Raw genomic sequence first — 142,424 nt, 5'->3', positions numbered from 1 at the left:
CAATGGTACCGACATTCATAAAAGAAACTTTACTAAAATTCAAAGAATATATTGCATCACACACAATAATAGTGGGAGACTGAAACACCCCAGTCTCATCAATGGACAAATCATGGATGTAGAAACTGAACTGCAACACAGTGAAACTACCAGAAGTTATGAACAAAGTGGATCTAACAGACATTTATAGAACATTTCATTTTTTTAAAAAAAATATACTTTCTTCTCAGCACCTTACAATACCTTCACAAAACAGACATCAACAGATACAAGAAGATTGAAATAATCCCATGCATCCTATCAAATCACCATCAACTAAGGCCTGTTTTCAATAGCAACAAAAACAACAAAAAGCCTATATATACATAGAAGCTAAACAATATTTTACTCAATTATAACTTAGGGTTGAAATAAAAAAAAATTAAAGACTTTTTAGAATTTAATGAATATGAAGGCACAACATACCCAAACGTATGAGATACAAGAAAAGCAGTACTAAGAGAAAAACCAGCTCTGAATGTCTCCAAAAGAAACTGGAAGGAGCATATGCTACCATCTTGACAGGACACTTAAAAGCTCTAGAACAAAAAGAAGCAATTACACCCAAGAGGAATAGATTGCCAGAAATAATGAAACTCGGAGCTGAAATCAAGAATTAAAAACAAAACAAAACTATAGAAAGAATCAACAAAACCAGGAGCTTGTTCTTTGAGAAAAATCAAAAAGATTGATCAACTCTTAATCAGACTAACTAGAGGGTACAGAAAGAGGTTCTAAATGAACAAAATCAGAAATAAACAGGAAGAAATGAAAACAGAAACTGAGAAAATTCAAGAAATCATCAGATCCTGTGACAAAAGACTATACTCAAGGAAAATAAAAAATCCAGAATAAATGAACAATTATCTAGAGAGATACCAGGTACCAAAGTTAAAACAGCCCCAAATAAACCATCTAAACAGTCCTACAACCCCTAAAGAAATATAATCAGTCATCAACAGTTTTCGAAACAAAGAAAACAGAAGTCCAGATGGGTTTAGTGCAGATTTCTATCAGACCTCTTCAGAAGACCTAATAGAAACACTCTCCAAACTATTCTACAAAATAGAAACAGAAGGAACACTACCCAATTTGTTCTTCGAAGCCACAATTATGCTCATACCTTAACTACACAAAAACCCTACCAAAAATGCAGAAATTTTTCAAATTTTTCTTGTGAAATTTGATACAAAAATACTAAAGTTCTTGCAAAATGAATCCAAGAACACATCAAAATAATCATTCAACATGATCAAGTAGTCTTCATTCAAGGGATAAAGAAATAGTTCAATATACATTAATCCATCAACTTAATCCAATATATAAACAAACTCAATGAAAATAAAACATATGATCATCTCATTAAATGCAGAGAAAGCATTTGACAAAATTCAACACTCATTCATGTTAAAAGCCTTCGAAAGATCAGAAATTCAAGACCGATAAATAAACATAGAAAAAGCAATATACAGCAAACCAAATGGTGAAAAACTTGAAACAATCCCACTAAAATCGGGGACTACACAAAGCTGTCCACTCTCCCCATACCTATTCAATATAGTACTGAAAGTTCTAGACAGGCAATTATACAACAAAAGAAAGTCAAAGGATACAAATTGGAAAGGAAGAAGTCAAAATATCACTATTTGCAGATGATATGATAGTATACTTAAGTGACCTCAAAAATTCCACCAGGGAACTCCTACAACTGACAAACAGCTTGAGCAAAGTGGCCGGATATAAAATGAACTCAAACAAATCAGTTGCCTTCCTCTATTCAAAGGATAAACAGGCTGAAAAGAAATTAAGGAATTGACACTCTTCACAATGTTCACTAATAATATAAAATACCTTGGTGTGGCCCTAACCAAGCAAGTGAAAGATCTGTATGAAAAGAACTTCAATTTCTCAGAAGATGAAAAGATCTCACATGCTCATTTATTGGCAGGATTAATATAGTAAAAATGGCCTTCTTGCCAATAGCAATCTACGGATTCAATGCAATCCCTATCAAGCTTCCAACTCATTCCTTCATAGACTTAGAAAGAGCAATTTGCAAATTTGTTTTTAATAACAATGAACACAGGATAGTGAAAACTATTCTCAAAAATATAATAACTACTGGGGGAATCCCTATATCTGATATCAAGTTGTATTACAGATAAATCATGAGAAAAACTGTATGGTATAAGTACAGATACAGGCAGGTAGATCAAAGTATTAGAACTGAAGACCAAAAAATTAACCCACATACCTACAGTCACTTGGTCTTTGACAAAGGGGCTAAAAACATTTCATGGGTAAAGGACAGCATCTTCAAAAATGGTGCTCCTTCAACTGGAAGCATCCTTCAACAGCATGTAGAATAATGCAAATTGATCCTTTCTTATCTCCTTGAACAAAGCTCAAGTGGGAGTGGATCATAGAGCTCCAAAAATACACACACACACACACACACACACACACACAAACACACACACACACACACACACACACACACACACATATATATATAAACAGGTACACTAAAACTAATAGAAGAGAAAGTGAGGAAGAGCTAGAACACATAGGACGTGGAAGTTGGGAAATGTTCCTGAACATAATATCAGTGGCTTATGCTCTAAGATCAAGAATCAACAAATGAGACCTAATAAAATCTCAAAGCTTCTGTAAAAAAAAAAAAAAAAAAAAAACTGTCAATAGGACAAAATGGCAAACAACAGATTGAAAAAACATATTTACCAATCCTACACCTAATAGAGGGTTAGTAAGAAATATATACAAAGAACTCAAGAAGGTAGACTCCAGAGAATCAAATAGTTCTATTAAAATTGGGGTATAGAGCTAAAAGAATTCTCAACTGAGGAATATTGAATGACTGAGAAGCACCTAAAAAAAAATGCTCAACATCCCTAGTCATCAGGGAAATGCAAATCAAAACAACCCTGAGATTCTACCTCAAACCAGTCTCAATGGCTAAGATCAAAAACTCAGGTGACATAAGTTGCTGGCAAGGATGTGGAGAAAGAGGAACACTCCTCTACTGTTGGTGGGGTTGTAAGCTGGTACAACCACTCTGAAATCAGTCTGGCAGTTCCTCAGAAAATTGAACATAGTACTACCTGAAAACCCAGCCATCCCACTCCTGGGTATATACTCCAAAGATACTCCAACCTATAACAAGGATTGATGCTCCACCATGTTTATAGCAACCTTATTTATAGTAGCCAGAACCTGGAAAAAAGCCCAGATGTCCATCAACAGAGGAATGAATATACAAAATGTGGTACATTTACACAGTGGAGTACTTCTCAGCTATAAAAAACAATGGCTGAGTGAAATACTTGGCCAAATGAGTAGAACTAGAAGCTATCATCCTAGGGAGGTAACCTAGTAACAACAGAACACACATGGTATGCATTCATTGATAAGTGGCTACTAGCCTTAAAAGCTCTAAATACCCAAGAAACAATTCATATACCTTCTGAAGCTCAAAAAGAAGGAGGGCCAGAATATGGATGCCTCAGTAATTCTTAGAAGAAAGAACAAATCACTCAAGGGAGAAAATACAGGGTCAAACAGAGAATCAAGGATTGAAGAAAGGATCATCCAGAGACTGTGCCACCTGGGGATCCATCCCATATATAGCCACCTAACCCATGTACTATTTCTGATGCCAAGTAGTGCTTACTGGCAGGAACCTTGATATGGATGCCTATTCAGGAGCTCTGCCAGAATCATAGTGGTACAGATAAGGATGCTTGCAACTAACCATAGGGCTAAATGTGGGAACCCCAATAAAGGAGCAAGAGAAAAGACTGAAGGAGCTTAAAGGGTTTGCGTTTCCATGGGAAGAAAAACATAATTAAGCTACCAAACCCTCCAGAGCTCCCAGGGACTAAAACACCAACCAATGAGTACATATGAAGACACCCATGGTTCCAGTTGTGCATGTATGTGGCAGAGAATAACATTGTCTGGTATCAGTGGGAAGAGTTGCAAACTAGTTTTTCCAGTGCAGGGGAACGCCAAGGTGCTGAGGTGGACAGGGTGGTTGAGAAATGGAGAATCTTCATGAAAGCATGAGCAGACAGGGAAGAAAGTGGCATGAAAGGGGATAAATTCTGAAATCCAATTCAAAAATATTCAATAAAATGAACAAATAAGAAGACACTCATTTACTAAGTGATGGAACAAGTCTCATGAAACAATACATAAATACATATTGATATCAATTCAAGATTTCTTTCTAAAATATCAAGTAATAGAAGTAAAATGAAGTTAATTTTATTATTCTTGGTAATTAGTTGCAGTAAATATTTGAGCTAATAGCCTTTAATATTCTCTGATATGGCAAACCTGGTTGATCAGTGTCCAGAGTGTAAGAGCATACATATATCATGTTTCTCTAATTTTTGAAAAATTGAGAATTAAAATTACATGCAGACAATGGATAGGAAAATGTACATAAATAGTGTTTCTTGAATACAAATATCTGCATGTTCTTTTTAAATACTATAATTATTTGGTGAATATATGGAATCTGTATATATTTGCAAATAATTATTGCAAGTTTCAAATATTTTTTTTCTTGAGCATATGCCAATAAAAATGAAAATGTTTAAACATATAGAGACTTTTTCAAATAACTCAAATGTATTGCTTATGATAAAGAACCCAATCAACTTGACTGATCATTTCATACTAAATTTTATGATTTCTGTTTAAGAAATTTTCCTGAATCATTTTAACATACTTAGGTGAAGGCACACCCTCATGAAGTCAGGGAGGAATGAGAAGGGGATATGGGGGTTTTTGGAGGGTAAACTGGAAAGGGGATAACATTTGAAATATGAATGAATAAAGTAACCAACAAAAAATTCCAAAAAAAAACAGATACAATGAAAAAAGAAATCAAATCCTTCTCTAAAATATACTTAAATTATTTTTTTTATTTCATTGAAAATGTTTTAAGCATTCTGGACTTAGAATAAAAAGTGAAAAAGAAAAAAAAAGAAACCAAGTGTATATTTTAATTGGCTTATAACCATGTTTTATGATAGAATTTTATCTATATTGACCTATGTTGAAAACCAAAGCAACACACACACACAGACACACACACACACACACACACACACACATACACTCACTCACTCACACACCCATACACACACACTTAATAAAAGTGATAAAGATAATATAACATAAAATCTATAATATAATTTTCTGTATACTTTTGTGTCTTCACTCATACCCTGTAGCCTTTTAATGTTTACATATAAGAAATTAATGCTTTCAAATTCTCCTTTTGTAGAGTATAAATATTCTTGTTCAATTGCTTCCTTTTTCTTACATCTCAAGTGAAAAATAAGCCAGGGGAAGTATGAGCTTTTATTTTGACTTTTCGTTCCTTCTCCTGTAGAAAATACAAACATTACTACAGACTAAAACTTTTTCTTACTTTTAAACAATGTATTGTCTCCCTGTACCTTCATTTATATATATATATATATATATATATATATATATATATATTATACTTGCTCATGTTTGATGTACTTATATAATATATTTACTTTTTCTTTATAAAACATGTATGTTTCTTATTAGGATAGTACCCATATTGATACAACATATATACAAAAATTATATAATCAAGAAGTAAAGATGCATTTTGGTAGTAGGGGGTTCCTCTAACAAGCAGAAAGAACAGTTAACTAATTATAATACCATACACACAACTATTTTTTTTTACACAAAACTATTGGTTGATTGGTTTTGTCAGCCATAAGGACAGTACTTATTATTGCTTATCTCAATGTGCATTTATCTGTAATTGATTGACTGAAGACAGAACAATTAGGTGTTATGTAATTTGCTGGCATATATAGCATTTATACTTGTTATTTTACTAGTTAATATATTTTTAAATCAGTAAAATCACTTTATTTAGATTTATTAAAAACTTTTTGTATTGACCAGTTATCTGATGTAACAGTTCAATCAAATAAACATCATTGTGGATGTTCCCATAATGATGTTCACAACAAACTTAACTACTAAACTAAGATTGCTAAATAACTTTAAACATTTTTATATAGTTCTCAATGTGGTATCATCATGTCTTACTGTGTCATTAAAATCCTTTTTAATTGGCTCTCCTTCCCTTACTACTCCATGACTCTACCTTTTTGTCAAATGCTGAAAGTAGCTTCTGAACTTCGCAGAGGTATCAAAGACAACACTAAGAACTACGTCTGCTTCTCATCTGTTTCCTGGATGTTTGTCTGTAGTTAATGCAAACCAGTTCTCCAGGTTTCCGATTTGCTTCCTATTAGAGTGAAGAGCAGTGAGCAGCAGGATGTTTCTTTAATCTTTTCATTAGAGAGTCATCGAAGGCACATGGCCTTTCTCTTTTCCATAATGGAATTACTGGACAAATGATGTCTCTTATTTTATCGATGTTCTTAGATCTCACTGAGACACAGATTTCAATCCTACTTATGACCTGCTGTGCTTTGAATCACACTTTTGATGTGGCATATCCTTTAATTTGGGTAGTTCATCTACCAGGTGTTTGTCTTTCACAGGAATCCTTGGGGGAAGAAACGCAAGAGGGTTTCAGAAATCCCCAAGACCTGAATAGGCACTTTGTACTTACCTTGGTGGACACAGCTGAAGCTCTCTTGAGTACAGCTGAGATGTCAGTTTTCTTCTGTAAATATGATGAATCATTTGCAGACTAACTATATGGCAATGTATCTGTCTTCAAATATGTACTTTTACCATGAAGAAATACACTGTCTCTCTGTAGTGACCTCAGAACCATTTACTTTGTCATATTATGTCCTAAGCGTCTGTTTTAAGATAAACTCACACATCTTCAAGGTAGTTTCTCTAGTTATGTTGGGTGCAGTTTGAAACCTTAGGAATATAAGCCACAAGATAAAAATAATTTTATTAATCTTTTTTCTTAAAGCAAGAGAGGAGTAACATAACTGCTAAATTTTTAAAAATACAATACATGAATATCAAGTAGATATATAATTAAATTATAAAAATATTTTACCGAGACTTTACACATGTGAGCCTGTGACATACAATTTTATGATTAGCGTTTCACAGAATGTATGCAGTAGTGGCTTTGCAGGTAAAGCTTTGGTTTATAGCACTTGCCAATGGCCACTATGTAAGTGCTCACATAGCTACTTATGTCAAGTTACTGACACATGTTCTTGTCCGGGCAGTAAAAAACAATGAAAATAATATCAAACGTCATTAGTTGCTTGCTGTGTTCAGTTTGATCTGTATGTGAAAGATCATTTGTAAAAATATTTGGAAAATTTTCATATGTAAAATATTGTATTTTTAATTTGGAAGTTAAAATATCATATTCTTAGATGCTAATATTCTTTGTTCATTTGGTTGGTTGAATGTTTTGTTATTTATCTATTTTGTTTGTTATTTCATTTTTTTTTTTACTGGTTTATTTCCCCTGTATTCATGAGATTGTAAAGATACCATGTCCTAAAACTCAAAGTCTCCTCTCTTTGAGTCCCATGATTTGAAGCAGGCCCCAAAGGGGAGTATCAAGTCTGTACTCTAGCAGGAAGGTTCCCTCTTCGCTAAGCCACTGACTCTGTCCTGGAACCAGCATCCAGTAATTGTGCCTATGTTATTGTGGCCAAGAAGTGAGTCTCACAGAAGAGTAGACACAGTGGCAGCTTTCTGGTGATTTTTTTTATTTCACTAAGGGGAACTACACTGTTCCTTTAGCAGCCTCTCCATTATTCTAATTCCCTTCTGGTCTCCTTGTTTTAAGAAAGTACAAGCAAAAGTTTCCAAAATACAGTTGATAAATCTAGCCCCTGTGATTGAAATTCTACCTGTTTGAATGAACTCTGTCCAACTTGGATTTTCCACATGTTCTCGGAAGACAGACTCTTCCCTCATGGAAGCATGTTGTAGCCATGTGAGGCAGTGACTCCGGATAGCCATGTTTGTTTTCTGAAGACTGAGCCATGACTCTTCTTCTAGATGGATATCAGGTACCTTGAAAATACTCACCTTTCGGAGGAAGCAAGTGACCACCGGCTCAAAGGGGTACTGGACCACTGGTGCACATCCACGGTGACTTCCATGTCATGCACCTGCCTTCAGGCTCATCGCTGAGCTCCAGACATTGTTCATTAGTTTTTAAAGCTTAGACTTACAATTACTACATCCCATGAATTGTACATAAGAATCTTGTGTCCTCAACATAAAAGATAAGTATTTCTCAAACTGTCATAATAAAAACAGTGCAATGATACCATGAGAACTGTAATGTATGTCCTAATAAAAAGACTTGGGATGCATGCATAGTGTTGTATAGTTAAGATGCCAAATAAAGACACGTTAAAAGAATGCTACATTAGGCATCCCATGACTCAATCAAAGTCCTTCCATCCCTGAAGATGTATTAAAATTCAAGTTTTGCTTCTGTTGGCTTTATTTCTAAGGAAACTAAAATAAAACATTTCTAAGATCTCCATTCACTCTTAACCTCTATCCTGCCTCTGGTCAGTTGTGGAAGTGTCTACTGAAAAAGCCCTGCTGTTTGTCTATGTAGACTTTCCTCCAGTTGTTCTTGTTTGACACCCAATGCATAAGCGTAAAACCATCATTTTTAGTCTTAGTCTGTGGAGTAATTAAATTGGCTTGACGCTATTTAGTTTTCAGCATTGTTGTAAATCCTTCATCATGAACTTGGAGAGATGTCTTACCAGATAAAGCACTTGTTAAATAAATATGAAGGTACAAGTTGGGATATCATGAACCCACATAATTTTTCAGGTGGACATTTCCAGGAAAAGCTGAATAATGGAGTAACTGTATTTTGTATAATTTTTTTCATTCATTTATTTTTATTTTATGCATAGGTGTTTTGCCAGATTATATGTCTGTGCACAGCATTCCTACAGAAGTAAGAAGAATGTGTCAGATGCTTTAGAACTGTAGTTACAGATGGTTATGAGTCACCATATATATTTTTGGATTCAAATTCAAGTTCTCTGCAAGAATGACAATATTTCTTAATCTCTGAGTCATCTCTCCAGGCACACACTAACTATAAACGGTATCAGCAAGGGTTAGGTTCAGTTGAGACACCTTGCCTCAATGAGGTAGAGAGTGGTCCAGAAAAAAAACCCTCAAGATAAACTTCTTGGTTTTTGATACACACATGAAAACATTTTCATAAAAATCTCACATATGAGTTCACATTCATAAACATGTATATAGAACACTCAAATACAGAGGGAGATTTCACTATCTGTGGAAAATCACAATCACACACATTTCTGAGTATCCAATTTATATATTTAACTGACTGTGTTAAAAATTAATCACCATTTTCTGTATATGATTTCACAAATACATGTTAGAAAAATAACATATCTACTTAGCCAATTTATATGGATTGAGAAGGATATTAAGAAAATTAAGACCAGAAAAGGGAATATTAATGCTACATGTTACAAATTTATATGTATAAGCACAGATATAATGATAAACCAAATAGTAACTGACAGTTACACAATTTGTTTCCACAAAAAAAGTCCTCATTGCTCCCTGTCCCACTGGAATTAGAACTTTTGAACAACGTGAATGTTTTTTGTCTTTTTTTACATCTATTTTTGAACATTATCCTATCAAGTATGAGTACTCCCAAAATTCTCTGAGCACTCACAGTTTACTTTGACATGAAGAAGGCCTATTTATGACTTCACATTTTCTGTCCTAACTAATGCACCCCTTCCAGCTTACATGTATGGTTATTTTAGATGACTGTGTACTACTCAAGAAATATAATACAATACTACACAAAATTTGCGTTAGTTAATATATTTTACTTTGAAAAATTATTGGAATCATTGGACAAGGTTATCTCTGTTCAGGATTTCTTTCTTTCTTTTTTTCTTTTTCTCGACTGCCTGTGCTCTAAGCAAGGAAGATGACATTCAAGCAAATAAAGAGCCAATTCACAATTTCACTAGCATTTCCTCTTGGGTTCTTTGCTCAGTTATTCTTTTAAATGGTTCTCCAGGTTCTTTTTTAACTAATACAACCATCTCTCCCAACTTACATTTGAGAACATTTTGGATGACTACACACGATTGAGCAAACATTATAAACAATACTACAGAAAAATGTTTGTCTGTCTCTACAAAGTCTCCGACAAGTTGCTCTAATATTTCTGAGTGTGTTTGTGGGTATACATGAGAAAAGATTCCCCTTAATAATTTTACATGGAACATAAATCAAGAGCCTCTTAAGATAATGATTGGAGACATCTTTTCTTTCCATAAAGTTTTCTCTTTAATGTATGGGCAACATTGAGAGTAACTTCTCATGAGTTAAATTAATATGGAGTGTGAAATCCAGAACGAGAGCATCCCAAATCATTGCTAAAAGACTTTATAGTTTTATTACTGCATAAATCTGGGATTTCCCGAATGATCAGTAACCCCATGTCATTGATCCATTGGTTGTATAAAAAAGAAAGCTGTTACAGATCAAAACTTTACTGTTCCTTACATATAACCTTGGAAGAAGGTAGCCTGGTATTGCTGCCAGTTTTCAGCCAGAATTTCCTTAAACTAGGTCTTAGAAAATTATATAAGAAATTGAGTGCTTCATGAAATGACAGCAGCACTGTACCAAGGAGCAATTCCATTCTACATAAGGATGAGAAGACAGAGGCATGTGCGCAGATGATTTTGCTGAGCATTTCTGATAATCACATAACTCAGCTTTTGATTAATCATGCCCTACGTGATGCTCTCAGAAGCCAGTTCTTTCAGATGACCCTGAATGGACACCAGAAATCCCAACAGAATTAGTGCTCTATCCCGTGAATTCATGTGTGACTGGTACAGTGTGTGACTTTGTATTCCTTCATTTTGACAGAGATTTTCATCTTTCTACACCCCTAAGTCTCTTGTCACATTGATTATAAACATAACTCCCAGTCAAAATATTTTGTATCGCGTTGGTATTCATATTTCTTATGGAGTTTTCAGTTAGTTTTTAAGATTGTTTCCTCTGTATATATGTGAAGAGGCATGCTTGTGTGAGTATTGTACACTTAGAAGTCAAAGGAGACCTCTGGATTTGCTGGTACTAGAATTGCAGGTGGTTGTGAGCTGTCTGACACGGGTGGTCTGAAAGAGGCCTGATGTCATGCCACAGTTGCGGGCCAGTTCCATGTGGGAGTTCAGAAAGGTTGACAAATGCACCATTGGACATACCTCCAAGGAGGAGGAAGGAAGTGCAGTACAGTGAGAAGCTCCAAGTGAGGAGGTGTGCTTAAATATTTGTAGTGCATATGTTTTGAATGTGTTCATGTTTCAATCCCAGGTTATTAATAGCAAGAAAAATCAAATGCTGTAGGACAATACACTTAACTTTGGTTGGTGTCACAGATAAAATGAAAGTAATTAATAAAGGAACCATCTGAAAGTCTTCTTTGGTGTTCTTAGCGTGTAAAATCTGTAGAACATTAGCATCAGTTCAAGACGCACTTGCAAAGACATCTGAGCAAAAGGGAGATGAAATGTGATAATGTGTGTAAATTGAAAGAAGTGAAATGGCCTTTATTTAATTGTAGTATAGTACTGTTAAAAAAACTTCCCCCTTTCTCCTGGGTCTACTCTCTCTCGTGACTTTACACTGGTTCATTCACAGGTACTACGACGGTCAGCACTAGCCTTGCACAATACTGCACAACTTAACAATCAGGCACATTTGGGGGAGTAACACCTGAGGCCCTACTGAAATTTTGGCTACTTATAGATAATGGGGGGGGGTCATTGTTTGTAGATATGTACCATCAGTGGGCCATTAGGATCCATTGTGTAGTTCCAAACCCATTGTCATAGGGAAGTCTCTTGTTAAACTCACTGGGTCAGAAAGCAAAACAGAAACCAAGAACATAGAAATGGATTTTGCAGGAAGGATTCAGGCTGAGAAGGAAAGGGAGGGCTGGGGCTGAGTCATCGGAATGTATTGTATTTATGTATGAATATTCAAAGAACAAATTTAAGAAAAATGCTTTCTCATATTGCTGCTTACATCATAGTTTTTAGCCTGAATTATACAATGTGATTTTTACAAAAATATTTCCACTGTCTGAATATGCAATTTAGGAGTTTATTTACCATTCTTTGAGTGATGTAAACAACACAGAAATGTCTTTCTGATCTCTTGACTACTTTGAAAGGTTGATAAATATTTGAGACATCATGGTAGAAGGTGTTAAAGGAACATATTCAAAATGCCAAATGTGCTCCACCATGTGCCAAAAAATTGTAATATTCCTTGAGCCAGTACAACTCCAGCAGACCATAATAACCTGTTGGGGCTAGAAAAGTCGATGCCAGAAGCTGATGATTTCCCTAGAGCCAATCAAAATGATGGAAACATTGGTGCAAAATCACAGCTGAGCAGGTTCAGTCCTCTCCTCACAAGCTACAGATGGCAAGTAATTTAGGAATGCCCATTTGGTGGAATTTACCAGTTCCTCTAGAGATCACACATATGGGTTTGCATTTAAAAAGCAATTGCACCACGAATAGCTTTTTAAACAACAGATGTAAGTATTGACAGTAAAAGGATGTCCAAAAGCAAAGTACGGCCGTATAAGAGAAAAGAGTGCTTATGTTATATTTTACATGGCCTTTTAACTTAAAAAATAACAGAAAGTGATTATGAAATCGATCCATACGTTGCTTGCCAAGCTTTCTAAATTAGAAATGAGACTCTATTTTCCTACTACATTACTTTCTGGTAAACTACCCTTTTGGCCACCCTCACACAGTAGAAGGGCGCTAAAATGCCCAATGTGTACCAACTTGCCATGAAAAGAATTTGAAGTTTGTATGTCAGTCTGTGCTGCCTGATTTTTTAAAGTGTGAAACTGTAATTCTCTCTTTGTGTGTGTGTGTCTGTCTCTCTGTCTGTCTGTCTGTCCATCTCTCTCCCTCCGTCTCTCTCTCTTTCTCTCTCTCTGTGTGTCTGTTTGTCTGTCTGTCTGTCTGTCTGCCTGTCCGTCTATCTGTCTCTCTCTCTGTCTCTCTCTCTCTGTCTCTCTCTCTGTCTCTCTCTCTGTCTCTCTGTGGGTGTGTGTGTGTCTGTCTGTCTGTCTGTCTGTCAGTGTCTCTGTGTGTGTGTATGTGTGTGTGTGTGTGTGTGTGTGTGTGTGTGTGTGTGTGTGTGTGTGTGTTTATTCACTCCTGTCCCACAGGAAGGTTGTAAGACTTCTTTTAGAAGCCCATTGCCACTTGAAAGGTAAATGTACCTGTGTGTTTAAATGTATACAAAAGGAAGATACTTATATTTGCAGATGTGTGCACTAGTTAGTGAAATTTCTGAGTTTCCAATTGCCTGTCCTTTATTGCTTCCTTTAAAGAAGGAAATTAATTGTGTGAAATTGCTTTGCTGGTAGAATGAAGCCAGATTGCAGTAGAAGCATTGACCTAATCTAGCAGTAAACAGGCAATCACAGTCTCAGTGAACACTCATAGAAATATTTGATTTCAGGAGTGTGCACGACCAAAGTTTCCCTGGACAAAAAAAGTCCATAATTTTTATTCCCGTATTCAGGGGTAGTTCTTTTGTAGACTTTGTTGTGATCTATTGAATCTATTGAAGAATAAACCTCTCTGTCTAAACGTGCATCCCAGATGGAGAGAAACTATAATTAAAAGGTTAGTTTGGGGCTTTTAGCCTTTGGTACTGATTGTTTCTTAATGGGAAAAAATACGAAACTACTTCTTCCATTCTTGAATGTACTGGTGTGCTGGGATACTAACAGTTATGCAAATGACAACATTAACAGGAAGTCCATTTTTCTCGCTGCTTATTACTAGCATCAGGTGAAAAATTGTGGAAGATGGTATTGCTATCTTTTGAAGTTTGCTGATGGGTAATTTATCTATCCCAGAAACCCAAGGAAAAATGAAATTGCTTGTACAAAGGGATGAAGAGATTCAGATTAGTTCTGAAATATTTATGACACCATTACATGGGTCTAGTGAGATTGCAGAATGTGGAATGCCCATAAAGTCTGTGTTCAAGAGAGTACATAAGAGAAATGTCATTGTCATGTGCTTTCATACTGAGCCTAGCCTTCGTACTGGATTTACACAGAAACCACAGTATTGCTCAAGTTGTATTAAAATTGCAGGCTAAATTAATTCAAGTGTTTTCTCTTTTCACAGCATGAGTTATATAAAAATATAATGCTTATATATATTACACATAGAATCATAAATACAATTGATTATTGTGTCCCTGAAGTATATTAATGGCTACTGAATACAATGGAAAGTTCTTATTTCAGAAGTTTACAATGTAAGAAAATAAAAATTAAATGTTTTTTTATGTTAGATGTTTCATGTTAGATTCTATATCTAACAAAACAATATCCATTGTTTTGTTAGATATAGAATGTTTGTGGATAATCATTCTATATGAAGAAATGTGCACTACAGTGAGCTTGCAAAAACAGAGAATGTCCTCAGGAAAAGAACAAACTGATAATTCCAGGCACGCAGAATACTTTACCAGATGAAGCACATAAAAAATATTAGGTGAATAGTTATTCCAAAGCATCTCACTTTCTACAAGGGAACTTAGTGAAACATTAAAATATATTAGTTCTCCTGTATTACGACTGATCAGTAGACTTCTTTCTCTTCTGTCCGTAAAGCCAGAGCCAGAAGGTGTATTTATAAATTTTTGGGCTGTAGTTTTTACAGAAGCATTTTATATATAAGAGAAACATGGAAACAATCAGACAGAATAGTCTATAAACCTTCATTTGCTTGCCTCTTCTCGTTCTCTGTGTAGTTGTTTGAATAGAAATTACCTACTCACCTCCACCCCCACCTCCCAATGTAGCCTCATGTGCATTAATATTTGGCCATAGTGAGTGACCTTGTTGGAGGAAGGATGCCACTCTGAGCAAGCTTTGAGGTTATATATATGCTCAAGATATGACCAGTGTGGAATATGGTTTCCTTCTGTTGCCTGTAGATCAAGATGTATAAATCTCAGCTCTTCCTGAGCATGGCCATGCTTCCTACCATGATGATAATAGACTAAATCTCTAAAACCATTCACAAACTCCAAAATCAATGGTTTCTTTCATATGAAACCATTTAGTGCTATGGTATCCCTTTAGTACAATGAAACCCTAACTAAGACACGCTGGATACATGCATCACACCTACACATTTCATTTCTCATGTTGAAAAAAATAGAAGAGCAAAGTAAACTTTATTTAGATGGTGAACAGTGCCCCTGGAAAAATATTCGATTTTTTTTATTATGGAAGATGTTCATTTATGACAGGAAAGTATGGGGTCAGAGTAGACAGCCCCTGGTATCTTCTGCTTGGCAGAGTTAAAATGTCAGTCCTCTTTCCTTCTTGGTGTGAATTTGGTCTGAATAAAATGTGCTTTGAGCTAAGATAAGAACACCATTAGGCAATCCCAAAACTAATAACATACCACATAAATTACAGAATCTAGATAACAAAGACAACATTGATCAAATTTATCCTGAAAGCACTGAGGAGACCAACACTGAGGAGTTTATCTAGAGAAGAAATTACTTTAGTTATAGAAAAATATATTAAAGTTATGTCTTGGGAAATTCATAGAGAAATCATGATTTCTTCATAAATTAGTCAGTAAGTAAGCACTTCTGAAAATAGTCATGCTTACAATTACAAGTTAAGCATGGTTGTGACAGTGGCAAGTGAGAGACAATTAATGGGAGCTCTCTCTTGTTGTGCAGACATAAATAACAAAGGTCATAACAGAGCGAACAACTGTGCTGAATAAAAGATGGAAGAAAGTAGAAGAGCTTTCCAATGAGTTGTGGGAAATTTAGGAAAGATGAAGGTGGCTTATAGAGTAAGAATATTTCAATGGGAAGAAAAATAGAAGAAAGATACTAGAGAAATTAGGTCTCACACACACACACACACACACACACCTGCTGCCTGCCTTCAACTACACATATTAAACTCAGTGATCATTCTAATAATTGTCAAGGTTAAATGTACACTGTCATATTGATTGACATCAAATGTGATCGAGAGGAATTCTTCACACTCTGGTGTGCTGCTGTTTTGGACTATATTGGCATGTGTTGTGTATATTAGAGAACTTTCAGAATATGTGGCCACTTCTGCTTTATGTCCAAAGCAGCTCCTCTCCCTGGAGTCATGACAACACAAATGGTGCTACTAAATGTCTTCAGGAGCAGGGGTAAAATAGACCCTATTGATGAACCCTAGATCAGTACAACTAGACTAAAGAAATAAGACATAACCCATAGTAACTATGAATACCTTTTGTAGATAAAAGGTTTTATGGCGAACTTAACAACCAATTAACCCTGTTTCTTCAATATGACACTATGCGCTAGATCCTAATCTGATTCTGGCATTGTGGTAAATAATTGTGTTATAGTCATTTTTTAAAAATTATATAATAGTTATCGCCGTTATTTTCCAGAGAAGTAATTATCAAGAAGTTTTATTAAATGTATGAAATAAAATTTGTACCTAAACCTTCTTTACATTAGTGATAATTCAATATTATACTTTGATAGTTTTCCAAGAACCCTAGTGGTATAAAAAGATTAACATACAATCTCACATATTTACATATATACAATATAACTCCATGTCTTTTTTATAGCATACAATGATGACCTTGAAGAAAGATTACTTGAAATGTCACATGTATGTCACTTAGTAGCTGAGCCATATAAATATTACTTTATTGAATTTGATTAGACTGTTGACTAATAGTTCAATTAGTTTCAGTTTGCTTAATTTCACAGTCCATAAAAGTTAATGTAACTGTGTCTATACAGACAAACTGGAAATAAAGTGGTAATTGCATAAGGATAAATAAATATCACATACATATTCTATAGTTAAATAAAGGTGCCCTGATAAACTACAACTACTCAAACTGTTTTCTGACTTCTATTGTCCCAAATAATATATCTGCATTATACTTGAGGACACAATATGTATTAAGTGATTAAAAAATGGTTAACTAATCATTACAGAATGTTATTAGATGTTATGTTAATCTCTTTAGAAGAGCAAAAAAGTGAAGAATAATTCTAGAGAGACTACTGAGTTGCCAATTTACTCAAACATTGCCTTCTAGCTACCTGGCTTTTGATGACAATTAATCTGGAGTGATCACAGGGCATCTTATTTTAGTTTTTATTCTTGAGACTATTATTAAAAACGATAGTAGTGAAGAACATATTTTAAGCCCTATGATGAGCTTATTTATCTCAATGATACAAAATTTCATAATAACTACTCCTTGTATATTACTTTGCATTCAGCAATCCTATTCCCCTGGTTATAGTTATGGGCTTCCCATGACAGAATAAAATGAAAGGTCGAGACTATCATAGTCCTACCAAAGTAATGTTACTATAGTGTCATCTTTTTTTATAATCAATAGGACTGATTAATGCTAATAAATACTCCAAATGATCTCTTATACTACAGACATTTTATTTGTCCACTGGTGTGGAACTATAGCCTATTTCCTATAAGTAAGCCACGACAATCACCTAGTTTAACACAGAAATTCCTTTCTTGCTGGCTGATTAAAAAAGCAGGAAGAATAAAATGATCTTAGATACTGTCTTATCATCCCCAGTAGAATTAATCTTTTCTCTCTGTGAAGCATACTTCCTTATATAAAGCTTCTAGGTAACATAATATTTCATAAACAGGAAAGAATACGAATTTGTGTAGTTTGTTAAAGGCAATATTGAGCTACCCATCTCTGATTTTTTGTTTTTCTTAAATCTTTGAAGTCTGGTTAGAGGAGAAATAGTACCATATGCAGGATGTTATACTCAGAGCATGCATAATCTTCTATAGATCCCGAGCTGTCTTTTTAAATATATTGCAACCTAGATGATACTATTAATCAGCATTTCAAAGAACATTTTATCACTCTCTCAATTCTTTTTGAGTGGTGAACTCCAAAACACAAAACAACAACAGCAAGAAAACAGCCTGCTTTCTTATAAAACCCAGGACCCAGCAGAGGAAGTACACCACCCACCACAGGCCATCTCTCATTGGTACCTAATGAAGAAAACTTACAGCTATCATTGTCTCAACTGAAAACCCATTCTCTCTGACAACTCTAGCTTGTGACAATTACACACACACACACACACACACACACACACAGACAGACACACACACACAATGATTTACTGCCTGAGAGAGAAAATTGGTCTCACAGCAACTGCAAGGCACATTGTGCCCCAGAAAGAATGAATTCTAACCTGAAAAATCTATAAGGCATGCCTCTGAAAGCAGCTAGGCCAGGGCAACTCTGGCCTTCCCTGAATACCATATCTGCCTCCAGGATGCAATTTTTCTTGCACTGATTATAATGGACTAACCTTCTCAACTGTCAGCCAGCTATGTTGAAATGTTTTCCTTGATAAAAATTTGTGGGACCTGGTGTCTCCTCACAGCAATAAAACCTTAACTAAGACAGAAGGTGGTAACAGCCTAGTGGAGTATTGCTGTGACGTATCTGGCCATATTTGGGAGAGGATCATGGAAAGGACTTTAGAACTTTGGGTAGGAAAATCCTTTGAGTATTGAGACTGCAACAGGATGTTCTGTAGGAGCTCAGAAGAGAAGGAGCTTGAGAACAGTACAGATGGAGAGGCCTGGCGTGTGAAACTTCGGAGGAAGATTAAAGACTTTATCGGGGCTGTTATTGGGACAAGTGATGCTGATTAGCTGGGCCTAAAAAATTAGCAGTGATTAAGAAAAGACCAGCATAAATGAGGTGAAGTCTTCTGGGAAATGTTTCTGAGAGCACAGAGAAGCTGCTGAGTTCCAGGGACAGTCACATCTGTACCTGTTGTTGGAAGGGTCACCCAGGAAGTACTGGTTTTGAAAATAGAGGGGTCTTGGAGATCATAGAAAGCTAGGTACTGTTGAGAAACAAGGAAAGGCCACTAGTGAAGGTACAGCCTCGGTGGCAGTTGAACACCAGAACTGAAGGTCCTACAAGGTCATGCAAGGAAGCTGATACTTGATTTAAGGAAAAGAGCCTATGAGAGGTTTGTGAAAGTGTTGCCCAGTTACAGTAGTAGATCCCAGCATTTTGGGGATGCAGGAACCATGGGATGGCTGCCAAGAACAGTAATAGCAATTAAGGGCAGGTAACCAGAGCCTACAAGACAACCTATCTGCAACTATAAGAGTACAGAGCTGGAGAAGTAACCTATGCCTTTAAAGGAGTCTGAATGATCATGAGGGAATCTCAGATATTGTCAGTTGGAGTTTGATTCTTTTTTGGTTTGACCTTGACTATGCCTTGATTTTTCCCTCTGAATTAACCCTTCTATTCCCAACTTGCTTCCCAACTTGCCTATTGGTCATGGTGTTTTTGTTTCAGTATTAGAAACCCTAAGCAGGAAAGTATTTTACTGGAGTTCATAGTTAAAAGACTGAATTTAAAAAAAAAAAAAAACTTGGATTTTAAAAGAGATTGGATATTTTATTTTTTTATTTTTATTTTTATTAATCATTTTTTAAATTTTTATTGAATATTTTATGTATTTATATTTCAGTTGTTATCCCCTTTCCCTCCCACTTTATTAATCATTTTAATCATTAGCATTTCACATAATATCCTCTTCATAGTTACCCCTCAAAAGTCCCCATGCCCTCTCTTTCCCCCTCCTCTTTGTCTCTATGTGGGTGCCCCTCCACTTACCCCCTCCTCCCTATTACCCCCTACACTGGGGCATCAAGTTTCCAAAGGACCAAGGGCCTTCTTTCCTACTGAAGTCACATAAGGTACATTCTTTGGTTGGTGGTTTAGTCTCTGGGAGCTCTGGTAATCCAGTTATTTGATATTATTCTTCCTATGGAGTTGCAATCCCATTCAACTACTTCAGTTCCTTCCCTAGCTTTTCAACTGGGGTCTCCAGGCTCAAGCCAATGGTTTTCTGTGAGTATTTATATTAGTCAGGTGTTAGCAGAACTTCTCATGCGACAGAAATACCAGACTCCTGTCAGCAAGTACTTCTGGGCATGAGCAATAGTGTGGGGGTTTGGAGTGTGCAAAAGAATGGATCTGCAGGTAAGGAGGTCGATGGATGAACTTTCCTTCAGTCTCTTTCTTCAGTAATAACAACAGCAGAAAGCTCACATACTCTTGGAAGGTAAACAATGCTCTACTCAATGATAGTTTGGTCAAGTAAGAAAGAAAGAAATCAGAGACTTTTTAGAATTTAACAAAAATGAAGGCACAACACACCCAAACTTGTGGGGATACAATGAAAGCAGTGCTAAGAGGAAAACTCAGAACAAATGCCTCCAGAAAGAAACTGGAGAGAGCATATATCAACTTGACAGCACAACTGGAAGCTCTAGAACAAAAAGAAGCAGTTGCACCCAAGAGGAGTAGACGGCAGGAAATAATCAAACTCAGAGCTGAAATCAACCAAATAGAGACAAAAGAACTATACAAGGGATCAACAAAACCAAGGGATGATTCTTTGAGAAAATAAACATGATTGGCAAACCTTTAGCCAGACTAACCAAAGGGCACAGAGAGAGTATCCAAATTGACAAAATTAGAAATAAAAGGAGAGACATAACAAAAGAAATTGTGGTAATTCAGAAAGTCATCAGATCCTACTACAAAAGGCTATACTCAACAAAACTAGAAAATCTAGGGGAAATGGACAATTTTCTAGACAGATACTAGGTACCAAAGTTAAATCAGGATTAGATACACCATCGAAACAGCCCCATAACCCCTAAAGAAATAGAAGCAGTCATCCAAAAACCTTTAGCCAAAGAAATCCCAGGACTTTATGAGTTTAGTGCAGAATTCTATCAGACTATCATAGAAGACCTAATACCAATACAATAGAGATGGAAGAGGAAGGAGAAGGAAAAGCAGAAGAGGCAGAGGCAGAAGAAGTAAGAGAAGAAGAAGGAGAGGGGGGAAAGGAAAGAGAAGGAGGAGAAGGAGAAGAAGAGGAAGAAAAAGAAAAGCAAAAGAAAAGCTCAAAATAGTATAAGACAAACATTTTTCCCAAAACACCAATGAGATGGTTTTATGTTGGCCATCTACTGCTGGACATGAATCCTGGCCTTCAGTGTGGTTCAGATACCAAATAATACTTTTTTGATGCAAACTAAGTTTTTATTTGTGAGCAGCTATCAACCTGGGATAACTTCTTGATTAGAAATGGAAGCTTGCACCTATTTCCCCTCGCAGCATTGAGAACTCTGATTGAGACCTGTGCAGCCCTGGTACAGGCCCTGGGAATGATGCCACAATCTGACATCACAGATGTGTCATTCATGTTGTGTCTAAAAAAACAGTTAGGCCCTTAATGTCTTCTATCCTATGATTTGTACAATCTTTCTATCTTCTCTTCTGCTGAGTTCCCAGAGTACTGAGAGGAGAGATTCGATGAAGGCATCTATTAACTTCTGAGTATTTCAAGGTCTCTCATTTTTTGCACCTTGTGCAGTTGTATGTTGCTGGTTGCATTTCCATCCTATTGTTCTGAAGTAACAACATGAGGAAGACAACTGTTATAAATGACAGAAGTTCTTCAGGGGGTTGCTGATAGTATCAGAGGTTTAGTCCATTCATCATAATAATAGGTACCATAATGATATGCCAGTGATGAAGCAGTAGAAGAGAGCTACATTCTGATTCATAGACAAAGAAATAGAGACCGAGGGCTTGGCACTGGCTTTTGAAACCTTAAAGTGCCCCACCCCCACCCTACCCCACCCCAGCTGTGATAAGGCCTTCCTTCAAAACTTCATTTTTCAAATGCTTTAAAATAACAAGCACCACTTCTTGATGACTAGGTATTCAAGCCTGTGGGGTCCATTCTGTTTCAAATCACCAAAATGAGTGTAGAAGAACACTGTTAGGAGTCACAGCAGAATTGGTTTTATCTGTGAGGTACACGGCTTATCTAGTCTGAGGCTCTTGGGCACTTGAACAGTGCCAGGAATGATTTTCATCTCATTGAGTGGGCTTTAATTCCAATCATATGCTGGTGGTTACTCCCACATCCTTTATGCCGGTGAGTTCACCAGCATTTCTTGCAAGTAGGTCACCACTGAAGATCACAGGTTTTCTAGCTGGGTTGCTTTTTACCTTTCTTTTCTGATAGCATGCAGAGTACCTTCTAGTGCCAAGAGTTCCCATCTGTAGGGTAAAAGCTCTAAGTAGAAACCAGCTCCACTTCTCATGGAGGCTCTCTGTGAAAGGTTCAAGAAAAATTAATTATTAAAATCTTGAAAGAAGAAAGCTGACATTCAATGATATCATTTTGTTTTGTTTCTGTTTAATTTGAAAGTTGAAAGATCAATTTTTACAATGCTGAGAGTAAGGTCTAATTAAGTTTATTAATTAGACATAAAAAGGGAGTCCATGAAGCAGGCAGTTTGATATATGGAATTAGAATTTAGAGACAGAAATATGGGCTCAAGATACCAAAGTAAGAATCATTTCTGAACAGATTGAAGCCATGACACTAAAATCCAACAAAACAATATGGAGCTGGGATCTGAGAGCTCAGGTTTTTATAGGTATGTTGCAAGCATTCTTACACCACTGAGCCATTTCTCTGACTCAGACTACCTTATTATAATTGGAAAAAAATGTAAACCTCTTCACTTTCCTTAGTACTTTTTTCTTTCTTTTTGTTCATCAAATATTAATAATATTTACATATGACCTAATATCTATCAGTGAATACTTTATGTTTCAAAGTTTACTTAAACATAAAGGCATTTAAAAATTAGCAATACCAATGGGAAGAACATTTCTAGGTGTTACTTGCAAATTACGTGAAAACAAGCATTTCTTTTATCTAGACCAAGCTATTGAAGCAAGCATAGTTATAGGGTTTTAAAGCATGAGGCTGGTAATTTAAATTATTGTACCTGTTCTTCCATTTTACAATAAACTAAGGTATATTTGTCTATATATACCTCTAATTTCAAAGTCTGTGTTCTTAATATACAATTTCCAGGTGTAATTCATATTTATGATAAAATAAAGAAATAGACAGGTATTTTCAGGCTTGTTACATAATGAGTCCCAAGTGAATTCTTTCGGCTCCCTTGTCTGTATGAATATGTGGAGCCTGATAAAATGAATTCACATGAATAGCCCTGTAGTGCAACATATGTAGATAATAATACCTCAGGATTTGTAAATGCAGGATATGAGGGAAAGAATTTAATGTCTGTAGCACAAAAGGACAGTAAGGCCACATGTAAAATTCATTCCCAGGAACAAGGCCTAAAGGCACTAAGTCAAAGATTATAAGTTAGACAGCATGCAAATGTATAGTGGAAACTTGCTCTTAATATAACACAATGCTCTAGTTTGGTATAAATATTTTTTTTCTAAAGTGTTCCCTTAGGGACAACCAGATCTGTTGTTCAAACACTGCCACCCACATCCATATGTGTCATCTTTCCTGCCAATGTTTTTTAGTTTGCTCTTTGTTTTTTTGTTTTGCTTTTGGCCACCATGTAGACCTTAATCAGCCAATAGATATTCACACACATATATTGTAAGATATTATGAAACATAGTAAAAACTTTCAGTTAAGTTGTAAGTGGAAGCTGCTTGACATATTCCATGCACTGACTTCTATTCATTTGGTAACATGAGACAAGGCCATTCTTCTAGACTGCAGATAATATGTGAATGACTCTCAAATAACATGTTTTGAAAATACGCCAAGTTATCACTTCGTTTTGAAGACAATAATTTATTTATGTAGGAACAAACCAGTTTTCTTGGATAACTCTTTCACTCTGTCATTTTATTCAAGTGGGAGTTATTCATATTGGCCTAAATATCTTTTTTGCTCTAACACTAGATTTCTATTAACACTAGAACAGATCACTAAATTCATTCATTATCATTTAACTATGAAGCTGCTCTACACTCAAAAATAATCAAAGGTTTTTCAATGTGGCTTATTAGAAAGCAATAGAGAAATACTTGTCAAACTCATAGAGTGAGCAGATAAGGTAATTCTACTGCTCACTACTTTGAGGAGCTGACAAGAACTGATGGACTGAACAGGTCCTTTATGCCAGTGGTCTTTTCATATTTGGAGGGCGATCACTCTAATTATGGATTATCAATGAATGACACTGATTGGTTGCCATCAACTAAATGGCAGACAGGGTACAGTCAATTACATTTATAAAATCGAGAGTAATTGCTATGACTATATCACACTTTGTTGTGTTTTAGTTGCTCATCCTCCCAAACCTTGTATTTTCCCTCATGTTTTATAGGAAAATTTTTGAGGAAAAATGATACTTAAACCAAAAATATTCGGACCTAACCATATTGGCTTAATTAAATCATCACAAAGCAAACTTTTTTAAAATATGTTCCCTCAGCTGGGTCCCACAGGTTCCCTAGGCTGAGCAGCTTTTAACACTGAATACTGGGGCACAAGTTTTTTGTCCAACTGTACAATATTTATTTTAAAACAATGAAACATTTAGTTGCTTATTTCAAACCTAAAAAAGACAATTTTAGTGTAATAGCCCAAAGAGGAAAAACCTTATGTAAGTCATGCATTCAACCAAAAGACAGTGGTGAGTGTATTCTAAAGAATGGATGCTTCTCAACAGGCCAAATAGATAAACGGTAGATTTACATCATTGCAAAGTGCATGCCAGTTCATCCAAGCTGGAAACCACCTGAGGTGAGTCCTAAAGAGAGTAATAGGCCAACCTTATCCCTAGTCACATTCCCAGTGGCAAACAGTTTCAAGCTAAACTCATGAAGGAGACTGTTCTTATTGAGTAAAATCATTTTAGAAGTATTTTTATTGCCTAAATCAAAGTTGAAAGAAAAGAAAATGTTAGGAAAAAGATGATGTCCCAGGTTTTGTTAGGGAAAAGATAAAGAGAGTGGGGGAATATGGTCCAGGGAGGTGTGGCAAGGCCTGGGGCAGTGAGGAATGAGGACAAGGGGAATGCCTCTGGGGAACCCATGTTGGGAATTTCTTCCCTCTTAGGGACCAGTCAGACAATGGTTTAGTATAAAATAGAGTTCATTCAGGGCATGGGGAGCAGAGTTAAGAGGGTGGTAGAGACAGAGAGAGAGGAGGGGGAGAGGCCAGTCATGAGCAGGAGCATGTGGAGAGAACGGGGGGGGGGGGGGGGGGGGGCGGGGGGGAGGGGAATGGGAGAGGAGGGGCGGGAAGAGGGAGAGCAAGAGCAGGAGAGCAAAGAGCAAGAACACAAGACAGCAAAAGAGAGACAGAGAGAGAGAGAGAGAGAGAGAGAGAGAGAGAGAGAGAGAGAGAGAGAGAAGGCAAGCATCCCCCTTTAACAGTGTCAGGTAACTGGGGTGGAGCATGCCTGACTCCAGAATTCCAACAGAAGTTGTATTAAATGTTTGCTTATTTATTGCCTTGAATATGATATACTTAGAAAAACAACAGTCACAGTATATATTTATTCAGGTAATGACACATGATCAGCTTAAACAGACACAGCATGGTGTGTCCATGTTTCATTTTTTTAAATTAGATACTCTGTATTTATATTTGAGATGTTATTCCCCTTTTTCCCCTTCCCCCCACCACCTCGGTACCATCCCACTCCCCCTCCATTTGACTTCATAAACGTGCACTCCCTCCATATCACCCTTTCCACCCCACTGCCTTAGCATTTCTCTACATTGAGAAAACGTGCCCTCCCTGGACCAAAGGCCTCTTCTCACATTGATGCTAGACACTGTTATCTTCAGCTACATATGCAACTAGATCAGTAGGTCTCTCAATGTGTGCTCAGCAGTTGGTGTTCTCACTCATGGGAGTTGTGGAGGGTTTGTTTGGTTGATAATGTTGTTCTTCCCATGAGGTTACAACCCCTTTCAACTCCTTCAGTCTTTTCTTTAACATCTTCATTGAGATCCCTGTGTTCAGTCCCATGGTTAGCTACAAGCATGCTCAACTGTATCTATATGACTCTGACCAAGTCCCTGAGGAGGCATCTCTAAATGGTTCCTACCACTAAGTTCCTCTTAGCATCAGCAATAGTGCTTGGATTTGGTGACTGCATATGTGGTGGATCCCCAGGGAGGCAGCCTCTGGATGATTGTTTCTTCAATCCCTGTTCCACTATTTGACCTCGAATTTCCTCCCATGAGTGCTTTGTTCTCCCTTCTAAGAAGGACTTAGGCATTACCATTTTGGCTTTTCTTCTTTTTGACCTTCATAATGTCTGTGAGTTGTTTCTTGAGTATTGGGTATTCCGAGAATTTTGGGCAAGTATCCACTTATCAATGAGTGCATACCATGTGTATTCTTTTGTGACTGGGTTACCTCACTCAGGGTCATAGTTGATTTGCCTAGGATATTTCCTTACATTTGCCTAGGATGTTTCTAAATACCATGGAGGATGGAACATACTTTAAAACTTTTATTTTTTAAAAAGGGCGATTAATAGAAATTAACAAGCTGTAGTGGATTGCATCAGATTGACCCCACAGGCTCATGTATTTGAATGTATGGTCACTAGAGAGTGACAGTATTTGAAAAGATTAGGTATGACCTTGTTGCAGGAAGTGTGTCACTGGAACATGGGCTTTGAGGTTTCAAAATGCTCTTCCAATTCCAAGCCCAGGGTGTCACTCTCTCCTCTCTCTCCATCTCCCTCCTCTCCTTCTTCCTCTCCTTCTCCCTCTCCTCCCTTTCCTTCTCCCTTTGTCTTCCCATTCACCTCGCTGTTCTCTCTCTCTTCCTCTCTCTCTCTCCCTCTCTCTCTCCAGATCCAGGTGAGGATCTCTTACCTACTTCTAAAGCACCACAATTGCCTGTGCTATCATGCTCCTTGCCAAGCATACGGTAAACTGAAACTGTAAGCAAGCCTCATTTTGTGATGAGTTGCTGTGTTCATGATGTAATAGAGCACGTCACATTAACATAACACCGAATAAGACACAAGGACATGGCTATATTTCCTTTTGTGCATTTGGGCTACCAAAGTTTTCATTTCACCTCACGTTTTTAAAAAAGTAAATTACAAATTGGCTACAATGTGAAGTATTGATAATATTTCCTGTTACATCCAAAATTTCTTATCTGACAGAAAATTAAGTAAATTTGTCCTAGGAATTTTGTTCTCTCAAAAAAATATACCAACAACCTTTTGATTTCACTTGAAAACACAGGTAAGGAGTTGTTGATTTTAGGGTTCAAGGGAAATCAGAAAACCTTTTCCCGAATAAGTGCTGATATTTTCGGTAGTGCTGACTCTGCCTGTAGAAATGTGATTTAATCCAATGTTCCTACTTTATATAGGCATTTAAAAGTGTCCTAAAGGAAGAATTCAAAAAAAAGAACACTGAGCACTTACAATTCTCTCTCCACTCAGAGATCCACCTACATCTACCTCCTGAGTGCTAGGATTAATGGTGTACACCACACACATCCTAAACTTCTCTTTTGACAAGAAGGTGTTTTTCTCGGGTGGTGTGGATTTCTAGTGATTTGATATTAATGTTATTATGTATGCTTCCTACGTGACTTTGCCTATTCCTGGAAATGGAATTCTATCCCACTTGTCCTCTGGATTCCTGTTCTCTAATTCTACCTTTATTGTTCCAAATGACAGAATTTAAATTTTTATTGTATGTATTAAGTGTCAGGGGACATATATTCATTCCACAGTATGAATGTGGAGGTCATAGGCCAATTTGTCCCTTGTTTTTACATCATTTTGTACTACCTGAGAGGAAATGGCATTTTTTTCAAGTTTTTAAAGAAACAGTTGAATCAAAGGACTACCTTTGGTGTCTGATCATCTGCTCTCTCCTATGCCTTTTTTCTTTCCCTTCTTCTCAAATAGAAACAGGCAGGTTACTCTGACATTTTATCACTAGCTCTGTTGGGATCTTCTTTACTTCAGACATACTGTGGGGTCATTGATTCTGTATCTACCCACAGTGCCAAGTGCTTAGCACACTTTCTCTCAATGCACCACGGTTCTGAATGATCATGAGTGAAATCCGAGGAAAGGTCCATTCATGATTCTAAATAAGAAATATGTGGTGGGTGAATACATATACATATACATGTGCATGTATGCAGTATTTGTGTGTGTGTGTGTGTGTGTGTGTGTGTGTGTCTGTGTGTGTGTGTGTGTGTGACTTCATTGATGTGATACACTTTTCAGCCATTTTTGGATTGACATTTTGAACAACTGCATTATATAGCAAGATTCAATTACACTAGACAGCATTTATTGTTAGATTTAATAATGTAAAAAAAAGATTAAAGACAATGACAAAAACGCTAGCAAAAATCTCTTAGGCAAAACTGGCTAATGATATGTCATAAGGAGTACCCAATGAAACATGATAGACACTGGTTATAAGTGTTTAAGAAGATTGTTTGCTATTAGGAAGCAGTTACAATTTACAGAGTGCACATAGCAAGAAATGAACTGATTGGATAGGCTCTACAGCTTTGTAAGCAGCGCACATGACACTTAATTAATTGGAAATATTTAATGTCTATATACATCTTCCTTGCACTATCTTACTCTCTGGAAAGTTCTGCATTTCACACTTGATTTTTTTTATGTTCACTTGCAAGTTTCTCAGGATCCACAACTCAAAGAGATTCTGTTGAAGGGAAAATGAGTCTGTGATTCAGAATTCAGTGAGTCCCTGCAGAAACTTGGCAGAGGATAGAATCAGTTCTGCGGATGCCAAATTCAGTGGCCCCAGGCCAGAGGCTAATTTTGAATGCATGGCACATATCACTTTGTGTCTCGATTAAGCCATGTTTGGGAGTCCCACGCAAGCACAGTACTGGGTCTCATGAGACATGTATTAATGTTCAATGTATCCTTGATTTAAATTTATTTTAATATGTAACTGAAATTTCTTCTTGTATGTCATGGCTTCTGCATTTCTGAAAATAAACAACCAGGGTTTAATTGACCTTCTATTATTATTTATTTTCCTTGATATTCATGTTAATTTTGGTGAATTATTATCATAAGGTTTCAGGAAGAACTAGTCTTAAGTTTATACATGAGGCAAGAACAATATAAGGTTACATTTCCTATCTGCTATTTTAGTATATATTAGAAATACGTAGTTCTTTAATATGTCAGAAGTTTTCAAAAAGACTGATAAAAATTAGGGAGCAAAAAAATTAAATGTCTACCTATTAATGTTTTATGCGATCTTAATCATAGCTCTGTTTTCTGACCTTGATATTTGACCAGAATGGTCTTCTCTTTTTGTCTTGGGTTGCAATTGCATCAGCGTCCACCCCAGCCCTACTCCTTCTGTAGCTCTCTCATTCGGATATCTACTGTAAAGCCACACACGTGTTTGAAATTAAAGCAAAGTGTGATGACTAGTACAGAATTTTTTAATCGGAGTCTGAGCTACTGAATAAGAGCAAAGTGATGGACTGCTCTAATGTTCTTACCTGCCCCCGTGTCAACATGCTCAACGCAGCCCAGACTGAAAAGAAAAGAATGATTGAATTAATCAGAGGCCCCATCCCTGGAAGCTGAAGCAAAGCAAAGGATTCTTGTAAATCTGTTCTCTGGGTGTTATGTGAAAGAACTCTCTAGACATGCCAACAATTACACGGGGGTGGTATGGGAACTTCCTTATTAGAAACCTTAGTAAAGCATTCAATTTTTATGTAACTTTTCCCTCTATGTAGCACTCTTCTTTCTGTTCAACTCTTGTGTGTTTTATGTAATTGAGACACTATTGGAAACGTAAAGAACGGAGAAGAGTAAATATCCAGGACTGAATTAGAAACCAATTGAATAGGTGGCTTTTATTCTAAATAATCATCTTACCAAACATGCCATTGCTTTTTATTTTATTTTATTTTTATTGGTTTGGAATTACAGGATAAAATAATTAAGCCCAAATTATACTGTTCTTTTATAATTTCCTTGAAATGACTTATGGGACAGATACAGGAAAAGAAGAAAGTCTTGGAGGCCCGAGAAAAGCATGTGCTCTCCTTTATCCCTATATACCCATTTGACTAGGAGTGAGTCCTATCTAGATTGTGAGTACTGTGTGGTCATACACAACGGAGAAGAGATTGAGGAAGTCTGACATCTCTTAATTTATCTATTGCACCAGTGTAGTGCTAGCCACCTCCTGGTTTTATTATACCAATTTAATGGCAGCCATTTCCTGTTTTCATTAGACCATTGTGATGCTTGCCTCCCACTGTTCTCATTAGTGCAGGACTGTGTAATAGCAGCCACCTCGTGTTCTCATTATAACAAAGCTATATGGTGCCAGCTGCCACTTGTTTAACTTTACTGAGAAGCATTTGACCATGGAGTACCCACTTCCACAAGCTAGTGGCAAACAAGGGAAAGGCCTACAGGATTCTGGGGAAATGGCAGGAAGGCAACACTTAACTGACTTCCTGGCTATTATTTTTTTTAACAGATACAGTAGCTCAAATCAGCTAAGAAAGAACTGTAAACGGAGCATAGACTTAAAGTGTGGTGTCTTTTTTGTTTGTGTCTTGTTTTAGAAGACAGGTTCTCAACCTGTAAACTGAGGCCCCTTTGAAAGACAGAGGTCTCCTAAGACCACCAGAAAACACGGATATGTACATTATCGTTCGTAACTGTAGCAAAAGTGCAGTTATGAAGTAGCAACAGAAATAATTGTATGGTTTCAGGTTTCTGCCACTTGAGGAACTGTATTAAAGGGTCACAGCATTAAGGAAGGTTAAGGTCCACTATTTTAGAATTATCATTCTTAAAAAGATTTTCAATAGTAGTTTGAAGTCATGTCCTGTGGTCATGGTCTGATAGATTTATGTTATTGACATGGATCTACTTGTGAGAATCAATAACATTCACTGAGAGCTGGCAATTTGTCTACCTGGGTTTAAGCTCTCTTTCAGCTATCCCATTTGTCCCATACATTTACTATAAGAAATTATCTTATTCCTGATTTATAATTAAGGAGACTCTAGTGGCTAGCAGGTGGTTCAGGAGTGCTCAGCTAATCTCTTCTTTTTTTTTTTTTTTTTTCAACTTTTCTCATTTTTAGGAAAGAAGCCCAAAAATGAGATGTAGGTAAATAGGTATAAGTCTTCTCCAGTTATCTGCAAAATGAGGAACTAGGCCTATATTTGGTCCAAGGGCTGCATTAGGCCCACATAATAAAAAAGCCCATGACAGGAGAGTAGAAAGCTACTCAGTATTCCTGTTCTGCAAGCCAGGTACAGTGCTTCTGGAAGCATCGAGTAACCTCTTCTTTTCCTCCCTAAAGTTAACCTGAAATACTCTCAGTTCTGGTCCTCTGAGAAACCATGCAATGAAGTGACAGCATTTTAAAGAGAGAGTGAATATGGTTAATTACTAGCTTTAAACTTTTGCTTACATTTTATATTCTCCAACTTGTATCCCTAGGAATACATGTTAGTGTCGAGTATATTCTTGGAAAAAAATAAACTTTTAGATATTTTTTAAATGAATTAAAAATAAATCATTGTTCCATGCAAAACACTTTGTGGACTTTTTTTCCCATTCGTTACTGTTGAACACTCTCAGATAGCCATATTATTAATTTTACTGAATCATGAAGCTGACGGATGTGTGTAAGATGAAAAGCTTGTTACTATCTGTAACATGTAAGTGTTCTCTGGGAAGCAAAGTTCCATTTGTGTGTTAGGGGACTCTGGATGACTATAATGACTCATCTTAAAATGACAGCTGTCACCTCTAGGATTTAAACCTTGAAATAAGAAAAAAAAATAGGCTGATATATAGGCAGGGCTACAAGAAGGGGAACACATATCCATATGTTTTATGCTCTTGGTAACAGAAGGAGGTCTTTTACATATTAGGCTGTCACCTACAGTCTGGATAGGTGTCTGCTCTGGTCAAAGAAAAACAAAGGTCGAATAGGATCAGTCGTATTAAAGGTTGTTAGGTTATTGCAATTTTTATATGTCTCAACTGTCTGTAACATTTCCCAAAATAAATTTACCCTCTCAATGAACTTGGTATGGCTTAGACAAATTACCTTCATTGAACTGAAAGAATAAATGAGAGACAAAGGGCTTGCAGTGATTGAAACAAAAATCCTGAACCTGTATGTGAGGGTAAGAATTAGCAGTTTGTGTTCTGTTTGTTTGAAGCTCTATCCTATGTGCTAGGTCCAGTGCTGCCGAGTGAGATTGGGTAGGCACAATGCTTGTTACTCATTCTCAGTTCCAACTGCTTCTACCTTCTTAGTTTTTGTGTTCTATCTAAGATGGAGCAGGTGGCATTATTTGCTGTGAGATAGAATGCAAATTCTACTATGCAAATAGACCATTAGAAAGTAAATTAGCTTGAACAGTAGTAGTGTATCACAATAGTGTTGCTTTGTAATACAGTGATGTTTAACCAGGGGAAAGGCACTCAAGACATTTGAATGGCAGCAGGTCCACTGGAAAGATCAACTTCAGAGATCGGGGTCTGCTTCTTTCTTCAGCCTCTTCGTCAAAAGCCTCTGACTGTGAGAGTAGTGCTAGTTGGCAAAAAATGCCAGGATTCATAGAGGGAATAATACACATTTAATTTTTAACGTACTTAGTTCATATTTATCCAAGGTAAGTGGAATCTCAAATATGCATTGGCTATGGTAATTACTATTTATATTAATTGGCCCATCAATGCATAGACTTTCAACTTTGCCATGAGTTCTTGTCACCCTTTTAACACATTACCATTATTATTTTAAAACTAGAGTCATTTCAAGTTCAAATTCATAAAATGTGCATTGGAACCGCCTACCCTGCATTACAGATGGGTAAAACAGAGTATGTGTCAAGAGAAATAAGACTTTTATGAAACTGTTTGCACTCACCTTCCCCTAACCTCATTTAAAATGTCAATCTGACATTTTTTTTTCCATTTTTGATATTACTTTGAATGAACTAAAATCAGTACTTGTGGCTAGAAGATGCCTAAAAGATCAATAAATCCATCCATTCCATGGCAGCAGACTTACACATGCTCACTAACACCTACTTGAACAATGTCTTTGCCTGATCTCCATTTCATATCATCGTCTGATGGTGCCACAGGCAAATTCAACATGTGTGCCCATGCACGCACACAAAGAGAGGTGGAGGGAGAGGGAGACAGAGAGACAGACAGAGAGACAGAGAGAGAGGGGGGAGGAGGGAGAGGGAGAGGGAGAGGGAGAGGGAGAGGGAGAGAGGAAAGAAGAGAGAGAGGTGACTTTAGTTTTTAGGATAAATGTAGGCCACAGCAACTGACCTATAAGATTAGACCTTTGAGACAGTCCCCAATGTGGATTCCTTTCTTCACCTTTGGGATTTGAGGAATTCTCTTCTACCTTAAGTTTTGTGTCCCAATCTCTTTCAGTAGGATTAGAAACAGGAAAAGCAACATTTTCACTCCGTGGACCATTGGCCCTGATTAAAGCCAGAGATAAGACTGTCATTTGGAGAAAGATAATGGCCCTGCCAATTGCCAATGAACAATGCAAAAAAGTCCTTCATGCTAAGAAAATTAGAATGTCCCAGACTCCTGTCTGAACTCAAGATTAAGTCACACCTACCCAAATAACATTCAAGATCAAATAATATACCCTAGAATTGCTTGCTCTTAATTTTAAAACTACATTTTATGTCATATACCAAATTTCTCAAATTGGGTATCATGGACAATTTGGATATGTGTGTGTGTGTGTGTGTGTGTGTGTGTGTGTGTGTGTGTGTGTGTGTAGATAGCCACCATACACATTGCAGAATGTTTGACAACTCACTAGTGTTATGTCTCATAGATGTCAGAACCCAAAAAGCTACATACCACTGTGACTTAATAACAAAACTTTGTTAGTGTTAAATATCCTTCAGGGGGGAAATTGCTTCATTTTAAAATTACCACTGTAAATTCCTTGATGTTCTGGTGAAATATGCATGTTAGTATATTCACGGAACATTATAGAAGCACACAGGCTCTTAGGTCGGCCTGAAAAGGCTGGGACAGCAACAGGAACAATTATTGGGATTATTCTACCAACAGAATTCATGCAGAACATTCCAGGAGGTACTTGGAGAATCCAGGAATATTAAAGTCACCATCCCAGGGATGGAAAACACCCTTGATTTTCACCTTCATCTCACTTTCCAAAGTATCAAATGTGGTTGCCGATTTTAAAGGAAGAATTATTTCTGGGAAGCTGGAAACATACACAGATACTCTACTCATGGGTTGGAGCTGAGAAATTCTAGATTCAGAAGGGCTGGCACTGTCACTCTAGCTGGACCCAACCCAAGTACAAGGTGCTATTAGGCAGCATCTTATAAAGAATAGATTACCAGGCAGCAGCAAGCTGTCCTAGTGTTATTTTCCCGAATTCACATTCAGCTTGGCAGGACTTCGGCAGAACTCCTCTAGCCAGTAATGCTAATTCAGGTCCCCTTACATCTTTTCACCTTTACAATAAACGTTGCTGTAGCACTGGACCATTTGGATCATCCTAACTTTAGCGTACCTCTCCAGCCCTTTCTACCTGCCATATTAGAAAATACCCTGACTTTATTTCTAAGTCTTTGCACACAAACGCGTTTTCTATACATCTTTGCGGCCAAATTCCAATCCCTCCTTCAATGCTCAATTCAAATGCTGCTATTACCGGGAAACTGCGCATGCTCCTTCCCTCGTATAGTTCTTTCGTTGAAAGTATTTCACTTACATTTCTCACATAGCATCAAGTACACTTTAATTTTTTAATGTCTTAATTTCTTTGTCTATTGTAGTTATCTAGAGGCAGAAATGACGTTTAGTTAACGTGTGTCTGTCCAATTCTGCCCAAGTACACAGGCACGCTCCATAGGTAAGTTTTGAACCACATTGGGGATAGCACATTCTCCAAAACCAGAAGCCATTTTAAACCCACTCATTCATTTCCTCTTCGCCTCTGGCTTATGAGCAGAGAGTGAGTTTTTGCACTTTCATGAAAATGAAGGCTATGTAGTAGATACAATGTTTGAATTATGGAGATGTTTAAGAGAAATGTGTAGGATGAGCAATGACGATCTTCTCCGAGGTTATTTACTTACCTTCAACCAATGTCAGCTTTTTAACATGATGAGATCTTAATAAAAGGACATCTTAAGACATTGGAATGGGATACAGTATGATATAATATGATCCTTCATTTTCCAATTGCTTATTCAGTCTCGATGAAGTACTAAAAACTTCTACATAGTTTTTTTTTCTAAAAATCCCTATGCCTGACCTATTTTGACTTTATGTACTTCTTGTTAGAAATCATTATGAATTTGTCAATCTTAACACTCTGTGTGGTAATTTAAAAATGGTTGCTTGTTTTCATATAGGCCCAGAAAAGTCGATCGGAATTATTTCCACTTATTGGCGTGAGATAAGTCCTTAGTAATTCCACATCAATTCCAATTCAATCATATGGACCTACAAAAGGTATTTTAATAAATAGATAATAAAAATAAAATTGCATTCAGTTAATATTTAGAGAAAAATATGGAATGAAGATTAAAAGAATATAATCACTTAAAGAGAGCTCAAAAATGTTACAAAGTGTTTATTTACTTTATCACAAAATGTGATTGGTATGAATTGTATTTTTAAAGGGAAAAAATCTGCAAAGTTTCTTCACATAATTTTTTAGATTTAATATACTTTAAAACATTAAGATAAAACAATAAGCATTCAAATATAATTTTAGAATTTTTAGATAATTAGTACTGAGCTATTTGAATGACGAGCGAAGCTAGTGACTATTACATCCGATTCATTTTTATATGGATTTCAAAATATAAGGTAATAATTCAATACTAAATGGACATTAATGTAATTCGTCTTCTTGAGATTAAGACATAGTTTGTATGAGTTTTGTGAAGAGATAGTAGTAAATTTAATTTATTTAAGTTTACTAATTAAAATCAAATCAACTTCATTTTCAATGAACTACAATGAAATCAACTATGATAGCATTGCTGTCTTCCCATTTGAATGCTGAAAAGATTCAAAGTGTACCACACAGCTAGATTTGAAGAGGCCAGGCAAGTCTAAATTTGTTAGGTGCCTATTAGCTATGTCAGAATTACTTTACTTGTACTCCTTAATTTTATCTTAGTATCTTTTGAAGTGATCAAGTCCTCATTGACTTACATATATATAGTTTTAGTATTATTAGAGGGTATAGGATCATTCCTAAGAAATTGATTAATGACGCTATTAGTTAAGCATATACAAATTTCATAATTGAACAGAATTAAAGGAACATCTGCATGATTGTTTCCAAGTGAATGCATACTAAATTCACCAGAAAACCGATTTTCTATCATTTGGGGCTGGGGAGAGATAATAACACCAAAGTTTTATAACACCTTTAAAGATGATAATTAACCAATTACCAGTAATATTTGCTCTGAAGTTTTCTAAACTTATTTTCTAAATTTTTAGAAGAATATGCCCCTTTTATCCTGTAAATTACATTGCATAACTATAATGGGAGGAGATTGAAAGTAAAAACATCCATAATATAATTCTCTACCATCAAACACCACACTCACACACACACACACACACACACACACACACACACACACACACACTTCAGAACTTGCAGGAAGTCATCATGAGCCTACTTCCTCAGCTTCTTAAGACACATACCAACACAATCAGATAAGCACAATGCCCATGGTTCTCAAGATATTGGTTTTCTTTTTAATTTTCTTGGACAGAAATAACTTTTCTGCTTTCCAATTCACTCGTTAAAATATGGGAGCTATCAACATAGTAGAGAGAATATATTAACTGCATAATTTTAAAAAAATGCTTTTTCATTGATAAATGGAACTTTGTAGAGAAGATATAAAATACAGCAAGGTTATAGCATCTGGACTCGGCTATCAAATTAGAGATCTGCTTTAAGGAGGAGTTAGGTGTCCTAGATAACTGTCCTTGGATGTACACTGTTGCTTTCGAGCTCCTTCCGAAGGCCTAGTTCTATAAACCTTTACACCATAAAGAGTGTTTTAGAGCACAATTTACCCATATCAAATGAGATCTGTGCTTGTTGGCATGACTGTTACAGGGAACCATGAAAGAAGTAAGATTCATTTTCAGGTAAACTCCCCCAAATGCCAATTACTTACACAATATGACAAGCTACAAAATGAGAACAAAGCTCAAAATTTGTATTTAACTTCTTTTAAGAGACGTTTTAAAAAATTAAGCAAGTTATATGACTATAAAAAGCTATGAACTTGAAATACATCATAACAAAAATTAAGTTGTTAGGCTCCCAAATAATTGGATACATATATGAAAAAGGAGTAGATGAAATAAGAACTGGTTCCTCTACAAGTGAAATGTCCTGTTCAGAAGACAATAAACAAAGAATAGGGGCATATTTTTTAAGTTAACAGGAGCTGTTAACCACAGTATAGAATCCACCATAATGGCGAATTTGAAGACAATGTTCTCGGTGGGTATCATACTTGGATGTGCCATGAGGACACTAGAAGCAGGTCGTTGTCTTCTTAAAATTTCCCTAAGAACTGTCAAGTGATTGTACCTTTGGTCACATCTGTATGAAAATAGTATAATTTCTAGGACTTCGATATTTCAATAACATACACCAAGGCTTTCCTAAGCTGAGTCCGTGTCTTCTTAATTTTGTCATAGTCACATAGGGCTCTTCATGTAAATATTTCCATTGTCGTGAATGTTTCCAGTCACATGATGCACATGACTGAGTTAACACTGTTTGCATCTACCTTTGCATTGCAACGCAACAGACAGCAGCACATAGAGCATTTGCTACACTTATGAAAGAGGAGGACCATTGCGTTCACAGGTATTGACAAGTTACAAACCGTAAAGATTCTGCATACAAAGCGTGATTGTCTTGGTGCTCCTTTGTACCTTAGAATTCTTCGATGTCCTGGACTCTAGCTAATGTTCAATGAAACCAAAGGCCCAACCCAGAGATGAACCAAAGACAGGCAAAATTCTTCAATCAGTGCTACCACGTCTAATATAGCACACAGTGTTGATAATGTAATAAAAGTAAAAACAAAACTGTAAAATATGATGTGATTGGGAATTCAAAAGCATGTCACTTGTTGTGAACAAGAACAACACAGCCTGTTTGGGGTAGAAAAGCCAAGAGTAATCATGTATACTTTCAGAAAAGCTGGGTGGATTAGGAAGTTGTTTTAATTTTTATTTTTTTACCACCTCACTGTAACTCAGGCACTGCATTCTGCATTCACGGCATATTTTGGTGCAATTAGGTAGTTAGGCAAACACATGTTATGGATTCTACAAATGATTACTGAAATGGTAGGAGAGGCTTTTTTATACCAAATGTAAATAATGCAAGGTAGAAGAATTCATAGATCATAATTTCCATGTTCACTTATCCGAGACTAATTCCTTTACCCAAGATATTTGAAAGAGTGTTCCCTTCTATTAGAAACTACTGAATTATTACTAGGTAATTTCTGAAAATCTCACGTTATAGCAAAGCAGAGGATTAGCAACAACAACTGTGATACCATATTTGTTTCTCCAAAACAGTTGCAGTTGGGGTCTTCTTTGTGGTGTGCACTGAAATGCACCACTTCTGAATGAATGAATCAAGGGGAGGCAACACCACTATTAGTAACAGCTTTTATTCGAAGTCCTCATTTTTCAGACAGGTCACATGAATCACAGCCATTAAACAAGAGCGTTGAGATAAATCCATACAACGTACGCTGCTTTCATTGTTGTTGCTGTCTTTGTTCACCAATCACTCGGTGCAGCGAAGAACCTTATGAAATGATAGGACTGATAAATGCACATAGCTAACCTGCAAAAACACTGGGGCCAGGAGAGTCAGACTTTAATCAGGTCTCATTCAATTATGTTTCAAATCAACACATCTTGATAGCCAAAACTCGGATGGAATTAATGCTCTGGTAAATGCTGCCTCTTGTCAAAAGAATATAATTAGACAATAATGAGTAGGCATATAGTATGCCAGTCCTGGGTCTATTTGATGACCCCAGCAGCTTCCACGCCATTAGACAACAAACAGCTTTTAACCTGGTTTTCATAAAGCATGCTGTTCATTACTACATGACTATATTTTATAGTGCCTTTTTTTTTTTTTGAACAGTGCCTACATTCTTATAAGGAAAGTCATGTTTTACAAGAACCCAGGTAATTTGGGGAAAGGAACAATCAGGTTCTCTCCCCGTAATTCATTGTGTCAATGGAACAAGGTCTAGATTTTTGTTTTGTTTGCCATAAAGATTGTCAGGTAAAGAAACAATGTGACAACCTTCTTTGAGATTATGTATGTCTCTTCAGTGTTTACTTTAATATAGCATAACAGTGATTATTACTATGTTAAATCTTAATGAAAACATTTTCACCATTAACAGATGGAGAAAATTTTTATTATTGATGTTTTGATTTTAGTTCACCATTATGGTTTTTTATACATTTTTTCTTTTACTAAAATTTCTCAAAAGGGACATTTTTTTCCTCTGCTTAAATACCTCTAAAGAAATAAAGGACAGTTTTTCATCTCATGTGTGTGTGTGTGTGTGTGTGTGTGTGAGTGTTTGTGTGTGAGAGTGTGTGTGTGTGTGTGTGTGTGTGTGTGTGTGTAAAGATTTCAAATTCCAGAAACTCCCTCAACTCTCCCCAGTTATGAACTCTCCATTACAGCCATAGTTTCCCCAAAGGTAGGATTTTGGCATTGCGAATACTCCCTTGGAAGACAAGCACCAGAGTTCTGTGTTAGAGGCAGATCCCAGGAAGATGAATAAAAACAAGATTCCCTCAACTATCAAAGATCAGAGTCCTGGCATGAACTACCACCAACTTGTAAATAAATAATCACTACTAAGTACAGATAATGTATTAAACAGCTAACACTAGCAAACCACTTGTGAAAGCTTAGCATCAATGCCTCACACATTGACACAACCAATTCTGAGACTCATGTGGTGTTTCAATGTTTCAGACGCTTAACAATACACTGAACAGCTAGTTACTTAGAACTAAGAAATTTCAAAGGATAAACCTATTGTTTGTGTTGAATTTATTTGCACACTGGCTTAGATGTCACTAAAGTGGTTATCTGAATGGGGAGAGAGAGAGGCAAAGCTCAGAATGACTAAATGAAAACAGTTTTTCATCAACTTTCAACTATCTATCAAGGTAAACCAATCAAGTAGTCTCCTGGTAAAAGTAACATCACAGAACAGAAACACACACTGTAGATACATAAACGGTCCAAAATAGTGTCAGTTGGGTTTCACATGTACAAGATCCCCTCTTTCCTAATTTAAACATGGATGGATAACCAAAAGCAAGAGTAGAGATTTGGAAAGGTTGTTACCAATAACCCAGTGCAGTTCTCAAGAGAATAAGGCTGAGGGGAGTTATCTGTTCTCAACCGCAAAGCAATTTTGTGAGTGAGGTAAAATCTAAAACGTTCCTGAAAGGATGGAAATATTTCCAGAAGATTTTTTTTATTAATTATAAAACTTAATTTAGTTCAAAGTTTGTTTTACTTTTTCGTTTGTTTTTAGTATAAGGTTATTATTATTTTTTTGACATTTATACTGTTTCTACATTGGCTTGGTGGCCAAAAAAGAAGGCACAGAAATCCCTCCCAGTTTGCAAATAGTATTTTTTTTTTCTTACTCCAGTGCATGAACAGCCTTTATTTAACTCAGCACCGCATTTCCTAAGGTATGGACTCAAACTGTTTGCCATGAAGCTGTTAAATGTCAAAAAAAAAAAAAAAAAAAAAAAAAAAAAAAGAAGAAAAAAAAAGGAAAGAAAAAAATTGAAAGCTGAAGGAAAATGTCAATCAAGGCATTTCCCCATCTGCTACTACTTCTGTGAGTGCTAATTTTATTTTTCCCAATTCCTGAAATTAGCCTCATAAGGAAATAAATTGGAAAGTTGCTAAATGACAGGAGAAAAGGTGCAACGCAATGATGGAATAATAGGTATTGTTTGGAAAGAACAAGAATTAAAAGCAGGCAAAAGATCAGAGATAAAGGAAAGCACATTGTGTTTAAGACCCAGACCTCTTGAAACACACAGTACACAATGCCTGTAACCAGCACTGGTACTACACATGCATTAGAACATTTCCTATGTTGACAAATACGATGTGTACACACACCTGAACCACTGAAGATACTCTGAGAACCAACCAATGTTATGATATCTACATAGGCAGAAGCTTCATGTTCAAACGGGGCACGGGGGGGGGGGGCTTCCAGGTATTGGTACAAATGTAATTCTCGTGATTTAGCATGACTTTAATCAAAGCTTCTACAAGGACTTGCACAAAACTATGACTGACAGATGTATTTTGCTGACCTTTCAGTTAGCTCCATCAGCTCACTCAAACACATTTTGAACAGAATCGTGTACTGTATACTTGGTAGACTATACATTAAACAAGAGACTTTGCTCTGAGGCCCTGCTCCCCACGCGCCATGGGGAAAAGGAAGCAGGAAAAAACAAAACTCATAGAGTTCGACAGCTACCGAGGCAACACTTGCCATTTACAATATAAGCCCAAATATTTTTGCAACACAACTATATATTAATTTAATAAAATACACAATATAGCTCTTATACACTCAACAATTTGGCTCATATGCACGGAATCTGCAATAAATCAATAAAAATATGTCATTTGATGTAAACACATTGAATCTTCTTACATCTGCACATTTAAATGGTCATGTGATTTGTTATGTCTAAAACATTTTTTTTCACTTTCCTGAGCTATTTTAGTGTCCAAAAATGAGTAAAACATTTTAGTTACATTAATTTTTCTCTCAATATTACTACTCATTGATAACCCATAATTCAGAACTGTTCAAATGCAAAACAAATTCACTGTTGTTTATATATTTGTTGGACACTAAAATGCTAAATAGACATTTTTTTTAAATTATCAAAATTGTCTCCTTTAATGAAGTGAATAGGTCTACATGTGTTCAGGACAACACAGACTATATCTTTTTACACTGAACTTTTATATGACATGAGGTGTCTTACAAATGACCAAGGGTTTTTGTTGTTTATCTTTTTTTTCTGTTTTGTTATTATTACATATTTTTTTTCTTTTGCTTTCTGACTAATGGTATGGAATGGTCTTTGTGTTTCTATGCTTGGCAGGTACTTTATACAGAAATGTTTACCACAAATATGTGTTAATGTTTGGTGTAGCTTGGACTACTGCAAGGTCTCTTTAGGACTCTCAGTAGAAGCCTGTGGTATTAGCTAGTAGTCCACCACAGATAACAAATATGACCCTGCTTTGTATGGGTTTATAGGTAAACAGTTAAGTCAGCATCGATCTCGTGGGAGGACAGTCTTAGAGTGATCAGAAAAACGTTAAGTCTCATACTGCAAACCTTCCTAACAGATTGTCAAAAGGTAACTTGTCTCATCATCCTTTTTCTTCTCTCCAATTCTTCTCTCTCTGTCTTTTCTCCTTTCTCCTTAAGCATCATTAATTCTGTCCTAATATAAGTTTGGTCAAAAACCATTGTTATTTCTGTAAAAGAAACAGCAGTGAAAGGAACATACTTGTGGGCACTTCAGATGTTCACTAAAAGCCTTAAAGCAGCACTGGTCCTTTTCCATCCCTGTGAAGTGGGTTTTCACCGGGAGTGATCATTTTCAAATCAACGGAAGAGACAAGGAAACACCAAAGCCTTTCCCCCTCACTTTCTCACAGCCACAGGGTCATTTCCCCGGCAGTCCTGCAAGAGTTTATCAATCTCTCTCACAACTTCTTCCGCATCCACGGACTCTCTGCCCAGATCTCGGTTGGGGTGATCAAGCTGTTCCAGCACAGCTCCCATCTCGTTGGAATCCCTACCGGCTCTGGAATGCACATCCGCAAAGACCCTTGCCATCTGATCGGAAGCCATGAAGGAAGGGTCTCTTGGTTGCTTACTGGGTGACGGATACTGACTGTCAGTGGGCAGGTAGGAGCTGCTTGCTTCTGCTAAGGCCCCCGGTTTGGCTTCACAGCCATCCAGTGAGCCTTTGGTTGAAGCACAAGGCTCAATGCATGCCTTGGTTGGGCTGCTAGATGCTGAGGGGACCTCCTGGAGGAGAGGGCTCAGGGCACGTTTGGCTTTTAAATAAGGTTTCACATTGGCAATGAGAATAGTGTGCTCTCGCTTGTCTTTTCCAAATGTACAAAAAGTCTTTTTCCCAGTGGGATTCACAGTTTCATAAGTCTCAGTCTCGACGTTAGCTTCTACTGTGGGTACAAAGAGATTTGTGCGGTAATCTGCATTTTCAGCCTGATTGGCTGCAGGGAACTGTGGCATCCAACACCTATCAGAATGACCAAGCACTCGGCATTCATCTGTGCAATTAATGCACTCTTCTGGTTCTGCAAAACAAAAGAGAAAACAACAATCCGATCATTAGAGTTTCCTTGACATTTCTACTTGAGGCTGTGATCAGCTCTCAGTGGGCTTGCTTGACCTCTGCTCTCTTAATTAAAAAGGAAAAGAAAACAATAATTAAAACATTTCAGGATGGTTGCATAAACCTTCTGGTTGAGACAATGGTTTTCTTTAAGTCTGTTCTCTAGATATTAGGGAATTCCCATAGCCTGGAAAGAAGTAAAAACGTGCTCACTGGAGAGTGATTCTCAGTAGAATACAGCATCACTGTAACCAGATCCCCTGGGGAATTTAGTCTTTGTTCTATGTAACCCATCCTGGAGACAGAGACCTTCAAAGAGGATGGTCAGGATTCATGTTGTTAAACCAAATAGGGTAAAGAGTGGATCACAGATTTTCATAATAAGTTCTGAGATATTTTAAAAAATATTTGATCCTTATTTTATTTGCAATTGTTATTTTGGTGACAGTCGTGAAATAAAAGAGTTTCTTTCAAAGTTGAATTTTTCCCTTCCGAGAGTGGCAAATGGAATTTCCTATCACAGTGTATTATGAATGAGCTTGTCAAAAGGACACCTTCCAGTTTTATTATATGTGCAGGAGGATCTTGTAATCAATTCCGTTCACTTTCAGTTTTGGTTTTTGGTGTAAGTGGGTAACACAGCTTACTCACCGGGCAGAGTTCAGAATAATGATACTTCCTGATTCTGTGTTATAAGCAATAATGTTTTCTGTGAGAACCTGTACTTCCTTCTTTGCCGATAGACATACAGAGAATCTATATTAAGCATTATTTAATGATTCCTATTCTAAAGATGGTGATGAGAAAACAGGAAGTAAGGTGCCTTCGCTGTGGTGGTAGCTATGAACTCCCTATTGGCCTCAACTGTTTCAATCATGTCTTTGAATTGCATCTACTGAGCTGTCCCTTTCCTCTATGAAAGGTTGCTTCCCTTTTGTTTACTTATGCATCTTAGATCAGGGACTACTACTAGAGGAAGATATTTACAATTTACCTCCATGTGATGGGAACAGAATTCCCAATACATTTAGGAGCCCTAGGGCTTGCGTTTTAATTGATGCTAGATGATCCCTACAATATATGGTACACTCTACAAAAAAGGAGATGGCTACAAACAATACATTTGACCTAGGAAAGAACAAATTTAAAATTACTTGTATGGTACCTTTTCAAAGTAATGAGAAACATTTAATTTTACATTTGAAGCCCATAAAAAATATCTTATCAATCATCAGCAAAGCATACCCACAAACTGCTTTACCAGAAGAAAGCTGAGCCATGAAATAAATATTATTTGATGACATGCAAGAATGGTACCTAGACAAGACAAAATATTGTGAAATGTCATAGCATTTACACATGTGAAATTTTAGAAGTATTTAGGCTGCTTTTGTACATATTTTAACTTACCATTTTTATGAAATATTTTCCTTGGAAATATGCAGTATTTTCTCTTAAATTTATTATGTAAAGCAGGAAAAAATCTTGAGAGGTAGTCTGAATTACGAATCAATAGAGTAAAACAAACTTTGTCTGGAAACCTGTTAAGTGAGACATGAACTACTAGAGAAGAACCTAGAACTCAAATTAAAATTTACTTTTAATGTCTTAAAGGTTTGTTATGGGGTATTTTAGGCTGAGTGGTCTGAACAGCAACATATGGTTCTTGGTTAATGCTTTGTATCCATTGGGGCCAAACATTATACTGTAAAATGATATACAACCAATACACTCTTTTGAAACATGCCGACATAGTTTCATACTTCAGTATTGACTGGACTTCCATTTCAGCTATTTACAAAACCAGCCCTGAATGAACTCAACATGGATTTTGGGTCAGAGAAAGACATAGACTAATGCAGATATTTCAAAATGCGAATCGACCCTGAATTTGAAACCGCCAACATCAAACAAGTGTTTGTGCTCCACGCTGCACTTCCTGGATTTTTACTCGACTCTTTTATGTCACGTCCAGGGGAGCAAATTTTACGTATTGATTATGATACATTACAAGCTCTTCAGCTTGTGATTACACTGTAATTTTGACGCCAGCAGTTCACAGACAGTGAGGAAAATCGAATGGCATTTTTGTATAAACAGCAGAAACTATGAGCATAAAGTTAACTAGAACTGCAAAAGTTCAAGTAAGAATTAATGACTAGAACTTTTCTGAAAGAACTTAAATGAACAGATAAGGAGGTAGATATAAAGAGAGACGCAGTTCTATTTGGGAAGTAATGAGCTAGGAAGAAAGTGTTAGACATAATGAAACAATTGAAAGAAAGGAGAGAATAGTAAAGGGATAGAAAGGAGAAGAAATGGAAGATGTGGAGAAGAGGAAAGAAAGGAGCGTGAGGCAAAGGAAGAGGAATATAATAAGAGGGTGGTGATGAAGGGTGGTTATGGTGAACATTTAAAACATGGTTATATCTAATAAGTGGATAGGAGCCACATGTACTCATCTGTGGTATATATTTTAAATCTCCTCAAATAAGCTGTGTATGATAAAGAGGCTAGAACAAAATATTTAGTCACTCATTACAGCTATAAAAGAATATAATCAAGTTGTTCTATTTGCCTTCAAAGGAATAAAAGAGGAGGATATAGAATAGGAAAATTGCAAAAACAGAGTATGTGGACACAGATTTGATGCTTTTCTAGACAAGTTGCAAGGCCCTAGACATTAAAGCTCATGGCATAGTTGATCTTATTCAATGTACCTTCTAATTTGAGATTACCTAGTAATAATCTTTATTTGTTGTCATATTTGCTTCAATACAACATGGTCATCTTTTCAAAGAATGCAATCCTTCCTCAAAAAACAGCACAACCCTAAAAGTATACATGTTACAGAAACTGTGGAATTTAAAAAAAGATCTGAACATCAACAAATTGAGGTTACAGAGTCTGAACTCTTAAGTTTTGAATTCAGTGAAACACCTCTTGAAAACCAAGAAGCTTCAATCATTTCCTTGTGATTAGAATTTATTTTTGGCTGAATGTGGCAGTATATGCCTGGAACCTTATGACCTAAAAGAGTGGGGCGAAGAATTTCAGATTATGTACTATACATATTCACAAAATAATATATGTGCATGTATGTATGTATGTATATATGTATGTATGTATATATATATACATATATATATATATACACACACACACACACACATATATATATATATATATATATATATATATATTATAACCAGCACTCACAAAGCTGAAAATGCAGGTCAGCCCATTCAGCCTGGGGAACATACTAAAATTTTGTCTCAAGAAAATAAGAAAAAGAGAAAAACATAGAAATGTAATGGAAACTCAACACATGACATTTTTATTATCATCTTCATTGTATGGTGCTGAGGGTGAAACCAATGATTAGGTCAACAACTTAACTATATTTAACTTTAAATTTTTATAATTAAATACTTAAATAATTGCACTTTTATTAGTCTTAGTAAAAGGTTATGCATTTATATTGGTTTAGCCTTTATATTGATAGTTTAATTCTAGAACATCACTCCATCATTAAACATGCACAGCCATTCTGATGCTCAGTGAATAGTGTCCTCAACTGTGAACATTAAAATTAAAAGTGAAGACACTGAAGCTAAGAAGGGTTAGCAAAGAAAAGTGAACCTTTGTCAAATACAATAGTTTTTAAAATTCAGGTGATTCCCTAAAATGCCGTGTGTGTGTGTGTGTGTGTGTGTGTGTGTGTGTGTGTGTGTGTGTGTGGGTGTGTGTGTGTACTATAAGAAATGTGTGTTTGTGTGTGTGTACCATAAAGAAAAACTGTTCAGTAACTAACCACAAGTATTTTAATTCAGTGTGAATTTCTTTCCTTTTTCTTTTCTCTCTTGCTCTCAGGCAGAAACTTATCACAAATCCTAAGTTTAAGTCTATTCCCTTTAGTTCAAAGCACTAGACAGCACACCTTAGCGAAAACATTTGGCAACTACCTTCTCACTGCTTAGGGATGTTGGAGAGGACAACAGAGAATTCCCTCCCCTTAGTTTCAAGTATACATGCCACCCCCAAATTTACATTTAATACCTGAGAAAACAAAGTTTTCAGAAAGAACGGAGTTTCCAGCATTAGATACACATATGCGCTCAGTATCCCGTTCTGATCTACTCAGAAATACATACAACAAATTAATAATATCTGTGATATAGATGTTTGCAAGTCTGTCTATAAATCAGGGTGTCAGTAGAGGTTCCGCAGCGCAGTAGCAGTGAGGAGGGGTATTTAGAACTGGTCTGTGCTTTGTGACTACTAACATGCTTTTATTTCTGTTTTGTAAACAGCTCTAAATAGGCATAGAGCTTTTCTACTAAAACAGCTCTTGCTAGTGTATCTTCTAACACTGTAAAATTAGAGCTGTTTCCGAGCAGATAGCTCTATAAATAGGAGTCCACTTTTATTCTCATTTTATTTTATTTTATTTCTAATTTACCCTTTTCACCAATGTAAGCTTTCATAGCACCTACCAGCTGTCTGGGAAAGTGGGATAGGCACTGACCTCCATTTCCAGCTAGCATGGTACCTTTTCAATTAGCTCCAGAGCATCTAAGCACACTATATGTCTCTTCACCTACTTGCAAATTTTGACAAAACAGGCCCTTTGACCATAGATCAGGGCATATAACTTCCTATGCCAGCCTGCTGTTGCTCTTTCTTGTTAATTGTCAGTGCATACATATAAATGTCCATAGAATGGTGTACAAGCTTCTCTGTGAGCAAAGCAAATTCCAATTTCTTCAATTGTATTCTTATATATCAGGGAAAAGGATCACTGTGAACTTGAGAATTTTGTCAGAGTACAGTTCGACAAACTTAATAAAACAGGTTTCTTTCACTAAGTTGGTCTGACTTACAACACCCTGTGAATTGACACTTCTCCATTGTAAACAGTGTTTCTTTTCTTCTTCCTCCTTTGGCTCTGTCATTATTCACTAACTTCCTTTTGCCCTTCTCTAAATTCCCAGAGCTTGTGGTGATGATATGAGTCACCACAAAGACCTGGGATCTTAATAATCTATATCCATACAAATTAACTCCCGTTATAACCTTTGAGATCCTACTTGCTAGAATATTTGATAAAAATAAACCTGGTTTCACGCTCTTTGTCTATGAGTGGAATACAGATTCCACTTTTGGTATTAGTCTGAAGAATGTGAAGCCAAATTATTTTGCCTCAAAAAACTATTCTTTTTCCTCTCAGTAGAAAAAAAAAATTAGCCTGATAGATTAGTCTGAGTAGTCTGATAATACAAATGTATAAAAGGTAGGTTTTGCTTTACGAGGCCTCACACAACTGCCTGATTTATTTTAGACACCATTTATTAAGTATAGTATGTGTATCGCACAAGTGGAGAACGGGAATGAAAGAGTGTGATGGGGGACACCAATCACTTAGGTAATCTCAGGCAATCTTCCATCCTTGCTTTGCATCCCTGTGTTTGTCACTTGAGCTCGGGAGGCTATGCTGTTTACAAATCAAATCCCATACATGATAGGTGGAAGTGAGGCGTTATCCTGCTTTTCAGTTTTAGTGTACGAAGAAAAATATCTTGTTACAGTATACTCCTTACAGAAGGTACCTGGTCAAATGTCCTTGATTTCATGGGGGAAAACCCTTCATGTTAGGAACAATGAATTCAATTATTTTATAGGGATCATTAATAAATGATCAGAATCTGGAAACATAACTCACAGAACCAAAATACAACAAAAGAAGCAACATGCTTCATTTGAATGCACGGCCAATCTCGCTTCCCGACTTTACTTTAGGTGTGGGATGCTATTCTATCTGCTTTGGAAAGGCAGAGAGCACATTTTGAAAAGGGGGGTTATTATAATACCATCAAATAGTCAAACCGTGGCAGCACTAAAGTACCAATCCTCAAGCATACAGCTGCATTGCACAATGCTTCTAAACGTATTGCCACGGCTGCATTCAGGCACTAGAAACCACTGGCCTATATCATTCAAGTGAATCCAAGTGCAGCTGGGTATTTGGAGCTGCTTGGAGCAGTAGTACTTACTATTCAATGCACCTGCTCACCTTCAGGGATGGTTTTAAATAGCTGTGACCTCTTGGACACAATAAAATGCCTATCAGAGTGGGTTGTTTGAATATATATTGATAACATGCAGATAGTGCCCAGAGATGAAGAGAAGCCTGAGACAAATGGAAATAAAATTTATGTTACAGAACAAGTGCAAAACAATAGAGGGAGATTTTATATGGAAGTACTTGGTATATAAAACAAGGAGATACTAAACCACATTGTGGAAACGTACAGCACTAATATAAGTGTATCCCGCAGCACACTTCTCTGAGATTATCATTTAGAATTTATTTGCCCTCCTCCCCCAGTCTTGTTATATAAGCACATCTGTCACCTGGGGCAGAAGCAGATGCTTGGAAGTGCAGGCTAAATGGGACTATCTATTTCCTAACAGGAACAGGCACCTTTAGGACAACTGCCTCTCAGACTTAGTGTTGTACAGTGATGCGGGTTTGCATTCGCTTTGAGAAAGGGGCTACTGCAGAACCTTCACATGCAAAACAATGTAACCCCAGTGTTCCAAGGGAGAGGTTCTATGGGTGTGTATGTTGTGGGCTCCTTCGGTTTATTAATGAGACCGTGTGTAACGATTCAATTTTTGTCACAGTATTAACCAACTAGTTTGTGTCAAGGATTATAACAGGTCGTGGCTTATGGTAAGTCAGCAACTTTCAAATCCACAAGTTTGTGAAATCCTAAGGAGCTTCAATTCTGAGAGAATACAGTTCTCAAAATTCCCAAATTCAGAGAGTATACAGTAGATTTGAATTCTACATAAAGGAAACAATTCACAAACAACTACATTTTGAACTGTGTCATTACAATGTCAGGGCACAGAAATCTGGGGAATGATGTATGTGATAATATCATGAAGAAATCTATACAGAAGGTGCTATATGATCTTCATTTCAAAAGACAAATGGCATTGTAGTGGTGTTTAGGAGGAGACTGTTCCAGGTAAAGAGCAGAAAGAAACACAAAAACTTGATAGAAATGTACAATTCACAAGTCTATGAGAGACTGCCTTTATCGGTTTAAGAATATATGTTGCATCAATGAACAATAACACATTTTTAAAAAGTAACTGCTTGTGTAAAATTAGCTGGCACCTAAAATCTGCATAGGAGAGTTAGAAATGAGGTAGTGAATTCAGTGCTGCAGACCATGCTGTACAAAGGGGACTGAGTGACTGACCACATGTCTTGAACAATTCCTAAGTTATCTGAGCCCTTAATGAATAAGAAAATCAGCAGAATTAATAACTGTACAATGCATAGACGTACAAAAGAGAAGACAGTATCCAAAGAAGCCTGGTATTTCAGAGGCTTAAATCTCCCTTCTTTCTATTGCTAGCAGTAACATTCTTCACTATTCCCAAAAGTATTCTCAAGCATATTCCTTCTGGTCCCAAGTCTTGGCTATTCAAATTCCACCTTAGTTTATCTACGTCTATTTTAAGGACAGTCTTACAATCTTTAGGTTCAAATAACTTTAAAATAATAGTATAGCTCCAACAGAGATTGTGATTGTGCATAAAAAAATGCTTCTTCCTACTCTACTATTTTTCCTAATTTTCCAACATCACCAATCAGCTTCTATATGTGTAACCACATATATGAAGGAGGAAGATTTTGTATATGACAAAATGTCAACAAGAGGAAGAATAAACTTAAATAAGACAGAATATGAACCTCAGAAGTCTATCCAACAGGCAGATGGCTTAAATTAACAGAAATAAATAAAGAAGGGTTCTCTTTTTCCAGAATAATAATTTCAGTTTCAGATGATGAAAATATCATATTTTTCCAAATAATTTTCATGCTCCCTCCCTCATCTTCACTAAATATTTATTATGGTTAGACCATTTACCTCAAGAAATGATTGTGGTATTTGAGGAAGAAGATACCACAGAGATGAGAACAAGACAATGTAGTAGAAAGGAATGTTAAACTTACCTGACAACCCAGCTATACTACTCAGGGCCATATAACCCAAAAATGCTTCAACACATAACAAGGACACATGCTCCGCTATATTCATAGCAGCCTTATTTATAATATCCAGAAGCTGGAAAGAATCCAGATATTGCTAAACAGAGGAATGGATACAGAAAATGTGGTACATTTGCACAATGGAGTACTACTCAGCTATTTAAAATGATGACTTAATGAAATTTTTAGGCAAATGGACGTAACTAGAAAATAGCATCCTGGGTTAATCCCCACACAACAGAACACACATGGTATGAACTCGCTGACAGGTGATTATTAGCCCAAAATCTCAAACTATCCAAGATACAATTCAAGAAGAAGGAAGACCAAGCTGTGTATGCTTCAGTCCTTCTTAGAAGGGGGAACAAAATACTCAAGGGAGTAAATATGGAGACAAAGAGAGGAACAGAGACTGAAGGAAATGCCATCCAGAGACTGCTCCAACTGGGAATCCATCCCATATAAAGTCACCAAACCCAGACAATATTGCACATGCCAAGAAGTGCCTGATACAGCTATCTCCTGAGAGGGTCTGCCAGAGCTTGACAAATTCAGAAGCTGATGGGGTCAGCCAACCATTGGGCTGAGAACAGGATCCACAATGGAGGAGTTAGTGAAAAGACTGAAGGAGCTGAAGGGGTTTGCAACTGCTTAGGAAGAACAACAATATCAGCTAACCAAACCCCCCAAGTCCCCAGAGACTAAACCATAACCTATGGGATCTATGGCTCCAGTCACATATATAGAAGACAATGGCCTTGTAGAGCATCAGTGGGGGGAGAGGCCTTTGGTCCTGTGAAGGCTAGATGCTCCAGTGTAGGAGAATGCCAGGGCAGAGAGGAGAGAGAGTTGGTGGGTGGGTGGGTGGGGAAGCACCCTAATAGAAGTAGGGGGAGGGGTATGGGATAAAGGGTTTCCAGAGGAGACACTGAGAAAGGGAATAACATTTTAAATGTAAATAAAAGGCATACAATAAAAGAAAAAAAGAAATTTAAGGCAGAGAGATAGGGGTGGGAGGTCTTGTACCAAGGTGTCACCTGCTAAGCACTGAGGTCAGAATTGGATTAAAATTATAATGGTGGACTGAAGAGATGGCTCAGTGGTTAAGAGCACTGACTGCTCTTTCATAGGTCCTGAGTTCAAATCCCAGAAACCACGTGGTGACTCACAAGCGTATGTAATGAGATCTGATGACTTCTTCTGGTGTGGCTGAAGACAACTTATATATAATAAATAATTAACTCTAAAAAGAAAAAGAAATTTCAAAACCAAATAGTAAATGACAATAGAAACCATTACTTCACATCATTTAAAATGATTAATTTATGAACTTATAATGTCTGCTCTCACACTGACACAGAACCTTCGAATTTTACATAGGAACTCTGTGTTTCTATGTTATGTACAATTCTTAGAACAACATCAGATCCACTTGTTAAATACCATGCTTGTATAAAAATCCAACTTCTAAAGATATCATTTTAAATGATAAAATGAGGAAATTGTGTCTGGCTATATTATTCCACTCAAATGTGTAGGTCTGAATACCTTCTCTTTAAAAACAATTATAATCAGTGACACTGCTATTGAAATCAAAACCTATATTTAAATAATCAGCCTTTTATCATTTTATTATTGAATGGATGAGTATCTGGGAATGAGTGGGTACTTAAGCATGCACAGACTTCCTTTTCTCTCCTAGGAATTTCTGACTGCCTTTTTATTTTCCTCTCTCTTATGGCAGTGCTGTGTAAATTGGGCCAGCTTATTTTGTGTTTGAACTTAGCTGCCTTTGTATTTCACACTCTATCTGAAAGCTTCCATCTACATATAAATTAATGTCTTCATAATTGTGAGGTCTTCAAAGGTTTAAGACGCTTTCAAAAGAAGCTAATTCATATGCAGTGTAAAACCTATGTTCTGGTATGCAATAGTTAGCAAAAGCTGTTTAGTTTACAAGGACAAATTTAAATTCTAGCAACTTAAATAATTGTGTGAACTCCAGACCAGAGACTATGTAAATTTGCTACTATTCTTTATCTTTCCAGAGGATGCTTTCCTTATGCCTTTATTGCCTCTGTGAGCTAACCCTATCTCTGATAATGGCACTATTTCAGATGACATGGATGAATACACTTAAGATTCAAGTCATCTTCCTAGCAAAGTGGTAATCCTGTAAGGAAGGTCAATAAAAACATGCCTATTAAGCCAAACTCTGTAAGAAGCAAGCAAGATAGGCTTATTAGCGTCTCGCTCATGCCTGCTATCTGATTTCTTTGGGGAAGTACATCTATTTACCAATTTCAATCCTGTTGTTCAGCTCATTTTTAGCACTCCTTTGTCTTCAGTAAACAGAATCGATGTCGTTTTTAGCATGGGGGGGAGTTAAGTCAGAGATAGCTAATCTTCTCCTTATTATTATGAATCAATCGACACTTTACAATGGAATGTGGCTGTTATAGGGGAAGAAGTTTTAGGGAAGGTTTTAATGATGTCCTAAAAGACACAGAGACAGATAAGGTTTCAGAGGCTAAATTAGACATAATTCCAAAGGAGCAGATAGATTTTCTGCTCACCTTTAGTATTTTATATATCTATTAGAAGCAAATATATGTAAATTAGAAGCTGGAGGTCATATGAATGAAATATATATATATATATATATATATATATATGAGATATATGAAGTATGTGAGTATACTTTTGGAGGGTCAGTTCCTGTACTAACAATTCTTCTCTAACAAAGATAAAGACAAAATGAAGCATGCACCACGGGTGTATTTGCATGTGCATGTTAGCCCATACAACATGTATCAAGCATAAGGAATGCATAGTTTTGTTAAATGTGCATCCTGTTAAGGGAAATCTTTACATGAGGTTATCTCAGAGTGACAAATGGGAAGTCTGAATGTCAGAAACTTCAATTTAATTCCATTAAAGCAAGTAGCCAACCAACTCCACCATTAGCACTGCCCCTGGAATCACATACGAACACTGAAAGTGCTGTGAGAAAGGGGAGATCCATGAAATCTCTCTGTGCTGTTTGTGTATTTTCCTGAAATCATCTGTTGTCAGTACCTGTAAATACGCTGCAGGTTTATTGGAAGCAGATGTTTTTATTATGTAATGTTGGGTCATCTCAAGAATGAAAATTTAAGCAAAATCAATAGATTCAATTTCCACGTTCTAGAGTAAATATACTGAAATGTTTCTTGTAATGGATTTTACTGGCAAGGACAAGGCATCTTTCTAGTCACAGCTTTAATATTCTGTAATCATTAAAACATACTGAAGAGATGACGAGTCCAAGAAACAAAGGTCGGGAAACTCAGAGAGCAAAGAGATGCGGCCCCATAGGCTAGACTTCTATGTAACTAACCAAGGGCCAAAAGCTCTGCGGAAGACAATCACATACACATCACAGGACACACATCAGAAGTTATTCTGTAATGGGCTTTTAAACACTTCCTTATCTGAGAGAGAAATTCCTCTGACTCAATTGATAATCAACCACATCCAGAATAAAAGAAGAGAAGATTAAAAGGAACCATATTTCCCCTGAGCAGTCGTACCAGGAAAACAAATTCAAAATGACGTGAGAACATACTGAAGTTTCAGACTTGTAATCCAAATCTCATTTTAAAACAATCATATTGACCTCACAGGCAGAACTCATTAGGATGTTCTTTGTTAATTAAAGCAAGTTGGACTTGAGGTTTTAAAATTGTATGCTCACTCTTAAGAATGATCTGTTTTGCTGCCCAATCTGATATCATGTACCTGCTGTTCATTTATTTAAATTCCGCTGGTTCTGGTACTCACAGGAAGGCCATTTTAACTACTCAGTTAATATTGAAGTGTTCCATAGTCAGTCTTATATAAAGCTTGAGGCATAAGAAAATAAATTCTTAAATGTTAAAATTTTTAATATCTTTCTCTATAGATAGGTAGATACATACATACATACATACATACATACAAACATACATAGAGAGGTAGATACATAGATAAACAGACACACAGACAGATAGATCCCTCTTTACCTCTCTCCCTGCCTCTCTACTCTCTAGCAGTCTAGTAGAAACAAGATCTATTTCCTATATTACAGGGGGCAATAGACTGGGAAGTACCAAACATACTGCCTGCAGCTTCAAGCAATCTCCTTGCATTGTCATAAAAACTGCAGCAATCTCTTAACTAAGGCCTAAAATTAGCTTAGAGGTAATATTACAAAAATCAGAGTGTGGAAAAGTACTGGATACAAAGAAGGAATCACACTAAGTTTCTCCTCAAAAGAATGTTTTTTAAATATGAATAACATTCTACTCTCAACTAAAATTCATTCATGCCTTACATTATAAAGTGCAGGCAGATATATTCCTTAGCCTATAATTGTCCCAAGTAAATTCCCTAGGCCCACTAAGATATGGCATACAGTTTAAACTATTATGTTCACTATTTTTTATTAAACTGCTTAGTGTTGATTTATTTTATTTATAAAAATGCATATGACCACAAAAGACACAAATCTAGATGTTTGTAATATTACTGACAACTGAAAGATACCAGTAGGCTAACAGTGGTATAGATAATATATAATATAATAGTAGGTAATAGATATAAGCTTTCTGCTCATTTTATTTGGATTACCAAGTAAGCATATTTTATTAGTGAAAATAAATATATTTTTATATATATTCTAATATAATTGATATATTATTTGCCTTTAATTTTTTACATACTTATCCTTATTGCCTATAAAACAGAAAAAGTGTTAGACTTATTGTTTGGTATACATGGGAGGGTCTGAAATGTTTTATAGACATCTAAAATACTGATTTCTCAGTTTCTTTGATAAAAATGTGGTCATTTCCCATAAATCATATATATATATATATATATATATATATATATATATATATATATATATATATATATATATATACCTACATACTTTAATGATTTCCATGTTACTTCAAACATCTAAGACCCTGTATATGCTATGTAAATAGTGACACTAATGTTTATAGTTCTTAGTGATGCGCATATTTTCTTCAGGAATAATTTTACTGACAGTGATTGACTATCTAAAACACTTTAATACAGGTGGACAGCTGTATCTACTATATATGTTTTATTTACTTGATAATAGATATTTTTAAACAATAAAGTGCTTTTATTCTAATTTTTTATGTTAAGTCAATTATTGTAACATATGTTATATTTGTTATGGTAGTTACAAACATAGAGATGTTAAGAAAGAATTATATTTAGTAAATCTCCACAACTGTGCTTTAAGCTGAACTTTTATTACCTAATATCTGTTTGTGGATGATATTTGCAAAGCCTCACTATGTAGATTACCTTGATAATTTTAACAACCAAATACAAGTATTGAAAATGATAACATAACTTAAAATTTGCTACATAATTGCCACTATATAAATACTACTAAACATAAGGACAGCATATACTTTTGTATGCAGTTTCTGTAAATATAATAAAATTTCTATACTGTCTGGAAACGAATGGAAGGGCCATGCCTAACGACAAAAGTCTAGAACTATCCAGTAGATATAAAAATAAATTTTGGTGGTTTTGATGCTCAGGCAAAGTTAACAGCCAGCTCAGAAATTTATACTAATCACTGGCTATGAAAAGCATAGATCTAACTTTGAACATGTCGATATGTATCTGCTAACACACATATGATATACGCTTGAGCAGAAAGTAAATATAAGATCAAGATTGAAATGTACCTAAGAAAATCGGGAACAAACTACAGAATTTTGTATTCTGGAAGCTAAAAATATATTTGGCATATATAGTCCCCTTAATGTTAATTTGTACTAGATTGAGAAAAAAAAAAAAAACCTCTCCTTTTCAGCTTGTTAAATCAATCCAAATTATTTAATAGAAAAACGAAGATTTTTTTTATATAGATTGTGCACGTGCATATGGATATACACACAAATCTGAGTTTTTAAACTTTAACTTGGAATTTCCAAAAGAGAGAAAAGATGTTATCCATTTAAGGCTTTCTCCCCCATTACATTTTATCTCCAATTTCCATTCATTTCCACACAGGAAATAGGCAACTGTTAGTTCATTTCTGCCATGAGTTAAGCAACACAGATAAATATAATAGCAGTTTGTAGATTGCCAGAATATGCTTTTATATTTTCTCTGCACAGCAACACCCTGCTATAATCACTTTCTTCAATGACAAGGCTTTTCTGGATGCAGAGATTATACTCCTCATTGGGCAATCAAATCTCTGCAATACATTCAAATGATTCAGCAACTGAGAGTTAACAAATCCAGACTATGTACATAATGACTAGCTAGGGCGTCTCCTCGTGCTTCTGCTTGCTTTCCACTCAGCTGGACCAGCTACATCAAAGCTCAGTGTGCTCAGATTATCTACATCACATCCGGAGCATGTGCTGAGATTAGAATGCATTGACAAATTGCATCCTTTTCAGAAGATAGTGATGATGTGCTCTGGAAGCTATTAAAATTCATACGGACTAGATTCATCCCTGGCTCTCGGTATTCCTATTGGACAGAATGTGCAAAGCTTTTTTAAAGTAGTGCACTAAAAGCCTCTAATAAGAATCCATAAAAGAAACCTTATCTAAAATGACCTGCAACTGGTTGTGCAAAAAACCAGAAGAATCCAGGGACCTAGTAAACAGAACTCTCATGAGTGTGACAGTGAAGAACTTTGCTGTACACCAACAATACACAGAGCATTCTTGTCTCTCTGTTCCTGTATCAATTTCTGGTGCATCAATTTCCCTAATGGGAGAACTTATCCTGTCTGCAATGTGAAACTAGAGCACCGGGTAGACTTCACATACGAAGTCATTGCCAATGGCTCCCTAAACTCCTTTAAGCATAATAAACAACAGAAACCCTGACTTCACGCATTGTTTATATTCTCGCTTCAATGCCACACACACCCACACAGCTCGTCCTGAAGCATTAGCAGCAAATCACTACCACTTTTCCTTTAAAGAAAATAAGATCCACACCTCTGCACGGCAAACGCACAGTCAAATGAATGCCATCTTACACGTCAAACTCGGATCACAGAGAAGAAAGCTAGCAGATGAAGAAATTGCTCACCTGGAGGAAGCGGATCAACAGACTGAAGTCTAGTAGTGATGGTGTGTAGGGTGAGGATAGCAAAGGAAAGCAAAGTCGGGAATGCTTGAAAAATAAAATATTTTTAGTTAACAAATAGAAAGACCAAGGGAAACAAAAAGGGCCAACTGAATCATGAATCCTTCTCTACCAATTTTTTAAAATTAAATTCCAGAGAATAATCAATTTTTAAAAGCTATGGGCATTGACAATTCCTCAGTTACATAAGACATAGGCTTCCCATGAAAAATTACTTAACATAAGATTTTCATTTCAATGAGATGGAAAAATACAATGTCGGTAACTCCAGTCAATGAAAAAATTTATCAGTATGATGATATGTCTCAATATTCAGATAAACAGGAGATGTAAAACAGTAAAAAAACCAAAGTTTAAGTTATTCTAAAGTACACCCAGAAATAAAGGCATAAGTGAATATATCCAAAATGTTTACTGCATCTTAAATATTAGTAATACAATGTAGGTTTTCTAAAGTCCAAACATATATTTTGTATAATTATTTATTTAGAGACCAATCAATATTAAGAATGTATTTCCTTTAGTAATGGTTATAAATCAATATATAAATCTGTATTCTCACATATATAAAATATATTTTATGTATAGCACCAGCTATACATTTTTATATTGCAATGAGTATCTCTTTCAGCCAAGATAAATGTTCTAGCACTGTATAATATCATAGTAAATTATATATGTATACATTTTAAACGTAACTTTTAGTTAAATGTGAAAACCTTAACAACCCACAATTTGAAATACAACACATTGTTCCTGTTGATATTTTTGTTTTTATTTTATGAGCCTCTGACATAGGTATATCATGATATCATGGGAATGTATAATTGATCTACTCCCTAGAGTAGAGAAAAAGAGAAAGAACACTTTGTTTTTCATTTGTATCACTGAAATATGCAAAGAATATGTGGAATCAATTGCTGCCTAAAAGTCTTGCCAGAAACAAAAATGACAAAATAAATGCCTGCTAGTGAGCAAAGGTAACTTCATCTTTAAAGCAATCTCATTTTTTTAGCTTTGTGACTAACTCCACATCTGTTGTGCCCCTCCCTTGGAATGAGATGCAGACTCCATGGTAACGCAGGTTGAGTAGTTACTAAGAGTGCAAACATTTTCTCACTGTTGTCCTATATGTATTTCCTTTTTCTATTCTACAACCTCCACCAGTTTCCTCTACTCTTAAAGCACAACTCCAACAACAGATGGAACTCCTGAACAGGTCTGACTCAATCACATGAGTAAATGTGAGATTCAACACGATAAGAATCTACAGAATACAGAAGATCCCAAAGTACACTTACAGTGGTCACCTGGAAATTCTTAAAGGACATTACAATTCATTCTTAGAGTCGATATAGAGGGGAAATGTGCATAGCCTGTGATATTGATTAATTTTAATTGTTATTAGATGTAGTATTATTTCTGGATATGATTCAGGTTCCTTGCATTTTTATCCTACCAATCAGCCAATGAAATTCTGCTTCTAACTAATGAACCACCAATCGATGTCTAATGCATTTTAGATATAGCCAAATTACTGTATAGTTTTACCATATCATAGATAGAGCCATATATGGTATAGACAGACTTTAATTAGCAAAATTCGGTTAGTTTATTGCTGCAGACTAAAATGAAACCCAGTCCTCTGAATTTATTTCCATCCAGTAATAGAGCAGAGGAACTTATTTAGAAATAAGTTCTTTAAGGATGAAATTCCCTAAAATGAAGTCATACTGGATTACATTTACTCTAATACAAAGATTATTGTAAGAAGACAAAGAAGACATGGGAGATCTCAAAGGGGCCAGGGTGACAGACATTAGAAGTGGCTCTGAGATTGCTGATAACCACTTGAAACTAGGAAGGAACGAGGTGTGTCTGGAAGAGCATGGCACAACTAGCTCCTTAATACTGTAGATATAGCTTCTATATCGGAGATCTTACAAACTGTTCCTTGGAGGCACATAATACCAGCGCTTTGCCACAGCAGCCCTTGCCAACTAATACTGTCTATGAGAAGTAAGTCATAAAAGAAAAAAATCTATACAAAGGAAAATGGAACAATTAGGCACACATAACTGCACTACCAAGTTAAAACATGACAAGTTAAAATTAAGGTTTTTTTTCAAGTTGTAATTCTCAAATCCTTTGGCCAGAGAGTTACAACTATATGCTGCTGAAAATGAATGACATTGACTACAAGACTTGACAGAACATAAAAGATATTCATGTTGTTGTTGTTTTTTTTTTTTTTAATAACACAAAACATCTTGAATTGTACATAGTCTTTAACTAGTGATCATTCAATTTAGGATTGTTTAAACCATGATAATGAAAAAAATAACGTGGATCTAGTAAAAGTTTTCTACATTTTCAACTTCTTTGGGAAAATGATACCAGTTCTCCTGTTCTCATGAGAACGAACAGATCCTGTCAGCTACTTGATTATAGGTGAATCCGAGGAATGCTGCTTAGCGTGGATGAACAGTAGGTCAGTGAATTAAAGTGCATCTAAGTAAGTTATTTTCAGCTTTAGAATGGATTCAGCAGGTGCAACCCCACAGAAAGTCCCAGAGGCTCTGTAGGATACTTTGTTTAAAAGTCTCCAAAGTGTTTGTGCCTTGGCTGTTTCCTAAGATTGCTGACAGCACATTCCTAGTTCCATAAGTAGGAACAACTTTATTTTAGCTGCTTCTTTGTTGGTTGTTATTAAAGAAACATTGTGTAAGTAAAGGTATCTGCACACTTAGGGTATTGTTATTAATAGATACAACAAGGACTAAAAATGCCTTTAAGGATTTGTACAGTATATTTTTGTAGTATTTTTACTCCAAACTTATTCATTTTATGCCTCTCAGCCTCTCCAACTTCATAATCTTCTCTTGTAAAATAGAAAAAAAAAAAAAAAAAAAAAAAAAAACAGAAACAAAAGGGAAAAAGTCACTAAAAAGAAAACGTGGATTCTATTGGCTAATTACTCCTGAGAATGTCACTTGGCCTGGAATGTTGATGCATTCAGTGTCACTATATTTAAAAAGTTGATTTTTCTGCTTTCCACATATCTATAAATCTCAGTTAGCTTCTTGGCTAGGCATAGTTCTTAGTGTCCAGGTTCCCTTCCCCATGCTGTGGTCTTGTCCATCATGAGCTAGTGAAAGTCCTGGGCATTCTCTCATGGTCTCCTGAGTCAATCTGCCTTATTTTGTCTGGAAAATGCTTTTTTCTTCAAGTGATACAAAAACCCTGTATCTTACTAAACCTAATTATCTATACTCTTTCTTTTCAAATTTATACGCAAATATATTACCATAAATTTTTCTCAAGTATACAGTACTTGTATAGATTATTTAGAAAGAAAGACATTGAGATGTTTAAAGGAAAAAGTGTGTAAATAAGACAATATGGTAGGAAAGCTGGAAGGGGATTTGTAAAGATGGTTTTGCTGGAAAAGGATACCACAAAGGAGAGGTATGGGTGACTATAAGCAGAATATAGTGCACACATATATGAGTTTGTCCAAGAATACATATAAATTTGAAAATTTAAGTTAACTCTTTCAGTCTGTTGTGAACTGTAATAAAACATATTATTATATAACTAATTTTTATAATTATTTTGCTGCAGTATTCACGTGACCTAGTAAGAGGAAAGCTTGAGTGAGCATTTATTATCATTCTATCAGGTCACATAATACTTCCCAAAGTGTTTGAACCCCAGGGGTATATATATGCTTATAATTTTAAGTGTATATGTATGTGCTTGTGTAAGTGTATGTGCACTATGAGCATACAGGAGCACACACTGAACAGATAGGGTATCAGAATTTCTTGCTTTGTAGTTACAGGCAATTCTAAAGCACCATTAAGTGCTGTGAACCGAAGTCTAGTCCTCTAGAAGAGCTGTAAGATCTCTTTACTTCTGATCAATATATAGCAACCCCAAAGTAGTATTTAATTCGTGGATGCAATAAAATTTGCCTTTCTGATTAATGATATTGTTTGCAGTAAAATATTTTTACCATATAATATAAGTTCACGTAAGTGATAACTCCAAGCCCAGTTTATTGTAGAATAGTAAGGTACTTCTGCAAATTCACTTCAGATAATGTTTTCTGAGGAACTTATTCTGATTTGTTTCAGTAGCTTGTGAACAAGACTTTTAATCATTGGGGCCAGCTTTTACAATAGAAAATCTCCATTAAAGTTATTCCTAAGTTTGGGTATTAACCATTTCAATGACCCAGAAATATAATGGGAGGTTAGATTTCAAAAGAAAATACATTACTATGATTTTGGTTTTCTGCAGAATTTCTCTTGCCCACTAGACTGCTCTAGTGAGTAGATTTTTTTTTATTTGAGCCCCTTTCTAAAAAGCATATCTAGGAAGACATATAAAGCCATGCGTTCATTATTGTCCTTGACAATGGCTACAACATAGGAAGAAATCGCTAAAACCTTTTCACTTTTATGTCAAAACAAAATGTCATGTTGATAAGTTCAGTTAAAGTTGTGATTAAATTTCAGAGACTACAAAAGTCTGTAACTAAATTCTCATTCATTGAGTCTTGAAGTCAGAGATTAGGTGTGTATGGATATAAATATATCCCCCAAGATCAGACACTAATCTTATCTGACATTTTCTACGTGAGTTTCTCTAACTATACATCAACAGCAATAGCAGAAAGTGAAAAAGAGATACATCTGCCTTCATAATAAGATATAAAGCAAACTGCTCAGTTGCATAGTCAAACATAGAGATTTCATAGGCATCCCACAAATACAGAAATTGTTTTCTGGATATTGTTCGCTATTCATCTTTTGTAATTTGAATATATTTTACTACATAATAAAAGTGATTTTACAATGTAAAAATTGAATTTTAAATAGGCTTGTAGATTAGTTTACAAAAGCATGCTAAGTTCAGACTGTGGTTAAATTAGAGTACTAAATATGGTATTCTAACTAGCTAAGACGATTAAGTGAGCCCTAGGAACAGAGAGATAGAACATAATTGGAGATCAGGTTGAGCACTACTGGATCTTCACTTCCAGATAAAAGCAGGATTCTTTGACGGTGCGTGAAACACATTTCTTCAACTCTAATCTCCATTTCTCTCCACATTTTAACCGTCCAGTTAACAGTCATTATCTGTCCTTAATTTTTTTTTCCTTTTACAAATAGAAAACATCTCCTGGGTTCATTTTCCTCTATTAAGACTTTAATTTACCACTTTTTTGTTGTCTTTGTTGTTGTTAAAGACCAGCCGTAGACCATGGTGATCTGAGAGGTAAACATTCAATGGAAAAAGGACAGCCTATTCAACAAATGGTGCTGGTCCAACTGGCACTCAGCATGCAAAAGAATGAAAATAGACCCTTTCTTATCTTCTTGTACAAAGCTCAAGTGTAAGTGGATCAAAGATCTCCACATTAAACCAGGTACACTGAAACTATTAGATGAGAAAGTAGGGAAAACTTTAGAACATATAGTCACAGGAGAAAATTTTCTGAACAAAACACCAATGGCTCAAGCTCTAAGGTCAAAGATTAACAAATGGGACTTAATAAGATTGCAAAGTTTCTGTAAGGCTAAGGACATTGTCAAGAAAACAAAACGGCAGCCAACAGAATGGGAAAAGATCTTTAGCAACCCCATATCAGATAGAGGCCTAATATCCAAGGTATACAAAGAACTCAAAAAGCTAGACACCAGAGAATCAAATACCCCTATTAAAATATGGGGTACAGAGCTAAACAAAATGTTCTCAATTGAGGAATATCGAATGGCTGAGAAAATCTAAGAAAGTGTTGGACATCCTTAGCCATCAGGGAAATGCAAATCAAAACAACCCTAAGATTCCACCTCACACCAGTCAGATTGGCCAAGATCCAAAACTCAGATGACAGCAGATGCTGGAGAGGTTGTGGAGAAAAATGAACACTTCTCCTCTGTTGGTGGGGTTGTAAACTGATACAACCACTCTGGAAATCAGTCTGGCGATACCTCAGAAAATTGGACATAGTACCACCTGAAGACCCAGCTATTCCACTTCTGGGCATATACCCCAGAGACACTTTAATATACAACAAAGATACATGCACCACAATGTTCATAGCAGCTCTATTTATAATAGCCAGAAGCTGGAAAGAACCCAGATGTCCTTCAGAAGATGAATGGATACAAAAATTGTGGTACATTTACACAATGGAATACTACTCAGCCACCAGAAACAATGACTTAACCAAATTCTTAAGAAAATGGCTGCATCTAGAGAATATCATCCTGAGTGAGATAACCCAGTCACAAAAGAACAGACATAATATGCAGTCACTGATAGTGGGATGCTAACCCCAGAGGCTTGCACTGCCCCAGAAACAACTCACAGACAGTGTGAAGTCCAAGAAAAAAAGAAAACAAAACAAAACAAAAAAAAAGTGATGCTCAATCCTTACACACCAAGAACACATTGACAAATTCCGGGTTACACCTTGTATTACATATACTTTTTGCTCATTGTAAAAAAAAAAAGGAAAAAAGAAAAAAAAATAGCCAAGCACTGGGAAAAAAATTGTATTGATTGATATTTTCTACAACATTCTTTTCTTTCTGTTAAACTCTCTAAAATGTTTTTCTAAAGTCTTGGACAACCAGGGGACTATTGCCTGCAAATTTTTCACTGCCTTATTTACCATGTGGAAAGAGTTTGGTTAAATTCTGTGTATTAGAAACACTGTGCATCTCCTTCAGATGTTTTGTGTACTATTGTTTTTTCTAGGAAACCCCATTGTGGTTTTTATTGTTTCTATGTGCCCTTTTACCAATAAAAGATGGTCTATGGAAAAAAAAAAGAGTTCACTAAATTTGAACATCAAAAAAAAAAAAAAAAACAGACTTTATTTACAACTCAAAGGCCATATGAAGCTTAACAATAAGGAAGTACATAGTGTGGCTGTTTCAAACCCATTTAGAAGTTGGAACAAATAATCATGTGAGGCAGAGGGAGGGAGGGATCTGGATGGGAAAGGGGCAAAGGGAGGAAAAAGGGTGGGCAAGATTAATTATTGGAAGAGACAGGATAGAAGTCCACAGGGCCAGGAAAACAAAGAGAAATAAACAGCAGTGTGTGGGGAGCAGGAGAGGACTAGAGGAACCAGTAGAGAGTCCCGGAAACCAGGAATGAGAGAGAGAGGGGTTCTCAGGACCCACTGGGGATGACATTTACCAAAGTACCCAACAGAGGGAAGAGAGACCCTTAAGAGACTTCCTTCAGTAAATAGACAGGCTTTCCAGCTGAGCCACGGAGCCACCCAACCATCTAAAATTTGTTAACCCAGAATTGTTCCCGCCTAAAGGAAATGCAGGGACAAAAATGGAGCACGGGCAAACCTTGACACTATTGCTGATTCCAAGATCTGCTTGTACACAGAAGTCTGGCACAGCAGTCCTCTGAGAGGCTCTGCCAGCACCTGAGTAAGACAGATGCAGATACTCACAGCCAAACCATTGCACTGTGCTTCAGGACCTCAACCTAAGAGTAAGGGCAAGGGCAGAAGGAGCTGAATACCTCAGAGCTCCCAGGGACTAAAGGACCAACCAGAGTATTCATGGGCTGGCCCATGGCTCGGGCTACATATGTAGCAGAAGACTGCCTCATTTGTTATTAGTGAGAGGGGAGGAGCTTAGTCCTGAGGGGGTTTGATGCCCGAAGGAGGGGGAAGGTAGAGGGGTGAGGCAGGAGTAGGTGGGTAGGTAGGTGAGGGAGTAGTACCCTAATAGAGTCATAGAGGCAAAGAGATGGCTCAGGAGTTCGTGGAGGGAAATCCAGGAAGAGCTATAGTGTTTCAAATGTAAACACAAAAAAAAATGATTAGTAAAAAAAGACTTTGTTTTCAGTCAAGCAGCACATAGCTACTATATTCCTGGAACTAAACACACACTGATTAAATCAAATCATTGTTTTAATGTTGGCAGCCCTCTCATTGAGAAAACACATTTTCCTCAAACTTTCAAATGAACTATTTTGGCCCACAAATGTTATGTCCTTTAAAAGGGTGACTATCTCAAAAGTGGGCTGACTCTTTAAGTTTTTTAAACTGGAACAGTAAACTGGAGATAGAAAAATGGAGACAAGGCAGAACACACATCTTCATGCGTATTTTCTCACGCACACACACTGCTGTAGGGAAAGAGGCAAAGGACCTGAAGTATTCGTACCTGGGCCATTCCCAAGAGATGCGCCTTCCCCCACATTGCAAACGATGTGCCAGTACAAAGGATTTTGGATATGGAAAATACTCATAGAGCACATGAGCATTCATGTGTTTTATTAGCATTTAATGCAGATGTGGCACGTAAATTTGGTGCACATGAGTCTATACATTTGGTTCTTTCAGTCATTTAAATTTGGGGCATGTGGGTCGTTTATATTTGACCCACATGCATCATTTATATATCTGGTCCATGAGTGCATGTATATTTGATGCATCTGGGTCATTCGGATTTGGACTCTATAGGTGTTTCCATTTAATATACGAGTCACTTGAAGGTGAATGATACCTGTACACTCACATGGAGATGCAATAAATGCTGCTGACTTCTTGTAGTATGAAAAAAAAAGTATTCTTGGGGATTTAATAATTGTCTCTGTTTCAGCTCAGATGTTCAGTCCTGGGTCTTAGATTTTTGCAATTCTGAATGAATAAAATTAAGCAGTAGCATTAGAGAAAAGCAGGTGGCATTTAACTAGGTTTAAATTTTTACTACATGTGTTCTTGATGGAATCCTGAAAGCTCTATAGTGTTTCATTTTCATATCTATATGATGGGTAAATTAATTTTCATTTGCTTGTCTTGAAGATGAAATGAACTCATCTTTGCAAAGCCCTCAGGTTGAAAATCAGTGAAATCTACTGTTAAGTTACCATGCTATTTCAAGTTGGCTTTATAAATGCAAGTACAGTAGAAATTCTAGCTGAATTCAGGTCATTTCTGATGCCATTCTCTAATATGATTTATAATATACTGTCTCTTTAGTGAAAGCATGCAATGCACAATACCTATAGTATTTGGGTTGTGGATCATTTACAACTAAGGGGATGGGAATATCTATGTGACTCTCACGACTTCTGTGTCATATTTGTAATGAATGGATCTGAAAATAGATCAGATGTCATCATGATATTCTGTTTTCCTTTCTAAAGACATTTGTGCCAATTTTTTTTTTTATGTTTAAGCGTTTATCTGAACATGCATCAGTGCCCTATCTAGTTGTCTGGTGCACTTGGAGTCCAAGAAAGGACAACAGTTTCCCCAAGAACTGAGATTACAGATAGTTGTGAAACCCCACAGTGGTGCTAGGAAATGGATTGAAAGAGCAGCAAATTCTCTTGACTATTGAGTCATCTCTCCAGTCCTCATGATTCTGACAGTACACTGTTCACTGCGATGCATTACTATTTACTGAGATACTATATATTATCTTTCATAAAATGATTAAAGAAGTTTTGATGCCACATCTCCTAATTGTCGACACGTTTGATGGGAAAGTTACTGAGAAAATTACAAAAAAGGGTAAAGTATTTGATAAGGGCCATCCACACATCAGAGGGTCACTCTTCACTATGCACATTCCCTTCATAATATGTGGAACAGAAAATAAGAAGTAAAAGAGAATAAGGTGGTGATGGTTAAACTTAGGAAAATGGGAGAGTTGATGCTAGCGGTTGTCTTTCTAACAGATATTTTTAGTAGAATATACTAGGATTTAATATACCAGACCTCAGCCCTGAGAGAGACTTATGAAAGAGGGGCATTTATGCTTAACCTAATGTCCATCTGCACATTATCTGTTAAAACTCAATGCAATGGTAAAACAGGAAGGACATGTTGTTTACCTTTAATTGAATTCTGTGCATCAGCCCCTATCTTCCGAATTGTTTGCACTGAGCTGTTTTACTTTATCTCCATCAATTGTAAATGATATTTGCAACTATAGATTTATTTTATATTTTTCTACACACACTTAATGTCAAAAACTAAAACTGGAGCAGAAATATTTGTTTCTACAGTCTAACTTTTTCAGTCTCTCAAAACAAATGTATCCATTTAACTCTGTTTAACTTGATGCTACTGCTTACATCTCAAAGGGAATGTATGATTGTGTATGTCTCAACAAGGGGAGGTAGCTTTTGCTATAATATAATAATAGAATTTCTATTTTCAGATTAGAATATTTAGTTCAACTCATCTAGTGAGAAAACAAAACATGTTCTCTGGAATCTTCTCTCCCTTGATCACCGTTAACTCTGTGTGTTCCCCCTTTTCTCAGTGTAATGCAATTGCCTAGAACAAGTTGAGAGTATAGGGTTTTATCCAAACAAATAACATTTCAAAAGTTAGGTAGGGGTTTGAAAAGCAATGCCTGGAAAAGAGATACAGAGGTTTCCTAAGGCGACTGTAATCTGTGATAGCTTTGTCATAAGGCAAACGAAGCTAAATATTATTAGCAAACTTACCTTAACATGGTAATGTCGTTTAAAAGAAAAAAAAAACGTTTCATTTGAAACTTAGGCTCTCAACATGTATGTTATGGATAATAAAGTGAAATTGCAACATCTAAAATGAAAACAGTTACAAATCCCTTGACAAGATTTGTTTCTAGGTTCATAGGAAAAAAAACAAAAAACAAAAAAAATCTTTGTCAGCTTTCTGGGTAACAAAGATTACCAATATAAACAAAATCTGTGTGATGTTCAAAATAGACCTATAAAATATTACGGTAACAACATATTTTATGATAAATTAAAAATTACAAAACATAACAATAAAACTGTCTCAAAAAGCTAATCGACAGATAAGCAAGTGAAGTACAGCACATATTAATGCTGGGAAAAGGCTCAGGTCCAGAATAAAAACATTAAACATGCAAGGAGAGCAAATTGAAACACTTGAAATGAAAAGGAAAATGTGATGCGCAAATAGAGATAGAATTCCTTTAGCACACACTAAATAACCAAAGAAAGACAGATCAATAAGCAAAATCACAGACAGCATTGAGAGAATATGCTCTTAAAGGCAGGAAATTATTAGATGTCTCCATCTTTCCCATCCTTCATTTATAGAAAAGACGACAGATGTATGGGTTGTTTTATGGTCACAAACTTTAAAAACACAAATAAATAGAACATTCCAGAAGTGTACATAAACATCCAAATGTCTCTTTGACACAACGTCAGTGCCTTAAGGGAATGCACACACATAACAGTAACACAGACTGAAGTCATTCAGATTTACCACAGCTAGTAATTATCTAGGACACTGAGAGATCCTGGCAACAGCTAATCTAATAATTCTGCCATTATCTCTAATACTTCAGATCTGTGCCTGGAGCTAAGCAGTGGTCGAGATGGAGCTCTATTTACATGTAACTGAATTCGAGTTGGCGTTGGGGGGAGAGGTCAAGGCTTTATAATTACCTATTTTTTTTCTTTTAACTTCAAACGTGTCATAGTGCACTGGTACTTCATTCTGATGTCCTTATGAGATGCTAAAGTTATATTTTCTTTTTTCCTGGTGTGGATTCATGATTATTCACTTGAGTTTTCATCTCCCAAGCCTGCTTTATCCGAGTGCATAATGCACTCCCTGAGTTTCCTAACTCTGTGGCTGACGTGAAGTCAGGTCAGAGCCAAATAAAATATATGTGTATGTTCTGAATGGCTTTCGTTGCTCAGTCATTTCTGCATCATAGCTAAATTCACTTTACCACCTGTGAAATCGAAATCATGAAAAATATAATGTGCCTCATTGTGTGGTTCAGTAACATGAACAAAAAAGCCGTCAACAGTTCTTACATTATCAGTTTCCTAGGGGGGGAAATATATATATATATATATATATATATATATATATATATATATATATATATATATATATATATATATATATGATTTTGTAAACCTTTGATGACTGGGGTTTGATGTCTAATTTGCTTTAAGCTAAAAACATCCTAATGGACTCCTTTGTGTTACTTTTTCCTCCATACTCAAGAGGACAGTTTTACTTCCAGAATATTTTCTAGGAATGTTATTGAAAGTCGGCACAAGTAGAATAAATCTTTAGTTAATAACAAACAACTTTACATTCTATAAATATTTCAAAAGAGCCTTTTGATGTGCATGTGTTGTGTATGTGTGTGTGCTTGTCATTGTATGTGTGCATACACATGCATCAAATTTAGTCAACAGCAATCTTTTATGATGTGAAGTGTGACAAATTTAGGAAAAATAATGTTGATAAAATAACAATATACAGTATCATACTCAAATTTCTTACTACTTTACCACAGCCCCAAAGGCATGTGTGTCTTCCCTGTGTAGTATGGTGTCCTACAGAGTCACTAAAGAATAGCTAGGATGCTGAAATATGTCTTAATGTATTTGAAAAAATGTTAAGAACAGAATTAGGATTCTGTTAATAAAGGACATTTAAATTTATGTAGCATACGGTCACCAGAATAAGAGCACATAATCTGTGGAACCCTTTATACCTCATCCCAACTTTCTTTGTAATCCTTAAAATAGTAATTTTTTTCTCCTCACAGCTGCAAGATTCTAAAGGATTGTGATGCATTTCAATATTTGCAACCCAGCTTTCTTTTAAAAAATAAGCACCTTTCACGTAAACATAATTAAATATTTACTTGTGTACTTGTGTATTCTATATAAATGATTTAAATTGAGCCATTGTGAATCAGAAAGCATTACCTGGTACCAAGAGTGTTACCATTAACTTTTATTAGAAACGACACCACAATTAAATCAGGAAACAGTGTGGGAAGAGAACTAGTCATGTTGCATATATAATCAATTATCTTCTTAATATTTAGTAGCTTTTGCTTTTTTGACAAAATGAACATAGTCTTATATGTGAGTCATAAAATCCGATGTAAAACATATTAACATACCTTTTAAAAACAATAGGCAAAACTATCCTTATATGCTAGCAAGAAGAAAAATTAATTTTATGTTTCTATCCCAAAGTGATTATCTGAATATTTTCTATTTCAAGCTCTCTTATGTGGCTAATTGTACAAAAACCATTTACTTTCTCAGGAAATAAATATTCCTTACAACCATGAGCTACAGAGAGCTGAAATGTAACTCTAGACACAGAAACTCTCCCCTTATTTGTCAGTGCGATTCAGTGAACAGAGGAGCCTTAACAAGTGCCAGCCGGGGCCCAGGATGTCTCTATATCTCCAATTCCCACATCAGAAAAAGCATATGATTACACTTGAAGCAATAGTTTTTCAATAACCTCCACAAGTCTCCTTCAGAACCCAAAATAATTTTAAAATTGCTTAAAACAAATCAAGTGGGAATGTGTCAGTTTGCTGGGTGCCAGTCATGTGGCTGGGAAGGCTGCACGTGGACATCCTGGCCTCTGCCATCCCTGTTTCACTCCCCTCATCTAACACTCAAGTGCTGCAGCAGCTGTGATCTCATTCAAAGAGATGGGGAAGTGCTTTATATCCACTGTGACTTCTCAATGTGTAATACTCTTGCCATTTCTATTGTCGGGTTCCAAGATGTGTAAAATCATGTGCATTGCTTAGAAGAGAGAATCAACAACATCTTTTATCTGATGTCAATGATAAAAATACGCTTAATTCACTGTTAATACCATGAAACATATAAACATTTCAAGGATCCACCTTTATATAGGGTTCAAAATTTTAATTAAAAGGAATTTCCACCAGGATAGTAATTTTCTTTGAATTGTTTGCAAAATTTGTAAATCTGCGTTTCTATCCATTTAAAATGTTTTTCCTATGTTTCTTAGTCAATCATTTTCCTTTAAGTGTTATATCTAAAATATAATTTATACAAAGTGTTAAGTTTTTTGAACACATAAAAACAGAATAATTTCTTTCTCTTTGTTGTCTATTGTGTGTTGTCTAAACACCAAGGTAGGGGCTATGGAACAAACACAAATTATCAGCCTTTATTTCTTCTCACCAGCAAAAATTCTTACATCAGCAAAACTTAACAGAATTATAGAGTTTACTATCGCTTTAATAAATATATATAGATTTGAACTTCATCGTGAAAGAGAGGGCAAGTGATACTAGGTCTGAATTTCTAAAAAAGATCCCGAGTCTAAATAGTTAAAGACCCTCCCTAAGCATCAGCACATCATGGGTTTAGAGAATTTGAGCTTTCTGCTCCATTATCTGCTCTTCTAACAAAACAGAAATCCCAGAAGAGACTTTATTGCTAGAATGCCCACCATACCAATCTCTTAATAAGCACTGTAGGAGCATCTGTTTTATAGCAGATTTTACCTGCTAAGAAACACCTACCATGTAATAAACCTGATAGGAAACAGGCACTTGGGAAACATGAGCTTATTTTTACACCCCAGAGTTCATAAGTTTACAGTCATCAAAACTTTCTAATTCAAAATGGGTTTATTTGGATATTTTTTTAGAAAAACATTGACTATAAATTAAAATATATGATCACTAGACAATAAATAAAAATGTTGATACTCTCTGAAATAAAATTAGAGTATTATGAAATTTTTCTAATGAAGGCATGTTATCTTTAGAAAAATTCTTTCTTCCTTCTCTGCTTTCTTACCTCTCTCTTCCTAGTCTCTTTTCTCTGTGTTCTGTTTTCTTTCTTACTTGATCTCAGTTTTGCTTTGATTGGAATTTTATGGAATCATGATTTTTGGAAGCATCTCAAAACCAAGGAAATGAGCTCAAAATGCTACATGAGGGATGACAACTTAAGAGATTATATGTGTTGCTTATTTATTTTTTTGTCCTTTTTGACCAAAAAAAAAAAAAAAAAAAAAAAAAAAAAAAAAACTGAATGAAGGAGCTAGAGAAAGGCCTTAAGGAGCTGAAAGGGTCTGCAGCCCCATGGGAAGAACAAATTATCAATTATCAACTAACAAACCCTCCACAGATCCCATGGACTAATAAGTTTGCATGGAGAAACCCATGGCTCCAGCTGCATATGTAGCAGAGGATATCAATCTCTGTCATCAGTGGGAGGAGAGGCCTTTGGTCCTGGGAAGGCTCATTTTTCTCAGTGTAAGGGAATGCCTAGGTGCCGAGGTGAGAGAGGGTGGTTGGAAGAGGGAGCACCTTCTTGGAGGCAGTGTGAGGGGAAATGGGGATAACATCAGAAATGTAAATACAGAGAATATCCAATAAAAGAAAAAAAATAGAATTATGTAGTGTTTATCAACATACTTGATATCTCTGGCTGGTAGCATGTTTTCTGTAATAGGGAAGAAAAAAACCAAGACTTCCCTTCTGCATATTTTAGATTTTAAATTATGTATAAGAAATACTATTAATTGCCTTTCTTTAGGGGGGGCTGTAGAAGACTTCTAAGACTTCTAGTATATTGAGACTTTCATTTACTATAACATGAATGTCTACTTTAGAATGTATGTTTCAGCAGTTGAAGAGATTAGTGAAATACAAAACATTACGGTATATGGAGGCACAAGGTCAGTATCATGTTATTCCTCGTGAGAGACTTAAGGAACTAACTTGACCCAGCTTCTTGGGCACATGGGAGTTGCCCCAGGATTGAGATCCTTGATTAATAAACTCCATAAAGATACATCTGTAAAACAGGCACTGGCCTACATAGGATCTCTCTGAGGACCAAGGAAAAAAATAGATCACCGAAAGGAAACAGTCATGTTATAGCATTCCGTAACTGTTTTTGTAGTTTGCATGACAATAGAAAGGAAAGGTTGAAAAAAAAAAAAAACTAAACTATTGCTTCCAGAGAAAAGGTCTTCCTTACAGAGAGTGGGAAATATATAAATATTCTTAAATCTAGCATTGTATTTTGTATTTTGAAGATATAGAAGAGTATTAAATGAATTCACACAGATTATATTTTGAAAGTTAACATTGGCCTTAACCTTTTATTTTCCTTACGGTTTCTGGCTATTACAGTAATAGAAGGAACTTCTATATATAATAATGGGCAGAAAGTCTGCAGTCTTAATATATCATTGCATTTTCAATTCTCATGGAATTTATGCCATTCTGCTTATGATGAGCAAATATTGCTGATATAATAGCTACAGATAAATTAGCTATGGAAGTGATTTTCACCTGAACCCCCAAGATCCCTCAGACACTGGATCACCAACCAGACAGCATACACCAGCTGATATGAGTCCCACAATACATACACAGCAAAGTACTCTCAGGTTTGGATTCATTCAGAGAAGATGCACCTAATTCTCAAGAGACTGGAGACCCCAGGGAGTTTAAAGGTCTGGTGGAGTGAGTAAGGTGGTGATATCTTCTTGGAGACACGGGATCAGGGAGGCATGTGGGATGTGGAAGAGTAAGAGGTAGATGTAGAGGGGAATAAAATCTTTAATGAAAAAAGAAAAGAAAAGAAAAGAAAAGAAAAGAAAAGAAAAAAGTATTGCAAAGATAAAGCATTTTAGCAAATACAAACACTATCTTTGGCTAAGAGAACAGCTTAACATTCTCATGCATAAAGCAATTTTCTTGTTACTGGTGGCTCACATCTTGACAAGTGTGCTATTTTCACAAGGTCAAGGTAGAAATAATTTTGTTTCATAAATTATTGAATCTAGATATATAGAAATATAAATATCAAGGCAAGGAACAGTATCAGATGTGTATAGGTTCAGCTCTTTGGATCATTTTGGCTGGAAGATGATATAGGCCCAGAATTTTAGTCCAATCTAGGAAACATCTCATCCTAATATGATGTGCCTCTATATATACACCACATTATTGCTATTTTGTATTATATTATTATATCAATCATTATATATACATGCTGAATATTTTTAGTATATAGGTATATGCTGGATATTGTCCAGTTTTACACATATATATATATAGGCTACATAAATATATGTGTATATATGCATATATATATATATATATAAAATGAGCTACAAATATTCAACCTGTATTTTTCAAAGTTTCTTATATGCCTTCTTAATACCACCTCATTCTGAGTTACAGTGCTGTCTTTGATTACTATGTACCAACAACCCATGAATTAGAAGTATCTTTTCACATTTTCCTACAGTTTCTGAAGACAGAATTTACATTGCTATACTGGAAGAACTACACTCCAAAAACTTAAAATAAGAATGATTTAAGATAACACATTTAAATAATTATATCATTTTTTTCTAGTAATATACACACCTCAAAAATACAATGACACACACATTTCAAAAGAACAAATCACAAGTACAAGAGAACAACAACACAAAGATTGGTAGTTTAAGAAAATGGTTATTTCACTGAAATAGAATATTGCATAATTATTCAACTCCTATCATCTTATTAAACTGTTTCAAGTAACTTGACTTAACTCACCATTGCTAATACTATGTATACTCTGGCCTATGTGTAGTCTCCCTTAAAAATATATGGAATCTTAAACATAAAAATGTATAGATTTCCTAAATTAAACAATTATATTATTGAAATTATGTGGGATTTTAATTATTAATATGCCTATTAAACTTTATGGATTATATCAAGTTCTCTTTATTAATTTTCTAACTCATATACAATTTTATCTTATAATGAGATAGAATATTGATTATGAAAAATATTCAAGTGCATTGAAGTGTCTACCTTTCCAAAGCCTGAATGATCTTACTATTAAAAACTGGGAACCTGGATGTGGAAATGTTCATAACTTGAGATCATTGGTCTAGAATCATAATAACAATCCAACTTCATCTCAGAATCCTCTAGGCTAAAGGCTGCGAGGTTTGTGTCATTATTTACAAGAGAAAAAATTCTTAAGCCTCCCATGGGTGTTTTTGTTTATGAGAGAAATGAATCACTTGATCACAACACAGTCTCAAATAAATATCAATTCAAAGTATATTGTATATGTTACTATTAAATGAGTGTTTATGTGTGCATAGAATTTGTTTTGGTGTAATAGTAAATTTGACAACGAGGTTCAGTTTTCTAACCTAAGCTTGGAACATTACATGAGAAATTCTTTCCTCCTTTTTAAATAAAAAACCTTGAAAGGGATACTGAAAAGGTAGGAAAAAGAAAAAAAAAAGCTGTATTCGAAGTGAAGTAAATGAAAGACTGTTAAATGCAAATTAACTTGGGTTTCATCTTCTGCTATGCACATAACATTGTGCCTTTTCATATTGCATTTAAAGATGTGTCACAATAAAACATGTGAAACACATTTTAAAATTCTATGATGTTGATGTAACTTTTATATATCAAAACCTTTAAATTACTACAAAAGTAGCTGAGCTGGTTTATAGTTACCTTAATTCACCTCTATATGAAAGATTTTATTTCCTATGCCTTATTTCAGTGTGAAAAGGTCACTATTGTCATATGACTTAAACTGAGGACATGTTATACTATCAAAAGAAATTAAAGTTATCAGAAAAGGTATCAACTTATATAGAGATCATTTAAAGTCATTAGTATGCTCCTTAGGGTTGGCTGAAAATTAAATATTCCCCATTTCCTTCTCCATTACACAGTATACACTTTAGTTATACGCATAAATTTTTATTCATTGCATAACAATGCTAAATATCATGTCTGCATACTGAGAACCAATGATGAAGAGAAAATGTTGTCAGTCCACACCATGAAACATTATCAAGTTAAAATTATCTTCCTGATTTTTATAAGCCTTTTAACTTCCTGTTCTCATTGGCATTTATTAAACCATAAGTCATCTTAAATTGGTTTACTGGTATTAAAATTTAATAAGCTCAACTGTACTTTCAAAATAAAAAGACACAGCTTTATATACACTCAAAGTTCGGTTTGCTTTGAATTAAAATGTCTTTATCAAGTTATGCCACATTAATATAATCATTGAAGAAAACCAAAATATCTACCAACAATATACTTTCCTATATGTAGCAAATATTTACTCTAAATAGGCCTTAGAAAGCTGAGTTTAAAAATAAGTGATCTTCTTTCATAAATATTCTCTTTGATCATTCTTCCTTCTACTTAGTACAGAAGAAAAGAAGACAAAAAGCTAACCATAAAGCTATGCAGCCTTTAGTTGATTGTATACATTGATATTAAATCTATGTGTAATAATTATGACATGTATTATTTTTAAAAATTAAAATAAAATGTTAAAAGCTTTTATATAAAAAATAATTATTAGGGAACAAAACAGAAGACTGATTTTTTTTACCTTGTGTTTTATTCTTCTGCTATAGTTAGCCTTAACTATTAAGTTATTAATTACCCCATTTATGTCTCGGGGTGACAGTAAGTTCAGGCTTGTCTTGAAATATAAGCTACAGTGAAATATTAAAAATATTCTCTTCACCATCAAAATGTACCGTTATGATAATAAATTGCACATGAGCGTCGTCCTCCTCCCAGAGCTAAAACGCTAAAGATGAATATGTGAAGTTCATTCAAATGAGCAAGTAGTTTTCCTCATTTCTCATCAAGTCATATTTGGTTGAAACAGTTAAATACCCACTTCTCGTTGTTCTCTACTTGCTTTTGGAGATCGAATGCTTAATAGAATGAGAAGTAAATAAGCCAAGATTTGTGGGATAATGAGATATGCAGTGAGAAAGCGGACGAAAACATATACTGCGGCCATTTTTCCCTGAAGAAGTGATTTTTAACTCAAATGCATGTAAGTTAATGTCTGCGAAATGCTTTTGCCAAAATGTTGATACTGCATTTAAAAGCCACAAGGGAAACAATTTTCAAAGGTTATACAGTTATCGTGTCAAATGAAGGGCACGCAGTAAAGCTGGTGTAATGCAATTAGCGTACACATTGTGCTTGGATCCCTGTGGAAGTGTCTAAGCATAGCTAAAGGAGACATGATGAACATCACAAATGTAAGTGCCACAGTAAAAGGTCTGTGCTTATGAGTCATTGTTATATCAGTTCTTACTATGAGAATTTCCTTTGCAGATGTTAAAACCTCTGCAATCCTTACACATACATATTTTTTCAATCAGAAACAAGTTTTCAATAAGTTTACATCTCACTATGGCATTAATGGTGTAAATTAACCCAATCTCTGCAGTTTGTCTAATAAATACTCAACATCCTGAAATTCTCGCAGGTGCTAGAACCAACACCTGATCCTTCTGAGCACCCAGCCCCAGTTGTACATCCCCTACCCTGCTCTGCCTTGAATGGATTTGTCATATAGTGAACTGGGGGACAATTCTTCCTTAGCTGAGTAGTACTGTGCACTAGCAATTTCATCCACTTTAGCAATGATGCTATAAGTTGTACTTCACTGAATCTGAATAGAAGAGAAGATAGAGGTTTACACAATTTAAATGAATGCGTATTTTTAACTCTTTGTTTTCCAAATTCATTCTTCACATCTGCTCTTCTGATACTGCAGTTGGATTTTTTTAAAAAATGAAATGTCATCTTCCTTAATGAACGACGACATCAGAAAATCAGCTATTCAACGCCGGTAAGCTGAAGGTACAACGGATAAATGAATGGAAAGTAACTTTTTTAGACTGAATATGCTAGAGAATTCTGTCAACCAGAATGGATACACTGTGTGTTTTACAAAATATGTAACAAAAGTAAAAACAGGCACTAATATTTTCAGAAAATATGTAAAAGACATTCTTATTCTTATTTGATATTATACTATGTGGCAGGTATCAAAACATTTTATGGCACTTCATATACTTCGTATACACAAGCACTTTTTATTTATCCATTAAGAAAATAAAGGTGAAAGGGATAATCATAAGAAGCTGCTCAAGGTTATCAAATGAAAGGCTAATTCTAACTGAGGTAGTTTTACTAATGATGAGCTTTTAATCAGAACATTTCAAATCCCAGTCGAGTAGATTGTTTCACACATGCGAATCATGTCAGCTCCCTCTCGGAAGTCAGTGCTGGTCATTTTTGGTTCCCTTCCTAATTCAACATCACAACCCTTGATGTTCCTTTAAAAGGTTTAAAAGTAACTCATTTTCCACCCATAAAACACAAAACTCAAAATTCCCTTTAATAATAAAAAGCAAAACCACAAATGAAATTAAAATAAAAGTTGATTCCCTAAAACTTCATTGTGTCCCATTAACCCAAAACTTAAACATATTTGACTTTAAATTATGATAACAAGTAGTATTGAGGGGCATGAGACAGGTTTCTGACGGGTTGATAACCTGGTGTTGAGCTGATGTGGCTGACTATGGGTTCCTAAGAAAATACTCTTTTCAGTAATAGCCTCATTATCATCAGAAAAAGGCTGTGGAACTGTGACAGGCAGGTCCAGAATCCCAGGTATTCCCTGATCACTGCTGAAGTTTCAAACTATCTAATCACAGAAAATCCTTGTAGAAAGTTCAGCTTCCGTTAACCTCACACATCTAAATAAGCTTCTTTTAGCCTATCTTGTTTAATCCAATCAGCAACTGTATATTCTGAGCTGAAGATCATCTGCTACTTCCCCATTCCGAATCCAGTTCATCATGTCCCAAATTTCCTCTCGAAATTACCCAGACATTTTTCTCCAATAACTTCATAAACAGAAGCTTGTCAAATACTGTTGATGGGAACAGGAGATAAAAGGCGGAGAGGCAATTTTAGTGACGGTGACCTCGAACATGAGCTGTTCTGACTCTTGTCCTGGACCAAAATCTGGAAATGTCCTTGGTTTCGTCCTGGCAGGAAACCAGAAATGCTGGATGTGTTTGGTCGTTTTGCCTCCAGGTCTACTGTCTGCTACCAAACCCATCCAAGAGCACAGTAATATGGAAATCACCATACAACTAAAGCATGTGACACCTGCTCTGTGGTGGGAAAGAAGGACTGGCGCCCTCAAGCTCTCACCTGTGAACCTATAATAAATTCCATCTAAAATCTCACTCTCTGTGTCAAGTTCAATCCTCAGGTTTAGAATAAAAGGACCTTGACAAAACTAGACAACTGGCTTCTGCAGTTACTGATTTTCTAAGACCCGAGCCCACACCTAGAATGCCTTATTGGTCTCTTTGATGGACTCTCAACACTCCTTCCACACACATGCATCATTGTTAGTAATTTATGTCCGTCTCTAATGTTTCTTCCCGTTCAGGACAGCTGCCACATCGTCTCTGGTCTTCACTAATTCATATAAGCGTTGCTAACTTACCGCTTTCCCTTTATTTGCCTCCGAGTTTTATCTGTGCAGTCATTGGACACACCCTGAGAAACGGGAGCTTTCACTGTGCCATGTCAGCTGGAGATTTTCAGGAATTTTCTACTGATTATTACAATGTTCAGACTCTTAAGTTAAAATTCGAAGATCGAAGCAGTTTGGTTTCAATAGGTTTTGCTTTAGTGTTGTTTTCAACATACAAAATTCAACACCCCTTCATGTTGAAAGTTTTGGAAAGAACAGGAATCCAAGCCCCATGCCTAAACATAATAAAAGCAATATACAGCAAACCAATAGCCAACATCAAACTTAAAGATGAGAAACTTGAAGCAATCCCACTAAAATCAGGGACTCGACAAGGCTGCCCACTCTCCCTCTACCTATTCAACATAGTACTGGAAGTCCTGGCCGGAGTAATTAGACAGCAAAAGGAAATCAAAGGGATACAAATTGAAAGGAAGAAGTAAAAATATCACTGTTTGCAGATGACATGATAGTGTACGTAAGTGACCCCAAAATTCCACCAGAGAACTTCTACAGCTGATAAACAAGTTCAGCAAAGTGGTTGGATATAAAATTAACTCAAACAAATCAGTAGCCTTCCTCTACCCAAAGGACAAACATGTGGAGAAAGAAATTAGGGAAAAGATACCCTTCACAATGGCCACAAAGAATATGAAATACTTTGGTGTGACTGACTCAGCAAGTGAAGGACCTGTATGACAAGAAAATTTTATATCTATAGAGAAATGAAAAAGAGCCTCTAGAAATCTGCAAACCCCACCTCCCGCCCCTTCCCCATAGTCATTCTAAGCCACCTGTCCTCCACTTGTCCTCCCCAGGACAACCCTCACCCTTCCCCGGAATCACATAGAAGTCCTCAAGTGTTTGGTGTTTGTTTTGTATTCTTAGAAACACTGTGAAACCAACCACAATGTTTTAATCATTTTGAGCATCAAACATAGCAAATGAGGAGAATGAGCAGACAAGGGCAGAGATGAGGCTTAGTTGAGTCACTGTCATCCCTACTGCCCGTATTTGTCTGTCAAAAAAGTGCCATGGAGTCGCTCAGTGGAAACCACACTTGAGAAGGTAGGAAAAAAAAAGACCCCGATACACTGAAAAAATCAGAAAAACTTCCCTTCACATATGATATAATTATTTCTAGATACTTTTCTCTTGTTCACGACTTAAATAAATAATGCATTTAAAACACAATCAAAATGTTCCACTACTAACATGAAGAAAACAAACTAGTCTGCTAAGTAAAGAATTTGTGTTAACTGCTAACTATTCATTCTTGACAATCGTAAGGATTTTGAAAGTGACACAGTACTGACTCAAGTTGACTTTCGTTGTGACATTGAATCAAAGCCTGTAATAATTTGATTTCTTTTGAAAATCAGTCATGATGCAGCTAAACTCCCCTCAAGGTAGTATTAATGACATTGTTGTATCATTAGAGAGTTTGAGCGGCTTGACATCATCAAACTGACATCAGGCAAAGCTTAGATTCTGCTGAAGAAACCAAAAGCTATCTGTTTACAAACTGAAAGCCCTAGCAAATGTTCAGAATTTTCCAGTGAATTGGGGATGGATAAATAAAAACTTACTGAGATGAAAGCATATGTTTTTACTTAAAATCAGACATTTCTAAAACTAATTATGGGAAGTACTTACGTTTTCTTTATTTAAAAAAAAGCATAATACATACTCCTGACATAAAATAACTCATTTGCCCTATAGTTTTCAGAAAGCTGGGTTTTTTTTTCATTTATAAAACTTCAAATAGTTATAAAATGGTGTTTAATAAAATATGAGCATGTGAATTCAAAATAATTAAGATGATAAATAATACATTTGAATTGTCTCATGCCAGGAGGTTTATGAGAAAATACAATATTCCATATTTGTTTATATATTTTGTAGCTTTGTGTTTCCCGGGACGTGAGACAGGCACATCACAGTGCATTTGAGATCATTTGACTCTGTGGATGTTGGCTAACTCTAAACTTATAAATATTTAAAGCTTTTGATATTTAATTCATAATGACAAATATAAATATATCAGACATAATATATATACTTGACCAATATGAGCATAAGACAGGGAACATGCTTAGTAATCTAATATGTCAAAAAAAATCACAAGTCAGATAAGCACATAGGAGACTTACATTCTAACAACCGGAGCTTAGAAAGCCTCGTTTTTAGAAAATGACAACATATGACCAAAGACACTTTATACAGAACGTGCTGCTGTTTTTAGTACATCTCAAGGCAGAAGAATGAAAAGAACATGGCCTCAGGAGAGATGGTTTTTTTAACCTTTTTATTTAAAGTACATATTCTCCTTAAACTCAAGGGCATCCTCCTATTTAGTAATATTCAATACGTTTCAACTTTTCTGCTAATTTTTCCTCTTTTCCCCCCACAATTATTTATTTACACTACCTCTCTAGCTATCCAGATGGAGGCGTCTACACTGGTGGACTGTAAAATCAGTATACACATGCGATATACTGTATAAGTTGTATTTATGTATGCATGAAATGTTTACTCACATCTGGCTATTCAAAACTCTGGTAAGTTTATTTTGTATGAGGCCTCTGTATAGTAACATGAAGTCTGAGTCCTGTAACATGTTTTCCAGACTTGCCTTGAAAGTTTTGAGTTGTTCTTAGTTCCCAGCATGAGCTTTTGTCATGCAGATTTGTCACCTATTTTCAGTACTGATTTGACCATCAGTTCTTCCAGTTGTGTCAGTTTTCCACTTGCTCTTTTCTGTACATATTTTTTGCATATACATTTTTATAAAATAGTAGACGGACAGATATCCAAGTGTAAAATAACTCATTATATCCAGAGGTATCCAGTAAAATTTCTGAAAGGCAGGCTCATGCTTCAATGAAATAGACTGTGCACCTTTTTACATTTCTTTTCTATTATCACCCATTCCTGTTGTATCATCAATATCGTAATATTTTCTATATATTATTTTTCTAACAATATCATTAAAATATATGATCATTTTTCTGATTCTTTGGGAAATGATTAGAACATTGTGTCTTTATTTTCTATTTTTCTTTTCTGTTGTTTTCTTTTATTGTTTTAATATTGTTACTTCTTTTGTTGAAATTTTTAGACCATTTCCACATCTGTAGCTCATGCTGGACATGCAGATCCTCCTGCCTATGTTTCCCCTTTGCAGGTTGTTGTATTGCAATGTGGGTTACCTTGTCTTGGAACTTAACTATTTCTCACATGAGTTATGGGCATCGCAAAATATAGAAAATCTATGAAGTTAGAATTAGGTATCCTGTTATAATTTTGAAATTTTATCTTAAAATCTCAGTGACTAGTTAGTTTTTCTCTTTTAAATGAACACAGCAATGCCTGTCTAATGAAACTGTATATATATATATATATATATATATATATATATATATATATATATATATATGTATGTATGTATACTATGTATATATGCATAATATGTATTTTATACAATATGTACATAAAACATATTTAATACAAAATATTTTACATGCACATATAATATGATATAAAATATGAAAATGTGCATGATTTAGTTCTTCGAATATTCTCTTATATATTTATTTTATGTGAAGTGGTTTCCGTAGAAATCAAAGATCATCTCCATCAATTTCAAATGTTCTATAAACTGTTACTGACCCATGCCTTATTCTTGATATGTAGCTGGAACTGTTTCTTCTTGTTTCCTTCTGTTATTTTACTAATATTGAGAATATACTGTAAGATCAGAGAAATTACTCTTAAAAACATATTACGTCCAGAGTTCCTGGGAAGAATAAATCAATGCATAATTGATCATCTTTAGAGACCTTCATATTGAAAATGGAGACAGAGAGAGGGAGGGGAGAGACTGGGGAGATCGGGGGAAAAGGGGGGGTAGGAGAACAAGGCAGAATATGGGAGAAAGAGCCTAAGCTGAAGAATTGGAGAAAAGTTTTAGAACTATTACAAAGTGAAGTCCAGGGAGTGACCCAACTGTGTGGCTGATGAGGTTTTAAAGTTTGAATTATTTGTCTTGCTTTTTCAAATATTTCTGTAGTTAACTTCAGGAGAGAGTAATCTACATTTCAAGGAGGCAGACAGTTGTCTTGCTAATGGTTGGCTCTTAGACTGGAGGGACAATGAGCCCACCTGAAGAGAAAGCTGACTGGAGAGAAGGCTGGCCAAGAGTCACTGCAGGCTTAGAAAATGGTACATCCTGTTTGACATGTACTTTTTGCTCATTATAAGTAGTAAGACCTTAATGCAGAGTATCAAACCTTAAAAAAAAGAAAAAAAAAAGCCAAGCACTGACATAATTGTATTTGTATACATTTATGCAAAAATGTTTAAAATTTTTTTTATCTTTGTTTTTTAAAATAAAGTTTAAAAAAAATGGTAGGCAGTGGGGCTAACCACCTGTGGTGAGGTGGATGAGGAGTTGAGAAAAGAATGGAGGGAAAGAGGCTTGTGTTTGTCACTCACTGAAATGACAAGATGTATGAAAAGTATAAAGAGTTGACTGGAGTGGGCTCCTGTCAGCAAGGGAGCTGTGGCACTGCCAAGGTTGGAGTGGACAAAACAAAGAGCACAACAGAATTTCATTTGTCCTTTAGTTACATTTTAATTATGCTATGGCACTGAACATGAACTTGAAGATCTGTCAACTTTTTCCTCTTTTATTTTTGTCTGACAGTATTTTCATCTATTTTGTTTTTGAGATTCTGATAAATCATTTCTCCCTTTATGTTCCTACTTTCAAACCCTCTAATACTTTCTCTTTTTCACATTCATTACCTCTTTTTTCACTCATTATTGCTAACATACGTGTGTGTGTGTGTGTGTGTGTGTATTCCCGAAACTTAAAATACTCAATATTTTTCTAACTTTTATATATGTTTTTAGGGATAAACTTTTTTAATGCAATGTACTGAATTCAATTTTCAAACAAGGGCAGTAAAATTTATTTACACAATAGATTTGTAAGTAGCTATTTGTCTTAATCATACAGCTAATGGTGAAACCTAATAAATATGCTATTTTTAAAATAGATTTTATTTATTGCTTTTAAATTAGTAGAAGTGCCATTCATGTTAAGACAGTGCATACAAACATGGGCACAAGCAAAACTCAAGACTTGAAACTTTATGCTTTGTACTAGGCAAAATAGATTAATGATTGATGGTTTTGATGAGCAGAGGTAAATCAGATAACTATAGGAGATATGGAAATTCCATTCATGTTTCTAGGTGTTGATAGAAATCAGATGCAATTTTTATCAACATGTCACAGCCTATTTTTAACTTGGAATTACTACTCTTGCTGATTTACAAATATGCTTTTCATGCTATTATTGAAATTAGTGAATATGTAAGTAGGACAAAAAGGAAAGGATGTAGGCTTCATGTCACACATCCTTCATGTCACACTTTGAGTCTCTGCAAAGGGCAATGATTCAGGCAAGGTTTCCTTGCCCTCAGAGGTTTAATCTGCAAAAGTCTGTGGTGGGATAACCTCCTGTGGGATACATCAAGTTAAACTGTGGCATTTTACAGTAGATGTCCAATATATGTTCCATTGTGAATTTTTTTTCTATTACCTGTCACTACCAGATCATGTTATTTGATTACGTTTAAAATGTTCTAATCTTTCAAAGGTTTCATCAATATTATATCTAATAGCCTGGATGGACATGGTGGTGCATGCTTTTAATACTAGTACTTTATTGCCAAGAACAAAGGTCAAGTCCAAGTAGATCAAGGACCTCCACATAAAACCAGATACATTCAAACTAATAGATAAGAAATTGGGGAAGAACCTTGAACACATGAGCGCTGGAAAAATTTTTCCTGAACAGAACACTAATGGCTTATGCTCTAAGATCAAGAATAGAAAAATGGAACCTCATAATATTGCAATGCTTTGTAAAGCAAAGGACACTGTAATTAGAACAAAATGGCTACCAACAAAATGGGAAAAGATCTTTCCCAATCCTATATCTGATAGAGAGCTAATATTCAATATTTATAAAGAACTCAAGAAGTTAGACTCCAGACACTCAAATAAGCATATTAAAAATAGGGGCCAAAGCTAAACAAAGAATTCTCAACTGAGGAATATCAAATGGCTGAGAAACACCTAAAAAAGTGTTTACCATCCTTAGTCTTCAGGGAAATGCAAATCAAAACAACACTGAGATTCTACCTCATGTCAGTCAGAATGACTAAGATCAAAATCTCAGATGACAGGAGATACTGGCCAAAATGTGGAGAAAGCAGAACACTTCTCCATTTCTGGTGAGACTGCAAGCTGGTACCACCACTCTAAAAAGCAGTCTAGTGGTTCCTCAGAAAATTGGACATAGTACTATCTGAGATCCCAGCTATGCCAGTCCTGAGCATATACTCAAAAGGTATTCCAACATATAACAAAGTCACATTTTCCACTATGTTCATAGCAGCCTTATTTATAATATACAGATGTTGGAAAAAACCCAGATGTCCTAAAACAGAGGAATGACTACTAAAAATGTGGTGCATTTACACAATGGAGTACTACTCAGCTATTAATAACAATGGCGTCATGAAATTCTTAGGCAAATGGATGGAACTAGAAAATATCATCCTAAGTGAGGTAACCAATCTCTCTCTCTCACACACACACACACACACACACACACACACACACACACACGCACGAACACACATACACACATACACACACACACACAAAACCCACACTATGCATTCACTGATGAGAAGATATAAGCCCCAAAACTCAGATTACTCAAGATATAATTCACAGACAACATAAAGCCCAAGAAGAAGAAAGACTAGTGTGTTGATGATGCTTCCTTCCTTCTTAGAAGGGGGAACAAAAATATTTACAGGAGGAAACATGGAGACAAAGTTTGAAGCAGAGACTGAAGCAAAGGCCATTCAGATACTGCCCCACCTAGAGATTCAGCCCATATACAGCTACCAAACCCAGACAATATTGCTGATGCCATGAAGTACAAGCTGACAGGATCCTGATATAGCTGTCCCTGAGAGGCTCTGCCAGATCGTGACAAATACAAATGTGAATGCTCACAACCAACCATTGAACCGAGAACAGGGTCCCCAATAGTGGAGTTAGAGAACAGACTGAAGGAGATGAAGGGGTTTGCAACCCCATAAGAACAACAATATCAACCAATGAGAGCTCCCAGTGACTAAACCACCATCTAAAGAGTACACATGGATAGACCCACGGCTTCAGCTGTATATGCAGCAGAAGATGGCCTTGTTGGGCATCAATGGGAGGAAAAGCCCTTGTCCTGCCAAAGTTCGATTCCCCACTATAAGGAAATGTCAGGGTGGGGAGGCAAAAAGAGTTGGGTGGGTGGATGGGTGGGTTAATACTCTCATAGAAGCAGGTGGAGGGGAATGGGATAGAGGGTTTATAGAGGGGAAACCAGAAAAGGAAATTGCATTTGAAATATAAATAAAATATATTCAATAAAATAAACAGAAGCAGAGTCAGATGGGTATTTTATAGTTCTAGGCTAGCCTGGTTTACATAAAGTATATATATAAAGTGGTAGCATCATCTCTCTTATGAGAAAAAATGAATAAAAAATCAATAAGCATAAATGTTATTGGGTTATTTATTATTTCTATAGGAATTATACTGATTATTTAGGAAAAAAAAAAAACTATTGTACACACCAAGTATAAAATAAGGGAGTCTTAATGATAGCTCTGCACTTTTGTAACCTAATGTATGATCTTATTGGCTGTGAACTCTTCATTTCCTTTCAGACCCTCTGCTCTGATCTTTAAGACGAAAACCTGTTAAAGTAACTCAACTCAAAATAAAGATTTAACTACCAATGGAATCAGCTGTACATTTCAAAATCAGTCGATGAAGCTGCTCGGCAACTGGGATAGAAGCAGTTCCAGTGCTCCAAGCCTGCTTGTGCACGCCACGTGTCTGTAGACTATCTGCTTATTCGCCATTTCAAGGCTACAGTAGCATTGCCCATGTCTCCAGCCCTTTGATGGTGTGATTATTCTAACTGCAGACTTGCAGATCTCAAATAACTTTTTATTGCACCATCATATTCCACACTCAAGACCCTATTAAAATCCATTTATTTTTCTAAAGATACTCATTTCCACGAAAGTTACTTTTTATATTTGCATAATATAATATACATACATAATATATATGCAAATATGTTATATGCAAGTATTATATATATGTATATGAAAATACAGACAAGAAAATAGTAGCTTGGTATCCTTGAAGACTAAGAACCTTAAAGATAGAATATTAGAATATCAACTACATGAATTCCTCCATATTATGTACTAGGTCAATTCAATTAAAATTTATGAGATCTATCCTGAGCAAAGTTCACATATAACCTCAAAAGACTGCCTAAAACTTTTCAGGTTGAACTTTTCTTAATATTAATTCAACTTTATAATGTTTTCTAAAAGTATGAAATAATACATGTCTCATAAAACTGTTCTGGAGAAACATTAAAATTCTCCAGGGCTTTTCTTGGCATCAGCCCTTATGTCTTTACGTGTTGTTAACATGTAGGAGTAAAAGTTCAGATATCTATATGAAGAGTGCACTGTACTGTGTAAGAAATAAGCGTAACAGTTAAAGTCAGGAAGGTGGTGACTCAGGACCAAGACAAATAAAACAGCATGAATTTCAAAACCAAAGCCAAAAAAGAAAGAGAAGAGAAATCATTTTCCATTAAATGGATATTTTGTTTATAAAAGTAATTCCAGGTAGAAGTGCTCCTGTTACTGACTTGCAGTCTACTCCTAATGATTTATGATTAAATTGTGTGGATGGTCATTTTCTTTCACAGCTATCAGAAACAGATGTTGACGAAGTAAAAGATTATTTTTCCTTTATCAAGTCTAATGTACGACATGACCTGTTATTACATTGTTTCAAGGACACTTAATGTAATAATTCCTCTGAGGAAGATGTTTTTTTCAATATACTGACATTTGTATCCTTGCTATTATAAGGGATTTTTGAGAATTAAAGGATAAAATGGCTGTCAATATACAAGTTCACAACAAATGGTTATATTCATTAGCAACTATATAAAAATACCCCTGTTTGATGAAAACTCACTTGAACTGACTAGTGTTAATACTTCTGTTATTTATTTACCTCATTTAATATGAATATTTGGCCTTTTCACTGAAAACTACTGTGTTTGAGTTAGGATCCTATATAGGCTGTATTCTAGATTTTTAGTAATGTGTGAAGGAAATATAACACTTTTTAAAGTGAGAAAAACTTGATATTTCCAAAATCTACTTGACTTGATGAATCAAAGTTCCAGTTTTTTAACCTTTCATCAAGTATCTGTAAAACACAAGAGTCTAACTGTTTTAAAAGATGAATGCCTCTTGATAGTCTATTTTGTCATTTTCTAATTATTTCTGGGTTTCCACATATCTGAGTGTCGTCTATATAACAAAGGCTCTGTGGGGTAGAGAGAAATATAAGCAAGTTTGCCTTAGAAATTACAGGGACTGTTTAGAAGCACCTGTTATAAACAATATTTTTCAGTCCACATTAATCTTGCCAAATTTATCTCTTCTTATCTCTATTAAAGACAAAGAGTTACTTTGAAACCCCATTACATTTCAGGGAGTATATTTTCTCTAGTTCAGGGCTTCAGCTCTTATATCATTACATCGTTTTATTCCCTTTGAATAACCAAATCTCCATCACTGGATTTTCTTTCTTAGTTGTCCTCCTTTCTGGATCTGCTATCCCCTTTCTTGACTAATATTTCTGTGGTCTCAAAAGGGCAGACTTTCTATTTCTGAATTCTGGCCACACTTTCATAGTACATACTTTTGATGTAACATTTTTTAATGACTCTGTCACAGCTGCTGTTATGGAAATTAACTGTGACCCATGGTTTTTGAAGGCAAAGCTGATCTTTAAGCCTTATTTTTCAGGAGTTTCCCAGTGTCTCACATTGTTTCTTCCTGGCTATTTTTAGCCATTATGACAATGTGGCTTCCTAGTACCACCCTTTCCCTTAATGACTTTTTCCCCCTGTTGTGACTGATAATTCCCGTTCTCCTCTGCCCATTCTCCAACTATTCATCCGTCAAGGTTGAATATATTTTGCATATCTATTGAATATTATTTATGCTATTCCTGAAGGTAATATTACTTCTCAGAGTAAAAGTTTTATTTATTGATTAAGTTCTAGCACAGATTTTTATCTTTTATTAACTTATCCATTAAACAATTATTAATATTGTGTGTCCCAGTTCTGTATGCCTTATATTCCTGTACTGAAACCCAAACAAAACCTTATTTTTCAAATTTTGTTAAGTGTTGAGGGGTCTATTCTTATCACTAGATTATAGAAACCATAATTAAAGGTTCTGTGTCAACTAGAATATTTGCTTCATAGTCTCAAGTTTTACTGTTTGGAACAGTGTCTGTCACATACCAGACACTCAGTATGTGCTGTACACGAAGTCCCCATAGCAGGTACATTAGTTTTTGAAGCAGAATGCACTCTATACAAAGAGTTGTTACACATTCAGAAGGTAGTATTTCAAGGATAATTTGTGTTTTCAAAAACAAGAGTGATTAGTGCCCATTACTCCAGGGATGCTAGGGATGCTAAGCCATACTTTTCAAACCAAGTTCAGGCATAGTTTGTTAATCTCTCTTAATTAATTATTTACTCATGTCTATAAAAATAAACATTGATTATTTAAAGAAAAGTAACGCAGAAACCTTTGCCATTTATAGCTTCAGTTCACATAATAATGAAATAATAATTTGTTATGGCTCTAATGCAGGTACCAAAACATCTGTGCTGTAGTCATCCCTGCTTCCTCTTTCTGCCCCAACATCACTTTGACCTTCCATCCTAGCTGTCTTTCTGCCAGAAATAACTTTCCCTCTCTTAACTGAGAGTTGGAGCTGTTACCTGTGGTGACCCAGGGATCATCCGTTATTCTTCATGTCACTGAGCTTCCAACCAGCTCTCCGGTCTCACCTGCCATGCCTACACACACTTCCCTACCCACCTGCTCCTAACAGTACCTTCTCACACATTGCTTGATTTCATCTGCGCTCCTGAGAGTGGCCTGTCACCTCCTCCCCTCCTCCTCCACTCTGCCAGGTTAGCAGAAGGATTTGCTCAGATGTCTCCTACTTCACAGAAGTCTTCAGGAATTTTAATCTACAATAGGTTTTCCTTCCAAAATGACATTATTCATGTGGATATACATCTCACTTTTCTAACATCATAGTTCATGTGCCAATCTCTATTCAACCGAAAAAGCTTTGGAGGACACAGTTCAAACATTAATACATCTTTGTACCCATTGGTAGAGTTATTCTACATTAAATGGATGAGTAGGAAAAAAATGCATGAAAATTCATCTGCATCCAGCATTCCAATATATCAGAGACCAAAGGTTGGGAGTAGAGTAAGTGCTGTGAACAGTGGAAAAATGCACACAGTCCCAGTGTTTGGTGATAAATAGCACAGAAGTGTTAATGGTTACATCTATAATAATATATTTTATTATCCTTGGGGAATTTTATGCAATAAATTTTCTAGAATGCATGATCAAGTTATAAAATTTAACTGCTTATATCTTCAGATTCATAAGGAATAGAAGGTTCTACAGAAATCGAATGTGCCTATTGGAGAATGAAATTTCCATTGTGAGCTACAGGAATTTGGTAGAACAAAAAGAGCTGCAGCCCGAAAAGTTGTAACACTAAAAGAACTATCACCTATGCTACTCCCCTTATGAGTAGTGAATCCATATTTTCAAGATACAGATCACATGTCAGCTTTTCACTTAAACTTAATTACTGAAAAGATCATAACGATTAAAACTCAGAAAATCTCTACTACCAGAATTACCTTATCAAAGTAAAAATTGAGAAAAGTGGGATAAAAGTTATTTGATTGCTGTTTAATTTAAAAGGTAAAATTCATCCTGAATATTTATAGTTTAAAGGCATGTTCTTAATTACAAAAATGTACAAAAAATATTATTTTAAAAACTAGAGATTGTTGCTTTTGTTGGGATACTTGGAAGTGTAATCATTCTACACTTTTGGATTTGGAGATATTTAATTTGTATTTGGTGAAATTTAATTCTACACTTCCGGCTTTGGAGAACTTTAAGTAGATGAAAATTTGTGAGTGAATTGTTCAGGAAAGGCCATTTTTATACGTATTAAAGACAGATATTCTCAAAATGATATCATGTCTATTATAAATCATCCCAATACTCAGACTAGTATTTAGAATAAGCAACAAACATGAAGGACACAATATGTTTGAATAATATTAGCTTCTGAACATTGGCAACAGATAGATGTCTGCATTAAAGAAAGGAAATTCACTGCATCTTAGCTGAACTATAGTAAACAAGTAAACAAGCAAAAACTAGCCGTAATGTGCAGAACTTGCTGAATAATGTCTCCTATAAGATAGAAGACAACATGAGTGCTGAGATCTCTAGAAGGCAGCTGAGGAGTGTATGCTACTGACATGCTGCTGGATAAAAGTGGTTTCAGAAAATCTTCCATGGCTACAAAGATCTTACGAATCTTCACAAATAATACAATTTTAAAAAAGCCATTATGTGAATTACGAGGAAGTAATGACTTTTATATTTTGTACATGACTTTTTCTTAACATTAAATATTCATCAGCTCCTTTTCACTCTTCTTCTAAGACAATAGTTCTCAATTTCCTTCCTAAGATAAATTTGTAGTTAATGAAGCTTTGTTCGTTAGCATTATAGACTGGAAATCAGCTGCTGAGGGAATGAAGTAGGCTGTCATCTCCTCTTGTATGGAACTGCATTTCCTTCTGTCCCATGATAAGATTTGGGAAGAGTAGGGGGGTTTGTTTTGAGTCAGACTATAGAAACGGTAACAGAGTAGAACATAGAACACTTGAGAATCCAGAAGTGCTGCACAGACTGTAGGTCCAGATACAGGGAATTTTTAAAGTGGATCAAGTACACGTTTCACTGCTAATTTTGTGGTGCAATAATCTACGTAAATACAAATGTGCACTCCACACTTGCCTAGGTGAGCAAAAGCCTTAATTCCACCTATACTTTCTCCTTCAACCTCCCTCCCTTATCCTCTATGACAAAGGATAAGTCAATGGCATCTTACACTGTCTTATCCCCAGGTATAATTAAAACTACAGTGGAAATTCAGTCCAAACATCGGACTGAGTGCATGCAAGAACTTCTTCCCAATGGAGAAGTTAGGGCAAGAACCTGAAGGAGCTAAAGGGGTTTGAAACCCCATAGGAACAACAATCAACAAACCAGATCCCCCAGAGCTCTCAGGGACTAAACCACCAACCAAAGAGTACACATGGAGGGACTCATGGCTCCAACTGCATTTGTAGCAAAGGATGGCCTTATCTGGCATCAATGGGAAAGGAGGCTTGATGATTCAGGGTAGGGGATGTAGGGTGCTGAGGCTGGAGTGGGTGAGGAGGAGAGGGCAACCTTATAGAGGCAGGGGGAGAGGAAGGGAATAGGAGTTTGTGGTGTAGAAACTGGGAAGAAGATATGATTTGAAATGTAAATAAATAAAATAACCAATAAAAAAGAAAAAATAGGAACTAGCGATTTATTATAGCACAGAAGATAAAATATTGACTGGGCTTACCTATATACAGCTTCACTAATAACTTAGTTATGGTTTTCAACCTTCTATGGACCTATGAAGCTGTGAAAGGTGATCTAATGAGTATGCATGCAAACATTCTCAGTTGTAAGCTTTTATTTCGACATATGATTTGATTTTTTTGTGTGAACTTGTGAACCTTTTAACATGTGACTATGTATTCTGAAAGATGTATAAGTACTGAGGACAAAGAGATGAGACTAGAGAGAAAAGAGATTTTCTCTTTCCTTATTTAGGGTTTTTCTGCTTTCTCCTTAGCTTTTATAGGAAACTTTTTACAACTTATTATTAAACACTATAGTCACTTTTCAAAAAAAATTGCAATATATTGCTGTTACTTATGGTTACATTATTGAACAATAGCCCACCAGAATGTCTTCTATTTGATGATCGACTTTCCAATGTTCTTAAAAATCTATTTATATTAAAGTTTAAAAATAAATTTAAGCATCTAATGAGTAAAATTCAAGAAAGAAAATTAGGGAAGCTGATTTGAAAGACCAGAGATCACTCTCCACCGAACTGGAAACCCATATAATAAAGAGAAGTTACTTAAGATAGATTCCGCGTTCCTTCATTACATAACCCACAGTGACAATTCGAGATAGAAATTACCTTGGACAATTGAATTAACTGCCACAAAGCAAAAGAATTTGCTTTTTTTTTTTTTTTTTTTTTTTTGGTCTCAGTTTTCTTTGAAATTTTGAGAACTGGATTTTAATCAAGGATTCTGCTATGAAGAACTTAATAGGATGGAACATAAGGAGACAAGATAAATCTAAGTGGAGAGCCGTATATTAGGGCAAACATAGAAATGACTTCTGAAATGAACAATGAGAATGAATTTCAACGTAAAGGCATCTAGGAAGCAGAGTTACTAAAGACCAGCAGACTAGAGTAGATGCCTCTCAGCACAAGCTTTAGGTCACATGACTGGACCATGTGACCTGTGCTGAAAGCTGCCAGGAAGATTCCAAATTAAAATTTAGCTCCTACTGAGTTGACTTCAGAAAATCATGGAGAAATTATGAGCTCTCTTTATCACTGGAAAATTCAAACATTACCTCAGGCAGGCAGGTGGATGGCAAGTTTTTAAGAGAGCATCCATTTATTAGTTAGAAATCAGACAAAATGACTCTTCTAGGTAATATTTATAACTCATTTGGGATGATGAACTTATTGATATAAAGTCATTTATAGGATTTCTACTGAAAAGAAACCCAAAGGTAAAAGACTTCCACAAAGAAGATGAAGTGTGAGTAATATTCTGAAACATAAATCTAAGTTAGCTTCAAAAGCTCTTAAAAGAGCTTTATTCTTAATAAAATCATACGTAATTTTTCTTTATATAAGAAATAATATAAAATTATTGTGTGTGTTTTGTTGACTATTGATGTAATTTATTATCTAAAATATTAATCAATGAAAGTAAAATGAATCAAAATGTGTTTTGATCGATTTCTGGCCATTTCTAATAAAAATAGTTTATTGAATATTATAAAAATATTTACTTTTCTTATAAAAAAAACATGCTATTAAATTTATGCAAGCCTGGCTTGCATGGCTTTCTAATTACTCATCTGTTTATCATCGGCTTATGCATCCATCCAACTATAGACCTGTATTATTTGATAAAGATTAAAAGGGACATGTTGAAAATATACTTAACAAATTCAGAAAGAGGTTACAAAATGCAGTCAAAATAAAATGAACTCAGGTTTAATCTTTAGGAATTTCTTTTCAACACAGTCAAAGAAACTAAGATGGCTTCTTTCTCGTAGAGGCTTTATTAACATAAAATCCTTACAGCTATCTCTAGCTGCAGTACAGCACATCACACCTTCAATTAGCTGCTGAATCCTTTCAAGTAGCTTTTGCTAAAATAATGGGCAGTGCACACAACTGCTCTGTATTTGGTATTATTAAGCTGATGGAAGCAAAACTTCAGAACTACGAGAAGCAGAACAAATGGATGAAAAATTAATGCCACCAATGGAGAAAAAAGTGGCCTTTAAACCAACCCCAAAATTTCATGGTGTTTCCGTTTTCTCAAAAAGAAGGACAATATTATCATAGAAAATACTACTGGGACTATGAAGAATTTTTTTTGGAATTGCTATTTGTTTATCAATTTGCACTATTATAATTGAAGAAAATAACATTACTTTTGTAGAAAGACATCATTTAAACAAGAGAATAGTCTGAAGGAAAGCTCACAGAAATATAAAATACAATATGGTACTGATTTATTTTAAACTAAAATCACAGAAAGTACTATCATTAATTTTATATGACAAATAGGCAAATAAGTTCTTTTTATTTGTTTTGTTATTTTATTTTATTTTATTTGGAAATTGTTGGGTGTTCAGAAAATTAGGATTTTGTATTTAAACACTCCATGACTTGTTTGTGGCTGACCTCAGCAGTAATGAAAGGTGTCAGTGGTCAGGGAAGGGGAACACCAAGGTGCTGAGGTGGGAGAGGGTGGTTGGGAGAAGGAGAATCTTCATGGAGCCAATGGGAGGGGGAAGAGAGATGGGATTGTGGGAAAGGGACAACATCTGAAATGTAAATGCAGAGAATTTCCAATAAAAAAGGAAGAGGTTTTTTTTACCACACGTTCACTGAGATGGGCAGCAGTGCCTGCCAGGCTGCCTTCACACAGATGATCAGAATAGACTGACCAAAATCAGCTATACACATGCTCAATATTTCCAGTGTCTTCCAAATAAACTGCTCATCATGCACTTTGTATAAAACACTGACCGGTTTGCAGGCTCTAAAAGCCTGTTTCCGATGTTGCTCATTCTACACTGCTCTATGTACTCAAGTACTGCCGTCAGTGCTTGTGACTGACATGCATTAGATGTGAGAATGATGATGCTTACCTATTTGTAAATGATTTAAAAACTAAATGCCTAGGATTAAATAACAGGTAACTAAGTATAGTGTGTGGTCCGTGCTCAGTTGGTGCAGATCAGAAACTTTGATTTTCCTCTCTAGCTTAGCAAGCGTCAACTTGGGTATTAGCTTACTCATTAATGGGGTCTTGATACTTTTATCACAGCAATCAGCAGGAATTGAAATGGCCACTGGAACAAATTTTCCCATTTAGCGACAACATTTATAGAAAGCACACATGTTGCTCATGTATATCTACTATTAAATTTCAGCCTGTTAAAAAATTAATACATTTTAATTACCTTTACATTCTCATTTCAAATCAAAGAAGACATATTTAGATATTTCAGATTAGATTGGTTAATGTTCTAATAAAGTTTCCTCTCTTTTACTTAATAGAAAGACCATAGTAAATTCTGCTTCTGTTTTGAGGATCTAGATAGCCAGAAAGAAAAGCAGACGTACTACATTTGTACAGAAGAAAGACAGACAAATAAGGTAGAGATGAGCGAGATTAGAAAAAGAGGGAGGTGCCAACTATACTAATTACCTGTGGTTATTTAAAGGTATCATTCAGGCCCAATTTAATTTGATGTTTCCAAAGCATTCATCGTTCCTTACATATTAAAATAAGTATTACTAAAGTAATCAACAAACTAAATTAATGGATCCACAAATAAAGAAAATGTTATAGCTGATCTTTCTCTTTTTTTGAATTATGGAGGATACATTTATTTAATTTTGACTTCTATAATTGTTATTTTTCTTATAACTTTATTTAAAAAGAGATATACATGAACATATTTTTAAAAGCATTTTGGCATAAAACTATATGAATATATTTTTGTCAGTACTTGATACTTTTAGAGGTTTGATAGTATGCATTGAAATCTTACTAGTTCCCATAAGCATAAAGTACATGTAAAACAAAATGTAACATAGAAACAGTCAGAGTTTTCTTGGTGTGTATAGATTAAACATAATGATCTTTGAATACTAAAAATTGCCACAGGGCTATATTCTTAGCTCTTGAATTATTAATGATTTAAGGTCCAGGTGTAGCAGACTCTGAGAGGGAGCTAGATCTTCCTTCTCTTAAGAAATGGAAGTCCACGTTCTTCCTGGTAAAAACCACAGATCGCCTCAGTCTGCCTTCCAGATTTATAAAATTTTAACTCACAACAATGTGTCAAATTATTTACTTTACAACAGGCATTTCCTTTGAGAATCTCACCTCTATATTAGCAATTATTTCATGAGTGATATTAACTGAAATATTCAATAACTTTGACATTTTAAGAAAGATAGTCACTTTCCTAAGACAATATCTTTTTATATAGAAATTGAAGATACAGTGTATTACTCTAATTTATGTTTTTAAGCATAATTAGACATTTCTTTTTCTTCAGAAGACAATACATAAGTATACTACTGGAATAGCTTAATAGACAGAAGGGGGTTGTATTATTGTAGTTAATGTTTAGAGAAGCTTTTAGGGTTTTTTTTAAGCTATGATTTATTATTAAAAATACACTATAGAGATGTCACAACATACAGCACATACAAACTACACTGACTATATACTGCTTTATAAACTACATTCAATGTGTTACCTCTTGGTCTCCTTATCTATCAAACTCCCATAAATGGGCCAATTTTATGCTGTGTATTCATATAATGAGATCCAGTAGTAAACTGTGCCGAAAAGGTTTATATAAATCTTAGAGCAACACTTCCCCACGACCATTTAAGTCTCTTCGTCAGGATCCAACGCTGTGGAGAAGTGTCCTATTTGTTTTCATTAAGAATAAGTCTTAGAACTAAGTTGTCTCACTACTAAAGCTTCTATGGTAAAATATAGAAACAGTCATTTGTCTAAACCTTATTATACAAACAAGGATTTGTGTAAGGTCATCCTTAAATATAATATAAATTTTAATGTGGCTATATATTTATTGTTATGTGATGAATATAAAGTACCTTCAGTTTGGAATACATCTCAGTATATAGGCATAGACATTTTGACATGTAGGTGAATGCATGTTTTTTAATGAAGTTTCAATATGATTTGAAAACTCCCTAAGGTCATGTACTCCAAAGCAGCAAAGTGTATTTTATAACCATCACTCACTGACTGAGAAACTACATGTCCTTACTTTAAACATGATCTTTCATTGGAAGAAACCTACTAGAGTATATCTTACACATATATAAATACGGTTGATATCATAAAGACTAATATTTATGCAATCGAATTAGCATATCTTTATTAAAATGCTATTGATGTGGAATTTCTTTTTATTTTATGGAAAACAGCATTAAAATCTCTTCATTGTGTTAAACTGGAAAGAATCTTAATTGTCTCTGAAGAAATCACTAGCGAATATATCACACTGATTGGAATAACTAGAACATCAGACGTCATATGAAGTTACACTAACTGTACTGAAGACAAACTTTTAGAAGGGAAATCCATGCACAATACCTTATATTTCTTTTTCTCGTATCTCTGTCAAGAAGTGGATGACTGTTTGGTATCTGTGAGAGCACACAGATGCGAATCCAGAGCAGCCGAATGTGCTTCAGCTGTTGTTGCATATGTAAAAATCTATTTTGACACCACAATCAAAGCTAAAAATACACCAACATGGATAAGAAATATAAAATCTGTATCAAGATTTTCATCTCAAATTGTTTTCCCAGTTTTATGATATAAATGAGAGCACAATGTTCTTAAATATTAAGCTGATGCATGCCAAACATTCCTTGCTAGTCAAACCCAAATCAGGCAAGGTTAGGAAACGTTCCATAAAATCTGATCCTAGTGGGTAGAATTAAGTTCCTATTTTAAGAAGCTTCAAGGTCGCTATCAACTACTAATGTGATACAGAAAAGCTTCTGCTGTCTAGTATCGTGGGCTTTGCACTTTCTCTGATATATTACCGATGATGGTCTAGTCCACTGTGACTAACAGTATGGCTAGTCCTGAGAGGCTTCTGCATATGACTTTCCACTCAGTAAGCACTGGAGGACTGGAAGACGTCACTCACCTTGTTCAAGTGGTTGACTTTTAGTTGAAGTAGTTTTCATCTTGAGTGCCTCCCTAACAGACATGTCACAGCAGGAGCCTTTGTTAGTGTCTTGGTCACTGTCGGCCTGATCGCTGTCCCCGTGCCCACTGTCTCTCAGGCTGGCTCTTTCTGGGTCCTTAAACGTGGAGCTACTGAAATACATATGAAGAAAAAGAGGAGAGAGTGTTGTCTCTGCTAGTTTAAACCTGGAGTGTAGCCTCTTGCAAAGCAATTTTGACACGAATGCAAATGGGGAAGCCGAGAAAGTTATTTAATAGGCCTTACCTTTGAACAAACTGCTGCCTGCTGCCCATGTAATTGGGCTCTGCGGGAAAATTGTCTGTCTGTGAAAGAGAAGGAAAAAAAAATACGTATAGTTGTACACTGGACAAATCTCCTGCAGAGCAACAAGATTTCCTAGTGGAAAAATGATTAATAATTCAAAAATTCTCTTAATCTTCAGATTTGTACATTTTAATTAAATTGGAAATTGCTGACATGTAATTATGTACTCAGAACAATTAAATGATTCCGGCCCACAAATTACCTGTTAAAGTAAACAATGAACCTGTCAAAACTGGCATTATCTATTAGTACCAGGATGGATAACGCTATCAACGTTGTTTCTGTACACAGATATTAAGACTGAATATTGGTGGGAGGAGTGGGTAAATGACCTAATTTCTTCATATTAAAAGTGTGCATTATTTAAAAACACTCATTTTTATACATAATCGCATCATCTGCTGGGACTCTATGCCCTTCCTTATAAAATATCGTGTAAAGTCATTTACTTCATTAAAAGACAGCCTTTTCTCAAAATTTTACTAGAAATGGATAGAAACAAGCAAATCATAAATGGTTTTGACTCACTTTTAATTCATTCTAAACTATATTCTAACTATAAAACCTACTATCAAACAACCTAATGGAAATGGATATAACTTTCCAGGGCTTTAACACAGATCGAAATAACCTTTTTAATCGTTACTTAAGTATTAAGAGTAAGGACATTGAAAAGCCAGCCTTGTCGTTTTTACTGCTTCCAAACTGACATGGAGCTCTGCCAACAAGAACTGAATTCTCCTTGTGTCAAGGAACAGAGTCTTTTAGGAGAAATAGACTGGATCTTTCACAGATCTCCCTATGCTGTACATTCATACACATTACTCCTTCGTGCAGCTGACTCCGTGACAATGCTTCTCCTGTTCCCTGCATTTCTTCGTATCACGCAATCAGGCCCTGGAGCAGCAATGGGGTAGTACAAGACCATCCAGCATACAAGTATCAGACACACGGAGCATGTAAGCCATGGAAAAAGCGGGCCAAGGTAAGGCTTACTGCAGTGAAATATGTGCTAATTAAAACAGTAGGGTTTTTTGTTTTTTGCTTTCTATTTAATAAGTACATTTATTTGGCTCTGTGAAGTGTTGCTAGAAAAAATAAAAATGGATTCAGGAAAATATTTAAAGTATTTTGAAATACTGAGGTTTATTAAAACTATATTGAAAAAGTAAATTGAAAATAAATGATGAAAATATACAAATTGTCGTGCCTATTACAAGTCTGAGATGATTTAAAAAACATAATTTTCTTAATCTGTAACCTATTTGCCTTTTTTGTAGATGCAATGACCATTATGAAGACATATGCAAGGCTAGGGGAGCAGTATGAATTCAAGGGTTCCCCACATTGTATTTAACAGTCCATCATCTAGTACTTGAGCCTGGATTAGGTGAAGCTACTTCTTTTTAATCCCATAATGACAAACTAACAACTGCAAGGAAAACTTTGACTCCCAGAAAAAAAAAATGAATATTTCCAAACTAAAGAGATGTCATAATGTTACCAAAAGTCCTGGAAAACGTTAAAAGTATCTAGAAACTTAGCCATTCTACAAATGTAATAAAATGTATCTTGTCATTTCCATGGTGAAAAATCTGTATCAAGTTCTTTATTACTGTTAGGAAAAAACCATATATAAGTATTTTATACAAGATAAGAGGAAAGGGGTATAATATGTTAACAAGAGAGTAAAGGAGAAAAGGGAAATTGAAAGATAGTTAGAAAACATCAGTATCACAGTAAATAGTCTTATGTCTCCAATGGTATTCATTAGGTGAAACTTCTTAAGTGCTGTGTTCAGTGAGGCATATGAGGAGGACTGAAGAAACTTTTCTCCTCTTATCTTAAGAACAGTTTCTGGAAATTCATGTATATTATTAAAGTATGTTCTCCCTTTATATAAAGGATTATAAAAGAATGTGTGTTCATAAATACATGCATTCATAAGTGTGAACCACATATCAGTACTGTTACCTAAAATTGCTTAGAGGAAGGTAGAGAAACAAAAGAAAGGGAGAGAAATGTTATTTGGCAAGAACAGGAAGAAAGTTGAAAGCAGAGGGTCAAACATGAGAAAAATACAGAGAGAAGAAAAACAGAAACAAAAATGTCTATGAAAGAAGAGGACAGAGAGTGTAAAGAAACACAAAAGAAAAAGGTATAGTTTGTGATCCCAGAGCTTTAAAATCTGCAAATATAAAAGCTTATGATTTTACCTGCAGCACAGTATCAAAGTTTAAGAATGATGTCTGCACTTATTGGTTAAAGTTGCTTGGAAAGCAAGAGACTATGTAGTTTCTGCATCATTACTGCAGGGTAGCCATTTGGCTTTTTACAGGCACATAACTAATTCACTCTAAAAAGTATACAGCTTTAATATAGACAGCAAACTTCTCATTAGTCATTTAACATTATCCAACTATAAAATAATGCTAGTTTCTTGGAAAAAATATAAAAGAAATTCAGAAGTATTAGCATCATTTAATACTTAGCTATAGAAGGGTTTCCAGATAATTTACAGGACTGTACTTTAAAATTTTGAATTTTGGTTTATACAGGCATGATACTTAAGTTTTAAATCTTAGAGAAGACTAAATATGGGTTCAGACCTTTACCACACTTTAGCTTTCTGCAGAGTATATGTATTTTCTCATAACAAAAGATATCAGAACTAACACAATACTGAATGTGATTGGCTCCTTTTGTTTTGTTATAATTATTTTATTTGTTAGAGAAAATAAACATTTGGAAATCCTTTCTTTTTGGCACAGGCCGACAAACACACCTAAGAAAGCAAACACTTAAGTTGACTAAGTTTTGCAGAATATAATATTTATCTTTGATAATATTCTTCCTTTAGTTCTTCATCAATATGTGCCAAAGCACACTGCATTATAAACACAAGTATTTATATCATCAATGATAAATAAAAGCTATTTCCAAGTTATACTACTTTCTGAGACATGGTTATTCTAGTAACATTAGGAAGCACAAATTATAATTTAAAAATAAAATACATGACTGAGAAGACAAAAAGTGTATGCAGTTAGACTAAATCATGTTGCCTCAAATGAGTAAACCCTATTTGTGAAGTAAATATGCTATGCCCTTTACACACACCTTAGATGTGAACTTTAGGTAAATCATAAAAGAGAAAAACAAGACTTTATACAATCAAATTAGAGTAAATGGAAATTCTGATAATGTCAAATTATCCGAATAAAATAATAAAATAATGAAATAATAAATATATTCTGTATTCTTAATGTGGGCATGATATGAATGTACCCTATATTATATATGTGTATATATATATATATGTATATATATATATTTATATAAAATTTTGAGAGCTTGCAAGGTTTTCTCCTAGGCAAGGAGATTCAATTTCACATCTCCTATTAGTCACTGTAATGGAAGGCATACCAAGTTCAGTAAGGTATGTGAAATGAATCAGTGACACACAACACACAAATAAACATAATGCAATGATCTAAGCCCAGATCTATGTAAGCAAACATCTATCATGGGAACTTTCTCATGTGTTTAAATTACATTGTGTGTATATCTGAGTGTTTTGCCTGCATTTCTGCATGTGTACCATGTGCATACCTGCTGCCCATAGAGGTCAAAGGAGAGCATTGTCTTCCCTAACAGATGGTTCTAAGCCATGACATGGGTGTTTGGTACCAAATCTGGGTCCTCTGCAAGAGCAACTAGTCTATTTAACTGCTGAGCAATCTCTGCAGGTCCCAAATGAGGTGATGTTTAACTTAAAAAAATATTTTATAATATGCCATTGAATTCTCTTTGTATGTCTTTTTCTCCTTTAGGTGGTGAATGGAAGATAGAGATAAAAATTTATGTAAAAACTCCTTATGCTTTTTGCATTCCTTTTTAATGTTTTAGATTTTTATAAAGTACTTATTAAATTGTATAATATTTGTCATCTCTAGCGCTCTTTTTATTTTTTGATTTTTGGCCCAATATCAGTTTTGTTTTCCATGTGCATTATAACTATGGAATTCTTTTTCCAATTTCATGTATTTTTCATAGATTGTGGAAGGCTGGATGTTTGTACAACCTATGATCTGATATATATATTTGTGTGTGTGTGTATGTGTGTGTGTTTGTGTGTGTGTGCATGTGTGAAATTAACTTATCCTCTGCTCTGAGGGGTGAAATTAGGTTCACAGGCATTCCATCTGGTAAAGAAAGAGGAAGGACGTGAATAAATACCAGTGGTTTCCAATCCATGTCAACTATGTCCTCTCAAGAGGTTCTTAGACATGATTGGGTTCTCTGGGCTCTTAAAATCATCCCCTTATAAAAGGCTAACTCATAGTGGGTAGTGTAATCGCTAATAAACCATGGAAAATATTATTTTATATTTAATAGCCAGGGTGTGATTCCAATAATCACAGATTTTATTCCAACAACATTTGCTTACATGGTGTGCATAAAGGTGAGGAATTTCCTATCTAATCTGTCTTGCCAAAGCTCACATATTCTCCCTTTCTTTTGCAGGGGCATATGTGAAGACTGGTATCCTGACATTTTTTAAACATTGACTCTAAGCTACAGTGCAATGGTGGTGTATTTACTTGTCTCATTCTACAAGTATTTTACTGTATTTTAAAGTATTTACAAGAATAACTTAAAATTGTATGCAAATTTCATTATTGTTATTATTATTATTATTAATTATTATTATTATTATTCCAATCATTGTCATGTTACAAATAGGACTTAAAATTATCAAAAATTACTCTGGAAATTTGAGTCATGCATTCTAGACAATCCACTGTCAAGCTTGCAAATTATCCTGACAAAATATTATTATTATACAACATGCCTCAAATAATAATCATTCACATTAATAATCTTTCAAATCTTCAAACATATGTTATTAAATTATTTCCAAAAAATAGAAGCAGAAATTATGACACATTAAAAATTATATTTAGCATCATAAGAAGTGACATTTTCTCTAGAGTAGCTCTAAATTTTTATATTCTCAAAATAGCATAACATATATTTCTTGCATATCCATGGTATTGTGACTGTTAAATGTTTGGTTTAATAAAGTAGGCATGTAGTAATGATTAACGAGTTCCTTTTTGTTAATTAGCATGCGTACTCTTTCATGGGGTGCAGATCACTAATGCAATATGATAAATAGACTGTCCAAATCTTTTTCTTATCTTGTCATTTAATTTTGAGGGTCCATTGTAATATAAAGTATTCCCCAAATGAGTGGAGTATCTTTAAATCTTTTCAACTGTTATTAGCAAGACTAACAATTATAAGTGAACAAAGAGCCCCAGCCCCTGGATCTTGCTTTGTGGTTGTGTAAGAAAGTTCTACCTGGTAACAATCGACAATGGTTTCCAAATATTTTTTCTAATCCTTTATAGTTTAGTGCTTTGCATATAGATCATGATTCACACACACACAGGGTGGGGAGAGGGGAGAGAGGGAGGGAGAAGGAGAAAGAGGGAGGGAGAGAGAGAGGGCGGGAGAGAAAGAGAGGGAGGGAGAGAAAGAGAGGGAGGGAGAGGGAAAGAGAGGGAGGGAGAGAAGGAGAGGGAGGAAGAGGGAGAGAGAGGGAGGGAGAGAGAGAGGGAGAGAGAAGGAGGGAGAGGGAGAGAGAGGGAGGGAAAGAGAGGGAGATAGGTTGAGATTATAATTTATAAAGAGAATACGTTTATAGAGATGCTTATAAAAAAAATAGTTACTCAAAATGTGCAATTATATAATCCTTCACTATGAAGAGAGGGGGAAAGGGGTAGGGGGAAGACTGCAGCTCTCACAGGCAAGCATGCAGGCACACCTGTACATGTATGCAAGTGTGCATGTTTGTGTATAAACTGTGAAGTGTTGTTCATAGCTCACTTCCACGGATTTACTATTGAATTGATTTTTCATTTTTGTTGGAAATCAATTTGCCATATTTGTGCAGGCTGACTTCTTAGTAGTTTCCTTTGCTCCATTGATCTTTGTTTCCATTCTTAGAATAACGCTGAGGGTCCTGATTAGAAAACCTTCCAATCATCAGTGAGATTCCATCTCAAGTCTTTCTGAAGTTGTTTTAGCTGATCTAGTTCAAGTGTGTTCCTGTATAAACTTGACAAATGATCGTGTTTGTATGTATAGGGACTCCTTCTACACACTGAACGGAATTGGGTTCTATTTGTTGATTACTGGGAAAGACTAACATCTCTACCACTTTCTGTGTTCAGATCCATGCACAGAAAATGACTGCCCATTTCAGTCTCTGGATAAAGAAGAGGAAGGAAGTATTGAATGAAAATGAAAGTAGGTCTTATGTTGCAGACATGATAAAGAAATTAACTTATTCTGTAAACTAATTGGCGGTTGAGAAAGCACACACCATACATTTGTCTGAAAGTCTCTGGCTCTCACACACTGTTAAATCCTGCTCCAGGTATAGTAAATTAGATGCTCAGGATTCAGACACAAGAAAGAAAATTTTTTTTTTTTTTTGAATTGGGGACATGAGGTTGATTGCATACATTGATGCCAGGGGCTTGAAAACAAAACAAGTTGGATGTTTCTTTTAATTCAAAGGCATTGCCTTCCACATTTCTAACAAGCCTTCTTTGCAGCAGACTAAACACCAGGGAATGTTAAGAGGGAAATAATTCATTTTAAGCCCTTTCAAACAGACTTTCCTTCTGATAGTTTTGCCTTCACCAGAATATATGGTTTGGTTCTTTCTACTTTGCTGAAGTAGGCAACGACATTTTAAGCCACTACTTATAAAGTTATATGACAGCCCCTATGGCTTTGGAATTTCTAAAGTGCATGCAGTATGACAATAACCACATTTATCGCTGGTTTTCAGAATAATACATTTTATACAAGTATGGCATACTAGACATTTGTGTTCCCTTACAAAAGAAATAATAAAACACTGGATACTCTTTTTATGTTGGGGAAAAGCCTGTGCTTCTGGAGATTAAAGTAAGAAAACAGGAATTGCGGTACCCTGTAAGTAAAAGTATTTCACCTAACACTCAATGAGTATGACTTACACTATTTTAAGGTGATGTGGTGCGATGTTAAAATCTTCTGCAAGTGTTAACTGTCCTAGAAACAACAACTTCCATAACTAAGGTGCCAGAATTTAATTATACAATTTATAAATCTTTAAGGAAATCATTTTTGACAAGAGAAAAATTGAGACAATCAAAAGCTAAGGAAAGTGCTATTTTGTTATCTAAGGACAGTCACAATGCAGAGAAGGCAACTTATTCCATGGATGTGTTTGCTACACTGAGTTGTGAAACCCAAGGGCACTGACGTGCTCCTAAATGCTAGATATGTTTACCCCACTGCAGTGTAGTATCTGCCATTACTGGATGTCTTCTGAGAGAAATGGAATCATATTTTGCAGTTGATTTTCTAACCCTCCATTTACATTCAGCCAATCTTCTTACTTTTAAGCTTCTGCACAGGTGGCACTGGAAGCTCGGAGTTCTTTCTTTCCTGCCTTTTGTTATTTCTCAGGCAGACTTTTTTGTCTCCAGAGACTGCCTGCTTTTTCACCATCTCTGTAGAGTTCTGGAATATGATGTCCTCCGGAAGTGATACATAAACTGGGTTCTCCAGAAGTGAACCTTCAGGAGTAAGAACTCAAACCTTCTATGTGACTAGGAGAACGCCACTACAGTCCTGAAGATGTTTCCTTCCAGCTTCTTCTCTACACATCAGTGTGTGTAGACAGGAAGAGAACAGCGAGGGAGTAAACTAGTAATATTGTTTCCCTTATTGCCACTATGAATACTGAATCTTCTAATAGATACATTTCCTCATAAGCAAAATTTATTAATTTTTCAGGATTCGGAGCCATTTTTATGAAATTAATTACAGAGTCAACCCAGTGTTTAGAAGTCTACTTCACCTAGGAATTGTGGAAATGCATTGAAATCCTATGTCACCGAATTTGAATGCCTTTTTTTTTTTTTTTTTTTTTGTAGTATTTTTGTACATTTGGCAGTGGTGGATTAGGCATGCTCTGTCTTATGTTAGGATCTATGAACAGTATTATTGGGTGTTTATTATTCATTCATCTCAATCGCCAGCATAGACACACTAGAGTCATTGTCCACAGTCATTTTAAACAGAGAAACTGCTGCTAAGGGACTGCCACTGAGTCGCCTGTCATCTACCCAATTCATTTCCAAGCCAGTGACACTTGGCAGGGACTTTTCATGGCTCCCCAGATCTGTGCTGCCTCGCTCAGATCAGAATGGAAAATGATAAGCCAGCTCAATATTTTTAGAAATAAGTTAATGAGAAAGTAATGGAACTTGCTTTAAAGGGCTCCTTAAAATTACTATCATATACTAAGCAAATTAAGACTATTATCATCTGTAAAAAGTTTTCAGAGTGCCTGCGCTTTTATCTTCTATACTTATGTGTTAAATTATTTTAAAATACTGAATATATGTACAAATATATGAGAATTATAATAACTAGATTTTTCCCTTTGACTAGCTAGTGACACAAAAAGTCTATAATGAGCAATTATTCCCAAATATCCAAATGAATGCATGAGGCTTATGCACTTGATTACTTATCAACATGATATTGAATTAAGCTGCCAAACAAGTATTTTTAAGCACTTACCTTATAGATAAAATAGAAATTTAAGACATTATGTCTGACCAATCTTTATATAAAATTCCCAAGCAAAAATGTAATTAAAAAGGTGAGCCACTTTTATCATCTCATTTTTTTTCACAATACTGAAGTTAAAAGTGCTAAGAATGTAATGATTTTCTATGAAATAGGTTCCAGTGGTCTTATGACTCATAATATATCATTCAAAAAAAATGTTCATTATTGCTTTGATGTGGGGGCATTTCGAAGGCAAGAGCAAAAATTAAAAGAAAGAATTCTATTTTCTTTCTGACTTAGAATGACTAACTCATGTTATCACCACTACAGGTCAATTCTAACTCTTACTTTAAAAAGAAAAATTGGGGAGATTTCAATGGGAAATTGGCATATGGATTAGTATTTTTAGTCCTTCTTCTCTCTATAGGCATGAGGAATCAATTACTACTATGTATACACAAATTAGCCAACCCACCATTATTCACTGCTAATAAACATTTAGGAGTACTCTAATGTCCTCAACCTTTTGTATGGGCTTAAAGTTCCCACATATGATACTGAATTTTGAATTTCCAAAAAGTCAAAGTTAATCCAAAAATCAGATTCCTGTTTTAAAACAGAGTAGTAATTTAAAAACAAATTGTGAAAACTGAGAATAAAATATACAAGTAATAGTGGACTTTTGTTCAGAAGGGAATGTGACAAAAGAAGGATCTCTTCTAGATTTCAACACACTACCAAGTATTCACAGAATAGTTAGGTTACTAGGATATTATTTTGATGAACCATAATAGTAAATATAAAATTCAATATGTATGTAGTCATACATGAAATTAAAACCAAACAAAAGTCCTTTAATAATGTCAATATTCTGAACTAGGGAACAAAAGTGAAATTTAGTACCTCTCCTCTTTAACACAGTGTCACATGATTGTCGAGTCATGAGAGTAAGTGCGTTTTACTTGGGTCAGTGATTTTAATTCTAAAAAAACTTCTTCCTCTAAGAGAAGATCTGTCCTGACGAGATGACAGTCACTTAAAGAAACAGTAACTCAGGTCCTTCAAAAGCTAGTTTGGAATTATAAGCAGCTATTTGCAGCTTGTTGAACACTTTTTGGAACTCATAGCATAATTCATTTACACATTCATAGTGAAAAACCAACCAACAAACAAAACCCCACCGCTGCTGAGTCATTCCTAATTTTCCTGAGTCTTTGACCCATGGCTCTCTCTATACTTAAGAGAAAATTCTATTTGAATCTTGCCCTTTCCATATTCCCAGGTGCCCGTAACTACCTTTGTGTTTCAGGCACAGAACAGAGAGACTTCATTAATCACACACCCTAAGATGTTAATCAGTAGCCTTTAAAAAAATGGTTAGATATATCTCAATGTTTAATGACATGATTAAAACATTTACCATGTCTCTCTTTACAGCTGCATATGTAGCAGAGTATGGCCTCCTTGGGCATCAATGAGAGAAGCCCTTGGTCCTGCCAAAGCTTGATGTCCCAGTGTAGGGAGATGCCAGTCAGAGAGACAGGACATGGTGAGTGGGTGAGGAAGCACTCCCATAGAAGCAGGGGGAAGGAGAATGGTATAGGGGACTTATGGAGGGGAAACAGGGAAAGGGAATAGCATTTGAAATGTAAATAAAATATATCCAAAAAAATGTAAAAAAAAATATCCCCACTACTGTATAAAATAAGATCGCAGGTCCCTTCATATCATAAGCAGTTCTTATTTATACTCAGAAGAATTAAATGCTCAGTGTTTGGCAAAAACGACTTGTTAACTAAATGAGTAGTAAATTTAAATTTGAAATTAAAAAAAAAAAGAAAATAAGAAATGATTTTGTTTGAACTGCATTTAATTAGGGTTATAACCTGGAAAAGCAAAATTAAGTCTTTATTTTTTTCCTCTGTAGCACATAATCATTGATCTTAGTGTATACATTTGAAAAGTACATGTCTGGATAAAAAAACTGCTCATAATTTTTTAAGTGGAGCCCAGTGTTAGATGATTTGCATCATGTTTATGTTCAATTCCAAAGTCCTTAAAACGGCACAGACAGCACCACCACGGGAACACCTGAAAATTCAACGCACTTACGCTCACAACCACGACTTCCTGAAGTATATTACAAATTCCTCTGGAGAACTCTTGTGATAAGAGTAAGTAACTGGGTTTTCGCAATTTTGTCCCCAGTGAGACTGATCGCAGCTGTGGTACTTAAAAGAACTCACTGACTCATATCCATGGTGTGTTCTTTGGATTCTGAGTTTCTTTCCCTGCTTGACAAGGTACTACTGTAAGGTAATCTGACCCAGTCCAATATTTTCCTCTAACCTCACCTAAGGGACCAATAAGAATATGATCATAGTTTTTTTTTTTTTTTTTTTTTTTTTTTTTGGAAGAGAAAAATAGTGTCTGTAGGCTCAATGGAAGACAACTACAAACAATGTGAATCAACTTCCTTTTGAGCCAAAATTTCTAAGCGTGTCAATAATGACACATGTGACTTTGATGTGTGCTGCACTAAGCATTCTATTCCACTTGTTCATATTTCTCATTGTTATTTTATGGACTCATGAGTCTTATCCAAATAAGAGTTGTTAATCAAGCATTCCATCTCTTCCAGGCTACACCATATCCAATGGATTTCTTCTCTAACGGTAGTGCATTGAATAAGCACAAATAAAATGGTGGATCTATGTGAAACAGTTTGGGTAAGGATAAAAGAATCGTATAGAAATTCCGTAATTTGTTAATATAAGAAGCATGGACTGCTTATGGAGTCTTTAAATTTGGAAATAGTTCTACTAAACAAGGCCAAGCTAGAGAAAAAGTCAAGGCCCTGTGTTCTACATGGGTTCTGACAATTATTCAATGTACCGCATATAGATGATGTAAAGAGTCTTCTTACAAATTGATTTGAGATGCAGGAACTAAGAAGCCATACTTCATAGCACCGCTTATCCACACCGTGTGGCATTTCAATCAAACATGTTTTTCAACATGATACAGTAAATAGCATAAGAACTCTGAATGTTACATCAGATGCACTTCCTGTTTAGATGTAGGTGAAACCTTCAGACTTCAATATATATGTAAGGAAATGGGTATGGATGAGTTCAATTGCATTTGTTTTTATATGTTAAATTTGATTTTGGGGTGAATGTGTTTGCATGTGTGTGTGCAAGTGTGTGCATGTCTGTGGGTTGAAGCCAGACTGCTAACCTAGGAGTCTCCCTCAATAATTCTCAGCTCTACATTTCCAGAGAAGCTCATTCGCTGAACCTGGATCGCCAGGATTTACCTAGATTTAACTGGGGAGCAGTCACTAACAGAATCCCGTGTCAGTCTGAATAGCACCCGAATTTCAGATGTGCATTTAATGCCACACCTGGCATAGTCCCCGGGTACTGGGGATCTGAACTCAGTCCACAGGCTTTGTAACAAGCATTTTACACACTGAGAAGTTTTCTAGCCCCTGTGCAAATATTTCAGATATCAATTGTTTTATAGTTATTTTGACATGTCATGAACTGAATTCTCTCAGTATTTCCCTGTTTAAAAAAGAAAAAAAAATGTGTATAAAGAAAACGTACATTCTTTCACTTCTAAATTTAATTTGTTAATTTTAAAAGCTTGAAATATCGATATTTCAAATCTAACAATATACTCTAAAAGAACAACTTTCCTAAATACCTACTTAAAACCAAAAAAAGAAAAACATAACTTAGAGAATTTAAAATGACAACTAAAATCCAATACATTATTTTAGTAAAATCAATCCACTCATCATAAATATTCTGAAATAAAATTCTTATATAATATGCATTATTGATTTTTTTCTTATATGGTGCTCATATTTAAAAACTGGAAAATCAGTTTTTTTGATGACTCATCTATTCGTATTACTTACTTGAGGTTTAGCTGCTCCAAAATGTTTTGTCATTTTAAAGAATAAACAGAATGGTATGTGTAAATATTTATTTAGGACCCAGTTAATGGTAAACATGTGTCTTACAATACGAGTGATAATGTTTAATTTTAATTGCTATAGCCATGATAAAGATAAAAACTGTTGACACATTCTACAAAAAAACAAAAAAGTAAATCACAAACAAGAAATCACCTACGCATGGACAGGGGAGCTGTGCTTTGTTTCGTCTTTGTTTTTTTAAAGCAGGAATCATGGGAATAGAACTCCTTGTAAACAATCTGTCTATGGAGAGCAACTGATGAAATGAATTATACCCATTGACCGACCCGGAATTCACCCATCTGAAGACAACATTAACCTTCATTATCAACATTCAAGGATATCTGTGCCAATGCTTGTATCAATGTAAGAGAAAGACAGTTTAATATATGTTTAGATCACATTTAAAAAAAAGAAGTTGCATGTATATACATGATCAAAATAGAAATTAATATTTTCCCTAAATCTTGCATTAGGCCATATGTAAGCCCTAAAACTCCTTTATATTTTATTCCTTTGGAAGAATAGCTATGTAGGCACATTTCATCCTAGCAAGGACTGCCACAGCATCTCAATAGTGAACATATTAATCTCTCAGCAGGAAAAATACCAACTCAGAATGAGCAGAATCAATAAAATATACAAAAATTATAATCTGCTTATACTTGAGTCATTTAGTTATTTATAATTGAAAATAAATTGCAGTCTTATACAATGAAAGGTTAGCAATAACCGTGTCTGATTGGTAAATTATAGGTAATTAAAATATAAATGAAACTTGTTCTATTTTCAGTTGACAATTATGTAACAGGTTTTGACTGTATCTAAAGGACAGTTTTGGTATGCCTTTTAGGTAGAATTTTTACAGTAAGATTTTCTCATGAAATTTGGTGGAAGGAGTGTAGTTACATTTTGTTTTTAAAGAAAGAAACTTGGAGACTAAAAACTGCCAACAATGGAAAATTATTTCATGAAATTTGCATATCAGGGCTTTGTAATAGGTAACTTTTTGTTTCCTTTCCCCACCCCCCCAAATTTTTATTTGAAATTCTCTGCATTTACATTTCTTTTGATGGACAAACTTTCAAAAAACCCAATTAAATCCTGGGCAGAGAAGGAGGGCCAGTCCTGGAATCACATGTAAGAGGTTCACGACCTGAGGGTGATCAGAGAACAGGGCCACGGACAGAGTAGCTGCAGTTGAAGCATGCAGGACTGCTTGTAAATGAGTCTGAGCCATGCAGCTTTGGAAGCTGAGCTCTCAGCAGAGTAGATGAATCATCCTACAAAAAGCTGGGGCCTGTCATCTCATAAATGTACGTCTCATCCCCACTTCCTCACAATTCTCAATGACTTTAGAAACCAATGACTTTTTTTGTTGTTGCTTGCTTGTTCAGTTTGTTAGTTTGTTAATAGTATATTAGACATCTTTAGAGAAAATATACAACACAAGTTACACAATTTTTCCTAAAAGAAATAAAACAACAGAATGTCTATTCCCGGCAGCCTACTTTCTCCTTACTTTTCTTCAAAATAGAGATTCTGGGCTTACCATTTACAGGTTGACAAATAAGGTTTTCCTCTCCCTGCAAGTGCACGTGTTGTTTCAAGTATAATCTGTTTATAAGTGCTGTACATTTACTATAGGAAATCCAAAAAGAATGAAGCTCATTGTGGAATCTAATTAAGTTTAAGAATCCCGATGCACATTTTCTTGAGGGGACGGAATAGCGCAAATACAAAATGGAGCCTGCGTACCATAGTGCATAGCAGCTCACGCTAAAAGCATAACAATAAGCTTGTTTTCCATTATTGCAGAGCCAATAAATAAGCAATAATGAAAATCATGACACATGATTACATTACTCTGCATTGCCTCTATTCATTTAAAAACAAAAATAACAACACAGATGAGTGCATTTAAAATACGTTCCCATGTCAAATGACAGTAAGCTTTGCATTCAAGAGGATGCTGGGAGGAGTATTTTAAATAGCAGATGCCTAGTCTTATGTGGCTTATATCAAGATTATGCTATGAGAACAAGATGTATGAGCAATAGCTACTTCACACTAAAATGGCAGTAGCATGGTATCCAAACATTTATGTTATTCGCACTGTGTCTTCTTGATATTATGCAGTCAATAAGAAACAAATTAAAAAGCTTTAGAAAAAGCTTCCATGTCAATTAGCCCTTCAATAGAATCTCCTGTTTCCCTGTGATTTAATATACTGGATTATATTAAGAGCACAGGCTTGTAAATAAGGAATACCTGAAACCTATTAATGGGAATAGGCTGCCAAAACAATCAGCCCCTAACTTAACAAGTTTCTAAGTATTTGGGAGAGCTGGGAGACAGGATTGCAAGGTTAAACCGTGTACATCTGGCTAGCCACTATATAAATATTTCAGAACTGTGATCTCATGGGCTCAAAAAACACCTGTCTAATCATGAGTCTTTTCCAAGATACATGAACTTCCCCGAGCAGAGGAGTACGTGGATGTTGACAAGAAACCTTCATCAATTTGCATAATTCACTTCTTATGCTAGGCACATAATTTTATCATGTTCTCCTCTTCTAAGTGAACACACAAAAAGTGTTCTAGAATGCCTCTCTCCTGTCATGCATACCTTGACAAAAAGTACCCAAGGTGTGTAAAACACTCACGGAAGCCCGAATTAGTACGTAGGTACCCTATTCTTTTCTACAGACTTTAGCATGCGGCTTAAGTGTAGTTATAAATTTCAAGCATACATTTAAGAAATTTAAGAAGAGCAGAGACCTGTCATAAAGTCGCAGTCACAACTTGGGCAGCGATCCTAGTTTATAAAAACCTTAAAGGTGTAGAAAATCAGCTGCTCTTTGCCAGACTCAAGATTGAACAACTGTGTTGACTCTTTGTCAAGAACACACCAGAACATTAAGCTTGACATTAGTTTAGATGTATTTTTTTTTAAAGGAGTAATTAGGTTAGAAATGTGCAGAGTAGATCACTCACCAAATTATCTACAAACAATGTGAAAATGTCAGCTTTGACTCTGTAGTCAAACATGGATGTTAAAGGTCCTGGGTTCACATTTCTAATGACATTTTGAGAGGAGATGGGTGAAATGGAACCTGAAGATTGGATGTTTGATGCTTTCATGGACCATGTTGATTGTACCTTAATTTCCTAACAAGATGATAGATTATTGCAATTAACCAAGTAAAATGATCCTTCACTTCCCAAGCCAGTGTGTTTCCAGGGGGTCCTTTCCTTCTTCCACCCTCTGAGCATGTCACTCTTTATCCTGAAATCCTAGATGACAATACTTCTAAATACTAAAGTCTCCTTGCAAATTTCATTTCTGCAGTAGCATGCTGAAAATTTAACATAAGCACCAAACATACGCATCCTAAAACTCAATGGGAAACTTCAAGTTAAAAGACATAAGGAATGTTTGACTGACTGTAACATGAGGTGCCTTTTGTTGCATGGTAAGTGTATACGCTGGTCAGCATGTATAGCTATAAACAGAAAAGTTGGCTAAAAACCAACATTGAGTGGGACTGTTTAAGTTCTTTAGATGTGGCAGGTGAGAGGAAATGTCTTCACTGTGTCTTTCTATGTACATTCCTGCCGGAAGGATAGAAAGGAGAACTCATGCTATCGGGTTTCTTTTTTCTTTCTTTCATATAAAAAAATCAACAATTTTTTCTTTTAAAATCTATATTCATTTCTAGAATTTAAAAGAGCTAAACAAATTGTTTATTTTAACTAGTGGTCCATATTTTCTTGTCTACTTAACTATAATTTCAAAAAGACATACATGAAACTATTTAATGCCATTAATGATATTTATCTCTATACTGAAACACCAACTGTGTCATTCCTACACACAAACAAAATTCAATTAATTTGCCAATGAATACCACCAAGTTTTGTCACCACCTATATCTGAATTTTAAGTAGAAAACATCCTGCATATGGAAATATACAAGATACTTTAATATATATATAAACACATACTTTACACTGGAAGGTCCCAGATAAAAAAATCAACATGGCAAAGACAAAAGTGTTTTGAGTTCTGGATAAGGTAAAACCAATGTTTCCTTACATCTATATCATTATCATCTACTTTTTTATGGTGTCAGGGATTTGACGTCAGGCCTTGGACATAGTAGAAATCTGCTGTACCATTGAATGATACGTCCAAACAGAGGCTACATGAGACATAGTCTGATTATGTAATTCAGCCTGGCCTACAGCTCATGGTCTGCTTGCCTATGACTTCTAAGTAATAAGATCACAGTTGTGTTTCTCATCAGTATTTTAAAAAGACACATTTCAAACATTTGAAAAAGAGTTTTAACTGCTGTTAAGCAGATGAAATATATTAAATTGGAAGTCTTGTGAAATGATTCACAAATGCTTGAAGACTTGTGTTCTTGCAAAAATTTTTTAAGGCTCTCAACATCATTTAGAATTTTTCAGATATAGAAAAATGCTTTGGAAATAGACTTTTAGAAAGAGCACATAGGTATATGTAAAATGTCTCAGGGAAAAGGCATACAGGAGAGAAATGAATAAAACATGCACAGTTTATGACAGGCTTCTGGTCTGGTCAGTAGTGTCTGATGAAACATCTGCTTCAATGCCCTTCAAAGAAAAGACAGCTGCCATCCTCACAGCTCCAAACTTTACCACATCTGTATCCTCTGCATTCAGCAGGGTGGCTGTCAATGTGCCTATCTTCGGAAACACCAATGGTACAACATGAATTAATGGATAGACTTGAAGCATAGTGTTTATGTTGGGTGTGGGCATAAGCGTCAGCGGTGTGAGCTGTCTGTAGCCTCATCTCCCACAGCATGTAACAACATTAGATTTAATCTGTCAAGAAGTGCCTGTGTTCTCCCTAAAATGCAAATAGACCATAAGCATTTAAAAACTCTAACCTACATCTCTTTTTGATAGAATTAATTTATTTTATAGCCTACAGGAGCTGGTTAAGTAGAAATACACGACAGTTTTTTTTTCTTCAATCTTGGGGGTGATACTCAGGGTCTTGCATACTACAAAACTATTCTTCCATGGAATCACACCCTCATCCCTTGAATGAACTTTTGATGTGATTTGAAAATGTAATTTTCTTGCAACTTTTATTCTTTCAAGTCCCTTTATCCTTAGATGTGAATGAACCTTGCAATTAGAACTCAGATGGATAACACCTAAATTTTAAAATAGTGTAAAAGTAAAGACATCAGTTGGAGGAGAGGCCTTTGGTCTCCTTTTCCCAGTGTAGTGGAACACCAAGGTGCTGAGGTAGGGGAGGGTGGTTGGGATAGAGAGCACCTTCATGGAGGCAGTGGGAGGAGAATGGGTGATGCGATTGGGGGAAATAGAAAATATCTGAAATGTAAATGCAGAGAATATTCAATAAAAAAATAAAAGAGATAAATAAATCTGGTTGATACATTACAAAAAAGTAAACAATTTCATTTTAACAATATTTTAATGTTTCTTCATTGGATTAATAATTATGAATGAATCAAATAACTTTAGTTTGTGACTATCAGTTAAATAACAGCAGGAAAATAGGCAGCTTGATATCCCTCAAAATGCTTTTTTAGTATAGGCACAGAATTTACATTAGCACTTACATAGTCCAAACAGATTCTGAATTTTCTGAACAAATGTGTGGTTTTAATATATATATTAATCTGAAATTTCTGAACAAATGTGTGGTTTTAATATATATATATTAAATCTGAATTTTCTGAACAAATGTGTGGTTTTAATATATATATATTAAATCTGAATTTTCTGAACAAATGTGTGGTTTTAATATATATATATATATAATGGCAATGTATTTTTTCTATTAATATTATCACATGTGCAAACATAATAAATCTCAAAACTATACCTCAAAAAATAAAAATAAATATTTATGATTTCACAATTATTTTACCTTATTAAAAGTTACTTAATGAGGTATTTGCATGAAAGTACCTCAAAATATAAAGTAAATGATTGTGGCAAATTACTGATTTCTTAGAATTGGAAGAAACAACTTTATAAAATATATTTGACAACTGAGTGGCATAAGGCTCTGTAAATCACAGCAAAGAATAAAATGTGTTTAAATAGATGATAATCAACACCTATTGTGCTGAATGCTATATACATATGCATGTGTGTGTGTGTGTGTTTGTGTGTAAACAATGTCCAGTATGGAGTAATACTGAGAAAGCTTGATGCTAATAAAAACTCTAATCTTTGGATATCCATTTTCTCTATGAACCTGAAACATTTCAGCAAAAACACCGAGGAATTCTTATTACTCTTGTTTTAAAGGTACCAAGTATAAACTACAAAAACAGTGATGTGCTACCTATCTTCAAGTACTCCACCTAGACAAGAGAAACTAACTGAATCTTAATATCATATAGTTGTAACAGACATCCAGACGTTAAACACTGTCCAAACTGTCAAGAAGGGCATTTATAAAGTACCACCACCTCAACAGAACGAGATGGTTCGAAAGGAGTTGTTAACCCTGGAGTTCTGATATCTTTAATATCTGCCTCTTAAATTCTTAGGCTTCAGGTAGCATCGGAAGCAAGCAGAAAATAGAATCATTCCTACAGCTTCTGCTCACTTAGATATGCCTTTGTCCTGTTTCTCAAGGTAGTCGAACATTCCTACTGTTTTACTTCAAACTTAACTCAGGCCACAGAGGACAGGAATGGAAAATATTATCCACCCCTTCGGTGAGTTGTTACATGTCAGGTTTTTGCCGAGGGCAAAATTTAATGGCTGATTTGTGGATCTTTATTTCTGGAGATTTACTACAGAAACACCTACATAACCTTTACCCAGAGCAAACACTCCTCTAATCAGAAGGAGATACAAAGCCTAGAAACGCAGAAGGAAGAGAAAAATCCTGGCAGGAATTAATCTACCATTTTCACACATCTGCCCAAGGGAGGTATTGTAATTGCAAAAATTTACTTTAAGACTGCTGAGACTCATAGTAATTATGTTTCTTTTTTTTTAAATAGAAATAGCCACAGGTGGTAACAAATTGGGTTTTGAGATGGGGAACTGGGCATGTATTCTAACCCAAATTACTGTGTAATAGTCTTCATTATATAAAAAAATTATGGAAAGTCTATTGCTCAAAATCAGAAGTAAAAATATTAAGTGTATTCCTCATATTTCCGGGTTTTTTTTTTCACTACTTAGGGATTTGGAATCAGAACGACATCTCAGAACAGACCTTCAGTAATTACTTTTAAAAATGGTACTGAATGATTGTTTGTTTCAAAGGATTGTTGTCTTCTTTCCAAACTTATTATCATCTAGGAAAAAATAATAATTTTCCCTTGAAGGTCAAGACGTAAACACAGCTAACAATACTAACCATGATGTGGTGTCATAGAAGTGCCAGGTTAGAGACGTTTCCATCAGTCTATGAATTGAAACTGGACTGTTTGCTAGTCCCATTCATACCTGCTCTCAACAGTCCTACATATAAGTGAGTTCCATAGAAAACTTGACTGTCTTCTGTTACAGGGGAATATCATTTCTATATATATATAACTGTGTGTGTATATATGTACACAACCTTGACTTCTTTATTCACAGACTTTTGAAATAAGGGCCCATTACAATATGAGGGCAGATTACAAAAGACAGTGTCATTGTTATTATGACTTAAGGCTATGCAGAGATTCAGACAATAGCAAAATAAAGGAAAAAACTACATATCTTGACTTGAAATGATGTGATGATGGTTTTCTTTGTAATCATTCAATCAGCTAGAGTGAAAATGATAATAGTTGATTTCTTATCTTTCAGGTGTGTTATGATTCCTCTTATGTTTGTTGTTGGTGAGAAATTGCTTACCTTTAGGAAACTTTCTTAAAATACGTGAAAGTCTGCAAAATAGACTAGAAAGCAAGCCCAGTATGTCCAAAGAGAGTCCCAAGCAAGAGATCACTAGAATTTAGATCATATTTTATTCTATTTTTTACAATTTAACTATAAAATCAAAGCAACCCATTTTAAAGGTTGTCAGAAGATTCATATGATTAATAGTTATGAAAATATGTTCCATTAAGGAATGTCAGGCTTGACCAAGAAAATAACAAAAAAAAAAAAAAAAAAACAAAAAAAAATCCAACAACACTCATTTAATAAAAGCCATTTTTTTCTCTTCCAATACGGGAAAGTGAATATATATAGTTTTTCTTTTAGTAGATTGTTGATAAATTTATAGGCAACTGCTTTCTTAAATATTCTAATTTCTTCTTGTTAAGTGACCTATGGGAATAAAAGCACTGGTAAGAAGCACACAATGCCAGTTTGTACATGTATTTAAATTATTTTCTGTAAGAAGCTCAGCTCTACATCCAACTTTTCTACTGTGGGGAAAATAATAACCTGGAGAATATTCAACCATACAATAATCTTAGTGTAGTGTAAAAAAATAAGCTGTTTGAAAAGTAAGCAGCTCTATCAAAGGTGTTTATATAGAGGACTATGATTTGAAAACCAAAGTTATATATTAAAGGTCGATAAACCTATAGTGTCAAGACTTGAACATGGGTGTGAATATTTACCATGAAATAGTAAATTTAGGAAACATAGTCTAGATTGGGATTATAAAAATAAGAAAGATTGTAATCCTCTTAATTCCTGAATCCTTTTAAATATAAAATAACAGTGTGTTTTGATTTTGTATGTGTATACAAAAAGCAAAATTTAGGAAACAATCACTTTAACTTTGGGTTGAGTTTCTCTGGAAGATCCTAAAATTTTATGCATTCATATGATTATTAAGAGTCCAGTAAGAAATACTATGAATGAATGTTCTAAGTCATATATAAGTGGTGTTTTAAGCTATTATTTGAATATGAAAATGAAAGAAATATGTATAAAACATCAGTCATGTTGAGGAGGTGAGTCTTTCACGCAGTTGTCCAGTTTTCAGGTTCAGTTGCCTCTAAGTGTTAATGCCTCTAGAATAACACAGGGACCTTTCAGAACGAAAAGTTGGCATCTACATATGTATTAACATGATTTATAAGCATAAAATGTATGTTTGCACATAGCAGTAAATATCCACCAAACAACTGTAAATGTATACTTTCAAACTTGAAATTCATTGTAACAGCTTTGGCTTTTAAACCCTACAAAGACTGCTTTGAGCTGATAAAGGCAGTAAACAAGAAATTGTCATTTAAATGGTCCCTTTAATGTGTTTCAGTAATTAAAAATCAATAAACACATTACAAATTTTAAAAGAATTAAATGTTTAGGCTAAGTATACTATAGAACAAAGTTGGATCTTTGAAATTATGTTATCTTTACCACGCCAATTTTATATAACATTGATATGGGTGATGAGACTTCTTCTTAGAATTTGAATATAAAAAAATATGATAACGTGGATATTGAAATATTTTAAAATGCCTGAGTAAAATGCATTTCTACCATTATTTAAGTATTTTAATATATTCCATCCCTCTAATCAAACGAAAGTATATTTATGTAGATTAGTTACATATAAAGTTTCATTTCTCCAACCTGTATTTATCATTTGATCACAAAGCTCGTTAACTTAAATAGTCTTTTGTTGTCATGATTCATTTTCCCATAATTATACTGTTTAACTGCCTTATTTTTTGAATAAATATGTGCAAATGTGCCAATTGTATTCAGCATAGTTCTGCTAGATGCTCAACGAACCATGAGAACCATTTCACTACATTAAAACTGCCTGGAATAGATCCAGTTCAAGGCCTAATGTCACAATGACCAGAAAAGACAAACAATACTGTGTCACATGTATGTCAACAGATTCTCTCAAGCACTACCTGAAAACCAATTTCCTAGTCTATGAGAATACATGTCAGTGAAATGTGCCTCCCATAAAACCACAACTTACATTTATATATTGCTCTGCATGTTTCTTTTATACTGCCCCTTACACATACTGAACTGGTTCCTCTGCAGTAACTATGAAGCAGAAGCACATTTCTGCTTAGTCACCGCAAGAATGTTGATGCCATTAAGGACTTCTTTATTATAGATGATTTATTTCCAGAGACCAAAGGATAGCAATACATCACTGTCAAACCTACCAGTGAAAGCTATGACTTGCTGTAAAATACTGCATTGCTGCCATTGAGGGGAATTCATGTCAAAGTCTCCTTTACTAAAGTAGGTTGACAATAGATTAGTGTAGGTCTGATGAACTTAGAAAGTGTCATGTAAGTGGGTGGCAGAAGTCACTCTCTCTTCCAAAGGATTAGTAAAAAATGAACTGTATGCTATTCTTCAACAATTATACATCATGGGTTGAAGGAATTTGATCCAAAGAAATCACTTCACTAATGCTTTACTAAAATATGACTTGAAGGTAATGCCCTGTGGGATTTATTAAACAGACGTATTACCTAGGGGAATACATTCTGGAGCAATGAGTAATATAGTAATTAGCCAGTGCATTTGTAAGAATGTACCCACTATTGAGTGTATTGCAAGATTTCTCTGCATCATTTCCTCACAGGCCTGAGCCCAGCTGTAGAAACTTCCTCCTCTTGGTCTTTCATCATCAACCTTACACCATATGTTTTTAATGTCTCCAGCCATCCCACCAGTCCCCAAAGTAGCAAACATTTGCTTAGCATTAGTCTAGATTTTTCCCTCATCCATGTAAGCTCTACATTGTAATGTTTAATATTTTTTCAAAGGACTTTAAAAAGTGACTTGCTTTGAACTGAAATTTGTGAAATGGGATATTTGTGCTTGGTGCTGAAAATATCCATATTTATAGATAAATATAAACATAGGTGAAGACATACCTACATTTTCCTAAAAGTTTATTTCTTTATAATCTTAGAAGTATAGGCAGAGCAAACTTTACTGAGTGCAAGTAAATGTCTATTAATTTTTAGAACTCTGAAGAACCTTCAGCTTGTACACCTATGCTTCTACACTGTACGTTTAGCTGGTCCTCTGTATTACACAGGCAACACTCACAGTGACATGTTCGAGATCTTATAGTGATGTCTCCTACACATAAATAAACCACGGCACTCAAAAACAGCACTAAACATTCACTGCAAATACTCAATGTCTTCCCATTAAATATGTAAACTCTATACTTTTTTTTTAAACTGAGATGACAGGTGGGGGTTATTTTAGGAGCAATCATTTTAAGTTCACATATAAAGCTATTTCTAGGCACTATGCAGATCTGAATCATGTACATCTATAATAACACTGACTTCCTAGGCACAACTTTCTGTAAGTGAACAACGTAAGCACTGCTTATTTTCTTCTTTAAGGAATATAAACGGTTTTATAACTAAGTATATGAGGTTGAGATAAGAGTTTTAGGGCACATTTTTTTCTCTGTTCACATACAATTTTTCATAAGAAAAAAAATGCTAGGAACGTAATTTCAAAATCCTTGCTGTAAATGTGTACATTATACTTTGCAAAATAATATAACTCGCCCATATAAAAGTGAAGTAAAATTTTTGAAATTGTTTTGTTTTTGTAATATGCAAGCCTAAAAGAATTTTAATATACAAACCTAAAAGAATTTTCGTATCAATGTGAGGATGATCAAGAACCACATGTCTATCTTTGTGGGAATTTTATTAAAATAAGGATGCTAGTGGGTAATAAAGTTCATAATTCATGAAGAGCTTTTTTGTCACCTATAGTAACAATAAAATTCTGTGGCTTCTAGTTTAATAGTATTTTTCCGTTGTTATCAAATAGAGAAATGCTCCCAAGTTCACATTGGAGGTAATCTCCACGAAAGCACATCTGACTAACGGTAATATTAGCATTTTAGTGAGGATACTAAGAATAAGTTTGGGACTTTAAAAACAAATTTTAAATCTCCAGAGAAATTTCAAACTTCCAATGCTCAGTTAGAATTCTGATTGTGATAGTGTATACTCATTACACTAAGGTAGAAATTAATCCTATGTTTGAATAATCTTTGCAGAAATTAAAAAGTAATGTGCCACAGGAGACGGGAGGACAGTCTCATCCCTCTCTTGATGAGCTCAACGTAAGGCTCATTAGTAGGATTTTCTGAGGAATGGTGAGTGCATGAGACCAGTCATGTGGTATCTTCTCAGCATCAAACGTGCAGCAAAATACTTTCAAAATTTGAAGTGACTCCAAAGCATATTCATACTCTGCCTCTGTTGCTGAAATTATTAATTTAAGGAGTATGGGATATGAAGGGTCATTTGAGGTCCTGGGCACTCATCTGAACAGGTACTTAGAGTCAAGAAACTCCTGTGTTAGAGAAATGAGAAAAGAGACACACAGTAGATAACACCATTATTAAGGACACTGGCTTTCATCTTTTCTAAAACACATTTAACTCTTTGTTCCTGAGCTTCCTCCTTACAGTCCTTTACAGGCCAACCCCACTTTCTCATGTTAATTTGCACTAGGCACCAACCATACCCTTAATTCCTTCATTTATATTTAAAGTCATGTGCTTAGCTTATATTTGGTAAATTTATGTTGCCAGCTTCATGAACATACTTAAAGCAAATTTTACTGTTTTTCATGAGGAATTTGAAGTGAATGGACAGGCCTTTTTTAAAGCTGATTTGTAAAACTATGTATTTCTTTAAACTTTATAAAACTTTTTGTTGGGTTAATGAACATTTGTCAACAAGAATATATAAAAACTGCAGTAGGCACTGCGGGAGAATACAGGTATTTTAAAAAATAAAACAAGACAAAATCAGGAAACCCCTTCATCACCATTTCCCATTTTGTTTCTTCTCCATGAGGACTCAGGGAGAACACCTGTTGAGAAGTTGCCTGAGATTTAACTTAATTTGTTTTGTTTTGTTTTCTTGATTGGGGGCTCCTGTATCTCAGGCTGGCCACTCTGTTTAACCAGGAGTGACTGTGAAGTTCTGACTGACCTTCTGCCTTCCCTTTTCTACTACTGATAGATACTCCAAGTCTGCACCTTTTCTTAGAAAGCCACAATTAATAGTTATTCTTCAGAATATTCAGTAAATATTTTTACCTTTATGTTACATTTTACATCACCACATAAAACAATACACGCGGAAAAGTGTTCTCAGACATTCCTGTGACAGACTATTTCCTTACGCACTTCAAAATCTGTTTCTACTGTTCAACACAACATCTATATCTTAAAATAAATAAAATATCATATTGTAACTTCAACTATGCAATTATCCTAAGCAATTATCGATATTACAGTCACACATCTATTGTCTAGACACTTTATGGTCTGATTCACAGGGTTTAATGAAAGTAAAATCTCCTTTTTACATATCTATTTTAATATATATACACCTGAGATGAAACAAAACTGTGAAACATGAACCTGGGACCCTGCGATCAAAACACTCTCAGACTGAAACGCTTTCAACTTTAGCTGTAATGTGAGCCACACAGTACCAAAGTTCCTATATTTCATATCTCCTTATTGTACAAGGCTATGACAACACAGTAGTGAAGAATTGTTTAACCCATTCATAAAGATCCACTATGTGCTTTCAGAACACTATGTAAGATACTGGGAAATAATGGTGAACCAGAGCTCCTAGCTGTTGACCCAGTTTTATCCTGTGGAATACGAGTCTACTTTAAGGGGACATGAAATGAGAGGCAAGTTCATGTTGCAGGCAGGGTGACACCTGTGCTAACCAATGAGCTGGATACAGGATTATGGGATCCCTGCAGACTCCCTTCACTCTACCCCAGCCCACTGTGAGCTGCAGCCCAGTTTGAGAAAGAGTAAGGGGGTAGCAACTGGCTGATTCATTATGATTTTTTATAATAAACATCAGAGAGATGTTGTACGACACTAATTGATTGGATTCTATAACTCGTCTTTTAAAAGGATTACAAGAAAAAAATGGGGTAACTGTTAGCTGCTTATGTTAAGATTTTTTTTTTTTAACATAGAAGTAACAGGAAATTGAGACCCTTGGTAAAATTACAAACTTGAACCAAAGTCCATTTTGTACTGAGTTACATTTTTAGACATAGAATAATACAAAGAGTCTTTCATTTACTGCTTAAGCTGTGGGAAGTTTGGATAGTTTGTGATTTTCCTTGGCTTGTGTTTCACTATTAGTGAGGACCCACCAGTATGCTTAAGAACCAATGACCAGCTTCAATGACAATACAATATGGTTAAAATCGTATAAGCGCCACATCGTTCCAAAGTTTTGGATATTTCTATTCAAGTATGCTCTTCATTAGTCTAAGAACACAGACTTGCTGAGAATTTTACTGGGCCAACTTGATTTCATATCTATATATTTTTTAATGCTGGAAACTAGATGAAAATTCAACTCTCAACTCTAAAAGCAGATGATTAAGTATTAACCTTTTGGGACATCTTCGTCAGTGACATAAATATAGGACAGGCGTGCAAAATACTTGTAAATCCAAAATGACTTCATTACATCTATAAACAAACATTTAATCATTATTCCCCCATAGGGATATTAGTGTTCATAAACACCCGTTTCACGCCATCACAGGAAGACAATTTTAGAAGCCAAGTTTTTATAGCTGAGAATTTCTTTCATATTTCATATAAACTTTAAATCCATGATTACATGCTTACTCATATACAGTGAATACTATAAAAATGGAATTTTATGCTTGAATAATAAAGCATATCGTACTCGACTAGCCCCGTTCACCTAGACACTATGCTGCTATAAAGACTGTTTTCTGCTCAGCATTAGGACCTGTGTGGATTATATTAGCACGGCTATGGGTCATCTGCCTTCCATGTGAACAATAGTAACTTTACTGAGACAAGCTTTCTAAAGCATAATAATAGGTCAGTGACTTTTTGTTTACTTCAAACTAACCCCCACCCAAAAATGTCAATTTGGTTATGCCTGCTCATTCAGAGAAAATTTGTAACAACGCGTGTTCTAGATATTATAAAAACCAGGAATTATTTTTTTCTGTGACAGAGCAGCAGTGAATAAAGGAACAAGAAGGAACTGGCCTGTCAGAGCACAATCATCTTTGCAAGAATCAATGCCTAAGCCCCGGACAATGGTTTTATTTTATTTTCATATGTATGTTTAATAATATGTGTAGATACCCAATTCAAAAAAATAAATAAGTCATGTGGGACTCACTGCAATTTAATTCCCTGTCATCAGTAGCATAGAAAAGATCTTATGACACTTTAGGTAGACTTTTCACCCTGTAGTGATTACAGGAAGCTGACAGGAAAACCTGGTACTAATAAAAGTTTTCTAAAGAATTTTTTTTTCCTGGTCACTGAGCCTAACTTGTACAAAGTGCATTAGAATGTGGGTCACACTTCCCATGTTTCAGCTGAAAGTTTAGTTAAGGAATAATTGGGGTTCAAGTGCCTAGGACGCTTTCAAAATATAAAACTGATCTATCTGAGGGTGGGACTGTGTTCCAATTGTTTCATAGCTGGTGACTGTTTCATGCTAAAGAAGTTAGCTCTAATTTGGAATATAAATTTCATATCAACAAAACGTTTTAATGGAATAAAACTCATGAAAGGAAATTAACTGTTTCTTTCTTTTTTTCTTTTTCTTTTTTCTTTTTCTTTTCTTTTTTTTTTTTTTTGTTCCTTTTTGGTCTACTCTGGGAATCCTGTTTTGGAAAGAAATATAGTCCTGCAAATAAAATAAAGTTTAAATACTGACTGTTGTTATCATTTCAAAATGTGTAAAGATAAATTTGGAAAAGAAAACAGAGGTGTGGTGTGTGTTTTAGCTATTTACACGGGGTGGGGGGAGTTCTGAATAGGAAATGGTGTGCACACAGGGTCAAAGGTGTGAACCATTTTCTGTCACCTACACCCCACCCCACACTCATTATTGTGGGCCATCTGGCTTTCTCTTATTCAGAGGTCTCAGGATAGCACCAGCAAGAGCTTTTAAATGAAGTCCCCTTTACTCTAAAAGTCTCCTACCTGAATTATGGACATCCGAGTGGCAGGGGTCTCGCTCGAATTAGTCCCTTGTCCGGTGAAGCTGGTGTGGCAGCCTGCGTGCCCCTGCGGGACAGTCAGGTTGTTGGAGGCTGGCTTAAGATACATCACCTCTGACCGGGGCGAGCTGAGGGGCAGGCGGGTTTGGTAGTCGAAGTACATAGGGGAGGTGGCCAGGGAGGGACTGCTCACCACATTCATGACGTTCATGGCGTTCCTCTCCTCCACCTCGCTCTGCACCAGCATGATATCGTTTTTGTTGATTTTCTTCTTCTTGCCCTTCCCCCCGCCTAGCTGCGGGTGGCTGTACTCGGCGATGCGGCAGTTGTAAGTGCGAATCTCCTTGTTTTCCCGTTTACACTTGACAGCGATGGTGATCATGGCCGCTAGGAGGATGATAGAAATCGTGCTCAGTGTCACTATGAGAGGCAGAGACATGTCCCAGTGGGGCTGCTCACCATTCACTCGTGGTACCCCTTCAGGCAGGGAACCACTCACTGAGCGAATGATTAGTTTGGCCACGGCGGACAGGGTGGGCTTGCCATGGTCGGTCACCTTCACCACAAGCTCCACCACGGGGGTCACATCTTCCCAGAAGGGGTGCAGCGTGCGGATCTCGCCGCTGGACGGATCGATCTCAAACAGGTGGTCATCGTTGCCATCCACAATCTCATAGGTGAGGCGCCCACTCTCTCCAAAGTCGCTGTCTAGGGCGCGCACTGTGCTTACTAGGTACCCCAGGCCAGCGTTGCGCGGGACCTGCAGCTCCGCTGTGTCGTTCTGTAGAGTGGGAAGCACAATCACCGGAGCGTTGTCATTCACGTCTAACACTGTCACCCTCACTGTGGCATTGCTCTCCAAGTGCGCTGGCGCCCCCGAGTCCTTAGCCAGCACCTTGAATTCAAAAGCCTTAGTTTGTTCATAGTTAAAGGAGCGCAGGGCATAGATGGCCCCGTTGGTGGGGTTCACGGACACATAGGTGTAGATGGACACGTCACCGATGTGTGAGGGGAGAATGGAGTATGACACTGTCCCATTTTGGCCCAGGTCGGGATCCTGGGCGAGCACTGAGCCCAGGTATTCTCCTGGGATGTTGTTCTCATGGACTTGGAGCACATACAGTCCTTTGGTGAAACGAGGCGGGTTGTCATTCTCATCCAGAATCTTGACAGCGAAGGACTTGGTGGAGTTGAGTGGAGGGGAGCCGCCGTCCCGGGCCACTATTGTCACATTGTACTCATCTTGGGTCTCACGGTCCAGCGGGCGGTCAGTCACCACGGTGTAGAAGTTGTCATAGTTCTCTTCCAGCTTGAAGGGGACGGACCCGGGACCCCCCAGGCCACCTCCAACTCCAGTCCCCCCTCCACCTAGAACCCGACACTGAAGCTGCCCATTCTTGCCCGAGTCTCGGTCAGTGACCCGAACGAGGGCGATGACTGTGCCAGGCGGGGCGGCCTCGCTCAGCGCCCCCTGGCGCACGGAGACGAAACCAATGGACGGCGCGTTGTCGTTGCGGTCGATGAGCTTGACTGTGACCTTGCAGTGGGCTGGAATTGGGTTAGGTCCTAGGTCTCTGGCCTGCACGTCGATCTCCAACATGCCATTCTCCTCATAGTCCAGGTTGCCCTTAACGCGGATTAGGCCAGTTTTAGGATCAATGGAGAAGAGTTCTCGCACGCGGTCGGGCACATAGCTGCTGAAGGAGTAGAGGACTTCTCCGTTGGGACCTTCATCAGCATCGGTGGCGTTCAGATCAATGACCACGGTACCCAGTGGAGCGTTCTCGGGCAGTTCCACTAAGTATGACGGAGCCTCGAAGACTGGACTGTTGTCATTGGAATCGATCACCTTCACATTAATCTGAACCGTGGCGGAGCGTGGAGGCTCACCGCCATCCAGGGCCGTCAGCACCAGAGTGTGATGGTTCTGCAGCTCGCGGTCCAACGCCTTTTGGATGACCAGCTCTGGGAACTTGGTGCCGTCGCCGCGGGACTTGACGTCCAGGGCAAAGAGGCCATGGTCATCGCGGGTGAGCAGATACGTGCGGAGTCCGTTCTCACCAGCGTCTGGGTCGTGTGCGCTCGTAAGGGGGAAGCGGGTTCCGGGTGCCGCGTTCTCGGAGATGTCCATTTCTATCTGATCCGAGGGGAAGGAGGGAGCGTTGTCGTTGATGTCCTGGATCTCTACCTTGATCATGCAAATCTCCTTGTCGTTAGCGAACACCTCTAGGGATAGCTGGCACTTGGCATTGTGGCGGCATAAGGACTCACGGTCAATTCGCTGTTTGGTGTAGAGGAGCCCGCTGTCCGCATCCACGTCCAGCAAATGCGGTGCCGAGTTCTCCAACACCCGGTAGCTGCCGGACTTGCTCCTCCCGCCGCCGCTACCGCGCTCAGCCGGCGGAAGCCCGGGCTGCAGTCGGGCATCCTTGCCAATGTTGCCTATCACCGTGCCGGCCCCTTGCTCCTCTGGCACGGAATAGTTGAGGTTTTTGAGTGTCAGGGCAGGGGCCCACAGAAGAAAGCAGCAACAGATGGAAAGGTACATCCCAGACCGGTGGGGTGGGAACGGGAGCAGCCGGACTGGAGGTGCTGGCTGGTGGGTGCGCGCCAGTCTGGAACCGGGGCGGAGCGTAAGAGCTCGGAGCGAGCCACAAGTCTGCGAATCCTTCCTTCCTTCTGCACCCGGGCTGCGGCACCGAGCAGTCTCTCCTTATTCCGCTCAAGTTGCCCGAACCTGTTGATCTACAGCATTCGCACTGGGAGAGAGATACAGCCGCGCAGCGAAGCTGCAGCAGCTCCCAGCAAGGCGGCGACTCCCTGCGGCTGAGGGCAAGCCCAGGGCTTTGTCTCTCCCGCCCGGACTTCGGGAGGTTCAAACTTGCGCGACGAGGCTGGCGATAAGAAGGAAATCGAGTCTGGAAGAGATGATAATGAGCCGAAGAATAGGTGGGTTTTTCTCACTCCCGCTAGGCGCTGCAAAAAATCCACTCCCTCAGGCAGCCTACAGAATACTCTTCGAATCGAGTGGGGGAGGGCTTCGGGAGGTGTGTCTCCAGGCAGATCAGAAAGTGGAATCCTTTAGTTACTCGTATTCGGAGATGGGATTGCAGGGAATGAGTAGGGACGAAGAGTCACAGATACATATGGATATTTGAGGCTGCCCTGGCGCACAGAGAACTGGCTGCTCCTTAGGCAGGATGCTCGGCTTTCAGGCAGTGCATTGCTGCATTTAAAGATCTAATCTTGCATTGCTGGCTTAGGCAGCGGCGGCGGCAGCGGACAGCATCTGCGAGCCAAGTATTTTTTTTTTTTCTCTTCTTTTTTTCCTCTTCTTTCCGAGCAGCCAGAGGGAGGGGAGGAAATGCAGCAGGGGGGAAAAAAAAAAAGAAGTGTCCCGATTTGTAGTTTCCTCCCTCCCACCAAGCTCCTCCCTCTCTTCCTCGGAGAAGGTTCTCCCCCAAAATCAAGAAAGCCACGGCCTGATCAGCACTTGCGCCGAGAGCCTATTGGGAGACGAAAATGTAGAGATATATCTCCGCCTCTGTTCGGAGAACACTCTGGTGTCTCTACGCCAAGCCGGGGGCCGCCCCTACCATCCCATCCTCTTCCTGCAAGCAAAGACTTCTCTGCCTGCAGTTTAATTCCAGTTTGCTTCTCTTGCCAGACGAAAGGAAATCAACAGGCAACTCATGGTTAGACGTGCAGATTTGAAGGGGGAGGGCGAGGGCAGAGGAGAAAGGAGGAGGGAGCTACCCTCCCAGTACTAGCACACACACACATCCACACATCCACACACACACACACACACACTCTCCCTGTCTCTCCCTAGAAGGGAAACAGTCTCTGCATTCACAGGGCTGGGCTGTCAAGTGGCTCTCTTTTCTTTCTATTCAGCACCTCCTTCCAGTGGCCCAGCCTCCCAGTCTTTTTCATGGAGAAAGGAAAACCTTGGCGAGGAACAAGAGGGGTGAATATTTGAAGAGAAAACAGTGTAGGCTTTCCCCCTTATTATTACTGTTAGTGTTGTTTTAAATTGGAGGAGTAGGGAGGATGGAATACATCAAGGCTTGGCGTGATGCATTCTGCAGTCTGCCTCTCACGGTCTCTGGTCGACTTGGGGAAGGCAGAGGGGTGAGGAGCTGCAGCCTCCGCAGTTCTGCCAGGGCGCCCACCAGGGGAAACTACCTCCACCTCCAAGGGGAGGTTAGGCACGGGTTGATCTACACATTATTTCAGCTTCTCCAGGCGCCTCGGTATACGGGAATGACACATCCAGAAATGCAGGTGTTCTGATCTGCGGGATGAGTCAGAAGCAGCGGAACGAATCGTATTCACTCTCTCCTCACGGTCCTCCCTTCACAGACATTAGTTGAGGCTTCTTCTTAAGGCTTTCTCTGACTCACTCAATAGGAAAAACAGAAAAACAAAACAAAACAAAACAAAAAAAAAAGGGCCGGATTTACGTCGGGGTAGGGGGGAGAAAACGAGAAAAAAGAGCGTGGGGGGAGGAAGGCAAAGATGAATCCGGGAGCACTTTTACTCTACCTCTTTCGGCCGGGAGTCCGAGGCTCTGCAAAACAAGGCGTCTGCTTTGCTTACGAATATTTGTTTTGAAAAAAAAAATCTTTCCACTTGGTTAGGCGTGGGATGCCCCCAAATCTCTCAGTCTTAGGGGTGAGGGCACGTTTCCAGTAATGATTCACAGCTTAGCCCAGGATCTTAGTTCAAGATTTTCCTCTCAGTGGTCTCTGAGTTAATTGTGCAGTCTGTTGTGGAGGTTTTTTTTTTTTTTTTTTTTTTTTTTTTTTAATTTCTCCTTTTTTTTTTTTTTTCTGTCACGAGTGGTCTCTTTCAGTCTGGTTCGGTGCCTGTCAGGATCACCCCAAAGCCCGAGAAAGACGTGCAGGTTTCAAACCGGATAAATCCATCTCCGCCAGCCAAGACGCGGAGGAAATGGAAGGTGAAAATTCAATTCAACAGTTGGAGTAGCGTCTCCGAGCCGCCCTCCTCCGCTGCGGCAGCCGCCGGGGCTCGCAGTCCGGATGCTCTCCCCAGCGTCTCTTGCTGACTGACTCTATTCACCTCACGCCGCCGCTTAAACATTGATACTGATTCTCTGCCAGCCAATCGGCGTGAGGAGCCAGGCCCTGCCTTCTCGGCCCACGCCCAATGGGAGGCGGAGAAACGGCAGGCGGGGGCGGGGCCAGCAGCCCCAGCGCTTTAGAGTCAATGACTGGCTGAGTCCGACCCGAGAGCATCTGGGCCCGCAGAGCCCGCGCTAAGTCTCGGCCATGGCGCCCGGGGTCCTTAGTTCCCCGGAGGAAGCAGCTCGGCAGTGTTCCTCCAGAAAGAGAAAAGTTTGACAGGGATTTGATTTCATGTGTGGATCGGATGGAAAGCCAGGCGTGGGGATCGCGGCAGACTTTGCAGAGAGGTAGCTGCGGTCTTCCTGATGCGTTCTTGTCCACACACCAACACCGGTCGTTAGCTTACACACACACACACAAACACGGGGGCCAAGGGAGTTGCGGATTTCATGACTCCTCGTGCACTCTTCTGAAGGAGGTGCGGAGTGGGTGCGTGAGCGCGCATGCGTGCGCGTGCCCGAGAGAGAGAGAGAGAGAGAGAGAGAGAGAGAGAGAACTGTGTGTGTGTGTGTGTGTGTCTGTGTGTGTGTGTGTGTGTGTACGCGCTTTCTCACGGTGCGATGTATATTTCAGTGAATGCCAGTGAAGTCCAGTGCTGGCGAGCTGTCTGTGCTAGCTCGCTCTGGAGCAAACACGCCTCAAGCAACAGTAATCAATACGTAACTTTCCTCATCCTCAGAGAAATCCCCGCTGTCCCCAGGCACCCATGCAAGGAAAGTCACTTGATTATGAAAGTGTTTCAGAAGAAAAGCAGTCGCCGGTGGAGAGAGAGGCAGTGTCTCGGAGGAGGGAACAAGGCTCTCTTAAGACATGTTTTGCAGCTCCATGAAACCGAAATCTGGTTGAACAGTATTTAGAATTCTACCTTTGAACCATCTCTATCACAGCCCACACTCAAGGTAATTCAGTGTCCCTCAACACCCAATGCCCCTCAACACCCAATGGCCATTTGATATTTTTATCAAATCAAATAGAACTGATAATATTTATAATGTTTATACTATGCATAGAAGCTGAACTTAGGCAAGAACTTATAGGAGAAGAACATAGATTCTTAAATGCCTGTTTAAATACAACCCCCCTTCTCTCTTCCCTCCCTCCCCCCGTGTAAATTTCTCATTTCCAACTTTAGAATCTCAAAGCTTACTTTTGCCTGAACTGCTTTCACAAATATCCACAAGTCACGATCAGTGTTGCTTCTGAGGTAGCGGGTCTGGAAAAGAGTTAAGAGGGACAAAAGAGAACAATCCACTGAAATAGAGAAGGTGAGTATTTTGATTGTTACAGTATTGATTGTAATTCATAAATACTGTAGTCAAGTTGCCATTTATAAATTGTGAATGACTAATATATAATATGTAACATGAATCATTCAGAATTCCAAAGAAAATCAAATCCAGACCAATTACAAAACAGCTCTGAATATTGTTTTGGAGATGATCGCTTAAAGATTCAGATAAAGGAGCTATTAATTTCTCAGAGCTTCAGTGAGATAACCTATAGTCTGATTTTGCAGTCTGGTCTCATTCCAAATTTACCACTGCCTTGAGAGACCAAGAGCTCAAAAATTCAAAGAGAAGATCTTTTTAATCAGACCTTTCTTGTCTTTTCTAAATAGGTTGCTTAGCATATATGTTTGTGCTCAACAAAGGACTCAATCTTGCTGAAATAAAAGCTGCTTTGCCAAGTTGTCTTTAGCCATATAGCCGTGTATAGCCAGAGCTTTATGTCTCTCTAGCTAGAAATATTGGTCCAACACATGTACTTTGAAAGTTGAGGCTTGTAACCTTTATAAGCAGAAACTGCCTTAAGGAATAGCGATCACACACTCACACATCCATTTATCAATCTTTATTTATTTCTCTCTTCCCGTCCTGCTGGATAAACACCAGCACTTTGCAACGCTAAACAGGAGCTGTAGTTCTTCAATTTATCTTCAGAAGCATTGTGAATTACCTTTTCAAAATGACTGTTTTAAAGTTACTTTAATTGCATAGTAATGAGCTGTCTTTGATGGTCACCATAATTCGAAAACAAAACAATGAAACAATTCCAAGGAAGGCTGAGGTGTATTGATTAGGCTTAATTCAACACAGTGCTATGCAGGTAAAGAAGGGTTGGAAATACAATGCCTAGGAAAGGTCTTGATGACATGGAAAATAAATCCTCAGAAGCATACACTGGTTGAGACTTCCCCCTCCCCAGAGCAATTATACCACACCGCCCCCTAGTGTTTGCTGAAAGAACTGTGTGTATATGGTGAATGCTTTAGGGCATCTGCCAAAAATACAAAACCCAAGTATCTTTATTATATTGTATCGTTTTTATATTTTACGTGGCTGTAATACTGAACATGGCTGTTGATTGTTAAATATTGACATGTATCCTATGTAATTAATTTTATAATAATGACTTATAACTTTATGTTTTTAAAAAAAACAGGAATGAAACTGATGTCTTAGTTTCAGTTGTTTGACTTATTTTCAATCAGTTGTGACAATCACATTTAACTTAAAAATAGTTAAAGATTTTCAAAGTCTATCTTTTCCTTTCTTCTGAGTAAATTGTGTGTTTGCATTATATTTATTTAAAATTTTCTTATTCATGATCTTAAAATGATTGCGCTCGATCAGAATAGAAAAGATGATGTAAATATATTAGGTAGTTCAAAAGCATCACTGCTTTAGAGCATGGAAGGCTGTGTCACATACACCAACATGCTAAAGAGTTCAGGAGACTGTCATGACCTGCATATACTAAAGCAATCACAGTTTTCAAGAACAGTTGGGTTAATAGTCAGTATGTGTAATTTCAAACCAGATTCAACTCTAACCTAATACCTTCCCCTTCTCTGTGAATATCCACATCCTCTGACCATCTCAAGATTTAGTGTGCGTATTTAGAATCTGTGGGGCTACTCTGTGAGAGCATGTATAGTAAAAGACTTAAGGTTTGATTAATTAGTATAATAGGGTGGGTAAGCTGAGTTTGAAGGGAAATTGATTGATGCATTGGAATTACTTCAAGTATTGCCGGTTAACTTTACAGGCTAATAAAGAAGAGCAAATACTGCTATGTCAGTCTTATAATTGACTTCACAGTATTAAGGAAAAATCTTAAAATAGGACTTCATGGAATTTTATATAATTCATGTAATTTCAGCTCAGAGACACTCTTTAAGAATGCATAATTATGTGTTATAGATATAGTTTCAAGAGTTTATTCCTGAAGCCGGAATCACTGTTATAAAAGTCTCCTGTAATTTATCCTGCTTTGCTATGATCTTAAATTTGGATACATATAGCTCTTAGGACTAGAAGCTGCCATTTTCAGTGCTGCCATTACCTACACGACTAAAACATCCTTCTTATATTTCTGTCTTTATCATTTCACTATCTGGTTTCATACATTAATTTTTGTGTGAAACATTTCAAACCCAATTTAATAGCATATAAGGCTTAGGTACTAGGAAACCAAAATCATATCAAATTTGAATTCTCCAAAGCCTGAAGCATTGTGTCTATAGCTTAGTTCCTCTCCTCTTTTAAGGACATCTCTGTCTCCTGTCTCATACTACTGTTGACTGTTTGCTGACATTAATCAAAGCATTGTCTTTTTAGCAGGGATGAAACCACACTACTCCCAAATCTTCCTCCTTCCTTGATGATGAATATAAATTAGACTGAGCAATGTAAAGTCAATGTAAATTTTACGCTTCAGGAGAAATGTATTAAAATTTAAATATTTTGAAGGAATTCTCTCATACACAGTACATTCCAAATGCATAAAATATATAAAATCAGTAATGCAAGCTAAATATAAAAATTGTCTACTTTTTATTAAAATTTTGAAATGATGCTGTTAAATATTCTGCATTTAAATTTTCTTCAATATAATATTTTTGTTAGTGTATGTTACAATGTGATAGCATATTCATGTATGTGTGTTCTCCTTAGTATAATGTTAACAATGGATCTGCAGGGTTAACTCAACAAATGCATGCAAACTAAACCTGTGAGAAATTCATTCAAAATGAATAAAGTAAAACTTAAGACCAACATTTGTACATTTTCAATAAAGTAAAATTTATAGGTCAGAAGAAAATATTGAGAAATTAATAATCAGTGAACAACTGAAATAACTCTAATGCATCTTAGGAGAACTATTCTAAATTTTAGAGACTAATTTAAAATTTTAAGATGAATTTTCTCTTCTTAAAATTTACAGTTAAATGCTATTTAGTATGTAATAGTTGTGTGTGTGTGTATGTGTGTATGTGTGAGAGTGCGTGTGTTAATAGAGGTGAATGTGGATATGCATATTTTAAGTTGAGAAAATAAGTCATGTTTTTAAATGTATATTAATAAATTAATCATTGATGTGGAGAAACCCCAAAATGTTACTCCATACCAAATCTATTAATACATATTTCATATTAAATGAGGGAATTATGTTAAACTGAGTACATTAACATTTAACATTAACATAAAGTAATATTATCTTCTTAACAAATTCCGAATGTCATATTTATGTCTTTCTTTGTCTTTGCCAGCCAAAAAGGAGTTACATTAATCCCACAATCTCAACACTTCTGCCCCATGAGAAGTTACATGCTAGCTCCCCCTTGTGGTCAGTTTGATAGACATTCGGGTACTTGAAAATTTTGCTTCATTAGGAAAATTATATTTGTTTAATATTTGTACATTTCATTGTGAACTGCAGAGCTTATGAGTGAAATAGTTAATTTATAGATGTGCCTGCTAGATCCCTAAATTTGTTGACACCGGGGGAAAAAGATAATATTTTGATTTCATGCACTGTGCAGCAACCCCAGTACATTTTTTTAAACAGGTTAGGGCAGTCCTGACTGAGGCTGGGAATGCAGCCCTCGGAGGGGACCAGGGAAGTTCAATTCAGTAGGTGGCACTCTTTCCTCAGAGTCAGTTTTACAGTGGTGACCTGAAAAGATGTTTCAAAACGCTGTGTCAGGGGAGGTCCCACCTTTCAGGTGAGGCTGACACCGGATGCTTATGATCAGTAATGGTTCTCACGTTTCTAGCCATTATCCTAAGATAGTTAACCTGCTTGTTATATAGATCTCATACTGAGATCTAAGAGAAGAATATGCTAGAGATAGCTGAGCTCTCAGGAAAACAAATAAGTGTTCTACAAATCCTGTGCGTTCTAATTATCATTATAATCGTTAACCTTCCCGAGTTTCTGTGACAAGGTCTTACTTGGGTAATTATGGCCTCCTTATGTAAATTTCTCTTTCAATGAGCCACACTCATATGATTTCCTCTCATCTTAAAAGGGCTAGAATCATTCCAGTTACAAACCAAGTGCTGTCAAACAGCTTTTGTCTGCCACTCTGGACACAGCATACTTTAGCTTTACATAAAGCACTTTTATACAGGCTTCTCCCTGCCCAAAGTCAGGAAAAGGCTCTCTGAGTTTTCCTGAGTGATATTTTTGAAATCATGTTAAATTTTTAAAAAATCAATGAAATGAAACATCATTAAAATTCACTGAGGTGGAATTGATTTTTTTTTTCTGAAGCTTCTGAACACAGATACTTGAAGATTGTCCTACCTTTATGAATGAGAAAAGCTGATAATATCCAGGAGAAAGGCCATGACCCATCCACGAATTGCCCATACTGATGGAAATGAAGTGACCTCCAATATAAATTAAGCACTGAAGAGTTTAAGTCCAATTTTTATTTTTAAAAAATGGGTGAAAAATATTTATTTGTCATCCAAATGATGCTTAGAAGCTTGATAAACTTGGTAAATAACAACCGTAATTTAAGTATTAATGAGAAAAGATTGTATGTTTCAATGTAAACTTAATGAAAAAAGTTGTATTGGCTATTCTCAAAACAATACAAATTAAATTTAGAAATATATTGACTATAGTTACATGAGCCTGGATGATCTCTGTTCCCTTTCCTGGGGACATAGTAATTGAAGAAGTCCATGAAAATCAGAGTTTAACATTTATTATGCAGATTGAGCATTTATACAAAAATTGGAATGGAGCAAAAAGCAATCTCAAGGTGGGAAGGAGGGAGGGACCTGGGTGAGAAAAGAGACAGGGAGAGGAAGAGGGGAACATGCTCAGGTATTGGATGGGGAAAGGGACTGAAGCCCCAAGTGCCAGCAGAAAGAATGGAAACAGGCAACCTTGGGAGATAGGATTTGGGGGGTCTCTCTAGAATGTAGCAGAGACCTGGGAGGTGGGAGATTCTCAGGACTCAAAGAGAGAGACCTTAGATGAAATGCCCTACAGTAGAGCAAGGGAATTTGTAGAGTCACCTCCAACAGAAAGACAAGGCATCAAGAGAGGGATGGGGTTGCCATTCCAAAGTCAAAAACTCTGACCCATAATTGTTCCTGTCTGAACAAAGTGCAGGAATAAAAATGGAGAAGAGCCCGAGGAAAAGAAGGTCCAGCAAACAGGCCCAAAGTGGGATCCAGCTCAAGGGGAGGCCCAGAGGCCTAACACTATTACTGAGGCTATAGAGTACTCAAAGGGGGGGGGGGTGTGTTGGGATTAACAATGGGAGTGGGGGTACCATGATTGACCTCAGAAAGACCCAACAAGCAGCTGAAAGAGTCAGATGTAGATATTTGCACCCAACCAATGGACAGAAGCTGCTCACCCCTGTGGTTTATTTAGGAAAAAACTGGAAGAAGCTGAGGAGGAGGGCGACCCTGCAGGAGGACCAGCAGTCTCAATTTAACCTGGACCCCCGAGATCTCTCAGACACTGGATCACCAACATACAGCAGCTGATATGAGGCAAAAAAATGTCATATAATTAAACATGTTTATGACAATGGCCTATTCAGGAATCCACAGATTGCTTCAGAACCCCTCCCTAATAAATTGGGTAGAGCTCTATAATTTAGACTATGCAAATATTTCCAAGAATCACATTGGGAAATTATCTTAAACTGTCTTCAAACCACCATGTTGGATTTTACCAATAATTCTGTCACTCAAGCGGGTGTCTGAAGCAAGAGATTAGCAGGGCTTCTAGGCCAGCGTTAGCTATGCAGTGATACCCTCACTGTTGTGTGTGTCTTTACTCTGGGAGCTCACTATTTAAAGGTAAGGTAGAAACCCTAAATCAGGATTAAAAATATTCAATGACAGAAGTTTATTTTGTGTTTGAACATGTAGATAAACACTATTCTAAGACATGTAACTCGATCCTTCAGTCATGGGTTCATCCAAGAATCTACCTAGTAAGTAAGATTGCACATATACAGTCTGTAGGGTTTTGCATATGAAAACACAGTTAAGACATTATTCTAATGTGCTTAATCATTAAAATTATGTATGAGATTGATCATAAATAAATCAGTGGATGCAAGTCATTTT

The 142,424-nt window shown here is 36.2% G+C and overlaps 2 protein-coding genes across 2 annotated transcripts; both read right to left on the bottom strand.

Annotated features, from left to right (window-relative positions):
• Positions 1-7,791: 7,791 nt before the first annotated feature.
• On the bottom strand, positions 7,792-8,183 carry PRELID2 (PRELI domain containing 2; the record flags this gene model as incomplete). The annotated part of the gene is given in 2 exon segments (XM_080917205.1): positions 7,792-8,156; positions 8,159-8,183. Coding segments are annotated over 2 exon segments (390 nt in total).
• Positions 8,184-42,975: 34,792 nt separating this feature from the next.
• Positions 42,976-132,434, bottom strand: PCDH17 (protocadherin 17; the record flags this gene model as incomplete). The annotated part of the gene is made up of 4 exons (XM_080916633.1): positions 42,976-43,658; positions 100,868-101,040; positions 101,174-101,232; positions 129,870-132,434. 4 exons carry the CDS (start codon positions 132,432-132,434, stop codon positions 42,976-42,978), a joined length of 3,480 nt encoding a protein of 1,159 aa, XP_080772759.1.
• Positions 132,435-142,424: the final 9,990 nt, after the last annotated feature.

The sequence above is a fragment of the Micromys minutus genome, assembly GCF_963924665.1.
Source record: "Micromys minutus genome assembly, chromosome: 5".
NCBI lineage: Eukaryota > Metazoa > Chordata > Mammalia > Rodentia > Muridae > Micromys > Micromys minutus.
Note: the sequence above shows the minus strand (reverse complement) of the source record. Positions and strands in the feature narration are given on the sequence as shown.